Consider the following 144,179-nt stretch of genomic DNA (forward strand, 5'->3'; position numbering starts at 1 on the left):
CAACAACCTAAAAAGCCCAGGCAAGAAAAATGCTAGGATGTTTTATAACCGCTCCATCAGAGTGACAAATATCCAGTAACTAAAATCCAGGGTGCGTGCGTGCGCGTACAATTCCAAGTCTCCATTTCATTAAAAAAAAAAATGCAAGTCTCCTCCCATATCATCAGTAACTTTTTCCACCTTCATCATCACTGCTACTTGAGACAAAGAATGTAATAAGCATTGTAGAGAAGCAAAACCTAAATGCAAATCCAAAGCAAAAACGAATACAGTAGAACATGATGGAGATCCTTGATGATTTGGTTAGTTAGGTACTTAATGAAAGCAGGGGCGATTTTAGGTGAAAAAATTGGGGGACGTGAACACATGATCTCTCCGTAAAAATAGGTATTTTATGTATACATATTTTAAAATTAGTATAATACTATCTGCTGGAACTCATGCTCCAAAAATTCTAAATGGTGAACTTGGTTGAAGGTTGAGTTATTTACCTAGAGGTCTAGGGATCAAACCCCACTTAATAGATTTTTTCCTTCTTTTTTTTAATGGTGAACCCATGTTCCAAAAATCCTGGATTCGCCTCTGAATGAAAGAAAAATTCTTCCTATTATTATCATATAAGGATAATTTATAAGAAAAGCCATTTACAGGAATGGAAGTATAGATACTGCTCTCATCCAGAAAAGAACTTCTGAACTTCTGCAGAAATTGACACAAAAAGAAAGCAGTAAAAAGAGCACTTGGTACAATCGTTTAGTTAAGCAGTTACAAAAGTGTAAAGGAAAAAGAAATAAATCCTTACCACAATTTGAGAAATTAGGTCATTTTCCCTTGATATATTCAACGTTTCTGCAGCATTAAAACTTTTAATCAGACTTAAAGATTTTTTAATCAAATGCTAAATGCACACATCTTGATTCTTCTTATAACTTGTTTGCTGACAGTCATCAGAGCGCGCCTTCTCCACAGTCATAATGTTCTTTCCACAGTGCATGAGTATTGTCTTCCAGGGTTCAAGGAAGAGCTGTTACTAGGATCTCATTGTTGATCTCATCACATGCAGCATAGGTACCAGCTCTGCAGAAGGATAAAAGTAGAATATCAAATATTAACTTTAGCTTTGATGCTTTGAGTTGCCATAATGTTTTCTTCCTTCCCGTCTTATAAATAATTTTGGGTCCTTGGGAAGCACCAAATTTAACGCACAAAAATAACAACTGAACAGACAGAAGCCATCAGCTATCTTGCTTTATGGAAGAGAGCTGCTTCGCACTTGTTATGCCTTTCACTTGAATTAGCGAATTTGTCAGGAAACAGAATTTGTGATCCAGGATCACTTCAAGCCTTCAACCATCAAGGCCCTCTAACAAAACGGAAGAAAAGGATGTTAATGAAGCGACTAGAAAAGTTACTCAAAGTGCCCCTGACACTGAAAGAATGGTATCTGAGAGAACTGCTTTATACCAGCTTATGCACCATTAACACATTTAGAGGCTTGTGCATTTCAGAAGAATTCCGAAACCTCAATGCAAACTTTGTTTATGCTACACTTAAATAACAATAACTAAGAACACTAAAATTTCATCTAGGGGTAAGGATTCCAATACTGGCTGAGCAACTGGTCCTATAATTAAAATGACAGCCTACTTTAACTACATCAAATAGTTTTACACCCATATCAGGTATTAAACACTTAATTAGCCTCCTTTAGCAAGTATAGACATTTGAAGCAAAATGTATGTCAAATACTTACATCTTACAAAAATTCCAAAGTTCAATTAATAAAAATGAAGTTTAGCAAGATTTAACGAACCATGGAAAAGACAAGAGAATGTCCAGAAAAAGAATATAAACGATAGCAATTTGACAGTGGGATGGCATTACATTCGCACCAATAGACTTCCCCCAAAACTATTTACACGTGCATATATTGTCAAATTTTATGGCAATAAAACCTGGTAGGAGCTACTAGTTTGAGATTAAGCTAAAGTTGATTGATATAATTTATAGAATCTAATAGGAATCAAGGTGTATGATTAGTACACAGTTGGTTAAGAAAAAAGGTCTTGTTCATATACTAAATGCACTGATGGCAAGAACCAGTCCCGAATATGACTTCTGACATTTCTACTCCTAATGATTCTACTTCCCAGCTCTTTAAGTTAAATGTTACTCCTTTATAAATGCGTTCTATAATGTTTGGCCTTATTGAAATTTCAGCTGATACCACAATTTATCATATCACAATTACAAAGGAAACTCTGCCTGTCATTCAGAGTCCTTGAAGATTGCAAACGCAACTCTGCTACCTCTGATAGGGGGACTATGAAACACATGATCCCTGCGCTGAGGAGAACCCCAGCCTGCAGACAATGCACTTCTTGCCACATGTTAGAGACATTTTTCAATGACTTGGGTTAATGAACTAAAAGATGTCAATATCGAATAAAAGCGCACATACTTGTCCAAAATATGAAAACCTATAGCAATTCTTAAGATGTTCTTAATAGAGTCATCTCATGGCGTGTTACACATGCAGCGCTATTAGCAAGATGATTATTCTTCCAAACGTATGCTAAGAAAATCTGTTCAAAGGATAAATTCCTTCATACTATGCAACAGCTAAGATTTAATCAACAATCCAAATGAACAAGATTTAGTGAGACATTACAAGAACCTGCACGAGTTACCTATTAAATCAGAAGCACAGCATCGTGATTTCTTTTTTCTTTTTTTCTCCCCTTCGTTTCCTCTCCTGGGAGAATGGTAATCATGCAGTATAAAGTTGTGAAGTCCAAGTATCCTTGAACAAACCTTAACCAACAGCACAGACATTTTTTGCAAACAATTGAAAGTGGGTAAAGTTTAATTGTCATTCACAGTTGAGTATTGATTCTAGTGACAACATGTCATCACAAACAAATGGTGAAACAAAGGAAGTAATAGACATTGATCTAACTTTAACACTGTAATTTTTTTAGGAGATCCAAAAAATTTCTAACTAAAGGGTACAGAGTAACAAAAAAGCAAGTGGTCTCAAAGCCATAAAGAGCCCAGATGCATAATCTTGTAATTGCTTCAACACAAGCTCCGCCAATGTACAAAGCGAGAAAATGAAGCACGCTTTTCGGAACAGCCAACAAACAGCAGTAACTCCCTAGTTATCTCTCTCCCTCTCTCTTTCTGAGTTGAATGGAGAAGTCCCTGAAATCTGAATGTAGGGAAAGAGAGAGAGAGAGAGGTTGCCATGGCTCTAAAAAGTGGGGAAAAAAAAAAAGGAAAAATTCTGGTTTCCTTTGTTTTACATAAACATTCCATGGCTGCATTCTAGACAAAATTTCTGTGACTATGAAGACAACTACAAGGATTGGCAAATTTGTCAAACTTACATGATTACCATTCCTGAGCAGTCAAAGTGGCCACCGCCCACCAGTTTGAAATATGAAGATAGAACTTTTGCATAGAACAGATACCTAAAGGAAAAAAAGGTCTTCACCATCCATTTACTAAGGGCTGATACATTACTGATCAACACAGTGCAGACCAACAATGATCGTAAGCCGCTTCTTGTTTGTTTTACCTTTATATAAGTTTCAGTTATCATGCCTTAACAATCTGTTGACATCATCTCTTTAAAATGACCGGTACAGTTTGTAATCATGGATTATTCATGGTAAAAAAATTGTGGGAGAAGAAAGAGAAGTGAGGAGATGAACCTTCTATAACTCAATATAATCATTAAACTTGAGTGCAAATTGGATCAAACTCATCTTCTTTTTCCATTTGTTATGGAATTACATGATAGAAATTGCTTTGATGATGAGGAAATTTGATAAATCCTACCTCCTCTTGCAGTTTCTGATCCTAGATTCAACAAAGTGAACTCGTGAAAAGGTGTAGAAAAAGACATCTCAAGAATTCCTCTTACAAGAATGCATTTTTACTAGTAATCCAGCTTTTTCCAGGAAGTTTTAACTTTGTCGATCCAGAATCTACTCTTAACTTATTTACCAAATCCCATCTCCCATCACTAGCATACATCTTTGAAAGCATAACTCTGTAACTACTATTCTCTAGCTTATTACCAAATAGATGATAAGCTACAATATCTGCCAACTCATAATTTCTATGAGCATCACAGCATGACAAAAGTGCACCCCAAATGCCAGAGTCAACTGGTTCTTCCAGAGACTGGACAAGTTCATAAGCTTCTCTCAATTGTCCTTCCATTCCAAGAAGCTTTACCATGTAAACATAATGTTCGGTATTAGCTGAGATGCCAAATTGATCTTTCATTCTTCTGAAATATTCTCGGCCATCATTGACAAGACCAGCATGGCAACATGCACAAAGGAGTGCAGAAAAAGTAGTTTCATCTGGTTTGTGCCCTTCCTCCAATGCTTTCTCGAATATCTGAAAGGCCTGAGATGCAAGTCCATATAAACCAAGACATGAAATAATTGAATTGTATGACACAATATTCTTGAAAGTCATAGTCTTATAAACTTGATATCCCATTTCCAAGAATCCACATTTTGAGTACATGTCAACTAGAGCAGAGGAGACCATAACCTCGAACTGATATCCATGTCGAAAAGCATAACCATGTATCTCACTGCCTGGCTGCACAGTTGCCAATTGAGAACAAGCAGTCAGCACAGTGGCTATAAGCGATGCATCTGCCTTCCCGCCTTTCATATTCATTTCTCTAAATAAATACAAGGCCTTGACGCTATTCCCACACAGCGAAACACCGCTTATTAAAGCAGACCATGTAACTAAATCAGGTTCTACAACGCTATCAAAGACTCTAAACGCCGAATCCATACATTTAACTCTACAATACATACTAACAAGTAGACTACTTACATGATCTTTTGACTCTACACCAAGTTTTAAACAAAATCCATGTATTACTTCACCTATTTTCAGCACACAAACATCATATATACTTATAATCAGGCCCACCATTGTATATTCATCAGGCCTCACACCCATTATCTGCATTCTACTAAACAATTCTAACCCCTTCTCCAACTCTCCAAGACACCCATAACCTGATATCATTGAATTCCATAGGACCAAATCTGGCTCAGTTATCCCATAAAACACCTTGCTTGCATCAACTATACAGCCTAATCTTGAATAAGCACTTACCAATTGGCTACTACAGATGAAGTCCCACTGCAATCCATTGAGAACAACAGCACCATGTAAAACTCTCAAACTATGCACATCATAATTCTCATAACTGGCTCGAATAAGGCAAGCAAAAGTAAAGTTATCAGGCTTTATTTCAGAGCTAAGCATGTCTTTAAACAACGAAAATGCATCTTTAAATTTGTGGGCTTTAGCATAAGCACGAATTAAGGAGTTCCAGAGGTAAATACTTCGTTGAGGAGTTTTATCAAACAAGTTGCGAGCAGAAATGATGTCGTTGTTTACAGCATAGAACCTTAGAATTCTTGTAGCGTAAAATGGGTCGTGTGATAGATGAGTCTTGATTATGAAAGCATGAAGTTCTTTGGTTCTTGAGATGGTAAGCTTCAGCTTTGAGAGTTGAGAAAGAATGGAGTGGAAGGGGATGAACATCACCAAATTTCAAACAAATATTCCACTCCTACTATCATTTCTTTACCCCTGCAAATTTAGCTTAAACAAATTTGCTTGGTTGTATGTTTTTTTTTTTTCAAATCAGTTGTTTCACTTAAATCAAGAGTACTGGGAATACTAAACATGCGAGTTTATTAACACTTGGATACTAGACATGTAATTTATGCGTAATTTGTTTCCTTAGATGTACTTTTTCTCAAAAGTAGCTTATAAGCTAAACTTAATTTTTATACTTTTTATGTCTAACATAAGTGCTTTTAAGCACTTTTATTTTTATCAAACACTATAAAAACTAGAAAAGTGCTTGAGCGCCAATAAGCACTTAAAATAACTCAATCCGAACACCCTCATAAATGAATTTCGTTGGACTTTCGAGTTTCGATCCTGCATGCCAAAAAAAAAAAAAAAAAAAAAAAAAAAAGATCTCTTTTCACTACACTAAAATGTGCATTGTTTGTTTATAAGCTTTATATATCAAGGTCCATTTGTTTGAGGCACCAATCTTGAGGATTTTCCACTTTTTTATTTTTTCCATTCAAATGGTAAAAGAATATGTTAAATTATTTTCTCCTCTTTAACTTTTGCTAAAACAGAATTTAGCATCCAAAACTTCGATTTGTCAAATTGACCCACCCTCGTGCTGTTAGCCAATTCACTTAATCAGTACATTATCAGAATATTGGAATTAGTAGGTTTCTTATTTTTTTCTGCAAAAACATTGACCAAACCATTTACTCGAGATTAAGCAACTTCAAGAAACTTGCTTAATTTATTTTTTTCCCTTTTAAATTTCGGTTTCTGAGAAAATTTTATGGAGGATTCTTTTACGAACCCCCAACAAAGTTGAGACAAAATTTTGCATGGCAAGATTAAAGTTTTGGACTGTTGGGATCAGCATGGCAAGTTCTTGGACAATAATACAGGGAGAAATATGATCTATGTCAGCTCACATATAGCTATTTGAAAATAAGGAAACTGAAATGAAAAAGACTTTACCAGGTAAAGTGCTAACTAACATGAAAAACAAACGAGCTTATGGATTGATTTAAACGATTTACAAATAAACTGACCCCAAGAGGCAGAGAAATGCACAAAGAAAATGTAAAGAAACGGGGCGGATGGAAGCCTGGGATGTTTGTTTCAAGTGTGGGTAGAATACAACTTGATGGTCAAGTTCTCGCGGTTGGAGTAATTGTTGTAACCAAACTTTTTATTATTCGAACATCTCATCTTCATCAGTATCAGACTCATATTCCTCTTTCATCCATATCCGTGGTTTAGGCCTTTGATCCATGTCTTCCTCTCTCTGCATACATAAAATTGTTACACGGGGATCAGGTCGGATAACATACATAGAAAATCAAATGATCTTGAAGATAAACTAGGGCTGACCTCTTCTGGAACTTCTATTATGCAAGGTGCCATTTGAAATGGAACACTAGGTGCATGGGGTAAATGCGAGAGTTGCTCCAGCAACATGTTCCTGCACCACCAACTATTCATGTTAAATAACTTCATCTCAAATTTTAGCCAAGTAAAAAGAACGAAACAAGAAAATTGTCATGAATAGGAAATGCAGAACATTTATACTAATTGATACAAGCAAAAGGGAATCTTCGCTTACTATTTCTAAACAAGGCAATGAAAAAGCAAAGAGCTGTACATCATGAACAAAAAATTAAACATAATCTAGGAATATCCTTAGAGTCGAATCAAATTCTGTGACAGTGAGGGATGCAAATGCGTACTCAAAATTGTGCCAGTTCAAAATAGCTTTGAACGGTAAGACAGGAATATTTCTTATATCTAGGCTACCACGGAGTCATCAATTTGACACAAAAGTGTTAAAACACATTTTCAATCAATTTATAACATTTTATACAACAAAAAATTACAACTATTACAACTCATTTCCAAACCAGTTCAAGTTAGTAATATAAATCCTTTGCGTCTCAATTCCGCTCCATTTGGACATCTACTTAATAATTAATCTTATAAGACAGATTAGGGGTTCTCAAAATCTCACGATTATTCCTACAGTTATTCCTACATCGGCAACAAATCTTTAGACAAACTAAAAGACTCTTGAGAAACATGACACTTAAAGTAACTATACCAACACAATATTAGTCCCAAACACTATTGCTGCTTCATAAAGATTTGTTCATGATCTCACACTGGCTAATGCTTCAGAAAGCATGAACAAGGAAAACCACATTTTAAAGCAAGCCCTAAAAGAATGATGTTCAGATTACCTGATCTTCTCCAAATCCCGGGGCGAATTCTTGTTCACCATAGGTATTGGTTCCACATTAAGAGTATAATCTGGGCCAAAATACTCCCAATAATCATTGTAAGGCAATTTGTTCTCGGGTTCTATTCCAACTGCAACTGCTGTCTGTAAACATCGAGGGAGCTCAACCTTAGCACAACTTGCAAGACGAGTAAAAAGATAATAGGTGAAAATCCAAAGGCAGGAAAAAAGCACCAAAATGGAGAGATAGAGACACACCTCATAGCACCAGCAGCGAGCAACATTTCTAATTGTATAACCTCCACCACCTAGTATCATTAAAGGGACATTGAAAGACCTCAGGAATCGAAGGCAATCTGCATGGCCATGGACTGACAAGTTAAACAGGCCCAACCTGTCTCCGGCTAGTGAATCAGCACCACATTGAAGAACAACAACATCAGGTTGATAAACGTCCATCACTTTTAGGATTACAGGACGGAATAGATGACGGAAACTTTCATCATCAATCCCATCATTCAAAGGGGCATTTAAGGCATAGTACTTCCCAGTACCTATACCAATGTCTTTGATATGCCCTGTACCAGGAAAGAAGTCCCCAAACTTATGAAAAGACACTGTCATAACCCGATCTGTGGTGTAAAAGGCCTCCTCAACTCCGTCTCCATGGTGAACATCAATATCTATATACAGTACACGCTGCACAATTATTGGAACTGTATCAGTTAAAATCCTCAATAATTACAGAAATAATGAGTGATCAACTAAGCTCCAATTTTATTTTATTTAACAAAAAAAAAAAAAAACGGATATGTATTTTGAACTCCAAATTACTCGGTCCATCCAATTAAGTATGACCTAATAAAGACCTCTGATCATTAATGGTAATCAACAAAACATCAGAAAAGAATATACTAGTAATACTTCTTTACAGACAACAATACAAAGCAATACATTACATTTATTTTGTTGTTGAAACTGGTAACTGTAAGCAATACATAACATATACAATGAATGTGATACTATCTTTAATCCTTTTCCACATCCTCAAGGCTATTATTAACATATTGCTTACAAACTCAAAAGATAGAAGCACATTCAATGGCTTCAGTATTTACTTTCTATCCACGAGGCAGATTGAGTTTAACACCAGATTTCTCCCATCCTGTTTTAGATAACTCTAAAGCATAATTAATCATTCCAAACTTGCCTAATAACATTGAATTTTTTTTAACTCAAAGTACACCTTTTCAGGGATTTACCACCAATAAAGAGAGCAATTTTCTTTTCGAAGTTACTCACACCATCAAGTAAGCAACAATTTACACTATTAAAAAACCAACAATTTACAATAAACAGCTTATCTTTTCAGAAAGAAAAGAAAAAAACCTTTGTTACACTTCATATTGTCCAGCTATAGTTTTTTTAAGAAGCAATACAATTAGTTATAAACTCCAAAAGATCCAAATATCATAACTAACATGAATCCCAATGAAATATCTCCAGTAATAGTAACAGCCATAACATATCAAGCACATAACTAAAGTGGCTATACACAGAAAAAGAGTACATCAGCGATCCCCAAAAGAAAAATTCATCATACACATACATATATGCTACCAATGTGAACGAGACCATCAAAATAAAATAACAGAAACAGAGAATAAGAAGATTGAGTAGTCCTATTTACCTTGTGGGATTTGAGAAGTTCAAGAATTCCAAGAACTATATCATTAACATAACAAAATCCAGAAGCCGCACTTTTCTTTGCATGGTGCAATCCACCAGCCCAATTGATAGCAATATCAGCATCTTGATGATTAAGTTTAACAGCAGCCCCAATGGACCCACCAGCAGAAGCTTGACAGAAATCAAAAAGTCCATCAAAAACAGGGCAATCCGAACCGACATTGAATCGTCTAAGTTGGCCAGCATCGTAAAGAGTTTCGGGTGAAACGGAAGAAAGAAAGTCAACATAGTCAGGCGAGTGGAACCAACCAATATCTTTAGCACTTGCAGGGAAAGGCTTAGTGATCTCCATTTTCTTGTGAAGGTCATAATGGCAAACAAGATTGTGTGCAATGCGAATACGGTGAGGCTTCATTGGATGACCTTGGCCATAGTAATAGTCACCGATGTAAGGGTCGAAGAAATAAGAAACACGGCGTTTTGTTGCGTCGGTACCCGTTGAACGAAGCGATGCGCCGCCATCTATGATAGAAGAACCCATTGCCACTGTGTTAATGTCTGTTCACTGTCAGAAATCTTCTTTAAATTTCGTACAATATACACCAAGTATATAGGGAGGAACTAACTTTGTATAAAAAGGTTCAAGGAAAAGATTACCCAAACCAAAAGGGATTAGAAACTGGGGAGAAGTCTTTTTGTCCAAGCATGTAAAATCTAATTAATTTAAGAAATATTTTCGTTAAAATAATTATTTAAATGGAGTAGTATTATGAGAGGCTAGCGGTTTATATTTCGTCGACATATTTGACAAGCACTTTTGTCAGTATTAGTACAATAATTTATGTTTGATTAGTATTTTCAAAATGTGCTTTAAGAGTCAAATTCTGGAAACGACATAAATATTTACTTTACAATAAGTATTCTTGGAAATAGATAAATACAAGAACAAAATCATTACTCAGTATAATTTCACAAGTAGGGGTTGGGGAGGGTGAGTGAACACAGGCCTTATCCCTACCTTGGGAGATAGAGAGGTTGTTTCCAATAAACCCTCGACTCAAAGAAAAACAAACAAAAGCAATCTGGAAAAAGAAACAACAAATAATAACAAAAATCAGTATGAAAAAAGAACAATAACATAACTGCCACAAAATCATACAATAATCGAAGTCCACGAAACACCAGAGAATAAAAGAAATCAAAGGATAAGAAACTACAAGAATAATACTACGGAAGCGCTCAACTATCTACTAGTGTAGTACTCTAATCTGTGTCCTCTATAATCTTCTATCTATGGTCATGTCCTCGGTGAGCTAGAGCTGCGTCATGTCTTGTCTAATCACCTTTCCTCAAAACTTTTTCGGCCTACCTTTACCTCTCCTGAAACCATCCATAGCCAACCTCTCACACCTCCATACTAGGGCATCTGTTCATCTCTTCTTTACATGCCCGAACCATCTCAGCCTCACTTCCCGCATCTTGTCCTCTATCGAGGCCACCCCTGCCTTGTCTCAAATATCTTCATTCTTAATCATACCTCTCCTCATATGCCCACAAATCCATCGCAACATCCTCATCTCCGCCACCTTCATCTTCTGGACGTAAGAATTCTTGATTGGCCGACACTCCGCCCCATACAATATAATTGGTCTAACCACCACTCTCTAAAACTTGCCTTTAAGTTTAGTTTTAGGTGGAAATAGATAAATGATTTTACTTATTATAAGAGAATCTAAATTTAATTGAAATGTTGTAAAGTTTGTAGATATACATAGGTATACAAGCGATATATGTAGCTAGTATACAGGCGCAGTATATCACTTGTATACAGAGAGTATACAAGGCAGTTATAGCATTGTGATTAGCTGGATCTCAGCTGTCATTAGTTGTGATGATTAGTTAGTTGTGAGTTTGTTAGAGTGAACATGAATGTGTATGTGTATGTGTGAAGTGGTTATAAATACACCACATGAACTCTTTGTTGAAGCTAAGAAAAATATCTTATTCTCCTTTCAATTTCTCTCCTCTTCATTTCCATGTTCATGTAATGCATCCATGGCTGAGTTCTACTAAATTCTCAGTTGTGGAAATTAATATGGTATCATAGCAACGGTCTACACGTAATTAGATTGCGCAATAAACAAAGGAAACACATTAACTCGAAGCTTTGAAAACAAGCAACAATGGTGGCCAATGAAAACACAGCAACAATGGCAGTTAATAAAGTAACTGCACTAGATCATAATCATCCATTTTAACTTCAAGCATCAAATGCACCTGGTGTTGTTCTAATTCCAATGAAACTTACTGGTCCAAAAAATTATGCTCTTTGGAGCAGATCAATGAAACTCGCACTAAGAAGAAAAGGAAAGCTAGGTTTCATAGATAAAACTTGTGCAAAAAAATACATATAAAGGATCTTTGGAAGAACAGTGGGAAAAATGTAATGCAATAGTAGTATCATGGATTGCAAGTACAATTGTAAGTGAATTACTGCCAAGAATCATGTATGCATCAAATGGAAAGAAGATATGGAAGGACTTTAAGGAAAGGTTTGATAGATCAGACCTAACTAAAGCCAATCATTTATGGACAAAGATTGGGAATCTTAAGCAATGTAATGATTCTGTTACAACTTACTAGTTAAAACTGAAGGGTCGATGGGCAGAAATAGATGCTATGATCCCAGCACAGGGTGTGAGTGTGAGGAATCAGTTGCCTATATAGCTCACTTGAAATCTCAAAGGTTATTGCAATTCCAGATGGGATTGAATGAAAGTTATAGTGCAATCAGAAGCAGCATTTTGGCTAGAAAGCCAGTTGTGATAGTTGATAAAGCCTATGCAGTGGCAACACAAAAGGAGAGCCAAATAGCATTAGATGTTATGGACAAACACAAAGAACCTTTAACTTTGCTTGCAGAAAGAAACCAAGGAAATCAAGGCTACAAAACTGGTTATGTAAATCAAGGTTATAAGACTAGATATGGAGGGCCTTGCAGACATTGTGGATATAAGGGCATCCTTAGAATAGATGTTATAAAGTGATAGGATATCCATCAGACTTCAAGAGTAAGAAGAAAGGAAATGAACAAAGAGGGAAGAATGACTTCAAGCCTGTAGCACATTATGCTAAAGAATGAGAAACTTCAACCAGTAGAAGACATGCTTTTGGACATCAGTTTCCTGAAGAACAATATCAAGATCTAGTGAATAAAATGGAGAGGATAGTATCTGGAAGTTGTTCTGCAAATGTAGCAGGTATTACTGTATTACTATCCAATATAGGTAAGACGTATGAATGGATAGTTGACATTGGAGCAACACACCACATTACACCTAGTAAGGACTTACTAAATACACTTAGAAAATTAGGCGGTTTACATTCTAGTGGAGTACAAGAACCAACAGGAAATAGATGTCATATTGAAGGAGCAAGAAATTCCAAGATTCTAGCAGATCAAAAACTAGGCAATGTGCTCTATGTACCAGACTTTAAATTCAACTTGTTGTCTGTATCCAAACTAACCAGGGAACTTTCATGTTCAGTATTATTTTTCCCTGATTTTTTTGTATTTCAGGGGCTCTTCAATGGCAAGGTGATGGGGATTGGTAAAGAAAGAGATGGTTTGTACATATTACAAGAAGTGAGAACTCAAATAAGTGCGATAGCAAAGATTAACAAGGTGACAATAATGCTAATACAAGGTTGTAGCATCTGAGACTTGGACATGCTTCAATAAAGACAATGCAGCATATTGAGGCCTTAGAAGAATCTCTAGCAAGCATGTGCAACATAATTGTGAGATCTGCCTTCTAGCTAAACAATGTAGACTAAAGTTTCCTCGCAGTAAAAGTAGTAGCCTAAGCAAGTTTTGAATTAATTCATGTTGATATTTGGGGCCCATACAGGACTCATACTCATGACAAGAAACACTACTTTATTACTATAGTATATGACTATAGTAGGTATAATTTTCTATGTTTGATTCAGTCTAAATGTGAAGTCATTGTAGTGCTGAAAGATTTCATTGCTTTGATAAAAAAATCAGTTTGAATTGTCTGTTAAGATGATCAGGTCTGTTAATGGCACAGAATTCTTTAATTCTTCATGTATTAAACTGTTTAGTACTAATGGGATTATTCATCAAAGCAGTTGTGCATACACTCCACAACAAAATGGAGTAGTGAAGAGAAAACGTAGACACATCTTGAAATGGCTAAGGCATTAAGATTTCAAAGTTCTGTTCCTATAAAGTTTTGGGGATATTGTGTCAAAATTGTTGTCTATCTGATCAATAAGTTGCCTTCAGATGTCCTTGGAGGCAAATCTCCATATGAAATGCTACATAATAAACTACCCAAGCTTGATCACCTTAGAGTGTTTGGTTGTTTGTGTTATGCCAGTAAACTGCCAAAAGGAGATAATTTTGCCCCTAGTGCTAGAAAAGCAATATTAGTGGGATATTCAGAGACTCAAAAGGGGTATAGACTGTTTAATTTGATTGAAAAGGTTCTCTTTGTCGGTAGAGATGTCACATTTAGGGAATACACTTTTCCTTTCTAAACTGCCTATTCCATTGACGTTGCAAACATGTTTGATCCTGAAGATCCTAAGCAACTCTGATCCTGCAGCCTTGAAACCTTTTGTACTTAGAAATGCTGAAATTCCAAGTTGTGTGGCTACTAAGAACCTAAATATTTGTCCCTCCTCATTTCCTCCACCTGAAGAAACTCCTATTATAGTTCCTGATGTTCAGACTGAGAGCGTTCATAATGATATCACTGAACAAGTTGATGTTTCCCATACAATGGAAGATCTCTCTAGTGTTGCTCCATCACTAACTCCCATCCAACCTAGACCTACAAGATCAGTCAAAGTGCCAGTTTGGCACAAAGACTATATCGCTAGTTCTAAACCTTCTGCCCATTGCACTTATCCTCGCTCAGATCACCTTGACTATTCACACCTATCTGGTTCCTATCAAGCATATTTAGGTGCTTTCTCTAATGAAGTAGAGCCTAAGTCTTATAGGGCAACAACACTTGGAAGCTTTTAGACTTGCCAGTAGGAAAACAAGCCATCGGTTCTAAATAGGTGTTCAAGATTAAATATATGGCTGATGGTTCAGTAGACAAATATAAAGCTAGGTTATGCTCAGCAGGAAGGATTGGATTATCAGGAGACTTTTTCACCAATTGCTAAGATGGTTACAGTAAGAACTGTCATCAACATTGCAGCATCAAAATATTGGCCTTGGATACAAATGGACGTTAATAATGCATTTCTTCAAGGGGATTTGTATGAAGAAGTGTACATATCCTTGCCACAAGGATTTTATAGACGGGGTAGAACAAAGTGTGTAACCTATTGAAATTCTTGTATGGTTTGAAACAAGCATCTAGACAATAGAATATCAAGTTGTCTAGTGCCTTGCTTACAGCAGGCTTTGCACAAAGTCCACATGATCATTCTTTATTCACTAGGCAGTCTGAGAATGACATTATGGTAATCCTAGTATATGTGAATGATCTTCTGATTACAGGAAGCAGCCTGAAGTTGATTGAAGAAGCACAACAAACATTGCACAATAACTTTAAGGTCAAAGACTTAGGATAGCTGAGATATTTTTTGGGCATTGAAGTACTGAGATCTAAGACTGGCATTTTGTTGAATCAAAGGAAATATACTCTTGAATTATTATCTGCAATGGGGATAAGTGGTACAAAGTCTGCTTCTACACCAATGGAAATGAATTTGAGACTCACTACAGTTGAATATAATACGCTACTCCAAAGTACAAATGATCCACTTCTTGATGACATTCATAGTTATCAGCAGCTAGTGGGAAAACTGATCTATTTGACAATCACTAGACTAGATATCTGTTTTGTAGTACAAGTTCTTAGTCAATTCATGCAATGTCCCAAAAGATCACATTGGGAATCAGCTATGAGAATGCTGAGGTACTTGAAGAAAACACCAGGGCAAGGAGTGTTACTGAAAAGAAGCAACATCAACAACTTAACAGTTTTCTGTGATGTAGATTGGGCTTCATGCCTCAATACAAGGAGATCTGTCACAGGGTATGTTGTGCAACTAGGTGATTCCTTGATCTCATGGAAGTCAAAGAAGCATCATCTTGTCAATGAGGAGTTATTGTTGAATATAAAAGCGTAAGCGACGAGCGGTGGTTGAAGTAATGCTGTTAGGCTACTATAGCGAGATTTGAGAATATTAATCATATTGCCTATCAAGCTATATTGTGATAACAAAGCAGTATTGCAAATAACATCCAACCCAATTTTTCATAAAAGGACCAAACATATTGAAATAGATTGTCATTTTGTGAGGGAAAAGCTCAAAGATGGTTTGATCAAGACTAAGTTTGTGAGTTCTAAACTGCAACTTGCAGACTTGCTGACCAAAGGATTAGGGATTGCTCAACATCATTTTCTTCTTTCCAAGCTGGGTGTGCTTGATGTTTTTCACCCTCCAGCTTGAGGGGGAGTGTGAAGTTAGTAGATATACATAGGCATGCAAGCGATATATGTGGCCAGTATACAGGCACAGTATATCACTTGTATACAGAGAGTATACGAGGCAGTTAGAGCATTGTGATTAGAGCGGATCTTAGCTTTCATTAGTTGTGATGATTAGTTAGTTGTGAGTTTGTTAGAATGCACGTGAATGTGTGTGTGTGAAGTGATTTTTAAATACACTAAGAAAAATATCTCATTCTCCTTCCAATTTCTCTCCTCTTCATTTCCATGTTCATGTAATGCATCCATCTCTGAGTTATACTAATTTCTCAGTCGTGGAAATTAATAAAATGGTAAAATCATCAAATTAATTAAAATATGTGTGTAGAATAGTGCTGGACTTCATATACGATATTTAAAATACGTCTGTACACGTCATTAAAGGTATACTAAAGATGAATAGTTTGATAAACTTATACATCTTATATAAATAACTTTAATAATTGGGAGACATATGTGTAAAATTAAGGGGAGGAGATTGGCGAATGTAAAACCATTTGTATGGGTTTGTCACGAGAATTTAATTTCCTTATTCTGCACAGATACCAGTCAAATTGTGAATATACATGTTAGATCAATACTCAAGTCAAAAAGTACTTTTGTTATTCTATTCTAAAATAGAATCGTTATTTTCAATTTTAGAAAGTAACATAAATAGTTGCTACCTAGAAAAAAATCAGGTAAATATATAATACATTTATATACTTTATTAGCTAGAGCTGTAAACTTATTTAGTCAATTGTGTTTTGGAATTTCTTTTGCAGAACATTTTCTTCTAACGGGCCTATATTAATTCTGTTTTGGCTCGCAAAAACTTTTTTTTGTGCGGATTGTCCTTCAAAAGCACTGGTCTTTAATTTTTGGCCCTCAGATTGATGGTCTTTAATTTTTGTCCTTCACTTAATACCCCGAGGTTCTGGTTTCTAACCCCAGCTTAGTAAAAAAGAAAAAAGAAATTTTGCAAGGCTGAAGTTTGTAGCAAAGTTAGGCTTATTCGGGCAAAAGTTAGGCCTTAAGGTAAACTTTTACTCAAAATTAAGCGTTAAGGCAAATCTCTACCTTAAGGCCTAACTTTTGCCCAAAATTAGGCCTATTCGGGCAAAAATTAGGCCTTAAGGCAGATGTTTGTAAAATTTCAACTAAGCGCAAAAAAAAATTGCCTTAAGGCAGAGTTTTGTCTTATACCTAAAGGTAAAACTCTGCCCTAAGGGAGAATTTCAAACTCTGTCTGCAAAATTGCGATTTTTTTTTAATTTTTGACTGAACGGGAGTTCGAACCTGAAACCAAGGAATTTTTAGCGAAGGGCAAAAATTAAAAACCACCAAGTTGAGGGGCAAAAATTGAAGACCAGTGCCTTTGAAGGTCAATCGTGCAAATGACCCTCGCAAAAATAAAATATAAAGCCTGGCTGGTTAGGGTCAACTAGTCAATTTTTTGTGCAGAGTGCCCTTCAAATGCATTGGTCTTTAATTTTTGTCCCTCAAATTGGTGGTCTTTAATTTTTGTCCCTTTCACCTGATACCATGAGGTTTGGGGTTCGAATTCCGGCTCAGTTAAAAAAAAAAAAATCGCAAGGCAAAATTTTGAAGTAAAGTTAGGCCTGTTCGGGCCAAAGTTGGGCCTTAATGCAGAGTTTTGGCATGCCTGAAGGCAAAACTCTGCCTTAGGTATAGTTTTCCTCATAACTCTACCTGATACTCTGCCTGATTAGGTAGAGTTTTGAGGCAAACTCTACCTTACCGTACCTGAAGGTAGCAAAATTCTGCCTGCAGGTAGAGATTGTTTGCCTTGCGAATCCAAACTCTATCTTACGATGTTTTTTAAAAATTTTGACTGAGCAGGGTTTGAACCTGAAACCAAAGGGTTCTAGCAAAGGCCAAAAATTAAAAACCACCAATTTAATGGCCAAAAATTAAAGACCACCCCAAAATAAGGGCAATCTGCCCTCAACTAGTTAACTCAACCAGGCCCGTATTTTCTTTTCGAACCATCGAGTCTATTTTATATTCTTTTCGCAGTTTTAGTTTTGCACATTGACAGTGTATTAAATTTTTACACGATTTGATTAAGTTATCTGCAATCAAAAGTAACTATTGAAAAATACAATTTGGTAACTTGAAACTGTATTAAATAACCTGCAATAACAGGTTGAGTGGTACAAAAAATTCTTGTCACGCTTAGTGTATATTAGGTTGTAAGGTTCCCAGATGATGGCCAGTCATAATTTGTAAAACAAAGGTTATAATCTTAATAGGATTGCTAATGACCTTTTCTGACAGGGGCGGATTCAGAAATTTTATATAATGGGTGCTCCATTTTTTTTAGTTTGGAAATTGTTACATCAAGTGGGTGCTCAGTTAATATAATTGAATTAATTACTAGATTTTGCATGTAAATAATAGTGTTTGTCACAAAAAGCGATGGGTGCTTAAGCGCTATACCATTTTTTTAGTTATTAGGAAATTGTTACATATGAGCAAGTGGGTGCTCATTTAATATACTAATTAAGAATTAAAATTTAGAGCCCACCACGTTGAGATTTTGGACAAAATGGAGGAGCCCAGTAAATATCACATAATAAGGGAAAATGACCTATAATACCTATTTGTATTATGAAACATAAGGATACTTTTCCTTATTTACAAAACATACCAATAAAATTACAAAGTATACCAGATTTGGGCTTAATGAGATACCCACGATTTTAGGCTTTTTTAAGGAAGAAAAATCGATTTTAAATGTGGACTTAATTCTAGGATGATTCACCATTCAAAACAAAAATATTCTCTCTCTCTCTCTCCCTCTATGATAGACACCATTTTAAATAAGATCGTCTTCTCTCCTAGTATAAATTTTCAAACCGATATTACAAAGTATTTTTGATTTCTAACTTGTGTATTAATTGTATATAAAAATTGTCCGCCACTATAAACTTTCTCATAATCTATACATACTTTGATATTAGTTAAACAATATACATACAACTTTTATACATATTTCATACGTAAAAATTATAACAAATATATTTATACATATTGCATACAAAAATTAATACTATTTTTCGGTGTATGAACTTTGTATGGAATGCGATTTTAATTACAATTTTATTATATACATATTTTTCTCAAAATTTATACATACTTTGATTAATACAATTTATATGTACTTTATAATAATCAAAATACACATATAGTATTTATACATATTTCATATATAAAAATTATAAGAATCTATACATTTACATATTGCATACGAAAATTATACATATATGTTTTTTGATGTATGAACTTTGTATATAAAAATTACCGATTATAATGGACTTTTTCAAAAGTTAGAGAAAATTAGGTAAAAATATCTCTTAATTTTGAATGAGTCAGAGAATTAAGTTTTGAAATCCGTTGGAGAAAATAAGTGAACTATATGTATAAAATTTAGAGAGAGAAAACGTTGAAAAAGGACCCCTAAAGCATTTGGACAAAATGGAGGAGCCCAGTGCCCACAACAGGAAATATGATCACATTGTAATAAACAGTGTTTTCTCTTTTTGAATCCTTGATGTGTTGGCCGTTGGGACTCAGGTGAATAAAGATGTATCCTATTAGCCAAGGCATTTAAATTCATATAATGCTCTATTTTCATTTTCTTGTTAATTGGAGAGCAAGAAAGGTGGACAGCAAGAGAATTAGAACTACACCAGTATATATAATGTGAGAGATTCCTATCGAAGCTTTTCTTAGTCTTAGATGAAATCGTCAAAAAATGAGAATCACCCCCCACAGTCCGAAGTAGTAACAACGAATTAGGTGATTTATGTCAGAAATTCTCTATTTAGTAGACTCACATATCTATATCTATATTATATTAAAAACACGAAGGGCCTTAGAAATGTTGTTTGAACTTTTTGCCCTTCATTAAAACACTCTACAATAGACAAAATAGTCATTTACCATTTTACTCAATTATTTCTCTAATATTTAGAAATTAAAAATTCATTAAAATATGGTTATTAAATCTTACCTTATTTGAATTATGTACCTAAAATTAGGCTTTCGTTATTTACCTATTGAAGGAACGAAATTTGCCTAGGCTTTAGACCGAACTTTGCCTATTAATTTGGTTTTTGAAGTCCCCTAAATTTCAATGAATTGTTTTTATTTTCCCATAGGCACTAAAATTTTTTGACAAAAACTAATTATTATTTAATTATCTACACTAATAATATATTTTTCCACACTCCTAAATCATTTAGAATTTTACGTTATATAAAAAAGGATCTCTCCAATTCTATTTAAGTAATATATTCTGATCATACTTTAGGGAAAACATAAACTTTGCCGTAAACATACGTTTCTTCTCGCTTCCTTCTCTTTGTCTTCTTAGTTCTTATTTTGGTTTTGATTTTTGTGTTTTTAGTTTTTATTTCTCGTTGTTCTTTATTTCTTTTAGTTAATAACGTTTAAGATTATATATGAATTGTATATAATTAGAGATTATTTTTTATTGATTGTTATCAAGGTTAAAATTGACGAAATAATTTGATTGCTTTATAAAGAAGGTAAAGTCGAACACCAAACTCATCTTCATCCTTTTTCTTATTTTTAATTTGTTATAGGTGGTTGTATTAACATCTAAATAAATATTCCTTGCTCACAATTGTAGTATTTTTGTTAATTATTTTTTGTATTTTTGTGTACTAACAAAAACTGAACTTTGTTGAAGTCACAATTAGCCGTCATCGTATTTGGGGTATTTTTACATCTGGATAAACTCATGAAGAGCATCCTGTGCAAGATCTCAAAGGAGCAAAATTATTATATGGTTCTTCCAGATATTGATGAGTTACAAAAACAAAAAAAATGTTTGCTTCTGCGAAGCAGATTATAAGGTTGATAATTATATTGATTTTTAATTGACTTAACGTTCTTTTATTTTCTTATAGATTCAAAGATGAGTTCAATTATTTCTATTTCAATGTTGTCTCATATTAAACGGCTTTACTTTTCTTTACAAAAATACCTTACCAGATTTACAACTTATGTTATTTGAATTTTATATGTTTAATTTCAGTTGCTGGAATAAATAGGCTTCCTCTCCGATTTTCTTGATGTTGATTGTAAGTTCTTTATTCAATTCTGATTTAATCTAATGTTTGAGACAAGACTATTTGTTTTTTTATTTGGTATAAATAATGTCTTTGTCAAATTTATAGTGGCGAGTACCTAATCAATTAGATTCTTCGATGAATTAAGGTATTGAATTTTTCTATCTGCAATTAATCAAATTATAATTAAATTGAAACTTGCAGGAACAATGGGGGGTACAGAATTACATTTAAGAACTTTCGTAGAGCGAGATTTCTTCCCTTGTAAGCCTAGCTAAGCTAAATGGGATAAAAGTTCACCATTTTCGGGATTTACACTCTTTTTTTAAGTTCCTACAATTTAACTCAACTATATTGGTTAATAATAATTCGATATCTTTTTAAAAAAATGTACTCATTAATATGGGTATTGTGTCTACCTTGAGTCCGCTAACAAAATTAAAATCTGAAATAGAGATAAATATGGTGAGAGAGTATGTATGTCATACCTTATTTGAATTATGTACCTAAAATTAGGCTTTCGTTATTTACCTATTTAAGGAACGAAATTTGCCTAGGCTTTAGACCGAACTTTGCCTATTAATTTGGTTTTTGAAGTCCCTCAAATTTCAATGAATCATTTTTATTTTCCCATAGGCACTGAAAATTTTTGACAGAAACTAATTATTATTTAATTATCTACATTAATAATATATTTTTCCACACTCCTAAATCATTTAGAATTTTACATTATATAAAAAAGGATCTCTCCAATTCTATTTAAGTAATATATTCTGGATCATACTTTAGGGAAAACATACACTTTGCCGTAAACATACGTTTCTTCTGCTTCCTTCCTCTTTGTCTTCTTAGTTCTTATTTTGGTTTTGATTTTTGTCTCTTTAGTTTTTATTTCTGCCGTTCTTTATTTCTTTTAGTTAATAAAGTTTAAGATTATATATGAATTGTATATAATTAGAGATTATTTTTTATTGATTGTTATCAAGGTTACAACTGACGAAATAATTTGATTGCTTTATAAAGAAGGTAAAGTCGAAAACCAAACTCATCTTCATCCTTTTTCTTATTGTTAATTTGTTACAAGTGGTTGTATTAACATCTAAATAAATATTCCTTGCTCACAATTGCAGTATTGTTGTTAATTATTATTTTTTGTATTTTTCTTGTACTAACACCAATTGAACTTTGTTGAAGTCACAATTAGCCGTCATCATATTTGCGGTATTTTTACATCTAGACAAACTCATGAAGAGCATCTTGTGCAAAAAAAAAATGTTTATCAAAGGAAATAAGGTTTTTAATTGACTTAACGTTCTTTTATTTTCTTATAGATTTAAGGTGAGTTCAACTATTTCAATTTCAATGCTATCTTAAGAGACAATTCATATTAAACGGCTTTACTTTTCTTTATAAAAATACCTTACTAGATTCTTATGTTATTTGAATTTTATATGTTTAATTTTTAATTGATTTAAATAGGCTTCTCTCGATTTTCTTGATGTTGATTGTAAGTTCTTTATTCAATTTCAATTTAATCTAATGTTTGAGACAAGACTGTTTGTTTTATTATTTGGTATAAATAATCTCTTTGTCAAATTTATAGTGACAAGTACCTAATCAATTACTCCCTCCGCATCAAAAAAAGAGTCCACTTAGCCTTTTTTTCTTGGATCAAAAAAAGAGTCCACTTAGCAAATCAAGAAAGAATTAACCTTGTTTTTTCATATTTTCTTTATTAAATTATATGAACAAATTCAAATGCCTATTTAATTAGGGGTAGTTTAGTCAAATTACCTTTTTTGTTTGGTTATATTTTCTTAATGTCTTTGCAAATGACTAAGTGGACTCTTTTTTTGATCTGGAGGGAGTAGATTCTTCTATGAATTAAGGTATTGAATTTTTTATCCGCAATTAATCAAATTATAATTAAATTGAAATTTGCAGGAACAATGGGGGGTACAGAACTACATTTAAGAACTTTTGTAGAGCAAGATATCTTCCCTTATAAACCTAGCTAACCTAAATGGGATAAAAGTTCGCCATTTTCAAGATTTACACTTTTTTTTTTTTTAAGTTCCTACAATTTAACTCAACTATATTGGTTAATAATAATTCGATATCTTTTTAAAAATATGTACTCATTAATATGGGTATTGTGTCTACCTTGAGTCCACTAACAAAATTAAAATCTGAAATAGAGATAAAGATGGTGAGAGAATATGTATGTCTTGGCATAAGACTTAACGATAAGTAGATTAAGAAGAAAACAAGAATTATTAAATATAGAAGTGAATAATACAAAGAGAAGCCATAAAGGCTTTTGGGGAGGAAGAGGCATTAGTCCGGCTAAAACTCTAGACTATTGATTATTCTAGAAAGGATTAAACAAACGTAATATTATTTTATAGGTTTTAGAGTCCAAGATTTAATATATTTACGTGTAGTTATTATAGGACACAATTGATGCACTTTCTTTATTATTCAAATATTTAATAAGTAAAATTTAGTTGATTTTAAAGTCCTAAATATTAGAACTTCTAACATAATTCAAATAATAAAATATTTAATAAAATTAATTTCAAAGTTTTAAATATTAAGACTTCTAACATAATTCAAATAAGGAAAGATTTAACAATCAAAATTTTAGGTGATTTCAAAGTCCTAAATAATAGAAATATTATTAAATTATAATTTCGTCCAATATAAAATCTATTTTAAAGGGTAAAACGGGCGAACGACACCAAAATAATTATGTGAAGGACAACTTCCTCAGATCTGATTTAGTAACGGACTTTTAGGGAAAAATTGCAAGATTAAGGATGAGTTTCAAGAAAAAATTATTTGGTCATGACATGTCTCTGTGATTGAAATTCAAAAAAGAAACCTACCACATATACACCTTTTATTAATACTTAACAAAGATGCAAGATATCATTAGCACATTAATCTACATGTTAAAAAGATCAGAATATTCCTAAGTTTTCTAACATATATAAAAAAAAAAGTAAGAAGATACACAGATAAAATTCTTATCTTAAAAAAAGATTTTAAAAAAGATTTATAATTATGATTTTTTTAAGCCAAAAAAAATATATTATGATTTAAAAAAAAATCAAAACAGTCAAACTAAGAAAGTTATGTAAATTTGTTAAAGAAGAAAAATATCGGTGGTGAAAGAAACTAGAAATAAAGCAAAATCGATTATAGTATAATGTTTAATGACAAATTGGTAAAATACGATTTTAAAATAACAAGGATAAAATAGTAGAAAATAAATTATATTCTAAATGAATTGTCATTTTTTTTTTTACACTTATCTAACAAATGAAAGCTATTAATATTCTTTATATATTATGTTATCTAAATAAACATGTATTAGCGACGGAAAGATAAACAGTAAAATTCATTACTAATCATATTTACAGACGAATTAGCGATGAATTATCAAATAAAATTGTTAGCTACGAGCAATTTAGCAATGGATTAACGAAAAAGTTTGTAGCTAAGTCTAATTTCTTTTTCGTGTTTAATTTGTTATCAAATGAGGTATGCGCTTAGGTCACATGCAAAGCGCGTACGCTAAAATTAGTTTAATATAATTGTACATAGATTGCTATCAATTAAAGAAGCCCATTTTTCTTACCTAATAAAGTATTAATTTTAAGGACTAAATATATAAATCTTATGTTATAAGGTATGAATTTTATATGCGTAGAAACCTAATTAACTCTTTAGTTATAATTGATGGGTTCATAATTGAAGAGTTACACCTCTTCTGAAAGGTTACCTTTGAAGAGTTATGTCTCTTCCGAAGAGGTGTTTTGCTATTGTATATTGGTTGTGGTCCCTAAGTCTGTTATAAAATTCTTTTTCTCTCTACCTCATTAACAGAAGTGTCGCCAAAAGAAACGAATGCACTTCGTGCTACGACTTCCTCCTATCGATTCTTACCATGGATCAAGGTAAGTGCCTTTACTAGATTTATATCACTGTCTAATGATTTACTTGCGATCTTGTGTGGACTGTATACAGTTTTTCTAACAATTTATTCTCATTCATTTAAGTATTGACGGACAAAATTACCCTTTACTTGGTGAGAGATAGTAAATACTTAATGGAATGATTAAAGTGTGCCCAGATACCCCGTAATTTTTTCATAAGTTACCCCTTCTTGTATGAAACTCATCACGAAGAGAAATTGACTCTTTAATTTAAGCAAGTTCAGGCACAAAAATTACATCATAGGAATCGGGAAAGGCTAATGTCATTTCTAAAGAAGCCAGAATCGGGCCAACCACCAAAGATTCTTTAAAGACATGATCATCACTGAATCATAGCGTAGAAAGATTAAAAGAAGGACCCCCACCCCACACCACCACGTTCCTTCCTAATTTATTAAAGAAGGAGAATTGTCTGCAGTAAGTTAGCAGACATAATGATGCTCATAAGTTGATTAATTAGTGGGATATATCTTGTCAAATAATTACAACCTTAACTTCAAACAGGGATTAGTATTATCTTTATACCATGTGGCAAATTCCCTTTACAAAATTATTGATGGACCCAAATTCACTTGCTTCAAGTCAAAAGTTGTAATTGTGGTGCCTTAGGAAGAAAACCTCTCCATCTTTGTCTAATCATCACGCTTAGTTGATATTTTCTGTATTAAGATTTTCACATCTGCCATTATTTCCAAATTTGACGATTTTAATTAAAGAACTTCAAGTGATAAATCAGATGGTCCAGCTTGCCCGTAACTACTTTATTCGTAGATTTGTCTTTCCCACATCGGGACTAAAAATCCATGTACATAGCGCTTCCAGAAAAAGGTTCATTAGCGTCAAAGGTCATTGTCAACAATTTCAACTTTGGATGGTTCAAGCACATTTACTTATTATTTAGACAAATTCCATTAGAAGTAGAAAAAAATTAAATGTCATGCATACATTGATATTCGGTTAAGAAGTTGTAAATTTAACTGATCAACATTAATGTCATCAATTTAATATTATCACCAAAGATTGTGGTGAAGTGATAAATACTCTTATCCGATCCTTAATTAAAAAGGTCTCCGGTTCGAGCTCTGAAATGAAAACGCCGTTGAGAGTTCTTTACCTTCAAAGTACCACTTTCCGACTAGAGTTTGGATTAGCCAAGCTCCAAAATAGATATTGAACACCGGAATGAAAACTTAAAATCAAAATCAATATTAATATCATTAATGATATTATAGAACGTTTAGGGGTCGTTTGGTAGCTGGTTAGGATTTTGCAGGTATTAGTAATGTAGGTATTAGTAATGCAGGTATTATTAATGCAGGATTATTTATGCATAAATTATTTCTTTGGATGTTGGTTTGCTCTATTAAAAATTAACAAATATTATACCTTTTAAAATTAAGATATTTGTTTATAATTAAAATTAAAACTTTTTTTTTTTTTTTACAAAATAGTAAAATATTGTATTAAAAAATCATATAAAAATATTTGTTTGGAAAAGGAAAGTCTTTAAGTAAGGAGTGATAAGGGTAATATTGTCATTTCAACTTTTCATTCATGTATTAGTTATTCCATCTTCTATCCCGCATAAAATGATACATTGATTCCCTCATAACTTAGACGTGTATTAGTTATGCGGGTTTATAAATTGCAAACCGACTGTCGTACCACTACAAGAAAGTATATAAATCGCAACAAAAAATTTTATATTTGGCAACAACTTAATTTTATTGTTGGCAATGATTTTTTTTGTTGCCAAAGAATTTAATTTTGTTGCCATAGTATTGATTATTGTTGCAAAAAGTACTTTTGGCAACAAAAAAAAGTTGTTGCACGTTGTTGCAATAACAGCCGTTGGGAAAAGTTCATGCAACAAAATTTTTTTTTTTTTTTTGCCAAAAGTACTTTTTGCAACAATAATCAATCTATGGCAACAAAAAAAAATTTGTTGCCAAATATATTTCTTCTTGTAGTGTACTAGTTTTGTACATGAATAACTTACTTCCGAACTAGCTACCAAATGCGGTATAAGTATGCAGAAATTAAGAGCCCGTTTGGATTGGCTTATAAGTTGGTCAAACTAGCTTATAAGCCATTTTTAACTTATTTGGGTATTTGGCAAAAATAAAAAATAGCTTAAATTAAGTTAGAAAGTGCTTAAAATAAGCCAAAATCAAGAAGTTGCTCAACCAAAACTTTTTTTTTTTTTTTTACTTAAAAGCCATTTTGGTTTGACCAACAACTTTACCCTTTTATCCCTTATATTTTCTGTTAATTCTAATATTACCCTTACTTCTAAAAATCATTTAAACACTTTTATCCAAACACGTAACTGCTTATTTATAAAATAACTTTCAACACTTAAAAAGTACTTTAAGCACTTATGCTTAAAAGTCACTTTTTTCAGCTAGTCCAAACGAGCTCTGATACATGAATAAGGTGTCTCTTTACTAGCTATCAAACGTAATATAAATTATGCAGAAATTAATACATGAATAAAGTGTGTTTTTACGAGCTACCAAACGACCCCTTAGTGTAGCGTCCTTTTATCATTTCGATTCTCACACAAGAAAGCCATCTTGCTTGCATGACCACTGAAAATCCAAACTTTGTGTATTTTTGCCTATTGTTTTCTCGGTATAATAATTGCTGGCTGCATCAGAAATGAAATGTCTAACTTCCACTCATGCAGACTACAGACTAGTATGCTGCATGATAGGTGGGCTTTTAATTGAACCTGAACTTTAGATGTAAATTTATTTAAATTGCAATAACTATTAGACATGAATCCATAACTTTTAACATTCAACGGATTCAAGCTAAGAATCTTAAAAGATTAAATCTATTAATATATAAGTTTAAATCCTGAATCCGCCTCTGGATTAGGCTATAGTACTGATCCAGAAGTTATGGACAGGCTGGCGGCTGCAGCTAGTGATGTTATTTAATGAATGACTCATTATTCAATATAATCTGCAAGGAATTTGGCTAGTCCCTTTTTTTTTTTTCTTTTCTTTGAGTCTAGTTTATAATCTGACAGAATAAAAACAAGCTTTTTCATGGTATTTTTTTAAGTTAGATCGGTCAAGGGAAAGGAGAAGCTACGCTGTTGATGGAGTTTGGACCCTCCACGTCAATCGTGTAACACAGGAAGCTCATCAAATGTGCTGACACTCGGCCCTTGCTATAACATGTTAAAATGCATTCATAGTGTAGAATTTCTTTATAATGTCATGTGTATGATATTTTTCAGTCAATGGGAATGAATTATGTTCAAATCTTCTTACCAGGTTCGATTACAAGAAAGAAATTAGTGAAGGTAAGGACCCGCTTTCCTTGTTCAATATGGTATTTGATGAGTAAGGTAAGTAAGTGAATATATACTTGGTCGAATAATTCAGGGAAAGTGTTGGAACTTAATATTGGACAATCTCCATTTCCATATAGTAAGTTAACATGAGCAAACTATGTGCAATTCAATCCTAATTCTTAGCAATGAAAATAAAAAATAAAAAATTGTACAACATCAATGCGTATAATTTTTTTTTTTATTCCCCTTCATTTCTCAAATAGTTTTTTACCATTTTTCTACTTTAATTTGTAGTGTAATCCTCTTTGTCATGAAGCACAACAATACCAACATTCTAGTAAAACTTACAAAATAAAAGAAAGTGATAAGGCCCTCTATTGAGAAATGTAGCTCATGCATCTAACCTTTATTTTGTGTTGAATTTTCCTAATTGGAACTGAAGATAGAAGAGAAAAGCACTAGTCTTTCCAATCAGAGAAATGTCTGATGAGGCTTCAGAAAGTTCAACTGATGCTTCAAAGTACAAAGTACAAACAAATCAACTCCAAAACGTCTAGCACTATTAAATGCCTTCAGAAAGCAATAAAAAGAAGTCTCAGAGTACTGTAGTGGACAAAAGCCATGACAATACAACTCGATCGATCGACTTCTTAGACGTACATAATTTACACATTTTAAATATTTTTGGTAACAGTTCTATCTGTATGCTATTGTGGTAGGAAGACTAAAAGGGTCCACCCTAAGATGAATAATGTTGTAGGATTAGACCTCTATTAAGTAGCAATGCAGATTCTTGGCCTGAACATCCCTCACCACCAGTTGCAAAAAAACAAAAAAGAAAATTCAACAAGGTGAACGAAAAAAAAAAACGGAAAAAAAATTATAAATAGGGAAGATGGGAGTAAAATAAATTCTTCTCTGAGTTCTTAAAAGTATGTCGAGCAAGTTGGTGCTTGTCTTATGATTGGTCCCTATCTAAATAGAGTTTTTCCCATTATTATTGTCAGAGATGTGAAAACAAACAAAATAGTACCCAGTGTCCTATTTTATACTAAGACAAAGTTTTAAATTCTTTCAAAGTAACTATGTAAAATTGACTTTAATTAAGATATTGAGAAATCAGTGCTCAAAACTCACATCGAAGTCATGCACAAGCCAACTATATATAAGTAGGGCGAGTACATGGTAAGTTACTAAAATCGGGTGTGCATGCATAGCAAATAAGTGCATAGTTTACATTAGTTTTATCACTAAATGATGATTGATTAAGAATGTATTGTTACCTCATTTTTACTGGATCGTGATAATTTAAATATATATTAATTTTGTCTCAGTTTGATCGCTCAACATATAATTACTATGGTAAATCAACATGTGTATGTGTCTACACTGGCTCCAGATAAACTGCTCCCTTAATTTGGCCCTAAATCACTTGGTTGTGTAATTATTTTTACACCGTTAATACATAGAATTTAAACTCATTATATACAAAGACATTAACAATTAGGACAAAAGGTTTCTACTTAATACCTTAGCAAAGCTTGTGAATATATTACAGTCCTCTTGATGATTTCGTTAATCATCTGGGGCAATAATCCCTTCCATTTCTATTTTCATAGCCAGAGCCTAGAGGGCTACTAGGTGGCAATGTCAATTATTTTAATAGCTTCGACACTTCAATGTATCTAAATAATAGCTTATAATTTTGAGGTTTAATTTTTTTGTTATCTTTATAAAAATCAAACTAAATTAAAATAGAGTGGCAGAGTAGAAGTTTCCCATACATGATCAGAGAACTTCACTGATTCAATCTAATTAAATTAGAATATATACTGTACATATTTGCCATACGTTATTACTTATTAGTACTGAATATACAAATTTTAGTCATATCCCACCCTAGCAGTACTCAAGAAGTTGTGTCCAGCCTAGTATAAGAATTAAAGAACTAGTAGAAGAAAACAAATGGAAATTAGTTTATACATACAATATGATATCCAACAAGTATTTATATATCTTTATTTCAATCATGTTTCATATCTTATCATGAAGCAAATCAAGATTGTCTTCGCTGTATAACAGCTTCTATGTATGATGACGATGACTCAAGTATACCATTGACAAGGCTTGAGCTTATTTGATCTCAAGAATCACAAGTATTGAAGTATGAAACAGTTAGTCCTATGTATAATAATGTGCCATTTCTTGATCGTTTGGCCATGAGAATTTTTCACTTTTTTCGGGATTTTTTTCACTGTATTTGAAAATCAGCGTTTGACCATGAAAATGTCAAAAACAACTTGAAGTTGTATTTTAGATTTGAAAATCACCTAAAACCTTATTTTCACTTTTTTCACTTTCAGCACATTCAAACAACCAAATATTCTTTGCAGAGACTATACCAAACACAATTCTAGTTATCTTCAACTCGAACTTCAAAATTCCAACAAAAGTGAAAAAATATTGGATTTTCATGGCCAAACGCTTATTTTATATATCACTCTTCGAAATATACTTGTCTCGTATATTCAGAAAAGGAAGAAAGAAAAATGAAGGTAATAAAAATACTCAAAGGAATAATATAAGCACAAGCGGAAGACTCAGTAATGGTTATATAGAAGAAATTTATCAAACTAGATAGAGAAGGTAGGAGACTTTACTTTATAACTCAAAACTCTTGAGTCTCACTATAATAAAATATGTGACAGATCATCCCTATTTATAATACTAGAAAACTAACATACACTAGGAATAGAAAACCCATTCCAATATGAACTAGACAAATAAATCCTAACTAAGTATGAATTAAATAAATACCAAATACCAACCCTAAACAACTTTGGAGTAGTAATCTTGGTTTAATTCCAACATAGCCTCCCTTAAACCAAGATCTTCAAACTTGAGCGTGCCCTTAACAGTATCATATCTTGTAGAAGTCAACCACCTCAGACTCTCGAACAATTTCCTGAAGTACGTAGCATTGACAAACTTGCGAGTGCCATCTTTAGTCAGCTTCAGTTTCTCTTCAACAAGATTCAAAGTTAATTTCACTTTCTCCATCTTCAAAATATCATGAGAATATTTGATCTTCTTTTTGTATCCTTCAATAACTCGTCTTGATTTAAAATCATCTGCTTCTTCACTTGATTTGTACTTGGTCTTGCGTGCCCATCCGACTCTAGTTGACCTTTCAATAGGTGGTAGAGCAAAGATCATCAACAAATAATTTTTCTTCAAGCTCCTCAAAATATACAATCTCAGATAATGATTCAAAATTGATTGCGTCTTCAATATCCAAAATCATGCACGTCAATTGTGGATTTGGACCCTTAATTATTTCTGCTTCAATTTTGGGTAGATCATCAAAAACTTGCTCTTGATGAACTCTTTTGCTTCTTTCATCACTAGATTCATCTTCAATACCTTCAAATAATTTTTCTTGTGTGATAATGGCGGGTACTTCTATTCCTTTTTCAATAGCCCCACATTGTATAGACCAATCATGTCTATTACACATTTCATTACTTAAAACACTAGTAGCCTCTACCAAAAGAGCATCTGTCCCAATCAAATTATCCTTTTTAGTTATCCCAGAAATCATTGATAAATCAATTTGAACATTATTAAATTCTGCATTGGAATCAAAGACATCTATACCACAACAAAAATTACCTCTACCTTCTCGTCTTTTCTCCATAATTTCTAAATTTTGGCCTTCTTCATTATTTTTTTGCCAGATTCGATGACTCTTCTTTATTTTTTGGTTCATCCTTTGTTTGCAATGCCTCATCCACTATCTCATGTGTGTGCTGATTCAATGACATCTCATATGCCACCAATTCATCTTCTAGATCATCAACTCTCAACGTATTAAGATCCTGGGTTGCCTCAATAATTGTTTTCTTAATGTGAATCTAATCTTAGAGACTGCAATATCTTCTCAACAACTTTAACATCTTCCAATACTACTCCATTAGCCTTCATATCATTAATTATTTTTATAATTCTTGTAAAAAATTCTTTGACAGATTCTGTTGGTTTCATCTGGGCCAACTTATACTGTCTCCAAAGCTCTTGAAGTTTCTCTCTCTTCACATCTGCAGCACGCCTATATGATTTCACCAATATTGTCCAAGCCTCTTTTGCTGATTTTGCATGCAAATATTTGTTATATACATATAATCGGACTTTGCTATTGAGGTAGTAGAATGCCTTATAATTCAATTGTATATTTTTCTCCAATTGTGTAGCTGCTTCACCAGTCAATGTTGTGTCTTCTGGGGTTTCCACGAACCCTTCATCAATAATGGACCATAGTCCAACAACATTGAAGAAATTCTTCATCTGTTGATACCAACTCTCAAAATTATTTTTCCCATCAAACACAAAAACGGGACAATCCGGTAAATATGGAATATTCATATTCTTTTATATATGTCGGATCTCACATAGGCTCTGATACCATTTTGAAGGAAATAAAAATACTCAAAGGAATAATATAAGCACAAGCGGAAGACTCAATAATGGCTATATAGAAGAAATTTATCAAACGAGAGAGAAGGTAGGAGACTTTACTTTATAACTCAAAACTCTTGAATCTCACTATAATAAAATATGTGACAGATCATCCCTATTTATAATACTAGAAAACCAACATACACTAGGAGTAGAAAACCCATTCCAATATGAACTAGACAAATAAATCCTAACTAAGTATGAATTAAATAAATACCAAATACCAATCCTAAACAACTTTGGAGTAGTAATCTTGGTTTAATTCCAACAAAAAAATATCTTTGCCTGAAAATTCACACCATTTGTCAAAGACTTCTTTTATATTTTCAAGAGATTATCGATCGAGAATCAAGTGAAGCTTAATAAAGATAAACGTCGCAATTGACAGTGTTTAGAGTCATTACCAAAATTCATGATTCTTAGTTACTTGATTTCTCTTGCACTTTTATTAAATAAATTAAATAATAGTGAGTGATATGATGTTTTCTTTCACGACCCGACACGTTATTTTTCACGTGTGATCCAAGATGTTTCATGGACCCCTCCCAAAAAGTTTTAGAGCTAACACATCTTTTCAATACTTGCTTTTTACTTCACTTTTTTCCATTTAAAAATACAAATTTGATTGAAATGCCAATGTACTCCAAATGAAGTATTTTAAGCCGCTCAGAAATGGAATTACTCCAAAGGGAAAGAGAAATCAATTACAGTTAGTACCTATTTATAGACTTATTACCACAGTTTTCAAATCCGGTAACAAATCGTTATTTGTACATATTAGGTTATTTTATTTTGACAGATCATGTTTATGTAATAAAACACACGTTGAAATTTTGTATTTCTTCTTCATTATATGCTACTCCTAGATCTAAAATCAGTAAAGTATTTTTTTTGATAGATTTAATGTTGTATTCTTGTATACATTAGTGCCATAATCCTTTTATTTGCCTAAGAGTCTAAGGTCGCATTGTCTAGGTAAAAAATGTTTATACAATCAAATGACTTAAAAAGTTAATTGCCCGTAGCTAAAACTATTAAAATAAGTTGAGAGATTAACTGGCAAGAAAATATATATTAACCTCAAAACAATAAATTGCGTACTAAAAAACAGATGGAATATATACAGCGCAAATGTCAAGAAAACGACATAACAATACTAATCTTGAACTATCATCAACTCAACCTAATTGCAACTTGAACATGATGTTAAGTCTATGCTAAGTATTTGTAATCCTATATTTTTACTATTTGCTATCAAAATTTAGCATATACTCGGCTGTTGGTTATTTCCCCATACTAAAATGAAAAGAAGAAAGGTAAACATGAAGTACATATACAATACTTAGTACTCAGTGGGAGCAGAGCTGCTAACAAATGTATGTGAATGAAAAAAAAAAATGGAAAGAGAAGGACACAAAAGAAGCAACCTTGTGACGTATGCTCATTAAAACATGAAGTTAATTAGGTTCATTGATACTCCAAATATAGTCGGAACTCTATATAACAACATTCGTATATAATAGCATTTCTTTATAAAATCTAAGTTTTTTCGGAACCGATTTTTGTATGTTATATTTTACTTATACCTATTGATGATAATGACAACTTTATATGTGACGCTTTTTTTTTGTAAAATTACCCCCATATAACAACTCTCTTCCTTTTTTGGTAATATAATAATTAACTATCTTTATAAAAATAGAATATGTATGATTACCAATAGTAAGTGTAGAGATTTTGACTAAATAATTGATGCTTTAATACTCTATTTATGACAAAGAGTATCATATAAATATATATTTTCATCATTAAAAGATTTTCCTTTGTTATACAAAGTGTGATTAAGCTTAGAATTTGGTAATTAAAAATGAAAAACTAGATTATATGCATCTTTTCTTGCCTATAACAGCGAAATATTATTTAAATGTCAACGCTGTTATAGGTGTATAACAACCATTCTTTATAACAGCTAAAAAATTTTGAACCCAACAATGTTGTTATAGAGAGGTTTGACTGTACTCATTTTGTGTGATATTGTTTTTGGTTTGTCACAAAAAATAATATATGTTTCTTATATTTAGAAATATTTTACTTTTAAATAACATAATATGTAGACATCAAAATGTCTATATGACACATTTCATACCATAAATTTCAAAAAGAAAAAGAAGAGTAATTTCTCACATTTTGTAATTTGTCAAACACTTTTGACACTTTCAAATTATGCTGATACGTTAAAAATCACTTGCATCGTGTTCTCTCTATTTTAGAAATTCTTAGAAGAGAAAGTAGAAAAATTTGTAAATAGAGAAAAGTTGAGGAGGAGTGAGCGTAATTTCCAATGACTATTGAATTTATGTCATCCGACGTGTAACTGTCGGGACACATCTACGTCTATCGTCTCTCCAATCATTGATTCTTCATATAGTATATGTTATTTTCCCTTTAATTCTTTGTTTAGCGTGCTATGCATCTGCAGTTGATTTTTTTTTAAAATGATTCAGCTGGTATTCGCAATGGCGGATTCAGAATTTTTACTCAGAGGGTTTAAAAAAATAACAAAAGCTAAATATAAAAAAAAGTTGTTGATGAAAATCAAACCTAGGATGATAAAAGCGATTTTGAAACAACGCAATAGCTTGAAATTAGCTAACACTACATATGTTCAAGATGTTAAAAGTCAATATATGTACATAAATATAGAAAATCTACCCTATATATACACTGTAATTTTTTGCCGAACACCTTAAATCCGCCTCTGAGTATTCGGGTTTGTTTTGGGATTCGATCAATCCATATTCGTAACGAAAAGTTTCACTGTTGCGATTACGCGTTTTCTATTAAAGATGACTCAATTTTCAAAACTCAACTTTGAAACCTCTAAAGAATATTTATCACCCCACATGACAGAGCTAAAGTGTGGAAAGCGGACTTGGCAGAATTCAGTAATTTTGTTTAAACCCTATCCTAGTCTTAAAAAATATATAATATGTATAAATTATTTATTTAAAATACAATAAGTCAAAAGGATTAAATTCCTAAGCTCATATAATTCTTGACTTCGCCTCTTGAATTCACCCATCACGACCGTTAATGGTGAGGGCTATGTGGATAATTATTATTTTTCTTCGACCAGTTATCCCCCTATTTTTATTTTTCAAGTCCTGTCATGTTTTACAACTATTCCTTTACATTAATTCAATTCTCATTACAACTACTAAGTATTCGATAAATTCATGACTCAAACCCTTAAAATCTCTGGTGCATTTTGACTATACGTCGAGTTAAAATAAATAAAAAAGTTAAAGAATATTTGAACTTTTTATTACTGTTGTTCACTACGATCATTTAACGTTTTACTCCTGATAATATTATATTAAATTTGTACGTATCTGATAAGAATTTTATAAAGCTTATTTAAATTTTCAAAGTACGTCCTACTACTCTTCCTTTTTTTTTTTTTTCTCCCTCCCCACCTTCCTCCAACAATAACATAGACTTCATGAAATTGAATGTACATATTTCAATAATTAATATGGATTGCAAAATGACTATTATCGTAAATTGTTGTATTCTTAGATGCACTAATTTCTCTAAGATATAAGAAAAACTTCAGGTTACTGCACTAATCTTTATAAATAAAAAGACTTAAAAGTATCACACGATTATTTCAAAGGCAGGGCAGGGCCACAACAATAATGTTAGAAACTATTATCACGTAGGATTGGCCGATTGGGTGAAGCTAGCTGTTCCTTGAAATGTACACACTTGGAATTGAAAGCAATATTTTAGAGTTCAGTGTTTGGAAAAATAATTGACAATTTTGGACAAACTACTCTAATTATGCATACACCCACTTGTAGACAGTGGCGGAGCCTACATTATGCAGGTGTTCATCAAGCTCAAATGAGTTTGCATTGTTTTTCTGAGTTAAAATTATTTTTTATGTATATATAGTAGATATTGAGCGTAAACCTTACATTATGTTTCTTTTTTATATTTTGAGCACTTAAAAGGAATCATCGCATGCCTTGCTTGTAGATTGTCTCATTAAAATATACATAAATCTTTCGAAAATGACACAATTTAAGTTCCTTAGGTATCTGTATACCATGTATTTTGAAGCTGTGATAACGAATCTTGAAAATAATAAGCTGGAGAATGACATGGCATGCAATTGCAAAACAGTACGCTTGGAACATTTCCAAATAAATTACTGTACGTAGTTTTTCACTTCCTTTTTTACCCACCATGAAAGTGGTCATTTTAAAGTTTTCTTAAGAGTCAAATCTTATGTTGGACCCTACACTTTTCTGAAATCTCTGTGTCGGTCGAGCTTCAAATTATTTCTCTTTCAATTTCACCCACAATATAAAAATGCCAAAAAGTCTTCTCATATGCAATCATTTTCCTTTTAAACAAGCTTGCTTGTTTCTTACAAGTACTGATCTTTTATGGATATCCAAAAGACGATCCTGGAAATTGGATATAGTAAGTAAAAGTATAGCTCAAATTAAAATCTTCAAACTTGCTTAGTTATTTCGAATTTTTGGTAACAATAGTTATTCAAACTATAGAAGACAGTGATTAACAGAACAAAACCAGAAAAAAATAGTCCATTAATCTCTGATGACGATGGTGCTGAATTTGATGTAACAAGATAGATCTATAGGCATATAGCTAATACTACAAATTAAACTCATGTTTATTAGTTGTAAATGAAGAGTACCACTAGCCACCAATAAATTTGCAACATCTGTCGATATGATTATCTTTGAACGAAAATGATATATGCAAATAACACTCCATAAGCTCAATCATACTGTATAATTGCGATTATTAAGCTAAAACTGAATACAATAACTCTATTCTTACTATATTCTTACTCTTAACAACCTCTACACAAAAGCGGAATTAAAGTTCTAAATACGAGTTCGACAGAATCCAATAATTTGTATTTATGTAAAAATTCCACGTATAAATAATTTAGAAGTAAGGTGTCTTTACTAGAATTCAGAATCTATAAATTAAACTAAAAATTCCCTTCTTTTAATCTTATACATCTTAACATTAAATCAAGTCCAATTCGAAAGCAGCACAAAATTTGCTTAAAACCCACTTTATTTGCCTCACCTATCTTATTATTCTCTCTCTCTCTCTCTCTCTCTCGCTCTCTCTCTCTTAAGTCTTAGCTTGAGGTCTAAGTACAATTTTTCTCTAGACTTCTTGGAATAATTGATTATCTTTGACATTTTCCTCTCAAACATTAATGTTGATGACTTTATAATCTCGCTTCCATAAATAAATTATCTCAGAGAGCTATAAGACACGCAGTCACTGTTGAAAGGTTGGTACAGAAATACTCAGTCAAATGGGGCGCCACTCTTGCTGTCTGAAGCAGAAGCTAAGGAAAGGATTGTGGTCACCTGAAGAAGATGAGAAATTATGCAATTATATTAACCAATTTGGTATTGGCTCCTGGAGTTCAGTCCCTAAGCTAGCTGGTAAATTAAAAACGTTTTTAGTGTCTAATTCTCTTCTCAATTATTTTTTTGTTTGGTTATCTGCCTATATAGGGGCGGATACTATTCGGTCGAACACAATAGCTTTTCCTCAAACATTGTATTTGTGCTAAGAAACTCATTAAATATGTATAAATATCAAATTTAGAACCCAGTTACTACCAGTTGTCGTCGTTTAAAATCAAGTTGAAATTCTGGCTTCGTATCTGCCGACGGGCTATTAGTACATTTTTTCTAATGCTGTGAGATGTTGCAGGTCTGCAAAGATGTGGAAAGAGTTGCAGATTGAGATGGATAAATTACTTAAGGCCTGATCTTAAAAGAGGAACGTTCTCACAGGATGAAGAGGATAGGATAATTAGTCTCCATCAAGTTCTTGGAAACAGGTCATTCAAGTTCTTCATACAAAACAGTGTCTTAATATGCCTCTGTTTTCTCCTTTTTCCTGTTTTTGGTTGTTTAGTATAGTAATTAATGATCTATTTATGTGGCAGGTGGGCACAAATTGCTGCACAATTACCAGGGAGAACAGATAATGAGATAAAGAATTTCTGGAATTCGAGTTTGAAGAAGAAGCTAATGAAGCAGGGGATTGATCCAAACACCCACGAGCCACCTAAAGAGAATCAGGTAATTAGAAATGAAGAGAATTGTACAAATAAGACCTCAATGTTGCAGATACCACATCTTAATGAAATGGACCATCCATTTCACATGAATAATAGAAGTTTCAACAGTGAGTCAAATGGACAATTAACAGAAGTTTTCGATCTTCTATTTCCTCATGAATTCCAATCCAATGCGAATCCGAGTGAGTATAATTCAGAAGTGTTAGCTCAATACCATGATCATCATCAGAGCGAATTCGAGGAAAACCCAAACTATGGGTTTTGCTCAGCATCAAGTGTAACAAAATTAGAGCATGGACACATGACAGAAATTGATTTTGCTAGTAGCTCAACTTCAAGAATGAGTTCAAGTAACAGTTCAAATATGTGTAGCAATCAAAATACGGCTGGAATTCGGATGAATGGAATGTCAGAAAACAGTAAATCCTTATCATGGGATGTTGAGAACAAAATGGAATCACTGTTCCAGTATCCTTACATTGAGATCAAGAATGAAGAATTGAAGTCAAGTCCGAGCCAAGAAAGAGAGCTATATGGTCACAGTTCTGGAGATTTCATGAGTAATTATCCATTGAGTTCCTTAACTGAAGAGTTAAGTGGGGCTAATCTAGATGCCTTCCAGCAAATTTAAACTGTAAACTCGATTTGTTTATTGTCTTCTTTTTTATTCTTGATTTCTTATTTTCTTCTTTCCTATATACATATAAATATACAAAAGTACTATAATAGGCTGGTGAGTCTTTCCTACAACGTTTTATTTTCTTTACTTAACTTTGTTGTCATGTGCAATATTTTCCTCTCACTGCTCTCTTTTCTCAAAATTGAGATGGATAATGTTTTCTAACACTGCTTTCTATTATGAATTAGGGTCTTGTTTATGTGGTCAATATTACTTCAATCCTTTTAAGTAACTTTCAAACACAAAACAGTGTCATTACTTAGTACAGCATTTTTTTCCCCCAACTCAACCATTTTTTTTTTTTTAAAGAGTTCAGTCTTTTAGACATGCGGGACTGAAGTTGAAAAAATTTGTGTATGAAGTTAGAACTTTTTTCAGAAGTTAGTTAGAACTTTTTTCAGAAGTTGACATTGATTGTACAAGCAAACTTTAGACTTTTTTATTTGAACTTCAAAAATGCGCGACTGTAAGTTTGCTAGCCAAACTCCAGACATTTATGCATGCAATTCAGACATGTATGTCTATTGTTTGTCATTTTGGTAGTACGGGATGTCTGAAGTTAAGCTTGCCAATCCAACTTCATATGTGTATGTTAAACACGTGTTAAAGGACTCAGTGTTTTACCATAATTTGACCAGTTAAATATAACTACACTACTACTGTACAAAGAAAAAACTAGCAATAAACATTTTAAGAAAGCAGGGGTCTCTGCAGCAATACTTTCTCCCAAAGTCCAACCCTGGTAAGCTATCAAAAAGATTGTATAGAAAATATTAGACAGAAGGTCAATTGTCTCTTCTTCAATAAAAATAATGCAGAAAATATTTGAAGGGTACAAGAACAGGACAAAAATGAGGCTACGGAAGATGAACGTATAAATACAAGATTTGAGCATGAATATCTACAGACTTCCATTGTGTGTTTTGACTATGAAAGTCTCAAAGAACTGAAAATATGTTAGTGTGATAGCTAATTTCGATGGGTGAATGTATTACAATGAAGTCCAATTCATGTATTACAATGAAGTCCAATTCTCTGTATCAATCGACTGAATCAACCATTTATTGCTTGCGACTTCATTTCTAGGATTATGAAATAAAAAAGAAACAAAGAAAGACAGGCTTAAGACTTCCGTCACTGCCACATTGCGGCTGTGGTAACACGGAGGAGGAGAAGGAAAAGAAGAAGAAGCTGAGGAGCATGCAACTGGCTACAAGTTGTAATATTTTGGATAAAATGGATATAGCTAAAATAACACGGTGAAAATAAGGCCCTTCATTAAAATTTTAGCCACATGCATGTTAGAAACTGAACCCATTTTCTCTACCACATGGCACTCCAGGGGATATTTTAATATGAGAACATCGTAGTTTAAGAAGGTAACATCAACATCTCATAGTTTAAATATAGGAGGGTGGAAGGTTTGATGTATTAACCCTACATTCAAATGTCAAACTCGTCAAATTATTAGACCCAATTTGAAACGAGCTTTCAGTTTAAAAAGTAAAGGTGGATGAAAATTCGAGTCGCCTTAAAAATAGCCTGACGGTAAAAGAACAATCAAGGGACATATGTTATTTTCAAGATTTCAAAGCCACATTTTAAGAAGACTTACCTATAGATACCCTTTAGATGACCTAATAGTGAAAGAAATTATTTACACTGACAGTGCTAAAAAGTATTTGGGCTTCCAGTGGTTGTTGGCCATAATTGATAGAGATAGGGTTTATTACATATGCAATCTTGTCTTTGAAAGCAGTAAAACATATGAAAATTACTAGTGTAGCATAAATATAGCTTGTTTCTGCATGCTGTTTAGACACCATTATTCTGCATTGTACTTCTACTACAAATATGCCAATTAGCTTATATAATAGAGGCAATGCTCTCTCAGCAGCCATGCAACTCTAGAAGAAGATATGTGAAGCAGCATATCTTCATCATTCGACCATTTGCCTTCCAAAGAATGATTCACAACAATAATAGACACATGAAGTTTAAATTATAGTACAATGGATCTAGCCAGTCTCAATAAATCCAGCAACATTTATTATTAACCAATTTTCCTTAAGTTACGCTACAACCATTCTTGTGTTATCAAGTTTTACGAAGGGAATTTATCATTACCCCCATTGAATCTTCCATGCAGAATTGCAATAACCTCCCAGAACTTGATAGTTATCAGTCTCTGGATGGTCCATTCCATAACCAAATATATATATACACACACACACAACATATATATATTACTCTTAACAAAAATGCATCTCTTCCCCATCATAATGCAAGAATATGCACAAAATCAAGCAGAAGAGTTGCAGGAAAAATTTAAGTTTCAGAACGAAGCCGTTGACTTATACACATACTAAATCAAGCTGCTGAATCTTTAATCTAAATGTCGTAACCCTCACAATGGAATTGTCCATTGTTACATCCTCAAAAACTTGCTTACCAAGAATTGAAGAATACCTCTGAGATGTTATTTAAATTCAAATTTAAAAATGAGATCGCAGAAGAAAGCTATGGCCGAAAACCAATTAACATCATTTTATGATAAATTTGGCCTGGAAATAATGAGAGCACCAGAATGACAATATTGAACCTCCATTAGCGGCCTAGCTTTACTCAAGAACTGTCTTCAACAACAACAACATACACAGTGTAATCCCACAAAGTGGGGTCTGGGGAGGGTAAAGTGTACGCAGACCTCACCTCTACCTTGGAGGTAGAGAGGCTGTTTTTGCGGTAGACCCTCGGCACAGGGACAAGCAACTCAATGCTGTATAAAATGTCATGGCAAAATACTATAAAAGCATGATAAGGCAGTACTCAAGAACTGTCTTATCCCCTTAAAATATCAATAGGAGGGAACTCTTTTAGATGCTTTACAGGAGACTTGCTCTGTTTTTGTAATCAGTTGCATCCCCTGGATGCTACTTTTAATGGAACTTATGTTACCTGATCAAAAATATATATATGCATAGGAGGGACGGATAATAGTTGGCATGAAGCATCTCTGTCACATTGGTATGGGAGAGTGACAAACACTGTTTTGGTAGCAATATGTAGCAAGATTTTGGATCTTCTAATATCTCAGTGAGCATACTCAGCATGTTAACCTAGGTGACCTTCAACACTAAAAACAACCTTTAGACAAACAATGTAACATTTGTTTTAGGTTTGATAAACCCTGATCTACAAAATGCATAAAGAACTGGAGCCAAGATTTGAAGTTTATGGGTTTTGAACTTGCAACCGAACCAATAGCTCATTTTAGTTACAGGGTTCCCAACTAAATATTTATATATATTTAACAGATTTCCTGATACAAATGCAGCCTAAGCAAAAGCTATTGGATTCATCTGAACCCATACCTAATATTGTAACTCCGCCCTAAATGCACATCAATTTCAAAGAGCAAGGTTTGCACCTGAAAAATCTGCAGGAATACCAAATATGACTTTGCCAGGACAGTGCTTCAAACCTGATTATTTGAGAAGCATGGAGTGCTAAGGACATTCTGCTTGGATAGGAATCCCAATGATGAACCATTAAGCCTGTCTATGCATATGACCTCCAGTTTGATAAAGAGTAAGATGGTGGATCGCCTTGGCAAACAACTCCCTTAAATCAGGACGCTGAGCAAGTACATGACGAGCAGCTCCCTCAAGGATGCTCAGTGCTCTCGCTTGCTCAAGGGCCTTACTATTACCAACGTGCAACGCAAGGTAGCAGAGCAGTTGAAGCTCATGCAACTGCCCTCGGTCACTCCTCAGCAAATTCATCAGCTTTGGTACTCCATCGAATTCAACAACTGCCTTCGAATGCTCCACGCAATTAAAATTGTCTGGACATGCAAATTTCCCCAAAGCAATACATGCTTCCACAGCAATATCAGTATTCCTATGCCCAAGTTTAGCCACTATATGCTCAATGATTCGTGTGTCCTTCGCAGGAAACGTCCTAGCCAGTGACCCAATTGCCTTAATAGACGGAATCACCAATGGAGCGTCGGATTCCTCATTTATCACCCTCAATAGCTGATCAATGAGTGCCTTTCCAGCAGGTGAAGTAGGCTTGAACGCCAATCGTCTAAGTTCAGCATTAGACTCTGCCACTGCAGCCAATTCCATCACTGTCATCAGACAATTAATCTGCAATTCCCCCTTCTCCTTCTCAATAATCTTCGCCAAACAAAGCAAAGCCTTAGTCTCAGTAATCTTCCTGCTATTCAACAAACAACCTTTAGCCAATTTCCATAGTGCCATTGCACAGCTTATCTTAAGCTTAGCTTTCACTTCAGGAGGCTCCAATTCCCTATCTTTCTCTTTCTTATTACCCCTACTACTCCCATCCATAGAATTCGAATGAAAACTAAACTGATTCCGCGCCATCTCCTTATTTATCTGAACTAAAGAATGTAAACTAGGAGTCTTACGTGGCTGCGCATCCTTCAGTTCATCAAGAACTACATCCATTCCTAAATTTATCACCAATGGCCTCGTTATATTCTCTCTTCCAAATTCTTCCTGCGCATACGTGTCCAAATCAGCCATTCTTGAAACCAAATTCGCGACATGAATTTGAACTCTCATTGGCGATTCAGTAAGCACCTTAACAACAATTTGAACACCAAGATCAATCGCTATCGCCCTAACTCTTTCCTCATCATCAGCCAAGTTATACAAAGCAGTAGCAGCAGCAATTTGTGCTTCAGCTGAACTACTTTCCTTTAATAACTTCAACAAAGGCGCAACCCCGTTCTCTTCAACAATCATTTTTTTATTCCGGTCATTATCCAAAGCTAAGTTAGCTAATGCCTGAGCAGCATCAATTCTGTACTGTAAATTCCCCATTTGAATAGTAGCAATATAAGACCAAACCCAAGCCATAATCGGGTCATTACTAGCAATAGGAGGAAGCGAAAGGGTCGGGCCAGCATCCGGGTCAAAAATAGATAACAACCACTTCACATCAGCTGTAGAATTTTCAAGAAGGGTCGAAACCTTACGGAAATCAGTTGTAGAAGTAATGGAAAGAACATGACGAAGTAGATTTGGTTTGTGACGGCATTTGCGGACAAGTGTAAGGGCTCGGTCTAGTGTTTTGGTGACTTCGTTTGTTATACGACGAATGGGCTTGTCGTAAAGGGATTGGGATTGTGTGAGACGAACAGTTGCACGAAGGAATTGGCTTAGTTGAGTAGCGTGGCGAGCGAGGTCGGTGCATTCTTGTTTGTATGATTCGGCTTCTTGGGCTGATTTGATGACTCTGTCAGCAAGTAGAATTGGAAGTGAGAGTTCGTCTTGTATTGATTTCTCTTCTTCAGCCATTTAATGTTGAGTTCTTGGGAGTTTTGGTAAAGGGGTTCGAGAGTGGGGAAAGACAATGTAATAGGAAATCTAGGAGCAGGTTTATTAAAGTTATTGGGAGACGAGCTGACATAACATCCTTTTACTAGAAAAATAATGGCACTTGTTCTTTAAGGATTTAAAACAAGCTTAATTAACATATCTTAAGGGACTTGTTTAATCGATCTCTTAGTACTGGCATAGAAGAATTAGGTTCTATATAAAACAGTGGGTGAATCATAATTCCACATGAGTCAATGGGTCAATAATTTTAAAATGGTACTCGCTTTTCTTAATTATGAAATTGAAGATAGATTTTTCAATCCTTTTAAAATAAAATTTACATTCTAAAAGATACACGAAAACACCACAAATCTACATAAATAATAATTGAAAATAATTTTAAAGTTCGAGAAAATCATACTTGTAAGAAAGTTATTTGACTCTCAAAAATAATAATATTTTCACATAATATGAGACGAAGATTGTACTACAACAAGCATTGGTATAGGGTATGTCGCTTTAGGAAAAGTTATGTGGCAATGAAGTGATGACTAAATATTTTGATACAGAGAGGACTGAGTCAAAGAGTGAAAGAGAGAAGAAAAAGCATTAGTCAAAGAGCTGGGAGGAAGAAGGGATGTACCTAGGATAATATACCAGAGAAAACTTATCGTATTTCTGTTGAATCACTCTAATTTATTAATTTGATTTAAATGTCACGTACTGATAAATATTTTCTAACGTATTGTCTTTGGTTAGATGAGTCGTGGCAAATTGGAAATTGACAACCGAATCCCGTGAATGGCCTCAAATTCACATCACAATGAGCTGAAGACTTTCCTCTCTATTTCAGAAAAGAAAAAGGACAATTAACAATATGATAAACTTTTTAGTACGTTACCTTTTGTTTACTTCAGAAAAAACAAGCACAAACCGCGTCTAAAATAGGACTGTTCCCCTCTACTATTCATAAACGCGTACTTCACTATGATTAAAAAGAATGCAAAAATTAAGTTTATCTGAATGAAAGCTCTTTTACTGTTTGTTTATTCTCCAGTGGTGAATGCTGAATAGCATTGAGAAAATGGACAATTACACAATTTGTACAACAATTCTTTTGTTAGACTGACACTACATTCATTTGATTGGCTTCAATTCTAAAACTAAATAAAGCTCAAGTGTTGAAGCTTGAAATTTGAAGGGTCAAAAGGGAAACTTCCTTGCAAAATAAGATGTTTACATAGCTACGAAATTGTGCACATTTGGTCAAATGCGCAGACCTCCAGCTTCTGACTACTGGGGAGTTTTCTTATTATATGAAATTGCATCGAAATGCTAGAGTAATATCAAGGAACTTTTGTCTGTATTACCTAGCCACTTGAGTTATTCCTTCAATTTAAATATCGCATTCACTTTTCTTGTACCAAACTACGTTAACGGAAAGGTCGAAAACAATCAAACATAGTCTTCGTCAACCCGTTGGGAAAAAAAGACAAACTTAGAGTCTGTGTGGATAAAGTGAAAAAAAGCGAAAAAAAAAAAAAAAATAAGTTGGGAAAATTTTTTTTGGCTTTTTGAAAGTTGTTTCAACTTATGTTCGCTTAGACAAAAATGCTGTAAACGCAAATTTCGATTATTTTTTTAGAACTTTTTTTAGCACAAAATGACTTTAATCAGGTTATAAAGAACTTATAAGGAATCAGGTTAGCTGGATATCATTGACCACAATCAACGAATTAATTAAAACGTCAATATTACTTGTAGAGTGGACTTGACCTGTGAAAATGCTGTGTACAACTTTGGTGATAAAAATAAAAATAAAAAGACCAGAAGCATCTAAAAGTTAAGCTGCTACATTTATCTTTTCTCAGATGCATCTAAAAGTTTTGCGAGGGTTGAAAGTTGCGATTATATCCTCCGCTAATTGCTTTTAAAACTCAGCAAGTTTCAAAGTTCAAATTATCAATTTTTTTGTAGTGATGTGTGGGGTTTAGTTGGATAAGGTCTCTTTAAACAGACAATTCTCTAGCACTGTATCCAGCATTTCGAAAGAACCATTTATCACTAAAACAAAGCCACTATTTGTACGATTTGTATTTTGGGTGTTGGCCAACAGCTATGATACTATGATATAAAGGAGAATGTCTAGGTATTTATGTCTAGGCACTACATGCTACTAGTAGTTCATTTCGAATCCCTCCTTGTAGGACTGATAACAGTTGTGAACGAATCCCTCCTAGGACTGATAACAGTTGTGAACAAAACTCCCCAAAACACAATGTCACTTTATTGGGCAATTTGCAGGATTGCCCTTCACTGGGGTGGTCTTTAATTTTTACCCCTCAAAATGGTGGTCTTTAAATTTTGCCTAAAAGGCAGAATTTTGCTTTATTATTCAAAATTTCACCTTGCATTTTTTTTTTTAGCGAACTGGAACCTACAACTTATGTTGGCGAAAGAAACTCACCAAATGAAGGACCTTAAAAAAAAAAAAAGATCTTTATTCCTATAGTTGGGGACTTGGGGCCCTGCTATTCTTTCACGAATAAGTGGACTCTTATTTGGAACTCACTGGGCCTTAAGCCCATGGTTCGACGGAATTCGAGAGACTAATTGGCCGGTTGCTCAATTTTTAACCATCCCTGGATTGACCCCTTAGAAGCATCATTTTTTTGCGCGGATTGCCGCTCTTTTGGGGTGGTCTTTAAATTTTTCTTTCCTTATATTTAATGGTCTTTAAATTACTCTCATATTGCTGGTCTTTAATTTTTACCTTTCGCGTTGCAACTACGGCGTTCGCGCGAGAAATCATGAGGTTCGAGTTCGAACCCCGCTCAAGCATAAATTAAAAAAAAAAAAATTGCAAGGCAAGGTTTGGGTCGCGTGTATCTTGGACAAGATGTTTGTTATGAATTACCAAATTTATGCGGACTTGGCATGCTCATGCCTATGGGCGGACTTGGCATAAGTATGTCGGAGTCGGCGATAACTTTGGTAATTCCTTAACAAGTTTATGCGGTGGGGGTACTTTTAATGGCAACTTTATCTTGGACCGGCGTAAACTTGTGAAGAATTACTAAGGTTATGCGGACCGGCCAAGATACTTATGAAAGTCTGCCCGTAAGTTATGTCGGGTCAAGCCATATTTTAGTAATCCTAAAGTGAAGTATCTTGACGTAGGCATGCCGAAATTTAAACTTTACCTTGCGAATTTTTTTAAAATTTTGATCAATGGGGATTCGAACCTGGAACCCGATGGGTTTTTAGCCAACGGTAAAATTTAAAGATTTAATATGAGGGGCAAAATTTAAAGACTACTCCAAAAGAAGGGGCGACCGCCTTGCAAGATTTATTTTTGCGTGGAGTGCCACTTCTTCGGGGTGGTCTTTAAATTTTGCCCTAATTTGAAATTTTAAAATTTGCCCTTCGGCTTAACACTCCATAGGTTCCAGGTTCGAACCACACGCAATAAAATTTTAAAAAAATTGGCAAGCCGAAGTTTAAATTTCGCTATGCGGTTGACTTGGCGGCGACGATGGGAGGACAAGGAGCTATCGGTTATAAAGTACCTCGTGGAGAAGTGTCTAACGATCCATACCTATCGGTGACAAAGAAGGTTCGGGCATGCTTCGACTTAGCCCTATGATCCGGGTCATCTCTTTTTCTCGTATTCCGCAGCGAGGTGGATAGGGTCGTCGAAGAAAGAAGTGGGCGACACGTGCGGAGGAGCAACAAAGAAGAAGTCCGGTCCTGGCCCGACCCGAGGCTCAAATCGCTCTGTGAGCGTTGAGTTGAGAGTCAAAGGACAAAGGAGTAGAAAACCTTCACACTGAAAAAGATTCGAGTGAAAGCCAGCTGCAACGGAAAGCATGGGAGAGAAAAACGCAAAATTTACGCAATTTCTTTTCTAAGAGGAATTACCAAAGTTATGCGGACCCAAGCATACTTATCTTAATAAGACTTAGCGTAAGTATCTTTCGGTCCGCATAACTTTGATAATTCTTTCATTAAAGTTATCTTGGTCCGCATAAAAGTTTGCCCATTAAAAGTATGCCCCACCGATAACTTTGTGAAGGAATTATCGAAGTTATGCGGGACCCCGCATACTTATGCCAAGTCGCCATAAGGCGTAAGATTCAAGAAAAAGTCGATTCTTCACATAATTTTTAACTTCATTGCCCATCCTAATTAAAATAAACGAATCCAAACTTAACAATATTAACACATCATACACGATTGACAACCTCATCATGAATTGCATTTGCGCACCAAAGATTCGTACCATTTCCACTTGACAAGCGCATGTTTATTCTGTCAAGAAGTAAATCTTAGATAAAGCCGGCAGACAATTACACTGTAAGTAAGCTAGCTATAGATAGTCGACACAAGCACACAGATGATGCTATCCGCGATGTCGAAACTTTAGGTCTCCCGGATACTGCTAGCAAGTCTTTCCACAAGAATGATGAATATTTTGAACCACTTTCTCTGGGATAAGCTGGTAACAAAACACGCTATGACTTATCACTCAAATATTTATTTTCATAGGACCCTAAGATAACTTTCGATAATTCCCCCCCCCCCCACAAAGTTATCTTAGGCATACTTTTAACGGGCAAACTTCTTACGCCGATCAGCGATAACTTTGTGAAGAATTATCAAAGTTGTCTTAGGACCAGATCTACTCTTAAAATGCTTACAAGGCATAAGTATCTTGTCCCAGATAACTTTGGTAATTCCTTCACAAAGTGTATGCCGTTGGGCGATAGCAAATTTAAACCGCCTTTAATTTTTTTTAAAATTTTTATTCGGCGCGTGGGTTCAACCCTGAACACCATAAGAAAATTTAAGTTAATTTAAACATTTCAAATATGAGGGGCAAAATTTAAAGACCACCCCAAAAGAATGGCAATTCTGCGAATTGCCCTAGAAGCATCAACACCAAGCCCAGCTTCATCTGAAAAACAGCCCGGGTCCTTCGTCAAATTTATGGAAATTATATTTATTTCCCCTCAACCTCATGTAAAAATTTGTCTAACTTAAGATTCTAAACAATCTTTACCTTCTACGTTAATACCCAAATATTGATCGAGAAACAAGAAGCAAATTATAAAGGTGAAGTCTATTTTGTCTTTTGGATTATCAATATCTTATGAAGAGGAACATTTTTCTTTTCCGGATTTATTAGTTTCGACAGGTCATTTGTTCATGTGAAAGTTGTTTATGATGGAACGCTATCTAATCTGATTTTGTTTTACGCTTTCAGGGTTTATTGAGACGAATTGCTGGTATAAACAAATTTCCTCCAAAAAACAATATGCTAAAAGATTTTAATTCTACACTACTCAGTTGTATTTCATGCCACATAAACCGTTAATGCCATAGCAAGATAACAGGAACATGCTTATAAGGATTGTTTTCAATAATTTTTTAAGACAAGGCTACATTAAGAACGGGGGATAATTGGTTTTGTAGCACTTTACACATTTGTATTTACTTTTATAGTACTCTCTTTCACAAAAAATCTTTATTATTTGAGATCTAAAATGACACATAAGAGATCTTTATAAGGATCATTTTCGTGGTCACATCAGAAGCTCATTCTCTTTGTAAACTAAATTCGAAATGACATGTATATATAATGTACCAGATAATTTTACAAAATTAAATACAGTGCAGGACTTTACAAGACTTCCTACTTCACACTACAACAAATCTACACTGAATTCATGTGCATTTTTTTTTCGTTTCTATTGGATTTTGAACCCTAATTTCCCAAAAACCTATACCAGTCTATTGACCCTAGATCATTCCTGATATATTGAAGGGTACATTAATATAGTGAAATTATATTAAGATTTCAATATTGTACAGGAAGCAGACCCCTGTGCAATTCTTACAAATAGAGACTTCTTCTAATAACAAGGGTAGGCAAAACCATAGAATCAAACGTTTTAGCGCAGATTGAATGGACATTGTACCTTCTCCATTGAAAGGGCAATGGAAGAGGCCAAAGGAGATTGGGCAGGATAATCCAACACACTCTACTCATGCTCATTTAATGGAAACAAAAGCTGTGTTTCTACCCACAAAAGCACTTGGTTTGAAAGAATAGAACATATACTAGGATCTGAGTCAAGATTGTAATTTAATCTACCAATATCTTTACTCATTTTCAAGCTTACACTCTAAACAGATTCACTAGATTCCGACCTTACCACTACTCTGTAAAGTCCTAATGGAGGGCAACACAAAACTCTAACGATTATTCCTATCTAGCCCTAATATCATCCTCCATACCAAGAATGAATCCCAGCAGAAATTGTGTTGCAACCAAACAGTACACAGTTGAAAGCACAACAAAAGGAACGATGTCCAATTCAAAATTCGAGTTTCAACCAACAAAGAATTTGACTCTACATATTTTCCCATCTTTGGAACTTTGTAATCAAACACCAATGGGGAAGATAAAACTTGCGCAATAGATGACTTGAAGTAGTACATATTTCATTAATTGGTTTGTCAAAAGCAAAACTTGTCCTAAGACTTGTCAAACTTAGAAACTTATATAGGAGGGTGGAAGGTTTGATGTATTAACCCTACATTCAAATGTCAAACTCGTCAAATTATTAGACCCAATTTGAAACGAGCTTTCAGTTTAAAAAGTAAAGGTGGATGAAAATTCGAGTCGCCTTAAAAATAGCCTGACGGTAAAAGAACAATCAAGGGACAGTGCTAAAAAGTATTTGGGCTTCCAGTGGTTGTTGACCATAATTGATAGAGATAGGGTTTATTACATATGCAATCTTGTCTTTGAAAGCAGTAAAACATATGAAAATTACTAGTGTAGCATAAATATATTTGTCTTGCATGCTGTTTAGACACCATTATTTTCTGCATTGTACTTCTACTACAAATACTTGACCAGCTTATATAATAGAGGCAATGCTCTCTCAGCAGCCATAACCCTAGAAGAAGATATGTGAAGGAGCATATCTTCATCATGTGACCATTGCCTTCCAAAGAATGATTCACAACAATAATAGACACATGAAGTTTAAAATTATAGTACAATGGATCTAGCCAGTCTCAATAAATCCAGCAACATTTATTATTAACCAATTTTTCCTTAAGTTATGCTACAACCATTCTTGTGTTATCAAGTTTTACGAAGGAATTTATCATTACCCCCATTGAATCTTCCATGCAGAATTGCAATAACCTCACAGAACTTGATAGTTATCAGTCTCTGGATGGTCCATTCCATAACCAAATACACACACACACACACACACACACACATATTACTCTTAACAAAAATGCATCTCTTCCCCATCATAATGCAAGAATATGCACAAAATCAAGCAGAAGAGTTGCAGGAAAAATTAAGTTTCAGAACGAAGCTGTTGACTTATACACATACTAAATCAAGCTGCTGAATCTTTAATCTAAATGTCGTAACCCCCACAATGGAATTGTCCATTGTTACATCCTCAAAAAAAAACTTGCTTACCAAGAATTGAAGAATACCTCTGAGATGTTATTTAAATTCAAATTTAAAAATGAGATCGCAGAAGAAAGCTACGGCCGAAACCAATTAACATCATTTTATGATAAATTTGGCCTGGAAATAATGAGAGCACCGGAATGACGATATTGAACCTCCATTAGCTTTCGCCTAGCTTTACTCAAGAACCGTTCTTTCAACAACAACATACCTGCTGTAATCCCACAAAGTGGGTCTCAGGGGAGGATAGAAGAGTGATGCAGACCAGTTTCTACTACCAAAGGGCGGACCTAGTAAAGAGCCCGGGTCATCCGAACCCTTTAAAAAATCGTACCGTATATACAAGGTGCAAATTATTTTTTATGTATATATAAGAGACGTTGAACCCCTTAGCTTCTTCATTTATGCTTCTTTATATTTTTGAACCCCCTGCTATAAATCTCCGCCACCGACTTCTACCTTGAGGTAGAGAGGCGTTTTTGCGAGACCCTCGGCACAGGGACAAGCAACTCAATGCTGTATAAAATGTCATGGCAAAATACTATAAAAGCATGATAAGGCAGTACTCAAGAACCTGTCTTATCCCCTTAAAATATCAATAGGAGGGAACTCTTTTAGATGCTTTACAGGAGACTTGCTCTGTTTTAATCAGTTGCATCCCCTGATGCTACTTAATGGAACTATGTTACCTGATCAAAATATATATATGCATAGGAGGGACGGATAATAGTTGGCATGAAGCATCTCTGTCACATTGGTGTGGGAGAGTGACAAACACTGTTTTGGTAGCAATATGTAGCAAGATTTTGGATCTTCTAATATCTCAGTGAGCATACTCAGCATGTTAACCTAGGTGACCTTCAACACTAAACAACCTTTAGACAAACAATGTAACATTTGTTTTAGGTTTGATAAACCCTGATCACAAAATGCACAAAAAGAACTGGAGCCAAGATTTGAAGTTTATGGGTTTTGAAATTTGTAACCGAACCAATAGCTCATTTAGTAAGAATAGGTTCCAACTAAATATTTATATATATTTAACAGATTTCCTGATACAAATGCAGCCTAAGCAAAAGCTATTGGATTCATCTGAACCCATACCTAATACTGTAACTCCGCCCTAAATGCACATCAATTTCAAAGAGCAAGGTTTGCACCTGAAAAATCTGCAGGAATACCAAATATGACTTTGCCAGGACAGTGCTTCAAACCTGATTATTTGAGAAGCATGGAGTGCTAAGGACATTCTGCTGGATAGGAATCCCAATGATGAACCATTAAGCCTGTCTATGCATATGACCTCCAGTTTGATAAAGAGTAAGATGGTGGATCGCCTTGGCAAACAACTCCCTTAAATCAGACGCTGAGCAAGTACATGACGAGCAGCTCCCCCAAGGATGCTCAGTGCTCTCGCTTGCTCAAGGGCCTTACTATTACCAACGTGCAACGCAAGGTAGCAGAGCAGTTGAAGCTCATGCAACTGCCCTCGGTCACCAGCAAATTCATCAGCTTTGGTACTCCATCGAATTCAACAATTGCTCTCTTAATGCTCCACTTAATTAAAATTGTCTGGACATGCAAATTTCCTAAAGCAATACATGCTTCCACAGCAACATCAGTATTCCTATGCCCAAGTTTAGCCACTATATGCTCAATGATTCGTGTGTCCTTCGCAGGAAACGTCCTAGCCAGTGACCCAATTGCCTTAATAGCCGGAATCACCAATGGAGTGTCGGATTCCTCATTTATCACCCTCAATAACTGATCAATGAGTGCCTTTCCAGCAGGTGAAGTGGGCTTGAACGCCAATCTAAGTTCAGCACTAGACTCTGCCACTGCAGCCAATTCCATCACTGTCATCAGACAATTAATCTGCAATTCCCCCTTCTCCTTCTCAATAATCTTCGCCAAACAAAGCAAAGCCTTAGTCTCAGTAATCTTCGTGCTATTCAACAAACAACCTTTAGCCAAGTTATACAAAGCAGTAACAGCAGCAATTTGTGCTTCAGCTGAACTACTTTCCTTTAATAACTTCAACAAAGGCGGAACCCCGTTCTCTTCAACAATCATTTTTTTATTCCGGTCATTATCCAAAGCTAAGCTAGCTAATGCCTGAGCAGCATCAATTCTGTACTGTAAATTCCCCATTTGAATAGTAGCAATATAAGACCAAACCCAAGCCATAATCGGGTCATTACTAGCAATAGAGGAAGCGAAAGGGTCGGGCCAGCATCCGGGTCAAAAATAGATAACAACCACTTCACATCAGCTGTAGAATTTTCAAGAAGGGTCGAAACCTTTACGGAAATCAGTCGAGAAGTAATGGCAAGAACATGACATAGATTTGGTTTGTGATGGCATTTGCGGACAAGTGTAAGGGCTAGGTCTAGTGTTTTGGTGACTTCGTTTGTTATACGACGAATGGGCTTGTCGTAAAGGGATTGGGATTGTGTGAGACGAACTGTGGCTCGAAGGAATTGACTTAGTTGAGTAGCGTGGCGAGCGAGGTCGGTGCATTCTTGTTCGTATGATTCGGCTTCTTGGGCTGATTTGATTACTCTGTCAGCAAGTCGAATTGGAAGTGAGAGTTCGTCTTGTATTGATTTCTCTTCTTCAGCCATTAATGTTCAGTTCTTGGGAGTTTTGGTAAAGGGGTTCGAGAGTGGGGAGAGACAATGTAATAGGAAATCTAGGAACAGATTTATTAAAGTTATTGGGAGACGAGCTGACGTAACATCCTTTTAGTCGAAAAATAATGGCCTCAAATTCACATCACAATGAGCTGAAGACTTTCCTCTCTATTTCAGAAAAGAAAAAGGACAATTAACAATATGATAAACTTTTTAGTACGTTACCTTTTGTTTACTTCAGAAAAACAGCACAAACCGCGTCTAAAATAGGACTGTTCCCTCTACTATTCATAAACGCGTACTTCACTATGATTAAAAAGAATGCAAAAATTAAGTTTATCTGAATGAAAGCTCTTTTACTGTTTGTTTATTCTCCAGTGAATACTGAATAGCATTGAGAAAAATGACAATTACACAATTTGTAAAACAATTCTTTTATTAGACTGACACTACATTCATTTGATTGGCTTCAATTCTAAAACTAAATAAAGCTCAAGTGTAGAAGCTTGAAATTTGAAGAGTCAAAAGGGAAACTTCCTTGCAAAATAAGATTGTTTACATTGCTACGAAATTGTGCACATTTGGTCAAATGCGCAGACCTGCAGCTTCTGACTACTGGGGAGTTTTCTTATTATATGAAATTGCATTGAAATGCTAGAGTAATATCAAAGAACTTTTGTCTGTATTACGTAGCCACTTGATTTATTCCTTCAATTTAAATATCGCATTCACTTTTCTTGTACCAAACTACGTTAACGGAAAGGTTGAAAACAATCAAACATAGTCTTCGTCAACCCGTTAAAAAAAAAAAAAAAAAGACAAACTTAATCAGGTTAGCTGGACATCATTGACCACAATCAACGAATTAATTAAAACGTCAATATTACTTGTAGAGTGGACTTGACCTGTGAAATGCTGTGTACAACTTTAGTGATTTAAAAAAAAAAAAAGACCAGATGCATCTAAAAGTTAAGCTGCTATATTTATCTTTTCTCAGCAAGTGTTCAATGTGTGGGGTTTAGTTGGATAAGGTCTCTTTAAACAGACAATTCTCTAGCACTGTATCCAGCATTTCGAAAGAACCATTCATCACTAAAACAAAGCCACTATTAGGACGATTTGTATTTTGGGTGTTGGCCAACAGCTATGATACTATGGTATAAAGGAGAATGTTTAGGTATTTATGTCTAGGCACTACATGCTGCATTGCTAGTAGCTTTTCATTTCGAATCCCTCCTTGTATGACTGATAACAGTTGTGAACAAAACTCCCCAAAACACAATTTCACTTTATTCCTATAGTTGGGGACTTGGGGCGCTGCTATTCTTTCACCAATAAGTGGACTCTTATTTGGGAACTCACTGGGCCTTAAGCCCATGGTTTGACCCAATTCGAGGGACTAATGGCCCGGTTGCTCAACTTAGAATTTAACCATCCCTGGATTGACCCCTAAGACTTTTTTTTTTTTTTGCGCGGACTGTGCTTCATTTGGGCTGGTCTTTAATTTTTGTCCTTCAAATTGGTGGTACTTTAATTTTTTAGCCTTCAATTAATACCCTTTGCTTTGATTCGAAACCCAACTCAAAAAAAAAAAAAAAAAAAAAAAATAAAACTTTTCGCAAAGCTTTTTAAGCGCATTTGATTCGCAAAATTTTCATACAAAATTAGCGAGTTTTTATGCCTTATCAAGTAAATCTCAAGATAATTTGAAAAACTCGCCCCATCCTTCGAAGCTTTAAGCAGAGTTTGTGTTCGACGTGGGCAGAGTTTGTAGACAAAAAAATTTTTTTTTAATTTTGGCATGAAAATTCAATGAACCCCGATATTTATAGCAAATAGAAAGCAAATATACATGTGTAAAAAGAAAGACCACCCCAAATAAGGGTATTACACCAATTGTCCAATTGCCTTTCATTCGGTAGAGTTTTTAAGGCTCCTTCAAATTGCTTTTGAAAGCCATTTTCGCTTAATAATTTTATCAAGTGGTTTGAACACAACTTCCATCAAAAAAATGCAAGGCAAACTATTTGATTCGCAGCGCAGAGCTTGTAGGCAAAAGCCTTCACTTGAAAACTAAGCCTTTAAAATTTTTAATCTAAAATTAGCCCAGGTCCTTCGTCAAATTTATGGAAATTATATTCATTTCCCCTCTCAACTTCATGTAAAATTCTAAACAATCTTTACTTTCTATGTCAATACCCAAATATTGATTGAGAACCAAGAAGCAAATTGTAAAGGTGAAGTCTATTTTGTCTATCAATCTTTTTTTTTTTTTTTTTTTTATGACACGACAACCCAAAGATCCTTCCCAGACACGTGATAAAAGGGCATTGCAAAACCACATCAGTCTTTTTTTGGGGCGGATTCCCTTCATGCAGGGTCCTTTGTCAAATTTATGAAAATTATATTTATTTCCCCTCTCAACTTCATGTAAAATTCTAAACAATCTTTACTTTCTATGTCAATACCCAAATATTGATCGAGAACCAAGAAGCAAATTATAAAGGTGAAGTCTATTTTGTCCCCAATCTTTTTTTTTTTTTTAAAAAAAATCTTTTCGCAAAAGGCAAATGTTTGCATTCTAAAGAAAACTACAGAGATGTAAACGCACTGTGCAGTTCCCGTGCGAATTAAAGACCGAATCCGCAAATCCCCCGCTATCAGAGCAGTGGTCCTTCTAAAAAAATTATATTTATTTTCCCTCTCAACTTCATGTAAAAGCAAATTATAAAGGTGAAGTCTATTTTGTCTATCAATCTCTTTTTTTTTCTTTTTTTCTCTTTTTTTTTTTTTTTTTTTTTATGACACTCTCAACGTCATGTAAAATTTTAAACAATCTTTACCTTCTATGTCAATACCCAAATATTGATCGAGAACCAAGAAGCAAATTATAAAGGTGAAGTCTATTTTGTCTTTTGAGATTATCAATCTCTTATTAAGAGGAACATTTTTCTTTTCCAGATTTATTAGTTTGGACAGGTCCTTTTCATGTGAAAGTTGATTTTGATGGAACGCTATCTAATCTGATTTTGTTTTACGCTTTCATGATTTATTGAGACAAGGAATTGCTGGTATAAATAAATTTCCCCCAAAAAACAATATGCTAGAAGATTTTAATTCTACACTACACAGTTGTAATTCTTGCCACACAAATCGTTAATGCCATAGTAAGATAACAGTAACATGCTTATAAGAATTGTTAGTAAGATAACAGTAACATGCTAATAAGAATTGTTTTCAATAATTTTTAAAGACAAACGCTACATTAAGAATGGGGGCTAATTGGTTTTGTAGCCCTTTACACATTTGTATTTACTTTTATAGTACTTCCTTTCACAAAAAAATCTTTATTATTAGTGATCTAAAATAACACATAAGAGATCTTTGCAAGTATCATTTTCGTAGTTACATCAGAAACTCATTCTCTTTGTACTAAATTCGAAATGAAATGTATACTTAGTGTACCAGATAATTGTACAAAATTAAACACATTGCAGAACTTTACAATACGTCCTACTTCACACTGCAACTAATCTACACACTGAATTCACGTGCTTTTTTTTTTGTTTCTATTGGATTTTGAACCCTAATTTCCCAAAAGCCTATACCAGTCTATTGACCCTAGTTCACTCCTGATATATTGAAGGGTATATTAATATATGTTATAATAAATTATAACATTCTAGAACCTAAAATTCAATAAGCCATCACAATTCATATTAAGATTTCAATATTGTACATGAAGCAGACCCCTGTGCAATTCTTATAGAGACTTCTAATAACAAGTGCAGGCAAAACCACAGAATTAAACGTTTTGCGGCATGCAATGAAAGCGCAGATTGAATGGACATTGTACTTTCTGCACTGAAGGGAAAAATGGAAGAGGCCAAAGGGCAGCTCCATAACAAAAGCTGTGTTTCTACCCACAAATTCACTTGGTTTGAAAGAATACAACATAGACAATAGGATCTCTGAGTCAAGTTTGTAATTTAATCTACAAATGTCTTTACTCATTTTCAAGCTACACTCTAAACAGATTCACTACAATCCGACCTTGCCACTACTCTGTATAGTCCTATTGGAGGGCAACACAATACTCTAACTATTATTCCTATGTATCCCTAATGAATGAATCCCACCAGAAATTGTGTTGCAACCAAACAGTACACAGTTGAAAGCACAACAAAAGGAACTCATTTCCAATTCAAAATTCGAGTTTCAACCAACAAAGAGTTGACTTTAAATATCTTCCCAACTGACACTTTACTAGAGCAATGACCATCTTTGGAACTTTGTAATCAAACACCAATAGGGAAGATAAAATATCCGCCAAAGATGAACTGAAGTACCACACATTTCATTAATTGGTTTTTCAAAAGTAAAACCTCTCATAAGATTTACCAAACTAAGACACTTAACATAATCAAACAATGGTTAATTGCAGATACGAATATTTGCATCGCCTTAAGTAAACTAATTTTTTCATCTAATATGGATAGTCACAAAAACACATATATTGGTAACATTCGCAAAGAAATACAACATTATATAGCAAAACATGCTACGATTAACGATTCGTAAAGAAAGATCTCATCCAATTGAACCAGAGAAAAGCATAGTCAATAACCGAATGTATTTCAAAGCAAAAAACAAGTTTAAACATCCCTTGATAATAAAAAAACAAAACTGAAAATAACAACTACGCCTTAAACCCAAACAAGTCCGAGAAAGGCAATATTAAAATAACCAAAAACTACTAATCAAAAAGGCAAACCTAAGCAGTGAGCACAACAGCACCACCAGCCTCTTTAATCTTCTTCTCAGCATTCTTCGATATAAGCTTAGCCTTCACAACAACAGCCTGATTTTCGGGCAAAACACCTTTTCCAAGAACCTTAAAATACCCATACTGAGTAACATCAATGACAGGTGCAGTCCCTTTAGTACTACCAGCAGCAACCTTATCCTTCACTTCTTGTGGAACAAGTGACCATAACTTGTCGATGTTAACAGTTGGGCAATAGAACTTGTTACGGAGTTTGTGGAAGTAACGCATACCTACCTTACCGAAGTAACCAGGATGGTACTTGTCGAAAAGGATACGGTGATGATGCATACCACCAGCATTACCACGACCACCTGGATGCTTCCTGTGTTTGCCGATACGACCGTGTCCTGCACTGACGTGACCTCTCTTCTTACGGTTCTTCTTGAAACGGGTTGTCATTTCTGCTGGCGGCGGCTCTGAGAGACAAGGAAGAGGGGAATGGGGAATTAGGTTAAGAACCCTACGAGGATTGTGGTGGGATTTAGGGTTTCAGAGATTTATAGATGGAAGAACTATTTTGGGCTTGGGCCTCGAGTAACATTTTATCTAAGTTGGGGTTTAGGCTACGGCCCGCTGCCCTCAAGAACCACAGGTTTAACTGATTTAAGCAAATATTGCTTTTTTTTTTTTTTTTTTTTTTTTTTTTTTTTTTTTACGTCTTATTTTAGATTTTGTCCATCTTTGTAAAAGTAGTGCAAATAAAGCTCTTAAAAGATTATTCTTTCAAAAAATGTTAGACTTGGGTCTAATGTTAGCACATATATGGCATAATACAGGAACAGACCTTCAAACTTGACCTCAGCTGGCAAGTGTGCCCTCCAACTGTGGCTATGCACAACTTGTTATTGCACTGATGTGGCGCATAAATTTTGGAGGTGTCTAGATGATCATTTTGTAAATTGGAGTTCAACTGACAAAGTAGAGACGAGTTGAGGTGCCTACTTGCCAATTGAGCCCAAGTTTGAGGGTCTGTTTATGTATTATGCCTATATTTTTCAAGCTTACTGAGAAAATATTAGACTGTCGTCTATTGTTTGCTATAACTTTTTCAGATCGTGATATAACATTTTTCCGTATGATTTTCAGTTTGCTCAAAAAGAATCTTTAAATCCGTAAGTTGCAAGAGAAATAAAAAGAGGTTCATTTGAAAATTTCTCCTCATGTTCTCAATTTGTGTGTTTTCTTCAAAAATTCGAATCACTAGTGTCTACTCTTCTGGGTTAATATTTTCTACTTTTCTTTTGGAGGCTCAAATTTCAGACGAATTTGGGCACTAAATTAACTACCAAACGACAGAGAAGGAAAAAGAATGAAACAAAAACTACATGTGAAAAACTAATATTGAAAATAATAATAATACTTACATGGTGGAAAGCACTAACATACAACCCTAGAAAGCTAGTAAGCAAAATATAACTAACTACGGAGTAGGACGCTAATCCAACTCATAGTCCATATTCTCAGCAATCAGTCACTAGTCATCTGAAATTCGTCTCATTTAAGCCTTTACATAGGACCAACTTACTGTTAATGTCATGTGATATCAAGTCACGCTGATGATTTTCTTGTGAACGAGCTGAAAAGGTAGGAGCCGTCGATTTGATTTTCCGCTAAAAGATATATGTCCACCTGACATCCCATTTATGTTATTGAGGTTCATTTCCAAATTGTAGCTAACAATATTTGCACTTGTAAAAGGTAAAAGTTGATTCCTAAGGTGAGAAATATAGAAAAACATGATTGTCAAGCAAATACTGGAATTCCTTAAGTTAACCATATTCAGATTTCCTTTAGCCAAAGGATACGTATGTCGACATGTTGCTATTTTATCAAATGTCAATTAAATAGGCAAGTAACACAAGTTCTATCAATAATGGAGAACTGCCAAATCCATCACCAACACTGGCCAAAATTAAGGAAAAACCATACTGACGCTCGATTTAAAAGCTACTTAACCCGTCACTTCTTGCTCAATGAATTTAAAGGGTATAAATGTAGCACCAGACAGCATAACATTACTCTTCCTGCACAAACTATGCTACACTCCATCTGCATATCCAAACTCCTAATACATGCTAACATAACGAACCAATTCGATCACTACTAAAAAGGAAGTTAGTTAACTAAATTCAATCCGCTAGCAAGAAAAATAAACATTTTTTCACTGAAAGCGGAACAGAACGCAGAAACCCCAAAATTATGTCTAGTATACATATCCTATATGTATATAGCATCCCCTCTTCTGGAATAGGCACAGTAACTACCAAGGCCTTCTACCGAGAGGAATTACGTTAGATCCAGATTTCTGTCCCCGGTTCCCAAAGCCACCTCGTCCTCTAGACCTGAAATTGCTCCCTGCAACAAGAATGCAAAAAGGCAAACAAATCAATTCTTTATATTCATTGTGTTTGTAATTTGGGATTTACATGCATACAATACTCGGAAAGTTAAGGATTAGAACACAAACCTCCAGAGCTAGGACCAGCGGACCTTGCTAAGGCAGAAAGTTGAGGAGGAACAATTTGTCCTGCCTGCTGCAGGATCTTAATAAGTTCTCTGGTAAATTTGGCATTTGCATGGGTGAAAAATGTAAAGGCAGTTCCAGTTGCACCTGCACGTCCAGTTCTCCCAATCCTATGAATATAATCCTCGAGACTTGAAGGGAAATCATAGTTGATAACACACTTTATGTCCTTAACATCTGCATAAAAAAGAAACAAGAACTCCAGTCACACCCAACTGGTGAAAGAGTAGATACTTGCAACCTTATCCCTGCAGTACTGAGATCCAAGTGACCATATGTAAGATAACACATTTCTCACATAAATGTGCCCACCTTAACCTGGCAGGGATAAGGAGCAGCTCCACCAGAACTTCCAAAATCAAATCCAGTGACACAATAATCTTGCATGAGTCTACCGGGCTGTCAGGACAATCAGCTCCATAACCGTGGATGGGCAACGTTAACCTCGACCTTAGACAAAATGACGTGAGCCAAACCCTTTGGGAAGAAGTCAAGTAAATTGACAAAAGCCACCTCCCTAAGCTTAAAATTCCTAAAGTATAACCAACACGAATTTTCTTCCAATCAAATGGAGAAAAGACCTTTCATCTGATGATGAGCAGCTAGAATTTCAGGTGTCACATTCTATACCAGTTTCGTTTTTCCTTCTTATAAGTATTATTCATAGAGGCAATTGGTAATATGTTTTAAACCCAAAATAAATTCAGTTGAAAGCACCCACATATCCCCCTTTATACCCACCACCCAACTTTCTAAATGTAGAAAAGAGCAATTGGCCATTCATTCAGCGTGAATGCTCAAATGCCACTGATGCAATACTGGGTGGTCCTCATAGTATTATAAGTCATAACCACCCAACAACTTTTAATGTAGAAAGGAACACAACCAGCTACTCAGTTAGCTTGTGTGCCCTAAGGAATGTAACACTCACAAGTTCCTATAAATTTCCACTAACTAAAATAAAAAATGCATGCTTTCAATAAGTCCATAGATGTAAAAGGAACTGCACAGGTAATAAACTTATAAAGAAGTGAAGCCATGTGACTTCGTTTCAACATTGGTTCTCTTTGAGGATAAGATAATCCAGAAGGACAAGCTACAAGTTTTGGGTGTGATGCTATGCCAACAGACAATGAACATCACCTGCAATTGTATAAAAACTTCAAAGGCTGCAAAAAGAAAGTCCACTGATGAGAATGGGACTCTCTCCATGAAGCCTTTATAACCTACTCTTGATCTCAGGTTGTCTCAAACTGATTGACCTCTATCTGAACACTTTAGCATTTACCAACTGCAAATTGATTCTTTCAGCACTCTAATTTTCTAACATACTCCAACTTCAAAAGTGTATTCCCACATTTCAAATTAAATGTCCGACCCCTAGTTTTCTTGTGACCAAACTATTCAATGCAGACCAAAAAAGGAGAGTTCATGACATGCTACTAAACTATCAAACACAGACCAAAAAAGTATCTATCTTCTTTAGAAGTGTGTAAGTTGTTAATTCCCATACATTATCACATCATCATAGAGCTCACTGTAAGGCAGTTCCATCCTATTTAGAAATATGTTCTTCAATTATTTGAGATAACTCAAAAGTTGGCATAATATGTTTCAAAGGGATTACTATCGAATTTCTGCCTTTATAAAGAGAAAATTCTTTAACTGAAACTATGTCTGGAAAACTTGACAGACGGCAATTAGTGTTCAAACACCAGCTGAAACCCAAAACTCTACCAAAGTTGCAGTTGAACACAAAGACTGTTCTTTTTAACCGTAGCTTTTGAAGGAAAAAAGAGGACCTAAAGTGTGACGTGTTTACTTAAGCTCCTAGTTCGATCGAAGTTCAACTAATGGTTCTAATATTGACACTTCCCATAAATCCTATATTCTCTCCTGCTCAAGTGAACAAACCATTGTTATTGTGGTTAACCGTTAACGTGCCCCTAGGTATCGTCCCGAATCTATGTACCCAAACCACAGATCATTTACTCAGGAACGTTGACAGCAGCCGGAGACTCGTTACCTCTAGTGTAAAAGACCTAAATGGACAGACTAAAAAAATCCTAATCCGTAACATGATTGGTCCTACCAAGACCACGTGCAGCAACATCAGTGGCAATCATTATGGGACTTCTGCCACTTTTGAAATCAGCCAGGACCCAATCCCTCTCATCCTGGCTTTTATCACCGTGGATGGATAATGCTGGCCATCCATCCATTCTCAACTGTCTTGTGACTTGATCACATCCTTTCTTTGTTTCTACAAATATTAGGATTCTGCTTCCATCCATCACTTCTTTCAAAAGCCCAATCAACCTGGGGAATCAGAAAACCATGAGTAATCAAAATTGTACAGGATACCCATCGAGTAACATATTAGTGGCTATTAGATCATACCTGCTATACTTTTCTAAATCTGTGACTATTTCAATGACTTGCCTTATAGATTGATTTGCTTTCAACTCTGGAGATCCAATGATGACCTGACAACTTAAAGCACATTTAGACACATTCCAACCCGCCTTTAAAATACACTGATGTTGCTTGTGATGCACTCATATATAATGTTATGAATTATAATATGTCTTCACTGCTTACCTTATAGGGATTACGTAGAAATTGTCTAGCCAAGGATTCAACTTCCTTGGAGAGCCAGTGGCACTCCAATACAAGGTTTGTCTATCTGGTCTAATCTGCAGCATCATCACAAAATATTTTTAACCTGAGACTCTGAGCTTCCCTCAAAGGATTTTTCCAGAATGATGCAACAACTCAAACAAACCCACAAAGAAAAAGAATACCAGCAAGGCAAATACATGGTAACAAAGCATGAGAAATTTGAGACTCCTTACATTCGAATTTAAGAAAGAGAGATTACATTTTCAACCCACTTTAAACAAAAAAAGAAAAAACAATTAGAGGATTCGAGAAGCAGCAGAACCAAGTTATTGCGCATTCAAACAAAGTGAGAAGAAACAAACACATATGCAGTATCCGTCTTTCACGCATAGCCATAGAAAATGCAGAAGTTCAGCATGTGAAGCGTGTGATATATATAGTTAAACCCTGCATTAAGTTACATGAGAAGATGCAGAAGCCGTCTGAGACCAGCCCAATCAAAGATGACATAATTTGCCAAAGTTTAAAGCAAACTGCCGACTACTTTCATCAAAATACCTAAACTCCATTGATAATATATTGTTAAAACCTCTTCAATGACACGAATGTGTTGTGTCCCTCCATTACCCATTAAACAAAAGTGTAGAATCTCCATTATCCCTTCAAACTTTTAAAACATTTCAACACTCCCCAAATCCAGCTATCAGCAAAATATCCTTATTTAAGGGGCAAAATCAACCAAGCAAATTAGTCAAGAAAACTTCCTTCTCTCACATATTATTCATGGTCCTAGCAAAATTTACAAACTGAAGTGATATTAAAAAATTGGTAAAACATTCTGTTAGCTCTTCATATAATGGCTCAAAAGGTTAATATACCAACCCCAGAAGAAAATGCTAACCCCTGCAAACTAAGTCAAACAAAAAGATAATGATTCTGAACTGTCAGAGACAGTTCCACTCAATGCACTCATCCAACTACAGCTCCCAAGAAAAACAATGGAAGTTGAGAAATTGTAGTGGTCTGACTAGAACAGGGCCCAAAAAGATATCCTGATTTTTCACTACAGTGAACGAACATAATGAACTATTGCCACGGCCTAATAGGCTAATACATACGCGGCCCCATAAATTTGGCATAAAATTTCATTTTGACACCTAAACTATGGCTTCTACCAATTAGACATTACGACATAGTTAAAAGTGTTCCCGTTAAACACAAAAACGCAAATCAGGACGACAAATAAATAGTGTGAGTTCCACGCGCGTGACATGGAAAAAGTAAGTAACAAAAAGAAGCCATGTGGCCCTGATAACAATTGATCCAAAAAAATTAACACAAAAAAGGAGGAAATGGCGTCTTTCCCCATACCCACTCCCATTCGTCTTCTTCCGCATCCCCTTGCCCAAAAACAAAATTTCTGCCATTAAACTCCTTTACAATTTTTTGTCCCAAAAAAAAAAAAAAAAAATTAACAATAGAGCTCCTCCCAAAACTCATTATGTTGAACCCCAAGCAGATGCCGATTTATAGTACTATTTACTAGTACTTTCGGAAACAGCCGTCCTACCTTGGTAGGAGTCAGGTCTGCGTACACTCTACCCTCCCCAGACCTCACGTTGTGGGATTCAACTGGGTTGTTGTTGTTGTTGTTGTTGTTACTAGGCTTGGATCCTAATTCAACTCTATATTTCTTCATTATCTCCCCACCCCCCACCCGTTAAGCCCCAAAACGCAGCTCAGATCATAGTAGGTCTCTGTTGGAAGTGTCATGAATACGAAATCGGGTTTCTCGGGTTGAATATGATAGCATCCAGTTTTAAGTTCAGTATACAGTTATTGTCAAAGGTTGTTGCATTTACTTTTTTTTTTTTTTTTATCCAAAAGGGTATAAAATTTCGACCTTCTTGATCGTGTATTTTTATAATTTCCATGCTCGTTTAGTGTTTGATAACTTGCTGTGGGACAAAAAGGGTATGCGCTGTTTTTTTGATAATTTACATGCTTTGTTACCCTAAGTTGCTCGGAATCTTCAATTATGGTGCCGCACCCGTGTCGACACGACATGGGTGTGGGTGTGGGTGTGGGATCCGTACCAGATTTGGTCAACCAATTTCGGATACTTCAACCAAGATCGACAGAGAAATTCAGGACAGATACAATAATTTTGTAATCAAAACAAAAGCTAAGGTGAATCGACAAAACTGGAATATCTTTATATAGAAATTTGTATGTCAGTCCTTTCCCTTTTATCACCTTCTGGATTTTGGGATTCTCCTCTTGATTAATACTTTCTCCTTGGAATACCTTATATGTTTTCTACATAAAGTCTCAGTCTCATATTTTAGACATATAACTCTATTTTTAGATATTTGAATTATTTTTAGCCGAATCCCCGCACCTGTACCTGGATCCGTAAACTGAATCTTAAATTTAGATCACGAAGGATCTGACCTCTAGATCCCCACCCGTATCGGACACCCACAATCGAGTCCGAGCAACTTAGTTTGTTACCCATAAACGCTACTTGTAGCAAGTTGAATTGTTTCTATTGGTTTATTAGGTCAGACATATTCTTAAGTTCCATGGAAGTTTTACCGTTGCTTGATTTGATGAAGAGAAGAAGATTATCTTTTTTGTTTTGTTTAGTATAAGTCTACAATAGTTTTAAATGAACGGAGTATTTGGAAGAAGAGAAGGGTGATGGCGGTACAAGACTCAAGAGGAAGGAGGAGAAAGAAGGTGGTAACATCTATAAATATATATATATATATATATATATATATATATATATATATATATAGAGAGAGAGAGAGAGAGAATATGAGTTGTTAAGAAGAAAAAAAAGAGAATATATTACTTGATACCAACTCACGCGCCTTAGGAAAGTAAAAAATACATACTTTATCATGTCGGCATTTTGTGTTTAATTGACACACTTTTAACTATGTTGGAGTGTCTAATTGGTTCAAACCTTAGTTCAGGTGCCAAAGTGAAACTTAATGCGGAGTTTAAGGGGCTGCATGTGTATTTGGCCTATTAACACGGATGAGGGCAAAAATTGATTATCGAACAAAATTGTGCATTGTCATGCAATTAAAACATAAAGGAAAAAAGAAAGAAAAGATTGTGCATGCCTGGGAAATTAATTTCCTTATTTGAGGCTCAAACCCCATATCCAGCATTCGATCAGCCTCGTCCAAAACGAGATAAGTCACTCTTTTCAAGTTTGTATGTTGAGCTTCCAGCATATCTATTAACCGACCAGGGGTTGCTATTACAATTTCAACTCCTGACATGAAGTTTCATGTATTAAAACCAATTTGGCAAAAAGGGATTTAATACGAACATGTTAACGAACAAAGAAACTGAATACCTCTTTTAAGATCACGGATTTGAGGTCCTTTTGGGGCACCACCATATATGCAAGTACTTCTTATGTTGGCACACGATCCAAATTTGCCAGCTTCTTCTTGAATCTGAACAGCTAATTCTCTTGTAGGTGCTAACACTAGCACGATTGGACCATCACCATGTGCTGGATTTGAAGGATAAAAGTTCAAAATGGAGGCAGTCATAAAAACCAGACAGCAAGTCTAAACAATAAAACCAAACAGGAAAGTGATACTAACCCAACCGGGGTTGTGCGCTGACATGGACCAAAGCCGGCAATAAATATGCCAAAGTCTTCCCAGAACCAGTTTCAGCAATTCCTATTAAGTCTCTGCCCTTTAAAGCCATTGGCCATCCTTGTGATTGGATAGGTGTGGGCTCAACAAATCCTAGTCTTGAAATAACCTCGAGGCAATAATCTATCACACCAACTTCCAATCAGACAAATTTCAAAAGATTAAGCTAAAATCATCAATAATACATTTAAGCCAGTAATACCAGGAAAGTTCGCCTCGTGGAACATCTGAATTGGCCTAGGGACATCATTGCCTTCAATGGTAATATCACGCCGTGCACGATAATGAACGACCTCCTGTTCCGTCATTGCCCTCACAGAGTGATGTTCAATATAAAAATTCTTCTCAAAGGGTACTAAACTTCCAAAATCTTGCTTCGGAAGAGTAAGGTTATCTAAATCATCTCGTGATCTCCCATGCCTACCTCCACGTCCTCCATCCGAACTAAACCTTCCACCTCCACGCCCACCGCTATACCCTCCATCATAACCCCTACCCCCACCTCTGCCACCACCACTCCTACTTCCACTATAGCTCGATCCACCACCATATCGCCCGGGCCCACCATTAGCCACTCTGTCACCTCCATAGCCCCCGCCCCCGGCCCGGCCCATATCCGACCCTCTTGAATACCCACCTTCAAAAGGTGGATACCCGCCGCCACCGCGGCCGGATCCACCCATAGGCGGTGGGCCACCACCATAAGCAGGGGGCCCACCACGACCGTAACTAGAAGCACCTCCACCAGGTATAGGCCGTGGATACATGGAAGGTTGTGGACCCATTAGGTCACTGCAAAGTGTAAATACACAAATCAAGAATCAAACTTTATTGCCACCTTAGTAATCTATGAACCTATAGTTTATGCAGAAACATATACTAACATAACTAAGAATAATAACAAGAATAACATGTACCTGCGACGCTGTCGGTAGGAGCCTGAGTCACCGTATCTGGAGTCGTAATTAGGGTAACTCATAGTTGCAAAAGAGAATTAGGGTTTAAGATGGAATGGGAGGCAAAGAAACTTGATTTTCTTCTTCAATCGTGTTTCCCTCCTCTCGGTTTTGTGTTAACCTTTATTCCTCTCTCACAAATGTAAATATTTTTACCACTTGCCTATGAGATATTTTCTGATTTCCTATTAGGGTCGGTAATGTTTTACTATTTTACTAGTGTTACTTTTTTTTCGTTTGTTGTAAAAGAGTTTTGGTCAATTGGGGTGGCAGGACCCAAAAGTCTTTTTCTAAGTGATAGGGCCTTTATTTTTTTTCATTTATTTTTACTCCAGAAATTACTAATGATAGGATTAGCAAATATATGAGGGCCTCTTTGTATTTTTAAAAACTTTGGAATTAAGTTTTAAACTTTTCAAAAAAAACCTTTTCTCTTCTATGTGGGTAATCGTTACTGGAAGCTAAACTTGAAGTATATATACATTTGGTTGCTGAAAAACGTGAAGAAGGAGCTGCAAGCCATTGACGACCATTAACAAACTTTCGAAGCTCTAAATAAAAAATGTGGGTTACCGCAAACGAGTTTCGTTTTGAGTGAGTGATACCCAAAAAAATTCGAAACATCGAGGAGAATACATATCTGGAATTTGAAGCAATTTTGTTGAGATTTGACATGATTTTGGATCGATTTTATAACAACTCTCAAGGTTGAAGAAGATGATTGTTCAAATTTTGGATTACCGCAATTGAGCTCTATTTCACGTGACTAATATCTCAAAAGAACCGGAACGTGAAGGGGAGCTCATATCTGAAATTTGAAGCAATTTGATTAAGTTTCGGATCAAAATGACAAGAAGTTCGTCTCAGTTTAAAGTTTAAAATCGCCAAAAATAGTCTAGCAGAATCTTTACTCAGGTCTATAGTTTTTACTAAGCTTCTGCATTGACCATTATAGACTTGAGTAAAGATTCTGCTAGACTATTTGTGGCAGTGTCGTCTTCTTCATTTTGGACGAACTGCTGTAATTTGATCCGAAACCATGTCAAATCTTATATATATAATGCATATATACAGCAGTTGTCATATGGAATGTAGCAACATAAGTTTTATTAGCATTATATAGTTTCTACTAAGCTTTTGCATTGGCTATATATATATATATAATGAGAACTGAAAAGGGTCACATTTTAGTCAGTAAGAAGCGACTACGGTTATTAGAAGCGATATGATTTTTGTAAGCAACCTACGGTTTAGATGAAATTATCTTAAAGATTGATGAATTAATTATTGAAACTTATCATTGTTGGTATTTAAATGAATATTTAACAAAATGACAGCGTCATTATTGATATATATACTAATATCATTGAAATAATATAAGTCGTTCGCTATTAATCTAAACATTACAAGTTGTTCTAATTATTTCACCTATTGCAATAAAGACAAGAACATTTCATATTGATCGCCTGTAATTATGTCATTAATTTCAGTATAGATCATATGTAGTATAGTAACCATTTGCAACATGACTAAAAAAATATATGATGTTCAAATATAGTTATGTCACCAATTCCAAATTGTTACATATAGCTATGATCATCATAACTTTTTCTTCAACACATTATTAACGTTACTCATTAATTATCATTATTTTAGATTATTGTAGTGTTGTTTTACTAATTTCATGGTGATAACATATTGTTTAGTTACAAATATATTTATAATCTAAAATTAGTTCACTTCTTATTAAAAAAAATCTATTTTGATTAAAAAAGATGAAGTTATACAAATCATTCGCTATTAATGTAAACATTACTAGTTAGTCACATAATTATTTCGCTTATTGCAATAAAGACAAGAACATTTCACATTGATCACATGTAATTATGTCATAAATTTCAATAATCGATATGGATCATATTTAGTATAGTAACCATTTGCAACATGGCTAAAAAAATATGCGATGTTCACATATAGTTATGTCACCAATTCCAAGTTGTTACATATAGCTATGATCATCATAACTTTTCCTCAATAGGTTATTAACATTAGTCATTAATTATCATTATTTTAGATTATTCTAGTGTTGTTTCACTAATTTCATGGTGATAACATATTGTTTAGTTGCAAATATAAGTTTTATAATCTAAAATTAGTTCACTTATTTAAAAAAAAATCTTTTTTGGTTACAAAAGCTAGTGTTAGGTTGTAGATTCTAATAACATGTAGCCGACTTATTAGCAGAGTATGCAAGTGTGGTGACATAGCTCTTTTGAGGACCCCATTCTACTATAATAGTTCAATGGTCTATGCATAGACGTTGTCTTGTCTATATATAGATTGGTTATAAATCTGAAATGCTCATCTTCAACCTCAAGTTCAAATCTGAAATGTTCATCTTTTACCTCAAGCTCAAATCTGAAATTTTATGCAATACCATCTTTAATTTTCTCCAAATTCCCTTAAATTTGAGATTTAGACTCCTTAAAAGATCCCCAACAAAACCCAATAACACCCACTTGAAATAAATCACTCCTTCATAAAATCAATTTTTCAAGGTTGAAGCTCACAACTCCAAGAATGACTATCAATGGAGTAAATTTCAGTTGTAGGAGGAAAAAAATGTGGGAATGAATGGATGGGAATATAATTTTATATTTCTTTTTTTTTATAAGGTAAAAGATATATTTTTAGATTTTTATTTTTGTTTATTTTATTATTTCTTAGATCAAAAGGGTATTTTTAAAACTTGGGGGCTGGTTTGAAAGCTTGGAATAGTTTTTATTTATTAAATCTTTGGACGAAAATGTATTTTTTTAAACTTGGGGGCTTATTTTGACTCCCCAATAACATAACTTATCTCCACTTAATTAGCCTTGATCCTAAATCCCTATCACCTAATAATTAAAACTTGGGGTCCAGATTCCTAAAAAAAACTTGCTTGGGGCCCTGTCACCACACTTCCCCAAGAGTTTTATTCAGATTCCTTCGTTTCTTCTCGAGTTGTACATATTGACAATACCAAAAAGAGAAAGAATTTTGGTTAATTTTTCGGCAAAGCTATCTCAATTTTTTTAATATATTTGTATTGTTTTTTCTTAGAAATTTTTATTTTATAAGAAAGATATTTGTTTAATTGAACATTTTCCAAAGCGAAAATATGTGTCATGCATTTAGGTTGTAATAACTATTGTATCAGAGCCGAAATTTTATAATATATGGTGGGACGAACTTTTATGTACTTCATGGAGTGCGAAGTGTTGTCGCAAATGCCAACTTCTTAGCAGGCCTACTTCTAACAACTTCTCAACAAGCCTACTTTGAAGTTTCTCTGCAAGAGTTGCTACCGATTTATTTTGTTCTCTTTAAAAGTCAATATACCAATGACAATTTCTCATCACTCTTCATCTTCTCTGGCAGCTTTTAGCTTTGGACTCGTACCGCTCCTTAAAAATATTCTCATTTTCTTTTTACTGTTTCATACACTTTCGAATTATCAACAGATTTTGGCACCGCATCAATTCGTCCATCTATTTTATTGTTTAAGTTGTCTGTGATATTTGTTCCCAGAAAATCGACTTGTAAATTGCATAAAATTTTCGTATCTACAAAAACGTCTCTTGTCTGTGATATTTGTTCCCAGAAAATCGACTTATAAATTGCATAAAATTTTCGTATCTACAGAAACATCTCTTGGTCCTACTCTCCTTTGTTTCTCAACTGAATTTCTGAAAACAAAAAAGTCTTTATTTAATTCTAAATCTCTAAACTATTCTACTCTAGAGATGACTGTCGGATCCATTCAAATTAAATTTATCAAGCCTTTGAATTCTCTTTCTCTACAAAATTATAACTTCATCATTATATATAAAAAAGCTATACTTTAATGGTTGCATATTAACGCTTTATTTTCCCACTTTCGCCCCGGCATACATAAGATATCTTTCAATTTTATTTCCTTAAGCTTTATTTGTCACATTTATCATGTAGTAATATTCTATTAATCTTGTTAGATTATGTAATTATTTAGTAAAATATATTTTGTAATCTTCTATTTTAGGATAGCATATGTTAGAAATATTTAGTCAAATTAGTTCCTAATTTGTAGCCTACAATTATGTTGTAAATCATGTATACCAACCCATTCAAGGGAACAGATTATTCAAGGAAAACATTCTCTTACATGGTATCAGAGTAGGTTCTCCTCAAAACCCTAGCATCCTAAAACCCTACCCCTTAGCCGCCGACCCACCCCTTGGCCACCGACCCCCCCCCCCTCTTTTCGTTTTCCTCTCCTTCGGCTATTCTCCCTCCTCTTCTCCATGGCTGACACCTCCAAGTTGCATCCTGCGACTACCGTCACCAATATCAAATCATGCATTCCTATTGTGCTTGACTACGAAGGAAGCCAATACAATAACAATCGGGCTACCTCTTCAAGCTCCATTGTCGTGCAAACTTGGTGATCGACCACATCCTACCTCCTGCCTCCCCCACCGTGCCACCACCGGCAACTGCAGCCGAAAAACTTGCTGCTAAGGCCCTATGGGAACGGCAGATGACATTGTTCGAAGAACGGATATATGGTACGATATCGAATGATCTTCTCAACACGATCATTCATCGAGGACACCGTGAGGCAGGGACCGCCTTGTTCATCTTTTTTCGTGACAATAAATCGAGCAGACTCTCGCTTTGATGCAAAGTTCACCAACACCAAATTGGTGGATTTTCCGAATGTGAAAGCATACCGCACCAGGCCGAAAGTTCTGGCGACAACCTTGCCAACGTTGGTCACAAAGTTTTCGACGAACGACTTGTGCTTCGCCTTCGCGAGGGTTGCCTCGAGGAATATAAAACTTTTCGCACGACGGTGCAAGACCGTACTCCTCTCCCGTCTTTTGACGTTGTCCGTCGATGCTTGAGCTTGAGGAAGATAGCCACGCCGAGGACGCCATTCACGACGCCGCCGCCCGTCGCTCTTGTTTCCCATAATGTTCATCCTCGCAATTTCTCGTGCAACGGACAACCCAATAATTTCGAAAATAACTTCAACAATCGGGAACTTCGCAATCGTGGAAAGAAAAATAATCGTGGTCGCAGCTGGCGCAACCGCAACAACCGCAGCCGGGGCAACAGACAAAGCAATGGGCGGGGGTGGCCCGCATCACCGCACAAGGGGCCTGACAGCTAGTTGCCAGCAGTGGGACTCACCGCCCCCGTCGTGGTATTATCCATCGCGGGCCGACTTGGGGGTCGCAGTAGTGGGCCACCCCACCGTGCCCTACCCCACGGCCGGGTGGCCGAAGCCCCCGTAGGCCGGAAGCGGGGCCGCGTCCGGCTCCTCGCAAAGCAGGAGTTCTTGGTCCTCGTCTCCATCGCTTACTCGGGCTCGTCGACCTCGTCATCACACGGGTATGCGCCTACGTATATTGATCAAGCTAAGCACACAATGTCGTTGAATCCGCCCGATGACAAGAATTGGTACATGGACACCGAGCCACATCTCATATGACCAACTCCCAAGGTACTTCTCTGCGTCTTATTATCAATTGAGCAAAAATAATGGCATTATTGTTGGTAATGGTAGCATGATTCCACTGTGGTTACGGTCATGCTTCCCTTCAAGTAAATCCTCTTTAAAAAACCGAAAAATGTCTTACATACCCAAACTCATCAAAAACCTTATTTGAGCGTTGTAAATTTACTACCGATAATATGGTTTCTGTTGAATTTGATCCCTTTGGTTTTTATGTGAAGGATTTACGGACGGGGAGCAAACTCATGAGATGTGAGAGTTCGGGTGATCTTTATCCATTCTTCAAAAATTTTCGAGCCATCTCGTCTTTCGCACCATCTGCTTTTAGTGTCATCTCTCCTCATATCTGGCACTCCCGTTTAGGTCATCCAGGGGATGTTATTCTTAGTTCTTTACGTAGTAGTAATTTGATTGAATGTAATAAGGCTCGAAACAATGTTTGTCATTCTTGCCCTCTGGGGAAATTAATTAAATTGCCTTTTTATGACTCTCTTTCAACTACTACTATGCCCTTTGACATTGTTCACAGTGATGTATGGACTGCACCTGTTCTTAGCTCTTCAAGTCACAGATATTATGTTTTATTTCTTGACGATTACACAAATTTTCTTTGGACTTTTCCCATCAAAACAAAGTCCCAGGTTTATAATATCTTCTTGTCGTTCCAGATTTTCATTCGCACTCAGTTTGAAAAAGAAATCAAAACTTTTCAATGTGACAACGGGCGTGAATTTGATAATGGTCCTTTTCATAAATTTTGTGAACAAAACGGGATGCTTTTCCGCTTTTCTTGTCCCCACACTTCCCCCCAAAATGGTAAGGCGGAACGGAAAATTAAATCGATCAATAATATTGTTCGTACACTTCGCCCATGCATCTATGCCCCTCCTATTGGCATCACGCCTTGGCCACGGCAACGTACCTACACAATATTCTCCCTACTAAACTCTTAGCATATAAGACATCCACTCACATTCTTTATCAAAAGAATCCATTCTACTATCATCTCCGAGTCTTTGGCTGTCTATGCTTTCCTCTCTTTCCCTCCACACAAATTCATAAGCCGCACCTAGGTCCACCTATGTGTCTTCCTAGATACCCTTCCAACCATCGGGGGTACAAATGCTATGACTTATCGAGCCGAAAAATAATCATAGCCCGGCATGTGTGGTTTGATGAAAATTCCTTTCCATTTTCACAACTAAATACTCCATCTCCTACATCATATGATTTTTTGGATGATGATAATTCCCCATTGAGAATCCAATTGTTGCATGACCAGGCCACTGCTCCCCAATGCAGCCCCCTCCCTCTCGTGCAACCCACCACCCGATCTCCCCCACCTCCTCTCCTTCATCGTCGACTGCCCAGCAGTCCACCTCCACTGCACCCACGGCAGTCCCCCCGCTGCCAGCCCTTCCCTCTCCCACGCTGCCCCACCACGGCAGCAGCCCCCTCCCTGCCAGCCCCCCACCCGTTCATCGCATGACTACACGTAGTCAACATGGGATTTTTAAGCCGAACTCAAAGTACCATAATCAAGCCTTAAGTGTCACCACCAATTCCATCTCCCCCATTCCTCGGAATCCCGTTGGTGCCCTTAATGACCCGAATTGGAAAAATGCTATGCAAGATGAATATAATGCTCTTATTGATAGTAAGACTTGGGAGTTGGTCCCTCGTCCTCCAAATGCTAATATTATCTCGGTCTTTATGGATTTTTTTTGGCATAAAAAGAAATCATGGTTCTTTTGAGAGGCATAAAGCCGTCTTGTGTGCGATGGCAAGGTGTCTCAACGGAAGGTGTTGATTAGACGAGACGGTCATCCGTGGTCAAGCCGCAACTATCCGTGTGGTTCTTATTATTGCTTTATCTCGCTCTTGGCTCATTCACCAGCTTGATGTAAATAATGCTTTCTTACGGCAATTTGAATGGAGACCGTCTATATGTATCAACCTTTGGGATTCCGGATCCAAATGCGTCCCGATCATGTTTATCTCTTGCGTAAGTCTCTTTATGGTTCAAGTGCACCACGGCTTGGTATCGCCGTTTTCCGAATATGTGGCAACCATTGGTTTCTCGCATAGTACATCCGACAACTCTCTCTTCACTTTTGTCGTGGAAAAGATATTGCTTATATTTTGTTATATGTGGATGATATTATTCTAACCGCATCTTCGTACTCTCTTGACTCGGTATCATGTCCAAGTTAGGCTACGGAATTTGCAATGAAAGACTTGGGTCCGTTGAGCTATTTTTTGGGATTGTCGTCTCACGGACAACAATAGTCTCTTTATGTCTCGGGTTCTTGCGCAGAGGATATTCTTAGACAGGGCATGTCACCGTAAGCCTTGCCCCACCCGCCGACTCAAAAGGCAAACTCGCCGCTTCTTCAAGCGCCCGTACGAGGATCCTACGAAGTATCGTCGTACGGCGTGTGTGCTTTACTTGACATTCACTCGGCCGACATATGATACGCCGTCCAACAAGTTTGCTTGTTTGCACGACCCCAAAGTCCAAAGATACGGAAGCATTAAAACGCATTTTGCGTTACATTCGAGGTACGATTGACTTTGGCACACATTTATACAAATCCTCTCTCGCTCACTACTATCATATACGTATGCCGATTGGGGAGGATGTCCGACACTCGACGTTCCACATCGGGTTATTGTGTCTATCTTTGGGATAACTTGATTTCTTGGTCTTCCAAGCACCAACCTACTTATCTAAGTCAAGTGTTTGAAGCAAATACGGAGGGTTGCTAATGTTGTCTCCGAGTCTTGTTGGATTCGTAACTCCGTTTTGAACTCAATTGTCCTATTCGTCAAGCAACTTTGGTCTATTGTGATAATGTGAGTGCCATTTACTTGTCCGAAATCGCACAACATCAACGTACCAAGCATATCGAAACGGACATTCACTTGTTCGTGAAAAGGTTAGACGTGGCGAAGTTCGTGTCCTACATGTTCCGTCCCGTTATCAGATTGCTGACATCTTCACCAAAGGTCTTCCGCGCGTACTATTTGATGATTTTCGCGACAGTCTAACCGTTCGTAAACCTCCAGCTTTCGACGCGGGTGTGTTAGATTATGTAATTATTTAGTAAAATATATTTTGTAATCTTCTATTTTAGGATAGCATATGTTAGAAATATTTAGTCAAATTAGTTCCTAATTTGTAGCCTACAATTATGTTGTAAATCATGTATATCAACCCATTCAAGGGAACAAATTATTCAAGGAAAACATTCTCTTACAAAGCTTTTGTTTGTTAATTCATTTGTGATTTGTGGTTTTCTTGGTAAACTTAAACAAAAAAGCTCAGTTTTTTCGTATATTCACGAAGAAGAAAAAGGAAGATTTCGCCTAAGATTTGTTCGTCATGTTCATGGGTCAATGATGAGCGGCATTTCCGCTAGAGAGTTCAAAATATAAAAAAGTAAACACACGAAGAAACTAAGGGGTTCAACATCTACTATATATACATAAAAAATAATTTTAACCTAGTAAAGATAGTATTTTTTTTCCGGTGAAAGGGTTCGGATGAACACTCTCGGCATAGTGTGGCTCCGCCACTGTCTGTGGTAGTGCAAAAATTATCATGCCGAACTATTCATTAATACAATAAATAATTCCCATTCAAGAAGAGAAAGAAGAAGTCGTAATAGTTTGTGAAGCCAGGCTGGGAAAAATAATACACCATCTGATTGAACATCATGACAGAGGTAAGCTTTCATAATAATAACTCTTATATTGGCGAGCAAGCTATTAATCATTATTACTATTTGTTGCCTCGGGGATAAAAGAACCAACAGGTTGCGAAGGCATCCGAATTCTCATTAACACAAAAAATCCAAAAGAAAATTGCTAGTGGAGCAAAAGAGAAAAATATCACAACAAAGAATGCCAATCGAAGATATAAAATGATACCGTTATGAATGTGCTAATCTCATGAGTGTCTTGAATTCCTTAATCTTATATTGTACGTCTTTTTAACTTTATAAGAAAGTTGATGAGAAATTTTAGAATTTAAATAACCCTATATCGATATATTGTATTTTATTTCAGGTATATTATCAAACATCTATGACGCATCCTTGTGTAAATTAATACCGACCATAATTCCATATAGTGGAGCACTAAATACACATATATTCCGGTGTGTGCGCCCCAAGTATCCATTCTCAAATCCAAACACGCATGTGCAAAAGTGGTAAAATAGAACTACATGCATATAAAAGATCAACCAATAAAAAAATCAAAATAAGAGGAAAAGTATCACAACTCTATCAAACAAGAACAAAAAATATAATTTACATCATTAAAGGTGTTTTCGAGGGGTAGTACATCATTGTCCAACTAGATAAACACACAAACTATTGAATACCATCTCACCCCCAAAAAAAACCCAAAAGTTGAAAATTATTTGTACTTAAATAATTAATCAATCAACATTTCAAAGAATTCACTAGAAATCGATAGCCCCTTGAATTTCAACTTTTGGCATTATTATACTTTGCAATAAAGTCAATAGCGGAAGTTTCAAAGTTTGGCCAAATCAAATGGACCACGCGTTCTCCTCATTTGCCGGCGCACATAAAGTTTTCTTCGCCGCGCAATTAAACACTTTCATTGAAACCGTTAGCCTAGTCAGCAATCAACCAAACCGGGTTTAATTCTTTAAACCGGAGATCGAGCCGAGTCATTTGCTAACAAACCGGGTTCATCACCTTTCGGTTCCAAGCATTTGAAAGACGGCATTCTTACTCCCATTTTCACACTGTGTGATGTGGACCCCTCTTCATTATCAGCTCTTACTTTTGGTGATTTCATTGATGAACCCCTTGTAAAGAATGGTGGTGCAATCTTGAAAACCCACCGGTCTGACTTTGCTTCTTGATCGAACCGGTCAACTCGTCTAAATGATCTCCCTCTTGTAGAACTACCATGTCTTGGTAGTGTAACAGCACAACTCTTTGTCCGGTTTAGTAAAGCCCGGTTCATTACCTCTTTTCTAACATTCTCAGGTAATCGTAGAGTGTAACGGTCTAAATTCTCACCTGGTACTACCAATGAATGACCTGTCGAATGTGACCTGAATTTGCTTAACACCTTTGGTCCCTTTATAGAAAAAGATCTTGGTGGCCGGTTTGAACCGGTGAAACTCAAATTTCGCTTAACTTCCGGTCTAACTGAGCTCTCTTCTTGCTCTATTTGTATTGAAACTTCGTTATTTTGCGGTAAATTCTGTGTACTTTCTTGTTCTTGACCTTCATGGTTCACCTGAGGAGCTTGAACCGGTACAGGTTCATCAGGTTGAGGAGTAAGATCAGCACGACAAACAGGACAAGTCACATGAGACTTTAACCAAGCATCAATACATTCAGGGTGGAAGACATGATCACACTTTGGGATCAAACGCAACATTTCATCATCTTCAAACTCGTTCAAACATACTGCACACTCCAAAGCTCCTTTCCCAATATGATGATCCTTTACTTCAGCGTAAGTAAATGTGGGAAAAGTCTCGATAACGGAGTTTTCGAGTCCACGTGTAGCAGCAGCTGCACGACGTCGCATCGACAACGTTTGACGGATGCTACCTGTGGTGGCGTTACGGTTGCGTATGTAAATTGAGAAGAAAGCAATGAAAAAAAGGGCAGCTATAAGAACAACTATGATAATAGCCATTGCTGGACTGATACTTGGGTATTGGAAACGATTTTCGGTTCCAGGTTCATTTGATGACTGTGCTGACGCATTTTGAATGGTCTGACATGATAACACCAAGAAGATGATGAGTTTAATGGAAAAAGAAAAGAACCCATTTTGAGCTTTTAAGCTAATCATGGTTAATGGTTTTAGGGGAATTTTAGCTGGCCGGAGAAGGCGGTGAAATGAATATAAGGGAGCTAAGTGTTTAGGGGTTATATATATGTTAATAGAAACAGAGGGATTGGGAAGAGTTTTAGTTTATGGAAAAGTCAGTTGTGGAATATAAAGTCTTTTTTGGAGGAGGAAAAATATAGGGGAGACATTTGACTTTAGGGGGAGTGGTTTGAAAGGCAGCTTCTTGGGTGATGAAGTTAAAGGACTGGCTGCTACGATGTTCTAGAATTTAAGTACTTGTGGTCATAATGGGTGGCTCCATGTGCTTGGAGAATTTAAAATGGTTAATATTGTTTAATATTTGATTATCATTATTTGGACCAATAGTATATTTGTTTATGAGTTACAGTCCAGTATAGAATTCAATTTAGGGGTGCTATTGATTCCGCTTTGATTGGATAATTTTAAAAATGGGAAAAGGATGAAATGTTTTCACAATTTGTTAGTGTTCTTTAAATTGAACTTCATCAGCGGATGAAGCATTAGGTAAGTGCAGATGTCATATTCATGACAATTTTTATGGGATTAATAAATTTATTAATTATTTTAGAATTTACTTTAAGAAAATTAGATCAATTTTTAATTTGACTTTTTTTAATCTAGAGTTAAAGTTTAACTACTTTACAGAGCATTTTAAAAGTAATAAGTGACAAAAGAAAAATTAATAGGTAAAAACTTTAATTAAGAGAGAAATTTAATCCTTATACTTCGAGAAAAGGGCTAAATTTATAGTTATACTTTATCGTATCCTTGACTCCATTAGAGCAAAGGTATATTTGAACAAAGGTTAACCCAAGGCGAATTCTGCTTGAATAGTAGTATAAGGGGAAGATTAAATATTAAATTATTTTCGAAAGTAGAAGAGTAAATTTGACCCTAGTCCCTAGATAAAATTAGATTTTTTCACATAGTCCCAATACTTTCTGATCCGTTATGTAATTCACGATAACAAAAGAGATCTTTACAAAGTGTTTTGTTCTTTGGTGAGAAGTGTCATCATTAACATTATATTACGTTTTTGTAAATGTGGTTACGACTTAAATTTAGTTCTAGCACACATGTCAATTCGTTCAGTCAGTCGTGTTGTTTGAAATACATACAACCTAAATTGATGAGGCTGCATGGCGGTCTATGTGCTCTGTAATAATTCTCGATCTTAATTTGACCAAAGAAATAATAATAGAAAATACATAATAAGAATCCATGTGAGAAAATGTTAAGTAATATTCTAGAAAGAATTTGATTCCGTGACCCATAAAATGATATAAATAATAAAAGTGGTTGCAAATGTCGTGTGTTGGCAAATGTAGAGAGCAGCCTTGTGGCATCCAACTCTTTGAGAATATAACCACGTGCTAACTTCAAGCAATACTTACATGTACTTTATGCGTTTTTTGTGACAATTCCGAAGGAACAATGACGACTAGTGACTACCAGTAGAAGTAGAGGGAGCGAAATGAAATGAGTGGCGTTTCTCAAGATGGAATGATAGTAATACTGCCATAGAAAGGGGAGGGATTCTGCTCCATTACGTTTTGCTCCAGTAAATATTTATACAGTATATTTCTAGATGGATGCCATGTGCTCTTATAAGTATGAAAGATTGAGTTTCATTAGTAGATTGTAATAAAATAACCAGTTGTAGGAAGCATTCCATTCAAAATTGAGTCAGCTATACATACAAAATATCAGAATATTTAATCTAAAATTTTAAGATAAGAGATCAACTTGAACCTGTCCTATTTTTGCTGTCTAAATATATTTTATGTACTAGCCATAACATCATTAAATTAGAAAATTGGGAGTAACACTATACAGGGCCAGACATACAGTATTCCATTAGCTACGGATTAAGTTGTACTTGGCATAAGTAAGAAATTTATTAAATATATACAAATATTAAGTTCGAACCCAATAGGTCAAATAATTAGTAAGTTTAATGGCATTCGGAATACACAAGATTCAAATCTTAGATCCAACTTTAGAATATTAAAAACTCGTACTGTTGTACGCTAACTCTTCTCGTATTATTTTCTTCCTACGTCTCCATGGAACTTGGGAGAAAAGCACATCCATTCAAATAAATTCCTGTTAGATTGTTTAGCAATTTCCGGCCGCGTACCTTTTAGCTGCAGCACTTGACCATTCTTCATCTTTTTGCCTTCTTCACAAACAACCTTAACCTGACAGAAATCCGGTGCATTCTTTTGAACATATTCTCCTACTCCCTGTCCCATCCTCACTCGTCTGAAACGAAAATAAATATAAATAATATAACTTTCAGTCAGTGGCGAAATCAAAAATTTCGCTTCAAGATTTAATAAATGTCAACAAAAAGTATTTTTGGCCTATATATGCAGTATAATTTTCATTGATGAAGGGTATTCAATTAACCACTGTTAGTTCTTGCAAATTAAGCAAATTGAGTTGTAACAGAGAACGATGTTTACATGGTGGAAAGTGATCGTTTAGTTCCAATAACGAGGCTGGTAACATTGACAACAGAGATTAGATCAAGTAATGCTTTGGCTGGTGATTTGCTCTCCACAAGTACAGTATCTACTGGTACCTGCAGCCCCCAGTAATCAAAATGTCAATAAGAGTTTGTCTCTCTGAATTTGGGCAATTGGGAATTTTGCAAATAATATACCTACTTTGGCATCATTGCATAGGCGGATGTATTTTTGCAAGAGATTCTTCCGCCTGTTGCTCTCTTCATTTATGTAGCCTTGCACCTGCTGTTGGGTCAATTGGCTTCTTGATAATTTCCCAACTTTCAACACAAAATTCAAGTTGTTAACTAGTTGACCAGCAGAAGAGCGTAAGAAGGGGGCGCAAGGGTTCATTTGAACCACATTCAGTGGAAAATATAAAGGGAAAATTATTTTTTATGGTTGGAATATAGATGACGCATGCAATTTGCAAGCAATTTAGTTACATCAACTAACCTCTAAATTGATAAAAGACCAGTTGCATTGTGACATAACCTATATTTCTTTTCAAGGTAGGCAGCATTCAGTTTTGTCGTTAGCTACTACAAGGTCAGAAGCACCATATTTTTGGTTGGCTTACCTCGAGAGAAACAAAACGTATTAATCAATTACCACCATTCACCAAGATGTGGTAGAATCATAAAAGTTCTTTTACCAAGTCTTGTGTTCGATTCCCTTTGGCAAGAAGCACTAAAACCCCTCATAGTGGGCTTTTTACCATGTGAAAACTGATTAATCGGGCCAGTAAGTTTTAGGCACGGGATGATTAAACAAAATTAAATATACCCATAAGTTTAAGAGCTGATATTAACACTCTTTGATTGCCTGGCATCTTTTGTTGATAAGGTTGGTGCAGACAATGGTTTATGCAGAACTTCGCAAATAGATGTGTCGAACTATTATTACAATTGGGCTTGTACTCGAGTTTGAGTCTAGGATTCTAAGATATACTTCTCATCATCACCTAAGCAGTATTTTTCAAGCAGTGTTGGTCTATTGTATATGGAGTATTATTTTCCAGACAAAATATTTGGTTGAATTTTTCCGCGATGACTACTTCGGTTGAAGGTGTCTCTGCCTCTAGCCGGCAAAGCAAAGAATTTGAACCAGGATATTAAATATCCCAGTCATGTAAATTAAAGAACTATTCATGTTCTTGAACTCTCTATTATGCCTGATATGCTGATTATCCTAACTTGACATTCCCCTGTTTTCTTGAATACATTATTCTGTTTGCTAGCAATGTTATGTAGTAGGAGTACCACAATTTTCCTATGTCTTTGCTACTGTTTTGGATGAAGCATCAAATCACACACTAAAATTGACAAATAAAAGTTACCTGGTGAAGGAATATAAGTAATGGGAGGAAACACATGCACAAGGCAAATGCGAATTCCTGGGGAGATAGCATGATCAAGTGCCCATTGAAGAACATGCAAGTCATTTTTGCCAACTGCTACATGAACATCATTGATCACTCCTCCATCTTTGTTGCTAATTACTTCACTCTTGCTATCTTCTCCGATCTCTTCGATTTCCCAAGACATCTCTTTCTTAACAATGCTACTATGCAAGTGGTGAATTTTACTCTCAGTCCCCCATCTCTACCAATCCAAAAAGGGGAAAAGAAATGGCTTTGTGGGGACTGGGGATAAGCAATGTGGACTTAAAAAAAAGGGAGTAGATATGGAACAAGGAAACAAATATTAAAAGCTTACGGAATTGGCCGAATATGAAGTAAAGAAGCAAAGGTCGTCGCTTTCATAGACACAAATTAAGGAAAAAGGTTTTGATTTTTTTTCCTTCTTTTTTTGTCTACATTTGCAGGCTTACTGGACATGTCACATTCTATGTAACGTGTCTCACATGTAAAAATAAAAAACGGAAAAGGCTCAAATATACCATCGAACTATCGGAAATGGCTTATTTATTTTCTTTATTTATTACCGCATCAACTATAAGAATGGTTCATTTATCTTCGAACTATATGAAATACCATTTATCTGCTCATCAATAGTTTGGCCCATTTATACTGCATCACTAGTTACCATAATGACTCATCCATGCCATTTTTCTTTAACCCGCTTTATAATACAAGATATGACACGTGGGCTACAATTAGAGGTCTACGTCGTTTAATTAAATCAGCCTAATTTTAAATATCATATTAAGAAAAAACCCGACCCATACACCCTGCCCACCTACAACCATAATCTAGTTGGAAGCCACGTGTCATATATGGTATTGTAAAACACTCTTTAATGAAATATGGCATGGATGAGTCATTTTGGTAATGAGCGATGCATAAATGAAGTCAAACTATTGATTAGTGATAAATAGTCATTTATAGTTGAATACATAAATGAGCCCATTTCCTATATGATTTGATGGCGTAAACTATCGACGAAAGCCCAATGATGGCGAAATGAACCATTTTCGATAGTTTGATGGCATATTTGAGCTTTTTCCGAATAAAAAAAGACTTTGCTTTCTAGTTCTCTAGTGAAACATGCTTTCCCCCTATTTTTCCCCCCTTTGGACCGACCCCAGATAGCGATCTAAGAGGGAATATATTGAATCATCTAGATTGTTTTTAATGGGAATTTAAGCTTTTTGCACGAGGTAAAATGTTTTGGAACATGCCATGATGTTCTAAAAATGCATGCCAATTGGTAATACTTACTACCATTTGATTTTCCTTTCCTGCTAGTGATGTTATCCACACTAAATATTCCATAAAAATAACAATGATCTTTTATCTTATATGCGAGATAACTCATTCTCTTGATATGCATAATATTGTGGGTGAGTCGGAATTTCTCAGGCAAGATTGCATTAGTTATGGTACAAGAAAATAACTTTTGGACTTTTTGATCATCTTCTTTTTTGTACTATTAATCAAATGCCATCTACTTCAGATATCCCTATACAACCTTTTCCGCACACATAAATCCATGCCATAAACTTTTTTCCCATCCAATATAGTACTATTTGGAACAAGATTGAGAAAAACATATTAGCAGAGGCTAATTATGTCCCGTCTTGGAAACTCTTAAGTTCTAATATACAGAGTAAACATCTTCTGATCAGCAGTATCCCTGAAAATATTCAGTGGGTCTCTCAGCTAAATTCCATGTTTATGCTTGATATGGCATCAACTAGTATGAAAATCAGAAATCAGAAGCTAAAACTTAAGCTTTATCTTAAGCCCTGGTTTAGAAATTATTGGTTCAATGTGGTTAGCTAATTTCCATTTGTCCGTTCCTAATACATGACCACGTGATCTCCTTGGAGTTTTTCTGAGGACAGGAAAAAATTCTATATAATCACGGTTATTTGTCCGTTTGCTAATACATGAGCCTCCACCTTTCTTTTATTGTTCATCTGAGTTGTTCCTTTTTTAACTTCGAATAGTAAGAAGCGATTCACCCTTCTCGAACACAGCGTACAACTTTCGGTTTTACTGAGCTCTCTAGGTGTGCTTGTTCCCCCTTCTTCCCACTGTAAGTCTTTCCTTCTCTGAACCTTGCCCTTCATTTTTAAGGTTATGCCATCCTAAGGTGCTACTAAATGAATGAGTTTTATTAACGTCTGATAAATTATAGATCAAACCGCCGAATCAGAAAAATTGGGTTCTATCATAAAGCTTTGTATCGGGTAAGTTTACGAATTGAAGACAAGCAAACTCGAATCGCTGACATCCATCGCAGGATAAACCACGGCCTCTCTTGCATACATATTGAAAAGATAATAAGAATAAGAGGTGCTAAGTTTTCTATCATCCTTGCTTCAAGCTATTTTTTTCATTGGACCTCCCCTACAATATCGTCACCGCAATAGTATTTAACCACCAAATTAAAAACGGATTAGTGTATTTCTTCCTGTGCGAATCATGAAAGTGCTTAAACTATACAACAAAAGTAATCACCAGTGTTACTACATCTCCAAATGCTGTCTTCAGCAACCACCTGGCGTATACTTTAATGCTATTGATCATCTATTTCCAAATGCTATTGTTCCCCTAATATAAAGTCTTCCGTTGAAGCACTTTTAAATACGTAGACCGGTCACTAATAGCGTGACAGTGACGAAAATACAAGTATATAGGTTAAATATGTGTAATAAATAAAATTTAACACAGTGAAGCAAATGAAAGAGATAGTTTAATGGTGAGAAATTTCAACATGTGGTGACGACAAGTTCGGGGCGAGGCTCATTTAATGCTTAATGTTTTCCTAAAATAGGCTCAAAAAAATAATTAAAAGTGACATTCGAGTTCGATCTAGGAGTGACATGTAAAGCGGATTCAAACTAATGCGACCCAAAAGACACTTTCGTTTGTTAAGTCACAATTAAATATATACCAATTTCTTAAGGTATATACACATATGTATACATAATTTTTTCCGAAGGGTGAGAGTGCGTCTTCCATGTAGGTCCGCCTCTGGGGTAAACCACAGCCTCTCAGGTTATCTTTTCTCGTATACATATTGAAAAGGTTATAAGAATAAGAGGTGCTAAGTTTTCTGCCATCCTTGCTTCAAGCTATTTTTTCATTGGACCTCTCCTACAGTATCGTCACTGCAATAGTATTTAACCACCAAATTAAAAACGGATTAGTGTATTTCTTCCTGTGCGACCCATGAAAGTGCTTAAACTATACAACAAAAGTAATCACCAGTGTTACTACATCTCCAAATGCTGTCTTCAGCAACCACCTGGCGTATACTTTATTGCTATTGATCATCTATTTCCAAATGCTATTATTCCACTAAAGTGTTCCGTTGAAGCACTTTTAAATACGGAGAGAGACATATTTTGGTGCAAATGTCAGACTCACTGATTCTTTTTCAATCATCTGACCGCAAAGTATGTAGATTATGGGTAACTCTAACCAACCACATTGTAGGGCCATCTATTTGTCACCGGGGAGCACTCAGAAGTAGATCAAAGATTTAAACTTTACGGGTTCAGTTTTTAAGATTTTTAGTATTGGACTCATTGTCTTTTTAAAGTTATGAGGTCTTATCTACTATTTGTTGTAATTTTCATCGATTTTTATACATAAATTTATGTTCCTTGTCGAAAGTACTTGAATAAGATGAACCCAGTGTAGTACTCGACATCCGCCTCTGGGAGCATCACTTGTAGTATATTGTTTAGCAACTGACATTACCAAAAATCTTTATGCTGGCGCAACTAGAAGCGAAAATTAGTAATTCACAGTGCTGTCTTGTTAGCAAGAGCTCTACCAGTTGCCCCCTGTCTATTATGGATCTAGTTTCCCTCATTGAAGAAATTATAGTCAACCAGCTAGATTAGAAGAGTATCTTGTTGGATCTCCTTCCGGACAAATCAGACAACGTAAGCTGTAGCAATAGTGGGTGTGGACCATGTATCCACTGCTGCATATTGGTTCTGCTGTAATGAATGGATGTGCTGATAACAACATCCATTCAGCAAGAAAATAAGATAGATTCCCATGCTGAAGTGAAAGCCATCACAAATGTCATAAGTTGATGGCATCATTATCCGTCACCATTAGTCTCACTAAAAACAGGTCTAACTTGTGATTATAGAAGAATTGATTCCAAAATTGATGGATGATGCAGAGTGCACAATCTGAGGGCAACCGATAACTTGTGAAAATAGAGGAGTACCAACTGATAATCCTTTCAAGTTTCAAGTATGTAGCAGTACTATTTGCAATTAATTATTTTAAACACCGCTATTATACTGTGACTGAATTGCAGCTAAGCTCTCGATATTTTAAATTAATACACTTATACGGTTATACCCTTAATATCATGGAGATCCTACATAAATGTAACATTGCTATCCGTATTTTCCAAAATCAAACACTTAAACCCCTACAACAAGGACCATTTTTCTAACTAAATGAAATTAAAAAAAAAAATGATTTCAAAAAATAATAATCTAAAAAATATAAATATTAACATGTCCAAAATGCAGGAAAGTTTTAAAAAATGTTTAGCCTCTCTTACCTCCCTAAACATGGCCACGATTGATTCAGCGTGCGTTTTGATAGTCCTAATTATCCCCCTATACTTGGATATTCGAGAGCCTCGATTCCCCTGACCAATCTCACTTGATGGAGGTGAGAGCCACGCACTGCCACGTTGATTTTTTTGTCCATGTGGCATTTTTGAAAAATAGAAGATATTTTGTACTCTTTAAATTTGTCACTTTTTTAACCATCTTTCTGGGGACAAATTTGAATTTTTTTTGTTGAAACTCTATTATTTCTCTTGAATTTTTTTATTTAATCAAAACTAATAGAGTTTTAGCCAAATTTTGTATAGATTTAACTAGAAAATAAGAAATACATAATCAAAACAAAAAGTCATTGCATCTAAAGAAAAAATAAAAAAACTGCACAGTTGGAAAATAGAAACTTAACATGGGATCCAAAACTATTCTATTTTAAACACAGTTCAGTACATATGTTCTTTAGTTATTCTATTTTATAAACCTTTAGAAATTATGAGTCACTATACCTCATGTTTATATAGAACTAAACACTTTTGAAAAGTAGAACTATTATTCAAACTACTAAATGTGCAGGATTTCTCAAGTATAAGTGGGTTAGGACTTAGGTGCAGTGGCGGAGCTAAGTAATCTCCAGGGGGTCATCGGCTAAAAAATTACACTGTATCTACAAGGTTAAAATTATTTTTTTATGCATATATAGTAGATGTTGAACCCCCTTGGCTTCTTCGTGTATTTACTTCTTTATATATTTGAACTCCGTAGGCGAAAATCCTGACTCCGCCACTGCTTAGGTGTATGATCTTGAATACAAGGGATGTTTTTGCAATTCAATCACATTAGAAGGGCGTTAAAAGTAATTACAACACTATATATATAGAAACTCGTTACATTCTACGAATAGAGTCAGCTCTTCTTAAAACATGACTAAAATTCTCTCTCTCCTCCTTAAATTGCTAATTGTCTTGATATTTGCTGGATGGGTATCTCTTTGGCTTCTCAAGCCCACGCAACTATGGACTAAAAGTTGGAAGATTGCAGAAAACAAAGCATCAACCTCACTCTTAACTCAAGCTGGTGAAGTTCTGATTTCCAAACTCAAATTATTTTAAATGTATCTGTTTAACTTCAAATTTACCATTTACATGTACTAGAAGTGTTAATTTAATGACCTGTTCAATCTTAATACCCACCAAAAGAGTTCAATGTTTTTCATTTTGAGGTCTCGCAGGTCTTAATTTTGCTGTCTACACCTTCCCTGTTATTGCTATAGCTATAGTTGGTTTTGTTTACTTGGAACTGAAACAGAAGGAACCAACCAGCAGGTACATATGCTGCTTATATGTAAGCATAATATTGTTTAACATTGGCAGTTTCATGCAAATATTAACTGAATTTGGTTGGCAGGAAAGGACAATCTCCACTATCTGTTCTAGCCAATCCACTAGTTGTGAATAAGTACATAGGCATTCTGTCTGGTTTCGAAATCCTTGCCGTATCTCTATTCATCATCTTTCTAGCATGGACATTCTTTGTTCGTATCTCCAGTGACTTCAAGAAGATGGTACCAATGAAATCATTCACTCTGTCAGTGTAAGTATATTCCTATGTTCCGTGCAAGATATGATACTCCCTCGGTTTCAATTTGTTTGTGTTAGCTTGACTTGAAATGAAGTTTAAGAAAAATAAAGAAGACTTTTGAATTTTGTGGTCCTAAACTAAAGATGTATGTAATGTACCAAATGTCCTTTGAATCCTGTGGTCTTAATTGTGTCATGTAGGATGTTGAATGTAAAAGTTACTATATATAGAAATTGACATTCTTTTTTAATACTAAAAAGGAAAGTAAAATAAATAAATTGGAAGAGATGTAGTATATAGCATCATTTGCAACAAAAGTATATCTGGTAATATTTTCCAAATTGTCCATTTCCAGATCGCAATACAAATTATTTAGAGTGGCAACCAGGTGTGGTTTATTAGCAGAAGCCTGCTTAGCACTTCTTCTTCTTCCCATATTGAGGGGAATGTCGATATTTCGACTACTTGGCATCCAATTTGAAGCTTCCGTGAGATATCACGTTTGGCTTGGGACAGCAATGATATTATTTGCCTCATTACATGGTGGAGGTACTTATCTAATCTGGGGTATAAAACATCACATTGGCAATGAGGTAACCTTAAAGTAATCGTTTAACCATTACTCCCTCAGTCCCAAATTAGTTGTCATGTTTCGCTTGCGCGAGTCAATTTGACTAATCTTCAAAGCTAAATTTGATTAGTTCAATTCAAATATATTTTGCAAATAAAATTTAGATATTCAAACACTATATGAAAGTAATGCACAAGTTGCAAATTTTCTCATGTCAATTCAATGAAAAAACTCGATGAGAAAATTTGCAACTTTTTAACAACAACAACATACCCAGTGAGATCCCACAAAGTGGGGTCTTGGGAAGGGTGTGTAGGCAGACCTACCTCTACCTTGTAAGGTAGAGAGGCTGTTTCCGGAAGACCCTCGGCACAAGGAAAAAAATAAAAATAAAATGTTAAAAAATACATTTTAACATGTTGGTCAAAATTCACATAGTATGACTCTTGAGAAGGAGAAAAATAACTAATTTGGGATGGAACGAGTACTTCCTTTTGCAATTTAGTTTAAACAGAAGTGTCTAATGGCTATGACTCTCGATAAGGAGAAACATGACAACTAAGTTGGGATGGAACGAGTACTTCCTTTTGCAATTTAGTTTAAACAGAAGTGTCTAAGCTTTGCTACTATCTAAGTCCGTCTCTTATTTGTGGAGAAAAAAATAGATGTGGAAATGGCAAAACACAGGGCGTATTTACCTTGCGGGGGAGATCACTCTTATTACAGGATTGGTCATCTGGATCACATCACTTCCGCAGCTCAGAAGGAAACGATTCGAGATCTTCTATTACACACATCACTTGTATATAGTTTTCTTACTATTCTTCCTGTTTCATGCTGGAGATCGCCACTTCTACATGGTTTTCCCTGGCGTTTTCTTGTTTTGCCTTGACAAGATTCTCCGAATGATTCAGTCAAGGCCAGAAACGTATATTTTTTCTGCTCGAATCTTTCCTTCCAAAGCCATAGAGTTGACTCTGCCGAAAGATCCAAGTACAAAATCAGTAATCTCTCTCCAATTTAAAATAACTACTGATATGCTTTTTTAATTCTTAATTGGGCCTTAATAATCACATACTTAACATGCTATTTCAGGTTTGAAGTATACACCAACAAGCGTGATTTTTATCAAGATTCCAAGGATTTCAAATTTTCAATGGCATCCTTTTAGTATAACTTCTAGCTCCAAAGTTGATAAACACACTATCTCTATTTTGATCAAAGCTGAGGGATGGTGGACAAGCACTCTCTGTAATATGCTACATTCAAAGCCTGATTCAGAAGCTGGTGAAATGAGGCTCATTCAAGTAGCAACAGAAGGCCCTTATGGACCCTCGTCAATGGACTTTCTGAGGTAAGGAAATGATGTTCTTTCATATTTATTGCACATCAATTTTCATCTTTTCCCATATATAGCTAATTGTTAATGTTCTGCAGATATGACAGTCTACTTCTAGTTGCGGGTGGAATTGGGGTAACACCATTTTTGAGCATTCTTCAAGAAATTGCCTCTACAAGAAGTAACAAAAATGTATTACCTTTAAAAATACAGCTTGTCTACACTATAAAAGATTCGCAAGGCATCTGCTTGTTAGATCCAGTTCTACCGCATGTTTTCGATGCAGAACAATGTTATCTACAACTGAAAGTGTTTGTGACGCGTGAGCACCAATCCAATAGATCCCTGCGCGAAGTGCTAAACGAGGTTTCTAATATACAGAACATTCATTTTGCCAACAAGCGTCCTGGTTATGCAGTATATGGACTTGAGAACTTACAATGGATGTCCGTCCTCCTTTTGTTGGCGTCTGTTGTTTTTATCGCATTTCTTATCATCTTCAACCATGTTGTTATCAAGCCTGATAAAAAGTCATCTGAACAAAAAACTGCTACTTCAATAGTGGACATTCTTCTGGTATGCTCGTTTGCATTAGCGTTAATATCCAGCACCTTAGTGGCTACCATATGGAGATGGAAGAGGCTAAGAGAAGAAATTCCACCATTTTCTGAAAAAGAAAGGAAGGCAATGAAACCAACAGAAGCAAACAGAGGTTTTGATCAACACGAAATTCATTATGGAGCAAGACCAAACTTTAAAGGTATGTTCCAAATACATAGTTGTCCTTGTTTTAGCTTTTGACTTCCAAACTATTGGCTTTCTAACATGTTGAAAATTGAACAGATATGTTTTCCCAGTTTTCTAATGAATCCAAGGGATCCAATATTGGAGTCTTCGTTTGTGGACCTGAAACAATGAAAGAATCGGTAGCTACAACTTGCCAGCTACTTTCTAACGCTTTTCAAAGTGGAGGACAAGATCATAAACCATTTTTCAGCTTTCACTCCTTAAATTTCACCCTCTAGTACTCATTGAGAACATTGGTCGAGCACTTGTCTACAAATGAACTAAAATGAAAATCTGGCCCTTATACACAGGGTTCAGTTCCCTGTTATGGAATGTTCTGACATAAAATTTTGAGTTTGGTGACCATATATGATAAAATAGCAGTACTAACATGATTTATTAAAAAACGATTTGAGTCCTGTCAGAGAGCCAAGAGACCACCCCAAGACCAGCTAGCGGCCTGGGAACGATCCTCCTCTACTGCACAGAGAGGCCCAAGGGCCAATGAAGCTAGTTAATCAATAGTGGACATTCTTCTGGTATGCTCGTTTGCATTAGCGTTAATATCCAGCACCTTAGTGGCTACCATATGGAGATGGAAGAGGCTAAGAGAAGAAATTCCACCATTTTCTGAAAAAGAAAGGAAGGCAATGAAACCAACAGAAGCAAACAGAGGTTTTGATCAACACGAAATTCATTATGGAGCAAGACCAAACTTTAAAGGTATGTTCCAAATACATAGTTGTCCTTGTTTTAGCTTTTGACTTCCAAACTATTGGCTTTCTAACATGTTGAAAATTGAACAGATATGTTTTCCCAGTTTTCTAATGAATCCAAGGGATCCAATATTGGAGTCTTCGTTTGTGGACCTGAAACAATGAAAGAATCGGTAGCTACAACTTGCAGCTACTTTCTAACGCTTTTCAAAGTGGAGGACAAGATCATAAACCATTTTTCAGCTTTCACTCCTTAAATTTCACCCTCTAGTACTCATTGAGAACATTGGTCGAGCACTTGTCTACAAATGAACTAAATGAAAATCTGGCCCTTATACACAGGGTTCAGTTCCCTGTTATGGAATGTTCTGACATAAAATTTTGAGTTTGGTGACCATATATGATAAAATAGCAGTACTAACATGATTTATTAAAAAACGATTTGAGTCCTGTCAGAGAGCCAAGAGACCACCCCAAGACCAGCTAGCGGCCTGGGAACGATCCTCCTCTACTGCACAGAGAGGCCCAAGGGCCACCCAAGCTAGTTAATCACGCTCTAGTCTCATGGCCATTCTTCATCAACCAGGCTTGATTTCTTGTCTCCTTAGAACTCAAGGATACAGTGGTACGAGCCTATAGAACAGATCCTGTTCAAGTAAGGTCGTGAACGAAAGAGTGGTGTAAAAGCATTTTAAATGGTTAATTTGTGAGTTCAACTAGCGATGTGGTAGAGCGGGTCTTCATTCGCTTATAACAGACCGTGTCATTAAGACATTAACTAGCAAAACCAATGAGGCGCGCTCAGATTTCCTCATTAGGTAATTGATAAACTAAATAGAAAAAGAAGTTTATTAATGGTTTTTTATTCTTATGGAAAAGAATCAATTGCTGGATATGGCGTTTTAATTTTAAATTGAAATCATCCCAAAATAATAGGCTCCATGACATTTTTCTTGCATATAATACTAGAGAACATGACAAAATGGTCCCCTTATCTGTGAAGGTAGGTTAAGAATAGTCCCTAAAGTATGAACTGATTAATTGTGGTAGTTTAAGTTTTCCAAAATTTGACACTTTTAGTCTCCGTCAAATATTTACCGAACTTTGTTTATTAGATTTGACAGAAATGAAAAATAAAAAGAAGAGGAAATTAAAGGGAACTTACATATAGGTGTAATTTTTGTAGTTTCTGTAAAAAAAAAATAATAATAATAATAATTAAAAAAAACTAGCGTCTGGTTCATCATTTTGAGGTGTAACTTATTCTATTTTAAAAAAAAAAATCTTTTTGGTGTCCAGTGAACTTTTTGTGTTCGATATTTTTAGTGATTTGATGAGTCTTTCTTGATGTTTTTTATTAGAAAAATTCCACTATTTTCGTCAAATCTAACGAACATAAATTGATAAATATTTTCAGTGACTAAAAATGTTAACTTTTGACAAACTTTAACTTTTGACAAACTTATATAACCAACGCTGTTGAATCCATACTTTATAAGGACTATTTAAATCTACCTCAAGGTTGAGTATCAATCCAAAATCCACCAATCCTCTTCCAAGATTTGGACTATACTGGATTCGCATGAATTCAAAGGCTCTGAAACGAGACTGTGATTTAGTAGCAGAGGCCGACATTATACATATACTCAAGTTTTTTCCCAATATTGATGCTCAAATTGACATTAGATACCTTGCTATTTCATTATAGTCCTAGTTGACCCACGAAGTTTGACAAATATCATTATCATTATGAAATCCAAGTCATGGACTTATCCTGTTATTCCACCCGAGTTGTATCTTACCGTGTATAATGTTTGCTAATTGCCATGGATGTTCACCCTTTTAGGTAGGACAAAAACATGGCAGTCACATGATCTTGAGTTAATGATTGTAATCTCCCTTTTAGTGACGATTTTGAATTGCATATCCGTAACTATATGCAACTAATACAAGTCTAGAGTTCAATAGCTTGTAAGAACAATACAAAAGAACCAACCTTTAACCAAAACTTTCAAGAAATGAACAAAGATACAACAATGAATGAAATAAAATTACAATATCTATACAGCCGATAGCGGTTCTGATTCCTCACTTGACCAGTCGCTTCTATCTCTCATGTTGCCTCCACTAGGTGTTAATTCAGCTAGCAATTCATTGGGCGTCGCGTCCACATTCTCACCAAGCAATACGGCAACAACTTCCCCCATAGTAGGTCGTCGGAGAGGATCCGGGTGACAACAAGTCAGTCCCAGTTTCAACATAGCTTCCATTTCTTCCTCCGAATACTGCCCCTTAATCCTTTCATCTGCTGCCTCACATAATTTCCCTTCCCTGTACTTTTGTCTAACCCAATCAATCAACACTTCCTCTTCCTCCTCCACAAACCCCGTATCAATCGGCCTTCGCCCACATGCCACCTCCAACACCACCACCCCAAAACTATAAACATCACTAGCGGCAGTTGGGTTAGCCCTTGTCACCACTTCAGGTGCCAAGTACCCTAATGTACCTACTACCCTAGTAGTATTAGGGGCACCACCATGAGTATACAACTTTGCTAGCCCAAAATCACCCAATCTCCCTCTCATTTCACTATCTAACAAAACATTGCTAGATTTAATATCCCTATGTACAACCACTTGTTCCCAACCATTATGTAAATAGTTCAACCCCTCAGCAACATCAGCTAAGACCCTCCTCCGGTCTACCCAATTCATAACCTTCTCCGGCTTATCGAATATCCATTTATTCAAACTCCCATTAGGCATGCAATCATAGACAATCATAAGTTCATTCCCCTTCCTACACCACCCCTTCATTTGTACTAAATTCTTGTGTTGAAGCCTTCCGATAGTCGATATCTCAGCCATGAATTCCCTAATTCCTTGTCTTGAATCATGGTTCACACATTTCACTGCCACTTCTGTGTTATTAGATAGTATTCCCTTGTAAACTTTACCAAATCCACCAGCCCCAAGTAGCTCTTCTTTACAGAAACCTTTAGTAGCTTGGCTAAGCTCTTCATATGAAAATCTATGAGGCCAGTACTCAAGTTCCCAATCTTCAATCACATCTTCTTCCTTCTCACTTCTCCTCTTCCACCAAAACCAATAAATTACACATAAACAACCCAACACAGCCACCAAAGAACCAAGAACAATACCAACAATAGCACCTGTAGATAACGAAGACCGGGAATTTTCCAGCTCAAAAACGGGCAAATTCGTAGTATTAATATCTCTTGCAACTCCAGAATCACTGAAACTCCAAGCTAAAAGTCTTTGTGCCTCAACCCATTGAGTCTTGGAAGCTGAGAAACCCATATACATCTGATCAGACGTGTAATTAGCAATTATTGGGTTTCTATAACTCAACAAAGTCCTAACAGGCCGAGACATACCAGCTGGAGCTATAGTAACATTAATCTCAAATTCAGGTCCATTGAAATCAACCCAAGCATGAATATTTTCTCCAGTTCGCATATTTAAAGGCACAAAAGTATCATTATCATTATAATATCCAGCCGTTTGAGTAACAACAGATTCAATACTGTTAAGATCAATACCAACATGGTTTCTATCCGGGTCATTAAATTCCGGGTTACGACCCGTATCGAACTCGACTGCAAGAAGTGGGGCCACAGTATGAACAGTGGCATTAGAGAAAAGTCCAAAGTATTGGCTTGAAAGAGCATTGGGTGGTGACGTGGAAGCAGAGAGAACAAAAGCAAGGCCAAAACCAGGACTAGATGAGTCATCAGGGAGTACAGAAAAGATGAATTGTGTAGAGAAAGTAGAGGAAATTGAAGTTGAGTTTGAAGTTGATTTGATTGGTATTTGAGATGGGTAAAAAGCACGGCCAAGGGAGAACTGATTAGAGTCGTTTGTGAGACGGATTACTGGTGGTTCAAGGCGAGCATCGTTGGTGAGGTTGAGGGCAGGTGTGGTGTTGGTAGTGAATGAGTTGAAGAGAAATTCGATGGAAGAAATTGATGGGATGATTGTAAGGTTGATGAGAATGAATAGTAGTGGTAACATGTTTTCAGTATTTGCATTAGGAAACTGGGATTTGTCTTAATTTGAAGGGAAGAGACTGGTGTTTTTCTGTTCTGTGAGAATAATGAAGATGTCTAAAGCTCTATCATCCTTTGACTAATCAAAAAACCCTTTTTTTGTGGTGGGGGTACTGACTCTTTCTAAGACTATTTATTAAAATCAAATAAACAAGTACTATAAGCTTGAAGAAAAGCAAACTTTCACAGTAACCTTTTGCAAAGCTGCATCCACAAAAGAACACCAACAAGAATAAAAAATTTCGTACGAGAAGTTTGTACTAGTAAACTTCATGTATTCACTTAGTTTGACGTATAAGACAATTTAAGCTTTGTTTAAGAATTTTGGCATAATTTTTGTATATGTATAATTAATACAATTGTTGTATGACCAGTGCGTTTGGTTTCTGATATAATAATAATTCAGAAATGTTTATAACATAACGCTTACATAATAATTCGGTATTATTATTAAAGCGAAACAACCCATATATATCATTGCTGACTAATCATATAATAATCACTATAGTATTATGTTGGAGTACAGACCCTCCATGGAAACACAAAGAAAACGAGAGAGAGAATTGAAGAAAAATTTGTGTTGACGTTTTTGAAGTAGTAACACTTCATTTTACTTTGCACCGGAACAATAAAATGTCAACCATTAAAGGATTAATCTCACCCATACAACACATACACACATGATAGATCAATCTTCCACCCCTTAGATTAGAATCATGGGCATTTAAATATGGTCATGACCAACACGAGAGAGAATAAAATTTGTTATACGATGGACGAAATTAGAATAGGACGGAGTGTAATTAGTTTTGTCCATTTCTCTCTTTCTGTTACATTAATTACCATAGTTTTATTATAAAGAGAGGTACGCTAATTGATAATAAAAATTTACACGAGAGAAAATTCCCAAATACGGTCTTCATCTTCAATTTTAACATGGTATCAAAGCATCTCTAAGCTCGATCCGGATGTGTCAAAACATCAAAATCATCTTCAAATTAAGAAAGCCAAAATGCAGAAACAAATGAAACGAGAATCGGGCGGTGGAAGAGAATCACATATGAAAATGGACATCCTTATCACCTAAACAATTCAGATTCTGGTATGTTTCTGGTAATGACTTGTTTTTGATGGAAGAGGATACCCGAGTGTTGGAGGAGATCTATTCTCCTATCTCTATCAAAGAGGAAACTTGGCTTTATCAACGGAGCTTGTAAAGCACCAGATCCAAGTCCTAAGAATTTGAAAGCAATGGAGTTGTGTCAATGATATGGTTATATGTCGATATCAAATGCATTATCTAAGGATATTCACAGACAATAATATGAATTCCAAGAGCGCAAAAGAACTTTGGGACGATCCTTTGTACGAGAGATTTGGCAAGTCGACAAAGCAAACTACCATTCAAGGAAATTGACGGACTAGTACAAGGTAATAGTGGCGTTGTTGGGTACTTCACCAAACTTAAGAGATTATGGGATGAATTAGATGGGATAAATGTGATTGTTTCATTTGTTCGTAGCGAATGCAACTTTGTGAGGGAAAGCAAAATTAACAAAATCCTGGAAGATCGGAGGTTAATTCAATTCCTAATGGGACTAAATGATGTGTATGCTCGAGGCGAGGAAATATACTTATGATGAATCCTTTGCCCGGTATAGATGTTGCATATTCCTTGCTTTGCGGGATGAGAACCAGAGAGGGAAGTATATGCGAATGCGCTTCACCTCCGATTGGATCATTTATGGCGGTTGGACAAAAACAACCAAACAACACATTATTTGCCGAGTTTGGCAGCATTCATGGCTAATGGACGAGAAGAAATGCACGAAACTTAAAAAGTCAAGAACACATATAGGACCAAACACATATCGAATATAATAACTCAAATCGGAAGGACCGCTGCCACGAACAAATTTAGAGGCAAGAAGAAATATATGATCCAAATGTATCTTGCACATATTGTGGAAAAATAGGACATGTGCATGATGATTGCTCTACGGACGCATGGATTCTGCCGCAGATTGAGTTCACTAATCCCGGAACTATCAACCCCAGTTAAAGCAAATGCGAAGTCTAACTCGCCAGGCGGAGGAAAACATGGGAGACAAGATTTTGGAGTCAATGATGGCAATTTTCAAGAGCAATTTAGCAAGCATTAGGAAATGATGCAAATGTACAAGCAAAGTAAATTGACACAAGACGGGAAAGATGGAATCGATGCAAATGCGATTTGGGTACCATTCTTAAATACTCAAGTTACGTGTTCACTAGTCTTAAACAAAATACTTGGATCGTTGATTCAGGGAGCTTGAGAACATGTGATTTTTGACCCCAATTCTTTCTTATTTTTAATTACTCTCCCTATGCCTTTGAATATCGATTTGCCTAATTCTTTCAAGGTAAGTGTGACTCGCGTAGAGAGTGTCTCTTACCAGGTCATGTCATAAACATGTGCTTCTTTGTGCGCATTTTAAGTATAATCTCTGTCATCCACAAATTTTGTGTCGATTGCTTTCAATATGATGTCCTATTCTGGCAATCTATTGGATGTTTGTTGCGGGACCTTTCAATGAAGAGTCCTCAAGCTTTTGGTGTGAGATTAGAGAGTGACTGTCTATTGGGACTAATAGTGCCAAATCTAGAAGTATTTTTCAATTCCAATGATGTATTTTCAATTCCAAAAGGAAGAAATTCCATTTCACAATCGAGTTTGACCCTCTAATCCGATGCATGTTAACTTGTTCCTAATGTAAAGCTTTGGCATGTAAGGTTGGGACACACTTCCATTTTCAAGAATGAAACATTTAAGTTTTCTTCCTTGTGATTTCAATTCGATTTTATTTGTGATGTGTCACATATAGCTAAACAAACTAGACAACCTTTTCCTACTAGTAGCATAAAAGTCCACACACATTTTTATCTCATCCATATAGACAGCTGGGACCTTACAAGTGTAATACTTATAATGGATTGTGTTCTTTCTCACCATAGTAGATGATTTCGGTAGAGAGAACAATGGACATTCTTACTAAGCACTAAGAGTAATGCTTTTTCTGTCTTAAAGAGCTTTCTATCTATGGTAGAGAGACAATTCAATGTGAGAGTTAAAATGATCGAGTCTGATAATGCCTTGGAGTTGGGAAGAGACACACGAAGAATCGGCTTTCTAGCCTCACAATGATTCTGCATCAATCTTGTCTTCCAGTAGCTACCCTCAAACAATGGAATTGTTGAGAGGGGTTAAGCACGTAGACACCTTAGAGATTGCTAGAGGATTTATGCTCCAATCCAAATTGCCTATGTCCATCAAGAGAAGTCATTCTCGATTGCTACACACATCATTAATCGACCTCATCTAGTGTGCTCGAGGGGCAAACACCTTATGAAGTATTGTTTAGACAAAAGCCTACTTATGATCATTTGAGGAATTTTGGATGTTTGTGTATGCTTCCTTTAGGAAGGAACAAGTTTGATGAAAGAGCCTCTGCCTTGTGTTTTACTAGGCTATCCTTTTCGGCGAGAAAGGATATAAGGCGCCGTCCTTGATACAAAGAAAGTGTTTGTATCCGAGATGTGAGATTTCATGAATCACACTTTCCTTTCAACTCATCCGATAACTCACACACACCTATTTTCCTTAATTCCCTTAACTTTCTTCCAGATGATCATTCGATTGTCCATTTCGGATACAATCAACACCACAGTTCACGATCATTTTCGGCCATAGTTACACCCCTCGGAACCTCGCCATACTACTCGATCATTGGAGAAGTTACGATTCTACGTTCCTCTCTTGCCACTAAGTTCCCTCGCCAAATGAATTCTACGGATCAGCCTATATTAATTCAGCTTGACCCTGCTTATCCAAGTTCTCCTACACCAACGACTTATTCCTACTTCTACTTCGTCCCTATAACCAATCCACCAAGAAGGTCTAGCAGATATCTCATGAACACGGTTATCTAAAGACTACATTTGCAATAGTGTGATATTCAACGATCTAGGGAAAACTTGTTTTGATCACTCTCAAGCCTAGGAGTTATGCTTTCTACTTGCCTTATCTCTCAACAATCAAGACCTACTTCATTCCCTTTCTAACATCATGGAGGCTTTAGTTGCTACAACCAGCTTCCCAACATCCGGAGTTGGAGAGAAGCCAGAACTCGAAATTAAGGCTTTGGAAAACAATCAAACCAAGTTGTCTTGGGCTTTGGAAAACAATCAAACACAGGAAGTTGTCTTTGTTACACAAGGGAAAGAGCTTTACCTTGCAAATGGGTATACAAGATAAAGCATCTCTCAGATGGGAGTATTGAAAGACTAAAGGCAAGATTAGTGGTGAGGGGGGATATCCAAAGAGAAGGTATAGATTATGGAGAAACTTTTTTGTTGTGAAAATGACCGCATCCGGTGCCTACTTACCATTGCGGCTAAGAAACGTGGTGTTCACAACTAGATGTCAACAATGCGTTTTTGCATGGTGACCTCCAAGAAGAGGTTTTTATGAAGTTTCCCGCAGGACTGACACCTCCTAGTCCTAACCATGTCTGTCTTCTAAAAAAGTCCTTATACGGTTTAAAGCAAGCTTCACGGCAGTGGTATGCTCGGCTTGCAGGAGCATTAGCTTTCAAAGGTTATTCCTCTTCCTTAAACGATTATTCTCTGTTTTTGCGGGAATGGGTCACTAATTTCCATCCTAGCAGTCTATGTGGACGATATTCTCCTCACAGGGGATGATTTGAGTGAGCTCGAGAATATCAAATGTTTTCTCAATACAGAGTTCAAAGTTAAGAACTTGGGAGAAATTCACTATTTTCTTGGCATGGAAATTTTACGAGAAGAGCATGGATTTATTGTCAATCAACGAAAATTTACCTCGGATCTGCTTCATGAGTTCGATGTTTCGTTTGCCCTACGGTTGGTTCTCCATTGGATCCCTCCTCCAAACTTCGAGCGGATGATAGTCCTCGTTGATAACCCCACGCTTTATCGTCACTTGGTCGAAGAAGTTGAATTATTTTTTGACCAACACTCGCCCCGAATCATCTTTTTCGTCGTTCTTGCTCTAAGTCGATACATGCGGCGACCATGCTTGTCACATTTCTCGAGAGCTTTACGAGTTTTACGATACCTCGCTCGGATCGGGTCGAGCATATTACTATCTTCCAATCCATCTTTTTCTTTATCGGCTTTTGCGATGCGACCGGGCATCGTGTCGGGATTCTCGTAAATCGGTTAGTGGATTTTTCATTACCATGGCGGTGCTCCGATTTCTTGGAAATCGAAGAACAAATCTCGATCTCTTTGTCCTCCGCGAGCGGAATATCGATCCACGCGTGTTACTTCTCGAACTTACTTGGTTGATTCGTCTCATCGAGGATCTTTCGCTCCATTTCACTCCCCGATTCCGCTCCACTCCGACGGTGTTGCCATCCATATAGCTCGTAATCCGGTCTTCCACGAGCGCACCAAACATGTTGAATGGGATTTGTCTTTGTCGCAAAGTTCCAATCCCGTCTAATTACTCTTTCATTTGTTCCCTCTAAAGATCGAACTGCGGATCTCTTTACTAAGCCCCTGCAGGGTTTTCTCCTGAAGCCGATTTTGACCAAGTTGGGGGTCATGACTCTCCCTCCTCCAACTCTGAGGGGATGTTGGGAGTACGGACCCTCCATGGAAACAAGAAAACGAGAGAGAGAGGTGGAAGAAACGAGAGAGAGAAAGAAGACAAATAGAGAGAGAGAGAGAGAGAATTGAAGAAACAACAGACGTTTTTGAAGTAGAAGACTTCATTTACTTTTAACAAGGTACATAAAATGTCGGAATTGGATTAATCTCACCCATACAACACACACACATGATAGATCAATCTTCCACCCTTAGATTAGAATCATGGCAGTATTTAAATATGGTCATGTACATAACGAGAGAGATATAAAATTTGTTATACTGATAGACAAATTAGAATAGGACGAGTGTAATTAGTTTTGTCCATTTCCTTCTTCATTGCGTTACATTTGCGTAGTTTTGTGTATAAAGAGAGGTACATACTGATGAATAAAAATTTACACAGAGAAAATTCCCAAATACAGTGTCTTCATCTTCAATTTTAACATATTATTTACCACATAAACAGTTCGTACATTATAGAGTCCCGCAAAATTAGTAAATCATCCTTATTAGTCCAATGACAGGAACAGTTAGCCGTCGTGCAGCGTTGCTTTACGAAATAATTTAGTGGACAAGAATTTATTATTCGAATTTTAAATTGTAACATCACAATGCTTATCCTTTGGATCTTTTGTCCAACCACTTCCAGACATTTTCCCGTTTAAATAATCATAATTCATAGTCATACAATGGATGAGTAATTGACACTTAATAGGCGATGATATTGGTAAGGACAAACTAGAAATTGATTAACTATACTGGATTAAAGAACATACTCCCTGAAAGAATGACTTGAACAAAATAATTACTCAGTATTAGCTTGATTATTGCACGAATCAAACCAAACGGAATTCTGAGAGGTTCAACATATTTTTCAACTCCTACGAGAGATACCGAATATGGAATTGTTCAATTCATCTAGTGAATGCTGCAGAGTCTTAAATGTCTTATGAAAAACACAATATTTGTCAAACATATTGACTATGGCATCACATTTTTCTTGTCTGAAAGCAGAAATAGCAAATTCTTTAAAAAGTCAGCCTCGAAAAGTTTGACTTTCTCAAAGTTCAAATCTTCTTACATTTCATCGGGCTTTTGATGCATTATATTTTGATATGAAGCAGCACCACATTTAATGCTATAGGTTTCTTCTACAAACTCTGTCCTCTATTTTTTGTTATTTATTAACCACCACGAATCAGTAACCAAAACAGGAAATTTGTCACCTACAATCTTCTGGTCAAAATAACTCGCTTATTCCTCTATTTTTCTTGTATTCGTGAGAACTTGAAATGTTATATTCCTGCTAAACTTCACACGTATAGCAAATGGACTGAGTTTAATCGGACATATAACCATACATATCAATAAATAATATAAACCAATTGGTAATCATTCAATGCTAAATCTAAAGAAGTATGCGATGCTTGGCTCGCGTTATTATGTAAAAAAGTCAGTTGTTTTACTTTCAACAAGAGGACTTATGATTGTTGTTAAATCATAGTTTATACCAAATACGGCACAATTAGAAAGTTAGCACAACAAACTGATACTCCCCCGTTTTCATTTAGTTGTTAGGTATACTAAAAATAATTATTCTTAAATATTTGTCAATTTAGAAATTTAAGAGAGAATTTAATTATATTTTTCTTACTTTATTCTTGACGGTAATTGTCCTAGAAGTAAGTGTCAATTTAGAAATTTAAGAGAGAATTTAATTATATTTTTCTTACTTTATTCTTGACGGTAATTGTCCTAGAAGTAAGAGGCACGTAAATAGGCAATGCTTAAAGAATTAATAAGGAATAGATAGTCAAATTATTAATATTTTTGTTAATATTTTTTAATGGATATGATCTCATTCCGACAACTAAATAGGAACTGAGAGGGTAATGACCAATGAGTACTAGGTTCCTCACACTGTAAATAGAGAAATGATGGGGCTCTCTCAAGGTTTCACCTTAGTTTTTGGAAATTTTTACACAAATAGCCTTATTGTTTGCTATTGCTAACCGATATACATAAATTATACAGTCAAGCCTCTCTATAACATCGTTTATTTTCATAATTTTTCCTCCTATAATGAAATGTTGTTATAGAGAACATATAATATAGGGGAAATGACATAATAATACTTATTTAAGACTCTATATTACAAAATATAAGGATACTTTTTATTATTTACAAAACATACCAACAAAATTACAAAGTATATCAGATTTGGGCTTAATGGGATACCCACGATTTTAGGCTTTTTTTAAGGAAGAAAATCTAATTTTAAATGTGGACTTAATTCTAGGATAGTTACCATTCAACTTTTTCTTCTTTTTAAAAATATTTCTCTCTCTCTCTCTCTCTCTATGATAAGACACCATTTTCATACCTAAAGTCCATCTTCTCTCCTTGTATAAATTTTCAAACCTATATTACAAAGTATCTTTGATTACTAACTTGAATATTAACTGTATATAAAAATTGATTTGTATCTTTTTGAGATATATATCATCATTGTGTGTTTTGAAAATCTGTATAAATTACATAAACTGTAGTTTTAAAAAATGTTGAAAACTAATATATGTATGAAATGTGTATGGAGTCTGCTATGTGTCATTTCTTAGATATATGCGGCACAATATGTATAAAATGCGAACAAATTCTATATCAATTAGTCTTAAAAATATTGAAAACTGATATGTGTATGAAATGCGGATGGAATTTGATTTGTATCAATCAGAAAACTTATTATGCATATATACTTTCTCATAATCTATACATACTTTGATCAGATTTTATATAATTTAAATGTACTTTATCATAATCACAATATATATATATATATATATATATATATATATATATATATATATATATATATATATATATATATATATACAACTTTCATACATATTTCATACGTAGAAATTATAACGAATTTATACATATTGCATACAAAAATTAATATATATTTATTTTCTCGGGTATGAGCTTTGTATGGAATCTGGTTTGTATCAATTACAAGTTTATTATATATTTTTCTCAAAATTTATACATACTTTGATGAGATTTTATACAATTTATATGTACTTTATAATAATCAAAATACTTATATAATTTTTATACATATTTCATAAATAAATTAAAAATTATAAGAATCTATACAGTTATATATATTGCATATGAAAATTATACATATATGTTTTTTGGTGTATGAACTTTGTACATAAAAATTACCGATTATAATGGACTTTTTGAGTAAAAGTTGGAGAAAATTAGGTAACAATATCTCTTAATTTTGAATGAGGAGAGAAAAGTGGATGAAATAAGGAAGCAAAAGTTGGAGAAAATCAGGGAACTATATCTCTAAATTTTGAATGGAGAGAGAAAAGTGGATAAAATAAGTAAAACAATTTTCTTACCTTATTTTATGTGTTTTGTTTGTTTCTTTTTAATTTACCTAATTCGTATAAATTTTGTAACAAGTCTATTGATATATTTTGTAAATTGAAATATACCGTCATATTTTGTAAATATATCCCTTACCATGTAATATAAGTATATAACATAACATGAATGATCAGTTCTACATAAAACATGGTTGTCATAGTGAAATATTGTTATAGAGGATGATTTTATAGAGAGATCTCGCTGTACATTGATTATATACGAGTATACAAATATTATACGTTCACCCACTATATTTAGAAGTTAAAAGAGCAACTATTTAGTTTTTTGTTTACATAGGCCAGATATCGGAAAGTTAGGCCCGAGTTGGAATAAACCGTTCGATTTTCAGGTCCCAAGGACGCAAACCCAATGAAAGTAGAGTGATGCCACAGAAAGCAATATCCATGAAGCCGAATTTGAACTAAGGCCCGTTTGGACATGATTTTTGGAATTAACGATTTGAGATCAAGGTGATTTGTAATTGAAATTTTGTTTGAACATACAAGTTGTATTTTTTCTCATAAATTAAAAACTCCATAATTTGCAAAAATTATCAAAACTTCTCCAATTCTTATACAATCTTACCAAATAAGCAAATTATAGTATAAATAAAGGTATCATAATATCTTAAGGTGCCACATTAGTAAATCACACATCTTCATGTTCCTTTTATAAAGAAAGCTTGCATTACAAACTTATCCACTGGTCAAAAAATAAATAATAATAATAATAACTAGCTATTCTTTAATGTAATCCTTCTATATGGTACGGATAATCTCTTCATATCGAGCATGGATCTATTTCTACATAATCTAAAATGATGGTTATTTTTTTTTTTATTTTTTACAAAATATAAACTTATGGGTCAACTTCTACATAAAGCTTTGTCACTACTTGGGCTAGCTTCAACGACTAAACCAACTATGGCCGAGCTTCTATCCCTTTGTTGTTACATGAGTCTTGCCTTCAGCAAATGCATCCTATTACTATATTGATGATCTTGTATACTAACCGAGTCCGCGGAAGATGGCAATGAGAAAAAAAGAAAAGACGTAGTCAAGGGCGCCCTTTTCCTAGCTTCGGATGCATATTCCGAAGGTGTAACCTAGGCAACGAAAAAGGGGCCCGATACTTCAACTAGAGGAGCGACCAGTTGGTTCACCAAACCCCGACCCAGCGTCACAAATTCTCCAGGTCCGAAGGGATCCAGTGCCCAACTACCGACTCCTCCCGGAATTGCATTATCGGAGTTTAATGAAATTGAAATCACAACTTGGAGTTTGAAATCCTATTATTTTGGAGAACTTAGAATTTCAAATCATGATTTCAAGTTGAAGTTGGAGTTTTGTTTACATTTCGTAAGCAGACGCTTGATTTTAAATCAAAACTTCATATTTCAATCTCAAATCCTATAGCCAAACGCCTATTCGTTAACAATATCTCATCTTCGCCGTTCAATTATTATTCCATTAAAAATAGGATCTAATCCCAACTTTTAAAATGTGCTAGATATAGAGCTGCTGGAGACGACGGAGGACAAAAGGGATGGTTTTTGAGCAACTTCTGAATAAGGGTAGTAGAAGCAGATGTGATGCTTCCATATCATCTCTTACCCATGCAAGCGAATATGGTTTAATATTAGGATATTATATTCGTTACAATTAAGTAATGTGCATGAACAACAATGAGTAGATTCCTAGATATTTGGCAATTCCCATGCCCTGTTGACACTGAAAGATAAATTCCGTCTGTGCTCGTTAGAGTGAACATCAGTGCCATTTTGCAGTGGTAATCCAATGGTGCAGGAGCCTTGTCAATTTGATATAAGAGGACAATGGGTCGCGTCAAATATTCAATCTCAATGACTTAATAATACTACTTAAGACTCTATATTACAAAACATAAAGATACTTTTTCTTATTTACAAAACATACCAACAAAGTTACAAAGTATACCAAATAGAATACCAGATTTGAACTTAATGAGATACCCACGATTTTGGGCATTTTTAAGGAAAAGAATCTGATTTTAAATGTGGAGTTAATTATAGGATAGTTACGAATCAACTTCTTCTCCTTTTTTAAAAGATTCTTCTCTCTCTCTCCCTCTATGATAGACACCAATTCTAGAACTAAAATTCATCTTCTCTCATAATATGAATTTTCAAACCAATATTACAAAATATTTTTTTATTACTGACATGTGTATTAATTGTATATAAAAATTGATTTGTATCATTTTGAGATATGTGCAATCATTGTGTGTTTGAAATCAGATAAATGTTGAAAACTAGTATATGTATGAAATGTGTATGGAATCGCTATATACTATCATTTTTTAGATATATGTGGCATAGTGTGTATGGAATGCGAATAAATTCGATATAAATTAATTTAAAAAATGTTGAAAATTATACAGGTATGGAATGTGGTTTGTATCAATCAAAAAACTTAATATACATATATGCTTTCTCATAATCTATACATACTTTGATTAGATTTTATACAATTTGTATGTACTTTATCATAATCAAAATATACATACAACTTTTATACATATTTCATACATATTTCATACATAAAATTATAACGAATTTATACATTTATACATATTGCATACAAAAATTTACACAAATTTATTTTCTGGTGTATGAACTTTGTATGGAATCTAGTTTGTATCAATTACATTTTCTCAAAATTTATACATACTTCGATTAAATTTTATACAATTTATATGCACTTTATCATAATTAAAATACACATAATTTTAATACATATTTCATATACAAAAATTATAACAAATTTATACAAATATACATATTGCATATAAAAATTATACATATATGTTTTCCGATGTATATAAAAACTACCGATTAGTATTGACTTTTTGAATAAAAGTTGAAAATTAGAGAACAATATCTCTTAATTTTGATTGAAGAGAAATTGGATAAAATAATGGAGAATAAAATAATGAAAGCAATCTCCTTACCTTATTTAATGTTTTTTTTTTTTTTTTTAATTTACCCGATTTGTATAGATTTTATAACAAATCTATTGATATATTTTGTAAACTGAAAAGTATCGTTATATTCCGTAAATATAACCTCTTAGTATGTACATATATGTTTTTTGCCCTTTCTCTAATGGAAACTGTTTATTGGGCGGTGGCCTAAAATCAACTTTAACGCGAGGCCTTATTTTTTCTACTCAATATTTTTTGTTGGAAATTTTACGGAAAATACTTGATCATGAACCTTGTCGGAAAATACTTGATCACGAACCTTGTAGAGAAATTCTTGAAAGCTTGAGGCATGTTAATTAAGACACTGTCCTTAAGGATATTTCACCCGATATGAATGTATCCCTCAGGATTCAACAAGCTCTTCTAGTATAAAAGTAGGAGTTAGAATCTAACAAAGATTTAATAAACTGAAAACCCAACACAATATATAATATAGGAAGAAGGAATTTCTATAGATGTTATCCCTTCTGAAAGAAAAGATCTCAATATATAGATAAGAACACCATCTCATCAGATGGTTGAAATATAATGCTCGACGATTGGTAGTAAATTGGCTGCTAAGGTTATTAAGAGGATTAATAGCAAATAATGGATATTACTAGCTCATTATGATAAGGATTAATGACAATGGTCAAATACCATTTGTCAAACTAAGGGAAGGAAACGGCCAATATTAGCCATTCAATGGCCATATTCAATTTGCATGATTGGAATTCAATTTGGAGGTTACAATTGTAATTGCAAATATTAGAAAATAATAATTCTTTTTGAGATATTAAATTATTTTCTCAACAATCCCCCACATATCTCAAAAAGAATATAAAATAAAATAAGTAGTTTTGCCGGGTTTTCACATATGAGTACAATGCGTCGAATCTGCCATCTCGTAGACTATGAACTAGACCTAGACAAAATAAGATTAAACTTACAGAACAATTGGTGAATTTTAGAACTTCTATGAACCAAGAATTTTATTATAAGCCTAGAGTCTTATTCTATCACATTATACTCGCACAATCTTTGTTGTTATCGCAGTTTTGCGCTAAGAGGCCATGCGCGTATCCTGGTATTCATGAGTGCTCTAGAAATCCGTCAGCTTCCTACAGAGCGCACCACCCCACACTCATATAGGTCCAATCATCAAGTGTATTCTACAGTAGAATACACCACCTATAAAGAATATGAATTGGATTAAGAGTTTAACTCAGCCTCACTTTGCCTTGCAAAGATTGCACTATATTCACACATCATAAGAAGGACATAATTTAATAGTGCATACTTGATCAAACAACTCAACCTTAATACTCACTGAGAAGCATCATAAGTCTCATTACCAGCCAAATCCAAATCACAAACTCATATTTCATTGTGGTCTACTTCGCTGATTTTCATATTATTATACCCCCAAAAAGGTGAACACATAGTTTCTAGTAGACTTTTTCTCATCTGAATAAAAATTCAAGTATCATCACTGGATCTCTCTAGTACAACGAAATATCCATTTAATATCCTGATTCATGGTACTTCTCAAATAATTAATTTTTCAAAATTAGAAGTGATCTCATCATCAACAACTTCTTTTGCTTTCCAAACAACTTCTTTTGCTTTCCAAAACTTTATTTTCAAAAACATTTTGAATAACAAGACAATAAAATATTATCTCTTTTTGAAAAATTCTCTTGAGACAACTCTAGTAAGACACCATGACCTTCACATTTTCGAAAAATTAAGATCGGGGAATAATATTTTCATAATTCAAGACATTGTAACCCCCATATTTTAAAAACTTTTAAGATAAGCTAATAATATTGTCATAAAAGTATTACTAATTTCCCATAAGACATTTCATTGTATAAATAACAAACTAATAAATAATATAACTTTACCCAAATAGTTATGTAATGTCACTCACACCACGTCATCATCAACAAATATTATAAGAAATCAATATGAAAAAAAAAATGTATCTACTAATTTCATCATTTATTTATAAAATAGTAGGCATGAATATACTATGGTTACTATATTCATTGGCCACAAAATTATTATTTTGGTTAACACAACCTTATTATACTCAAATAAAACTTCACTCCATTTTTTTCTCCTTTCCTAATGTGAGTTTAAGAAGAACTTTTCCATTCTAAGAACTTGGATAGTTCTATAATCACCAACATAAATAAATCATTTTTCTTCTTCAACTTGGGTGTAGAATATGCTTAGTAGCACCAAAGTCTAACACCCAAACTCTTATATTAGCCACAAGATTTACTTGAGAAATGACCACAATAATTATATGATCCGCATAGTTAACTTGAGAAATGACCACAATAATTATATTATGCGCTTAGTGAAATTTATTTACTTAGCGGGATTATCATTTCTCCGAATCTTCTTCGACATATGAAAGCAACACAAACTTAATTTCCATACAACTGTCCCATACTTAAAAAAAAAAAGGAATTCAATATTCAACTATTTCTTCACCCAATTGACCAAGCAGATAACTTTTATAACCTAAATTAGAATTCACAGAAGTATAATGCTTGGATGAATTCCAACAATTTTTTTTTTTCACACCAAATGCACGTGACGTGGTATAGCAAATCCCAAAATTCTGAGAGTCAGTAAATTTAAACACCAAATTAACATTCATAAAACTTTAAGCTGTAGATAATGAACCATCTAATAAAATTAAATTTAGGAGCACCAAATTGGTCATGCTTGATTTTCTGACAATATAAGCAAATTGTAATTCTGATTTATTAGGAATCTCAACCACTACTGAAACACTCAATATCACACATTGCCTCGTCAAATATTACGAGGGGCAATTTAAAACACTAAAGCGCATTGTCTTTCAAAATTCAAAATGCGCATACACAGTAATAAACTTCAAATCCACTCTAATAAGTAATGTACAACGACAAACATTATTAAAGTAAGAAGGAAATTATATGTATCATTTGAGGCTAAAGTTTATCGACTTATTATATTCTTGCGCCTCAAATCGAGTTAAAAACTACACAAAGCTGGTATTCAAATATTAGCGGAAGATACCTGGAACTTAGACAAATTGTACTAAGTCATTCTCTATCGTAAGAATAGAGCGAGAAATATCCTTAAGATTGTTGGAAATCTTATTTTAAAATACTTTTGATCATGGTCCTTTTTAAAAATAATTGATCACGAACACTTGTAGAGAAATTCTCAAAGCTCGAGGCATGTCAATAAGACATCGTTCCTGGACATTTCAAATAAGATGAATGTATTTTCCAGGATTCAACAAACTCTTCTAGTATAAAATTATGAACTAAAATTTAACAAAGATTTAATAAATAGAAAACCCAGCACAATATATAATATAAGAAGAAAGAATTTCTATAGATGTTATCCCTTCTAAAAGAAAAGATCTCAATATATAGAGATAAGAACACCATCTCATCAGATGGTTGAAATATAATGCTCCAACGATTGGTAGTAAATAGGTTGCTAAGGTTATTAAGAGGATTAATAGCAGATAATGGAGATTAATAGCTCATTATGATAAGGATTAATGACAATAGTCAAATACCAGTTGCCAAACTAAGGGAAGCAAACGGTAGCCATTCAATGGCTATATTCAATGGCTATATTCAATTTGCATGATTGGAATTCAATTTGGAGGTTACAATAGTAATTGCATGATTGGTTTATTCTCTCTAACCCCCACCTCACCCCGCACCCTACCCCCCCTCCCAAAAAATTTTTTTTGAAAAAAAAAAAAGTTTTGACATTTGTTTTGGTTTTTTGCACCCCAATGTCGGATCCCTCCCCCCCTCTCTCCCATAAAAAAAATTGAAAAAAAAGTTGACAATTATAAAAATGCCAACTACATGTTTGTGGGTTAAAAAATTAAAACTTTTTTTCGGGGTGACGGGGTTTTTTTTTTTTTATTAAATGGGGGGGGGTAGGGTTTAATTTTGCCCCATTTTTTTAAAAGATTTTTTTTTCTTCTGTGGGGTATGTAAAACCCATACAAAGAGACAATAAAAAACATCAAAAAAAAATGTCGGTAACTTGCTCAAATCTAATGTGTGAAAGGGTTCCACGCCAAGGGGGGAGGGGGTTCATCGGGTATGTGGTCGGTGTAGAAATTTAGAAAAAATTAAAAACTTCAAAAAAATGTTGAAAGCGGGGGTAGCGCGGGGGGTGTGGCGGGTTACGAGATGATGCCACCCTCGGGGTCTCCTTAGCGGGGGGTAAAAAAATAAAAAATTTGGGGGCGATGAGAAAGAACAAAACTGAAATACACATGCAGGCAATGAGTTGAGTTTTAATCGGCTAAATAAGGGAGTACGGGGAGGGTGTAGTCAAAGGGCAGTAACCGGTACCATCAGGGGAATGCAAAAAACTAAAAAAATAAAAAATCAAAAGAAATTTTTTTGGAGGGGGGGGGGGGGTGGGGGCGGGAGTAAAGCGGGAAAAGGGTCGGTGTTTTCAATTCTTTTGTATGGAAGTTTGTTTTGGTTATGTTCAAGGATGTCAATTGTCGAGCTGCAAAATTGCAAATATTGATAGATTTTTCTAAATATTTTTTATCAATCAAACGAATACGGTAAAATTGAGTTTTTTAAATTCACTTATTTTCCACACTCCAATTAAAAAACCACAAAAACTCATTTATTTTTCACTTTAAAGGCAGACTTAAAAATAAAAAAAATTTAATTATTTTGATAAAAACATTTTCCTCCGTACCGAACACACCCTAAGTGAATTGAAAGATTAGTCATTTGATCCCTAATGTCGGACTGGTACCCTTGTGAAAATTGGTACCGGCTCGGTTCGCACGATTGTGCTTTTTTCAAAGTGTAAAGGATAAAAAAAGGTGGTTGTCAAAATAGTTCTTTAAGTATCACTTAAGCAGAGTTGGTCCTATAAATTTGTTAAAATTGATCATTTTTAATCTCGTCAAATATTTTTCAAGCACTGATTATTAAATTTAATCGGAACCGAAAACATAGAAAATATTTAAGGGGACTTACATTTGAAAGTATAGATTTTGTAGTTTGTGTTATTTTTTTTAATCTATTTCAAGAATATGGTGTAGCTTTTGATGTGCGATTTGTTGTTTATTTTTTGTTTGTTGGCATCATATGTTTTTGACGGAAATTTTAGTCATTTCAAGAATTTTTATTAAAAGAAAAAATTGGATATATATGTTTATTTAAAGTCTATTTTTAAAAAATTTAGATGTGCAATTAATTAATATTTTATAATCGTTGTTTATAATTTTTTCAAATCAATTTATTTTAAAAATATTCAATTGACAAAGAATATTTAACTTAACCAATCACGCTCATTTTTTTTTTTTTTTTATGAAAATTGTTTACTCCTCTATCTCAAGTTTTGTGATTTGAAATTAAGGAGTCAAATTTTATTATTTGTATCCACCCAAACGAAGGGCAACTTTTGATATACAATCTTTTAAGTTTTTTTGAAATATAATTTACATATTTAGAAATTATATATAAAAATATTATAAGTAATTTTTTAAACAAAGTAAAACATGAAAAATTCCCTCCACCCCCTTCAATTCCCCCCCCCCCCCCCCCCCCCCCAACAAACAATTCTAGTTAAATTTGATAATTAAAGTTAAGTAATATTTGAGAGATAAAAAAAATAAAAAAAAAAAAAAAAAAAACTCACATATAGATAAATAAAGGATATTTGAGAGATAAAAAAAAAAAAACTCACTTGTAACAAATTTAAAGAACCAAAATTGTTCAATTGCAAACCTAAGGAACTATTTTGAATTTACGACCAAAGATAAGATATTTTTTTCATTTTCTCTCCTCAACATTCAACAAAAACCCATCTGACCGACCTAGTCCAATAGATTTGACAAGTCAAGGTTTATTTTGCATTGTAGTTTTCCTTACTTTATGCTACGATGAGGTGTGAATGGATTAGTGTCTCTATCCAGTTTAAAAACATTTCAAGCTTCTTTTTCTTTCAGTGATTGGAATTTTGCAATTTGTTTGGAGCATAGGAATGTCGGGTTCATAGTGAATCTGTTTAGGTGCGCTCACATTAATAAAGATATTTCTACAATAGTACTTTTATAAACTTTTTACTTTATTCTCAACTTTTAATCCCAACTGCCACCAGCCACCCCCATAAGTAAAGATAGATTTGAATAGTATATATTATTAATCTCACACTTAGATATTAATTGAATTCATTCAGCTTGCTCTGATCAGTGGTCCCAAGATGATACGTAAAAATAAATCTAGATATGGAGAGAAGTATGCTTCACATCATTTTCATTATGCTAATAAAACTTAATTATACTTTCCTTCAAGAGTTGGGAAGACACTTAACGATTATAAAAAAGGATCAAAATCCACCATCATCGACAGTTATCATTTTGTCATTTGAAAACTAAAAAAGCAGAAGAAAAGAGCTCCGATAATCAATTCCTTCAATTCATTTGTCGAGTAGGGACGGAAACAGTATCTTAAAACTCCACGTTCTTTATACTCCCTCCATCTTAAATTATCTAGAGTAATTTTTAAAAATAGTTATCTCAAATTATTTATTGTTTTAGAAATTCAAGATAAAATTAATTTTCCTTTTCAGTTTACTCTTAATAGTAATTATTCTTGAAAACAACAAATACCTTAATTATGCGCGATGTTATGGTCGCTCAAATACCAATGAAGGGTAAAATAATTAAAACCCCTCCTAATTAATATTTCTTAAAGAGTGTGTAAAAGAGAATGATAATTTGAGACGGATGGATAGTAATTAATGCACACGGTGACCAATTAAATAAAAAAAGCGCTTTGTTTAGCGAAAGATATTAAGAATAAACATATACGGCACCGCTTAATTAAAAGTTCAAGTCCTTTTTTATTTTATTTTTTATTTTAATAAAGTTCAAGTCCCCTAGAGGCATGTTTGGTAATTCTGTTGACATAATGGAGCTTCCACGTTATATACTCCTGTATTTGGTTATACAAGACATTATATCAGGGACAAAGACATTCATCCTAAGATGAGAGAATAAGTGAACATGAGCATTTACAATTTGAATAGAAGAAACGATTTTACAAAGAGTGAACATGAGCATTTACAATTTGAATAGAAGAAACGATTTTACAAAAATCTATAGTGTGATAGTTTCAAATATCTTTTTATGTATAAAAATAAGAATTTATTTAAACTTAAAAACAAATTTGTAAAAAGTTACAAAACTAACTCACTTCCAAATGTGCAAACACATTCACTAAAGTTACTTGCAGAAACGGACAATATTTGGTAGAGGAATTACTACTGAAACTAACGTACACAATTTGTGGGATCTAAGATTTGAAATTTGATTTGTAACAGAAAGTAGGGGAAAAAGAATACGCTATCCTTCTTACGTGTGTAAAAGTGCAAAGCGAATAACTTAAATTATGTTTAAAGCACCAAATTCAGGGTAAAGGTGGTGTCTTTATTTTGTCAAAATATTCCAAGATACCCTCTCTTATTCATACTACAAAAAAAATATTCCAAGATTCCCTCTCTTATATTCATATTACGTTACAAGTATTTTAGAAGAGCAATAAAGCATACGTCTAAAACAACAATTTTTATAAAATTAAGACCAAACCCATCGACAAAACACTCGCGTCGTCCACTTCTTTCACTTCGAAGACCTAAAGTGACCTTGCTCCATTTAGACACTTCCGGCCGTCTGGCTATTCCTATTCCACTTAGACACTTTTGCGCTTGGTCATTCCTATTCCACTTAGACACTTTTTTGCAATCCGTTATCGGAGCAAAAAAACCAACACCGATCATCTCCTACGTGGATTAAGTGGCCAATTAAATTGTGCTGCCACCAATTAAATCGTGCCAACTCATTTTAATTGTAAATTCACTAATTTGTAAATTCGTGGAGTTTTGACCATTAAAAATTGGGGCTTTTGGAGTCAAGTGATGTGCAATGAGGTGGCACCCCTTTGGTGTTGGTTTTGCTCCGATAACGGGTGCAAAAAGTATCTAAGTGGAATAGGAATGACCCACTTGAAGTGCGTTTAAACAATGCTGTCACTTTTGTTTGCCGAAAGAAATACAATCACAGGTCATTGACATTTGGCTAAAATTAAAAGGTGCACAACTATTCCAAGATACCCTCCCTCTTGTTCATATTACAAGTATTTTAGAAGAGAAACAAAAGCATATGCCTAAAACAAATAAACAACTTTACAAAAAGTAAAAGATTTTACACACGTTTGTCCCTTATTTACTGCCAAATGCTAATATGGGGGGATACGACTCAACCGAACTACTCTCCCTCGCGTGAATAGAAAACACCATACCGACGCGAGTATGTCATATGTTTTTGAGTCGGCTAAAACAAAGGGGTAATTTTATTTTTTAAAAGATAAACAAAGGGGAACTCCAGTCCAAAAGAAATTAAAGAAAAATACAAAAGATGATGTTTGAGACTGTACATGAGACTTTATCAGTGTGATATCATTACATTCTGAGCAGATTACTCTTTTAGTGATTTTAAAAATATTACTTATATATATATATATATATATATATATAATGCGCAAATTATAGTGTATTTATATATATGTAATTGTGTTAGGATAGTGATAATATGTATATTTTTTATTGCTAATAAACATATATAAGTTTGTACTATATATATATATATATATATATATATATATATATATATATATATATATATATATATATATATATATACGATTAATATAACATTTTAGTTTGTGCTCCGTATCTAAAACTTTATTATATTAGTGTTTGCTATGAATACAAAGTCGACAAATATTTATTAATACTTTTTAAAAGAGAAGACTTGTTTAAAAAGAAACTATTTTCCTCTCTTTTTTAGATAAAATAATAGCAATGTTTAAGCATCAGTTGATACTTTAAATTTTAATTCGATTAATTTAAAGGTGTAAAATACTTATTATTTTTTATCAAATTTTGATTTGGATAATTCTAATTCTAATTATTAAATTAATTTTACATGTTTAAAACGAAATAAAGTAGAAATTTGATTTTCTATTTAACCGAAGAAATGCTATTTTTTTTATTTTTGGTAAATATTCTCGGTTTAGCTCATTTTACTTGTCATGTTGTCTTTTGCATGATTTTTTAAGGAAACGTCAATTAAAATTATAATTTGACTAATTTACTTTATTCATTATTTGATCTTCATTTGCTATTATTTTTTCTTTTGCGACATTAATCTCTTTTCACATTTATTAGAGTAAGGATATATACACTATGCTCAAAACACGATTAATATAACATTTTAGTTTGTGATCCGTATCTAAAACTTTATTATATTAGTGTTTGCTATGAATACAAAGTCGGCAAATATTTATTAATATTTTTTAAAAGAGAAGACTTGTTTAAAAGGAAACTATTTTCTTCTCTTTAAGATAAAATAATAGCAATGTTTAAGCATCAGTTGATACTTTAAATTTTAATTCGATTAATTTAATGGTGTAAAATACGTATTATTTTTTATCAAATTTTGATTTGGATAATTCTAATTCTAATTATTAAATTAATTTTACATGTTTAAAACGAAAAAAAGTAGAAATTTGATTTTCTATTTAACCGAAGAAATGCTATTTTTTTTTATTTTTGGTAAATATTCTCGGTTTAGCTCATTTTACTTGTCATGTTGTCTTTTGCATGATTTTTTAAGGAAACGTCAATTAAAATTATAATTTGACTAATTTACTTTATTCATTATTTGATCTTCATTTGCTATTATTTTTTCTTTTTTATGACATTAATCTCTTTTCACATTTATTAGAGTAAGAATAAAAATGAAAAAGTAATTAAATTCTATCTTATTTTAAAATATAAATATTTTAAGTATATTTATTTTAGTAAACATAACAAATAAATGACATGGCGGAATAGCAAATACAACAGTTCAATATTTAGATTAGATCTCATGCTAATATAAAAAAAGAAAGAAAATTGTATGATTTGGCTACTTAACCTTTTGAAGAAAAACAATATTATGGGATTCATATTTTTTGCTGTACAATAATTTCATTTGCTCCCACTAATGGGTTGATAAAAAAAATAAAAAAAAAAAAAAAAAATTTAAAAAAAAAAAGTTACTGTTCAAAAAGTACTGTTCATTTTTACTGTTCAAAAAAAAATTATTAAAAGTTTGGGAGATAGACAGAAAATTAGTTATAACTACATAATAAGAAGAAATTTGGGAGAGAGGAAGTACCGAGTAGGATTGTTAAAAATTTATTTAAAAATAAAAGTTCTAGACAAACCAGTTGCAGCCATGCAAATGGATGGAACTCATAATATATATAAACATTATGTTCATAAGGCATACATTAGCTTTATCAACACTTGTTCAGAATTTTACAAACCCAGTTATAAAATGGATAAAATATGGGTAAGAGACTTGAATATAAATATAGACGTCGTCATCGGGTTAGACTTTATGTTACATAACAATGGAAGTTGCATGATTACAAGAGATGGAGTAATTTTTCTAAAAAATATTACTCATACACCAGTACAAGCTCATAAAACCGAAACTAGAATCAGACATAAGAAGATCTCTACTCCAGACCAAATAAACCTACAAAAGAAAGAATAGAGTTGTTGTAAGGATTGTCAAGACAACAATACATGCTGTAAAAGCAAAAGAGAAATAAAGAATTTAATTCTAGAAGAAGAAGAAATACCAGACGACGATAATCTAATAGAAAAAAATTATACTTTAATATATATAGAAACAGAATTATATAATTTTAAAACAGGGATAGAAAAGATAGGAGTAATAAAAAACCAAAAAGATTTAGATAATATAATAAGAATACTAGATGAGATAGAAATTATAGGTGAAAAACCTTTAAAACATTGAAAAAAATAACAAAATTGTATGTAAATTAGACATAATAAATCCAGAATATATAATTAAAACAAAATTCAATAGAAGCAACTAACCAAGACGTAGAAGACTTTAAAGTACAAATAAAAGAATTGTTAGATTTAGGAGTAATAAGAAGATCTACTTCTAAACATAGATCTGCCGCATTTATGGTAAGAAATCATAGTGAGATAGTAAGAGGAAAAGCTCGAATGGTAATAAATTACAAAAGACTTAATGATAACACCAGAACAGATGGATATAAGTTACCAGACAAAACAGAGCTAATAAATAGAATACAAAGTAAAAAAATCTTTAGTAAATTTGATTGTAAATCAGGATATTGGCAGGTACGAATGCATGAAGAAAGTATAGAATGGACTGCATTTACCTGTCCTGAAGGACATTTCGAATGGTTAGTAATGCCATTTGGATTAAAGACAGCTCCACCAATTTTTCAAAGGTTATGCCTTTTCCCTTGTCTGTTGTTTGAGAACTTGATGGTCTCATGCTGTTCAAATAGAAAATTAGTTAGATGTGATCTTTAATCTACTTAATTGGTCTGCTAGATTATTATCTTTTCCTTTTATATGTTCGAATGTTAAATTATAAATTGAAATAGTATCCATAAAGTTTAACCATCTTCGTCTATGGCTACTTTTATCATTAATTTTTTGATAAAATTTGACTATAGCTTCACAGTCTGTTCTTACCAATATTTCTGGTTTATTTAGTATATATAATCTAAAACTATTTAGGCCATATATTACAGCTAAAATTTCGGCGTCTATACTACTCATATTTCCTTTTTCTCGGTACTTACCGCTTTGATAAGCACATATCCTTTCTTCAGTTTTATTACTATATTTATTTGGTTTTGCCTTTAATACGGCTCCCCATCCTTCGAAGCTTCCATCTGTTTCTATAATGAAATAATCTGTTTCTAGGGGCATATTTAAGTCTGGAATATTTTTTATTTTTTCTTTAATTTTCTGTACCAATCTAATATCTTCGGTATTAAAGTGTTTTTGACCATTTGATCCAGTTTTTGAATACAATGGCCCTACTATTTTTCCTAAGTCTTTTATAAAACTTCTAGCATAATTTACTATTCCTAAGAATTTTTGTAATTCTTTAACATTATCTAATTTATCTGGCATTTCTAAGGCCTTTTTGGCTACATGCGGTTGCAATTTTATTTTACCATCTCCTAGTACTACTCCTAAAAAGTTTATATGGCTTTTACATAATTCCATCTTTTTCTTGCTAATTATTATTCCATTTTCTACAAATAATCTAAATACTCGTCCTGAGGTGTCCTAAATGTTCTTTCATGTCTTTACTAAATACTAATATATCATCTACATATACTAGGACAAATCTTTTATAGTCTCCAAATATGCTATCCATTTTTCTTTGAAAAATTGGTGGAGTCATTTTTAATCCAAATGGCATTACTAACCATTCGAAATGTCCCGATGAAAATGAACCTACCGAGTCAACCTTTATGAACATAGAATTAATACAAAAAGATTTTGAAGTAGACATAGCTATAGAAGAAGCAAAAAATACGTCATAGAAAAAATAACAATATAACTTTTAGATGTAAAGGATGTAAGTTAGGAGATCTAACAATAGAAGAAACTATAAGTCACTTTAAATTATGTGGAGCTAGAACCGATAATTGGGGATATAGAGTAGAAATATATACACCAAGAGAAATCGGTCGCTTTCGATAAGATATTAGAAGATATACAAGATAGTGATGAAGAAATAGACTCAATAATAAGCCAAAAAGAATTAATGGAATCTAGTGCATCTAGTTCTAGTCCATTTCAAAGAACAACGGAGAACAATACACGGTAGACACGAGCACGAAATGTACCTAGAAGAAGAGTTTTTAGATCGGCGGAGAACCAATAGAAAATATTAAACCATCGGGGAAAAGAATGCCTATAGAAGAACCTATTATTCTCCAAGAAGGAGGTAATAAAGGAAAAATATTAAATATAGCGGCCTCAAGATGGAATTTTCATGATCCACAAAGATGGAATTAAAAACTTAATAGACCTTTGGAAAGGAATAGTAGTAGCAGACTATATAAAAACTTATAATGATACAGATGCGGAAACTATGTATAAATACTTAGAGACTATCTTAGACTGTTCAAAAAAAAAAAAAATTATTAAAAGTTTGGGAGATAGACAGAAAATTAGTTATAACTACATAATAAGAAGAAATTTGGGAGAGAGGAAGTACCGAGTAGGATTGTTAAAAATTTATTTAAAAACAACTTTAATTTCCCGCTTTGTCCTTTGAACTTTTCTTATTGAAAGAACTTATTGAAAAATTTACTACCCCCTTTAATATTGGTATCAGAGCGAGAAGATTTTTGGAACCTTAGACTTATCTAAAATTATATGAGAAGACCTTTTTCCGCTAGAAGAAGAAAGCAAGCACCTACTATTAGACAAGAGTTAATGAGACAACACCGTTTTGCTAAACATATAAGTTTTCACCATCGCATGATCTATATTACTAGAAAAAGACTAGAAAACCTTAGAAGCTCAAGAAAGTTCCTTACCGAACACATTAACTATTTAGACATAGCTTATAGAGAAGAATTAAATCATAATACAACAATATTAAGTTTTCGAAATAATCTCCTTTGGGAAGTTCATTTTACCAACGACGCTATATTTAGAACCGAAGACTATCTTAGACAATATAGAACAACAAGTAAACTTTATGCCTTTAGGTTAATAGATGCAAGATCATTATTTAAAAGTCAAACAAGAATTAAATAACCTATACCTTAATATATTAAATTAAGTAGTACCAAAGAAAACCAGTTAAGACTACAAGAATTAATAGATATAATATCAGGATTAGAATATAAGTTACTAGGATATATAAAATCTAGAAAGACCTCAAAGAACCACAAGCGATTTAGACCATATTAATTATATGAGAACACTACCCTTTGTTAGACAAATAGCTATCGATCATTGGTTATTATATAGAGATATAGAGAAAAGACGAGAATATAGACAAGTAGAAAAGGCGTTAAGTGCATATTTAGAAATAATAAATTCAGAAACATTATCATCACTAATAAACAATAGACTCTTACAAAGTCAGATTAACGAAGAAACAATCTCTGCTATATAACGTGAAAAAAACTTACGGGGTATAAAAGAAGATATAGAAAGATATACAACTAGAATAGAGTACTCTTGAAGAAAGTTTGTAAAATAAAGATTCCGTTAGGATAATAAATAAAGCTAGAAAAATAGATACATTAAAAAATCTAGAATACTTAGACTTAAGAATATACCCAGAAAAGAAATATAGAGCATTAAAAGATCATAGTATTATAAAGTGTAATTTCAGTAACGGAGACCATATATTACATAGTGAAGACAAAAAGTTGAACACATTAGTAGATTTAGTCATAAATTTTAGTGAAAAAATACAAGAAAATAATAAAAACACTAATAGAATATTAGAGGTGGTAGAAGCATCCCAAACTAAGCAAAAGAAAACTTTCGAAAAAGTAGAAAAAAATCTCGATTACTTAAAAACACAAGAATTAGAATTAGAAAGGAAAGTTCAGACTCTAGTTAACAAATTTAATCTAGAAAAATTACCTACAAAGACGGAAATCGAAAAATTAGTTAAAGCTATTACAGAGAAACCAAAAGAGATAGAACTAAAGACAACCCAAATAGTCTCTAAAATAACGGAACAGATACAAGTTTTAACTAGTGATATTAAGGAATTAAAAAAGACAAAGAGAAGAACTAAAAGAAATCACTCTTTTATGAGTAAACCGACCTTAGCTCAACACGAAGCCTCAAAATTAATAGAAAAGTCTATACCTTTACCAGCAGACTATAAAGATTATATACCTAACGCTAAATCAGATCAAATAACACTACAACAAAATATTACGATAATCTCATTAATCTTAGAAACAATAAAGAAAATCGAAATAATAGTGCCAAAGTTAGAAGTAATAAGTGAGCGCGTTGTATTGTTAAGTGAACAAAAAGAGAAAAATAAAGAGCCCGCTAAAGAAGTGGAAGAATTAATAGACCAATTAAAAAAGGTAGAAATAACACCTCAAAAAGAAAAAGTCAAAATAACTAGAAAAGCACAAAAATGGACCTTCTTCCAATTAGATCAAGAAACGAAGGAGAAACAAAAGGCAAGCAAGACCAAGAGTAAGTTTTTTCGAGAAAATAGAATAGGTAATAATTTTTTATCAAGAATTTTAAGTAGAAGAACACCAGAGGAAAACAACCAACAGTTAAGTGAGGTAATAGATGTGGACCGAGACATACAAATTTTTCAACAAAATCAATTAAAACTATTAAATCCAAAGACTTTATACAACATAGGACAGTTTTCAAGAACAGCACAGTTGTATAGACATTATAGAGAAGAGCAATTGTCAGCCATAGGAACTAAAGTTACTACTATAAATCTAATAAATCCAGAAGCTTTAAGACAAATAAAAAATACGGGAAGGACGCTAATGCATATGGGATTAATAGTAATAGGATTAAAAGGATTAACTAGAAAAAAATTTAGGAACTAAAGTCTTAATAGTAATTTACGATGATAGATGGTCAGACATGAAGAAGTCAATAATCGGAATAACAGAGGTAGATATGACAAATAATGGAGGAATTTTTTATATTAGTCTAGACTTTATAATGAATTTAGCGAGATTCGAAAATATATAAAAATAGGAATACAGACTAAAGGATACGAAGAAATGTGTAATGGTAATAATTTACTAATGTGCGTAGGATTTTTAGGAAAAATGACAAATAATAGTAATACTAAGTTTAAGATTAAAGTAGAAGATGGGAAATAGAGGAATAAATTTAATTAAACCTATAAAAATAAATCCTGAAGAATACGCAGGGTTAGAATGGAAATTAGAAGACTTTAGTAGAAAGAAGATTTTACAACCCAGTCGCACCTAATGTACACTAATTCTAAAGGAGAGACATCTATAAGATTTACCAATTATAATTATACACCACAAAGAGACACGGAGAAGAAGAAAGTACTTTAGATGAAAATGAACCCTACTGAGTCAACCTTTATGAACATAGAATTAATACAAAAAGATTTTGAAGTAGACATAGCTATAGAAGAAGCAAAAATACGTCATAGAAAAAATAACAATATAACTTTTAGATGTAAAGGATGTAAGTTAGGAGATCTAACAATAGAAGAAACTATAAGTCACTTTAAATTATGTGGAGTTAGAATCGATAATTGGGGATATAGAGTAGAACATATACACCAAGAGAAATCAGTCGCTTTCGATAAGATATTAGAAGATATACAAGATAGTGATGAAGAAATAGACTCAATAATAAGCCAAAAAGAATTAATGGAATCTAGTGCATCTAGTTCTAGTCCATTTCAAAGAACAACAGAGAACAATACACGAAGAGACACGAGCACACGTGAAATGTACCTAGAAGAAGAGTTTTTAGATCGGCAGAGAACCAATAGAAAATATAAAACCATCGTGGAAAAGAATGCCTATAGAAGAACCTATTATTCTCCAAGAAGGAGGTAATAAAGGAAAAATATTAAATATAGCACTCATGATCCACAAAGATGGAATTCGGAATAGACTTTTGGAAAGGAATAGTAGTAGCAACTATATAAAAACTTATAATGATACGGATACGGAAACTATGTATAAATACTTAGAGACATTTTAGGAGAATCAAATAAAGCTCTATGGGAAGCATATAAGGAGGATTTTCCAATGGAATTCCAATACCTAGTATCCATGGGAGCAAATCCATACAATTTTACTAATAAAATACATACTTTAATTACAGGAGAAGATCCAAATAGTGGATTAGTAATACTACAAAGAAATGCTTTAATCAAATTAGAGCAGTTAAGCATAAGTAGCTGGTTTCATATTAAATTTTTTTTAAATGATTATTTTTATTATTGTACAATTAGTGGAAACGCTTTTGATCAAGAACTAGGAAGGAAATTATTTAATAAACTACCAAGAGCTCTAGGAAGAGAGATAGAAGAACGGTGGAATATATATATATATATATATATATATATATATATATATATATATATATATATATATATATATATACTATGTTCAAAACACGATTAATATAAGATTGTAGTTTGTGTTTCGTATCTAAAACTTTATTATATTAGTGTTTGCTACGAATACAAAGTCTGCAAAAATTTATTAATACTTTTTAAAAGAGAAGACTTGTTTAAAAGGAAACTATTTTCCTCTCTTTGAGATAAAACAATAGCAATATTTAAGCATCGCCTGATACTTTCAATTTTAATTCGATTAATTTAAAGGTGTAAAATACTTATTATTTTTTATCAAATTTTGATTTGGATAATTCTAATTCAAATTGTTAAATTAATTTTACATGTTTAAAACAAAACAAAGTAAAAATTTGATAAACACGATTAATATAACATTGTAGTTTGTGCTCCGTATCCAAAACTTTATTATATTAGTGTTTGCTATGAATACAAAGTCTGCAAAAATTTATTAATACTTTTTAAAAGAGAAGACTTGTTTAAAAGGAAACTATTTTCCTCTCTTTGAGATAAAACAAGAGCAATATTTAAGTGATCGCCTGATACTTTCGCTTTTAATTCGATTAATTTAAAGGTGTAAAATACTTATTATTTTTTTTCAAATTTTGATTTGGATGATTCTGATTCAAATTGTTAAATTAATTTTACATGTTTAAAACGAAACAAAGTAGAAATTTGATTTTCTATTTAAACGAAAAACTACTATTTTTTAATTTTTGGTAAATATTCTCGATTTAGCTCATTTTACTCGTCATGTTGTCTTTTGCGTGGTTTTTTAAGGAAACGTCGATTAGAATTATAATTTGATTAATTTACCTTATTCATTATTTGATCTCCATTTGATATTATTTTTTCTTTTACGACATTAACCTCTTTTCACATTTATTAGAGTAAGAATAAAAATGAAAAAGTAATTAAATTCTATCTTATTTTAAAATATAAATATTTTAAGTAAAACAAATAAATGACATGGTGGAATAGCAAATACAATAGTTCAATATCTAGATTAAATTTTAAGCTAATATAAAAAAAGAAAGAAAATTGTACGATTTGGCTACTTAACCTTTTGAAGAAAAGCAATAATATGGGATCCATATTTTTTGTTGTACAATAATTTCATTTGCTCCCACTAATGGGTTGATACGCATGTGACAATAAATCCATCATTATTCACTTAATGAGATATTTTGGAAATTATATGAATATTATTTGATTTTTTAATATAAATGTGACTTTTTTTTTTGACATTATTTGTCTTTTTAATATGGGATCCACTTTTTTTTTTTTTTTTTTAAATTGCTTGGTGTTTAGTATGGGGCCCATTTTTTTTTTTTTTTTTTTTTGTGGTGGGACGGACGACGATCCCACCCGTGCTTCTATATATATAGTTAGAATAATTATGAAAAAATGTTGTACTGTTTTTTAGGATAATTTCATTAATGGTCATATAATTTCAACTTTTTTACTAAATTTACATTATTATGTTTTATAACAAAAATCAAAATAATTTAATCTACAACAAAAGTCCTAATGTTTAATATTCAAACTCCGATGAGTTATAATTTTTTACTCTATATTTTAATCCTTTTATATTTAATTTAATAAACACGTATCCGGGAGTCAGTGGACCCAATTTTTTCACCTTCAGATGAGTGATACTTCACCGATTTATATCACCGTCAAATGTACGCAAAAGGTGTATCATAAACATTCTTTGAAAATCACTGTTCAAATTTACCTCGCATCTTCATTTTCAAGATTTTCATTTAAAGTAATAGTAGTTGTTTTCAGAACTTTCTTATTCTGAATATCTATCTCCATATTCATACTTTTTTTTTCCTTTTCTCTCTCTTAGAATTTCCTGCAAAATACGTTACGAAAATGACTCCAATAAAAATTAAAAAAATAAAATAAAAGAGTAGATGAAGTGGAGAAAAATTATCACGAAATCGTTACTTCTGATGCACTCGTAACACTCATTGATGTAATAATAACTATGTATTACTTTATAAAATATATTTTTTCACTACCAAAAAATGTAGCAATTTTAAATATCTTTTAACTACAGTTTTGAAAATTAAATTTGGTTGTTCTTCTTTTAATTGGGTCTACCTTCCCTGCGTCAGTCCTATCAGAAAAGGGAGGGCTGCTGTCTAGATTGCAATTCGAAAGTTTGAACGCTATTCAATTTCATCCCCACAAATCACAATCCAATCCTGTCAAAAATATCTAATCTTCCTTGTGCTTTAAATTTCAATTAAAAATACAATCCTGGCAAAGATATTTTTTTTGAAAAAAGAGAAATAACAACAAGAAACTAGTTCGAAGCTAGGCGAGGGAATGAGACCCCCACTAGATCTCCTGCAGCACGCGAAGAAATGCTAGAAGGCATGTGTAAATGTCATTCAAAGCGAAACTCTTGACTAAACGCCAAATTAGCTAACCCATCAACAACTGAATTAGCCTCCCTGTAAATATGGGCAACAAAGACCACCCAATTCCTAGCCATGAGGTGACGAATGCGGTTGACAATATCACCATTCCGATGAGGCACATTTCTTCTACCCTGCAGTACCTGAACTATACTAGCATTATCAATTTGCAAGGCAACTTGGCGCCAACCCCTGCCCAGGCTTCCTGAAGGCCAGTGAGGCCTCACCATAGCTCTGCTCTAAATGATGTACAAACTCCAATTTTGACTGAAAATCCTCCAAGCCACCTGCTATCAGAATCACAAAATACACCGCCTGCAGTTTCCATCAAAATACTCTAGTTAAGAAAGAGCCCCATCCGTGTTCAAAGCTACCCCCTTAATGCTAGGAGGTGACCAGCCGAACGAAACTATGTGCTTGTTGTTAGACACTTCCCCAATATTCTTCAACGAAATCCAAGAAGTAGCACAAGCTCTAACCATGCTAACAAGGGCTGTTATATTTTTGTCCACCGAAAGCTACTCATTTTGAAAAAGAGCATTATTACGCCACATTCAAATTTTCCAGCAGGTGTATCCGAAGAAGATTCTCCAATCATCTTTTGTAACTACCTTGCATTTAGACATTAAATTGTCAGTAAGCCAATCATGGACACCAAGAGCAAATAACCGAGACAAGTCATATGGATCAAGAATGCGAACCCAGCTAGCCCAAGCATGAATGCAATCCCGCAAAACATGCAAGACAGACTCCTCTTCTGCTCCACAAGCCGTGCAAGTACCCTCTGAGTTAAAATGTCTGTGATATCTCTCCAAATTTGTAAGGATTCTACCTTTGCCACACAACCAAAGGAACATTCGAATTTTTTCAGCCTCGAACCAACCCCAGATTAATTTTCAGACTCTATCAGAAAGAAGATGCTTAGAATTGCTAAGAACCTCATACATCGAGGTAACTGTGAGGACACCACTAGTACTATTTTTCTAGAAAAATTCAATCTTGCTTGTGCTCAATCCCCAGAGCATTGAAAAAGATGTAAAAGAAAAACTTATCTAGTGAGAATTTTTACTATGAGAGTGTTTAGTCTGTTAGCTCAAAAGTATAAATACAGATTTAAAATTAAATTACTTTAAATAAAAAAATAATAATATGTCAAGAATATCTAATCTTCCTGTACCCAGTACCCGAAGCATTTAAAAAGAAAAAGGAAAAACTTCCCAGTGAGAAGTCTTTACATTAGAATCTATACCTTTATTGGCTCAAAATAAAATAAAAAATTAAATTATTTTTACATATAAAGAAAATAATATTCATTGAGAACAAATTAGAGTACCATATATATATAAAAATTAAATGGAGGAGAAGGAATAGCGAAAATAAGGGAACTTTTTGTTAAAATAATGAGAAATATTGATTGAGAAACTAAAAAATAACAAACCCAATGCAAAAGGGAAATGTGAGTGGGACCAAAGGAGTTAGCATAGAGAAGATGACAAAAATAGCAGGTTTGAGTTCGTTGAGAACTCGTGGATGGGCAAGTGACCCAAATAACAGATCGGGCCAAATTCCCAATCCACCCAGCCCTTTCTTGTAACTCCACGAAACCTACCCGTAAGCCCAACAGCTCATCACTGCCACTCATCTCATCTTGACTGGACCATCCGTTTTTCTAAAATCCCTTATTCCAAGAAAGTATTAACGAATATCCGAATAACCTCCTTACCCCACACCCACGCCAACCCCAACCCCATAGAAGAAATTGCACTAATTCCCTTTTAAATGAGCTGGTCTTCAATTTTTGCCCTTCAAATGGACTGCTCTTTGATTTTTGCTCTTTCGGTCAAACTTATGACTAATGGGACGTAAATTCTTTAAAGACAAAAATGATGCGAGACATAATTTAAAAAATATTATGATGTAAAAATATAAATTTATGTCTTATAAAAAAATTATTTTCATTTTTATAATTTATATGACACTTTTTACTCATTAATTCTTCCAAAAAAAACACTTTTATATATTTAATAAAGAATTTAACTTTAAAATATTCATTTTACTTTTAATAAAATAAGTTACAACACACAAATATGACTCATTGGGCCACAAATTCAAAAATCTCGTTTCTTTATTAAATTTTGTGTCAAATTAAATATCTCACGTATGAGTATTTGTTACGAGCAGCCCAAGTCAAAAGGCCAACACAAAATAGGGGGTAGAAGTGCCAATATACATTTTCTCCTTTGCTTTACTTCTCCGCTTTGTATTCATTCAAGGCAATAAAAATTCCAACTCCTCACGCGCCGCAAACCCTATATATACAGCTCATTACCTAGCGTTATGTTTCTTGAAGGTGCCCACAATCTCAATAGCATCTTCTCTTTCTCTAGAAGCTTTCCCCCTTTCTTCTCTCCTTTTCCAACTCAAAAATTCACTTTTTAATTCCTTACCTCGTACTCAAATCAAAGCATGAAGTCTATAAACAATACACAAGTGATCAAGTTTCTTTATAGTTACAACGGTAGAATCATCCCCCGTCGCTCCGATGGCAAACTCCGTTACATCGGTGGGTTTACCAGAGTTCTCTCCGTTGATAGATCTATCTCTTTCTCAGGTGTGTGTATATTCATTCATTAATTCATTTCCTTATGGTTATTGCTTCTTTTTTTTTTTAGTTAGAGGCTGATTAAATTTACTGATGCAGAATTGATGGTGAAGTTTGGAGAATTGTGTGGATCATCTATGAGTTTGAAGTGTAAGTTGCCAAGTGAAGATTTGGATGTTTTGGTATCAATTATGTGTGATGAGGACTTGTTGAATGTGATTCAAGAGTACGATCGATGTGATTCGGAGATGAAGATTAGAGCTGTTTTATTTCCACTCAACTCCACAAAAAAAATCTCCCCTCCGTTATCGCCTATGTCGTGCTTTGACTTTCCGGCAACGAGAATGAAGACTGAAAAGGTCAACTGCTTCTATTCGCCTCCGTCTTATGTGGCGGCGGCAGCAAGGTGTTATGATTCTCCAGCTTTTGGATATCCAGTTGGCGGAAGGAACACTAAGTTTTATTACCCTAGGCATCGTTACTATGTTGCTCCTCGAAACCATAGCCATTAGAAATAATTAAGAGAATAAAATTGAGTTATTTCAGGACGTATATGAGTTGAGCACGTAGACAAAGTGAAGTTCCTCACCACAAAAAAGATCCCAAAAAAAAAGAAAAAGAAAAAGAAAATATATATCAAATGAAGAAGAATTATATACAATGACAAATGGCGATTGAAATTTGGGTTTGATGAATTGGATTGTACATTATTTGAGACTGCAATTCAATTCAATTGTGAGGTGAATTTTGAGATATCTATTACTCGTAGTAGCAAAATTCAAGTCGTGTGGATTCTACTGAGTTTGCCCATTTTTGGACTTGTTCACACGGCCGTTAGGGTTCCGTTTGTTGGCAACTGGCGTGTTGCTTTAGGATTTGTTTTCTTTTTTATTTTTAATTCGTATGTTCTCGGCCCAATCTTGTAGGCATAATTTGGGGCCTCAATTGATTCCGTTAGGCCCAGGGAATTGGACCATTCTGCTGTTGACACGTGTACATAATATGGAGTGTGGCACCCGTGTTTAGGTGGCACGAGTGACTATGTAGGCTTCACACGCTTTAGGATTCTGTATATAACTTCCTTTTTAGGGTAATTTTGGTTGGAGGGGTCCACGTGTACATCTTCCCAGGCGTTTTAATTATTTCCCAGTGGTATGTACCTATTTTATGGGGTTTCAATTCATTCTTATTTAACGCTTTTACTTTTGAGATATTTCAGGGGCCTATTTTGCATTATGAGGTGGCAAAGGAACAGAGGAGCAGCTTGCGTGAAATAATAATTCAAAGGGACTATATCATATGATATTAAAACTTAATAAAACCAGGAAGAAATCTAGGTAAATTGAATCAGTTGCGTTTGAGGCAGAATTCGAGGCAGGTCAGAAGCCGTCATAAGCTCCACGAACATATGATATGCTACTTAATTTAAAATGAAATGTAGAAATTAAACTGACGATAGATGTCGATACTAGGATTTGAAAAAAATATGTTAAAATCATATTAAAAGGTGAACGACAAAAGATTATATAAAATATTTTGATGTAAAAATATATGCTTAATCATAAAGTTAAAACATGTGAAGTAATCATTAAAAATACGATGAAAATTAAGATGAAAATGAGTGGTTGGACGACTCAAGGTGCAAGTAGGTATATGGATTGTTTATGGCATAACGAGTGCAGTGGGGACTCGTTTAAGCAAATCGCTTAGTTTGATTTTGTTTTAAGGGAAAAGTGATAAATTGAGTATTGTTCATATTTTAGATTTTTCTAAATAAAATTTACGTATTCAAAAATTATATAAAAAGTACTATAAATCACCATAATTAATAATTTAAAATGCATATGAAAAAATTATGGTGAAAGAACAACTCGTTTGATTCTTGAAAAGCAAAATATCAAATAAATTGGGACAGAGGGAATAAAAGATTGTACTATAACTTGTGCAAAGTTTGTTTAGATTACAATTGATAACTTGTGCAAAATTTGCTTAGGTTAAAACTGATCAGTTATTTAACTGAAATCGTCCTACTTTATTGCTCCGACTCTAATTTTTAAATTAATTTATTTATTTGAACAAAAAGCCTTTTTTTTTTCCTTTTAAAACCGGGACAATATTGCGAAACTAGAAGGGAACTAACTATAAGTCCAAATGTAGAGGAATATTAGTTGATTTGACCTGGAGCAAGTTGGCCAACTAGAAAATTCAAGGAAATATCAATGTTTGGTAGAACGGTCTAGTTGAAGAGATGGCTGCATTGAACAAGTTTTAAATACTTTTAATATTGTCAACAGCTGGAATATTATTAAGGCAGAATATTAGGGTGGTATGCTGGTGCATATTTTCTGGGATTTGGCCCTAGTCGTATTTGAAAGGCTGTGTACTTGGCACTTGTTGAAAGTACCGGCAGTATGATTGATTTTTGGAATATGCTCATGCTACGAATAAAACTTAATTAGTTAGACGAAACTAGTTGAAGTTGTGGTTGCCTAAACATAAATAAATAAGAGTACAGCTACTTTTCTTTAATAATTTACATTCTCATATTACATGATACACTAATCAACATAAAGGATGGGAATAATTAGGGGCGCTAAATGGAAGGATTGAGTTGAATTTGAGTAGATCAAAATATAGGTTAATACAATGGCGGGTCAATAACCTGGCTAAAAATTATTTAATCTGAAATCGATTCTGCTAAACTAGGCTAAAAATTGGGCTACAACTTAATCACGCTCAATTCTTATTATGTTTAACTTTTTTGTTTGTTCTTTTAAACTTTTTTAAGTACGTAATATTTTTTTCTTTTTATGACTATATAAAACGCATTAGTTAAAAATAAAAAATAAAAGAATTTTTAAAAAATATTTTGACAGTTTTTCATGTGTCAATTTTGCTAACTATCAAGCCATTTATTAGATAGACCGAATTTGCAAACTTGAGGGGGTGAAATGTGTTACGTTTTTATGGGTTAGAAACAACAGTACTCCCAATACGAGCTTCACTATACGTTTCAACAAGAGCGGACTTAGAATTGAGGTTATAGGTTCAACAGTATCGATAACCTTGATTAATACTTTTTAAAAAATTATGAAGTACACACAATAGATTTTAATCTAGGTAAATCAAATAGATTGAAGTAGATCAGCTACAAAGTTGAGATTTTTGTTGTAATCACGAGTCAAACCAAGATTTTGGCTGCCCGAACATTTATCTTTAGTTAGGCCATATTAATTAATTAGCAACATCTAAGATGTGTACATCCTAACTAATTTATAAATTGATTGTTTCTCTAAGAAAAAGGTAAAGAAAATTCAATCATTATTTTTTAATTGTCCAGTGTTCTGCAATTGAATGGAAGGCCAAGAGTGTGCTTGACTGATTATTGTTAATCTGTATACAAGTTTCTGAACTGAACAGACCAGGCGTTAGGTCCGATAATTGGAATTTTAGATAACTCTATATTCTAATAATCATAATCAGAGCAGTCTTGATAAATGTGGAAGATAAAGATTGAACATTAAAGGTAAAGGAAAATATATCAAGACCTTCTTTTTTGTTTTGACATTTACGAAAAAGTTGAAAGGGAAAATTGTCTACTTCTACATGACACCAAGAAATTGTCGATTTGGTGATGCACTCAACTGCAAATTAAAAAAGAGAATCAATTTGATAATTTTAAATCCTTCAATGGCTACTGTACGTAGGACACAATCTCTACTAGGATAATCCATGACTCATTTTCAGAAGCCCTGCCTTATCTAAGTGTGGATCAGTGTTGAGTAGATTGAGCCTTTCCTTTATATCATGCAAATTGATAATATATTGAATTGCTCCAAAACCACTTCAGAAATACTTTTTATAAGGAATAAAAAAGGGGCCATGACATCAAGATTGGTCCCCAGAATGCATATGACCGTATTCTCCACCACTAATTTAGAGAGCATCTTAATTAATGTTGTTTGAATATGTTTAGGGATTATTTTGCTTTAGTTGCACTCTCCTACTTTATCCATCATCACATTTTCTCTATTAAATCATTTATATGTACCTTAAATGACAATATTTTAGTTTTCTCTATGACAGTGATGCAAATTATGTACCCACTAATAGGGAGATCAACTAAAATTTAGAAGTTACAGAATGAAAAAAGAATTAAACGCAAGTCGTTCATCAGTCATTGCATATTTCAGATATGTGGATGCAGAGCGTTTTCGAGCTCTCCATTTTTATTATTTTTGCATCTTCTGCTGGTTGCTTAATCGATAGACCAAGTACCGAACTGCATAAAATAAAGATCTCCTCTTTCAAATTAATGTAGAAATTAAAATCTTCAATGATCGTATCACCCAAAATACATAAACAAACATCAAGTTATTCATATATGATTCTTCTTACAGAAAGCCCGAAGGCTTTTCGCCGTTCCTATTGGGGAAATGCCAAGTTGCCAACCGTCCTTCCTTGGCTACAAAACACTTGCACAAAGCAATATCTAAATACTGTTCAGCAAATTTTAGAACCATGAACTGCCAAGCACACCATAGATACACTGCACATAAAGATATAGGAAACCAATCGAGGCATGTCAACCAGTTTCCTGCTCAAAGTCATCACCCTCTGACTCATCGCCATTGTCTGCATCATCATCCTCTGCTTCATTGTCAAAGTCTTCTTTCTCATTGTCTAAGTTCGTCTTCCCAATTACAACTAAGTTGCTGTTCATCTTTCTGATTTCATTACACTGCAAATTTACAAACATCAAGAAGGAAAAGTTAGGGACGTCGTAGTACTTGCCGGTTGAAAAATCCAAAATAGTAGAATCGGCCAATATCCTGTCAAAAGATAAAGCATCCAAAGCTAGGCATCTTAATTTCTCGAAATGAAGCCAGACAACATGCGAGACAATTCCTTCTCGAAAAGAGGGAAAAAGAATGTAATGGCAAATGAAAGCAAGAACGGAAGTTACAGAAAAAGGAAAGAAGACAAACATAACATACTTAAGAGTTGCAACAAAGCAAGGAAAGTTGGGTCCAACCAAAACAATCTATTTGATGCATGCCCACTTTATCCCGTTTTAATTTATCATGGGTTACACAAAGAAAAGCTTTCCCATTTTCTCCCATATGGAAACTTTTTAAATTCTGAAGTCTTAATGGTATTCCCAATATGGGAGAATCAAGACACCAGCCAGGGAAAAGGTCATGATTCAATCTCTTCCAAGAAGCTTTTCTTACCTTATGAGCAAGTCTTTTTGTTCTAACATGGAAAACTTGAGACACTATCAGAGAATCAGAGGTCACACTATTCAGGCTCTTTCAAAGAAAACACCAGCACAAGTAAAGTTTTCAATCATTTTCTTGTTTATTTAAGAAATTAACCAACTTAACCTAATCAGAACAATGAACAAATTTGACATTATCACAAATTCTCTATCTTTCATAGGTTCAATTTCTCAACGAACTGACTTCCAGGGAAAATGAGATATGTCCCTTTCATTGGGACAGAGAACGTAACTACTTATGTCACACTAAACCTCATTCTAGCAAGAAAATACATGCATAAGGGAACGCAAAACTTGTAATTACAAGTAAAAGGTAAGATTTTAATGATTGTTGCAAAACCAAATTATAAAGGTTCTGATCTTAATACTTGCTATCAGCAACATAAAGAATGAAAGTCCTGCCAGGTACTTCTCAGTTCTTATTATTCGACAACTTAAAATAATAATTGAACTTACTTAAGATGGGGCAACAGGTCCCACGAAAGAGTTAGTACAAGTTATGTGAGGCTCCATCCCTACAAAGGAAAGTTTAGGAAATTCTAGGGAGGAGCTGCCACACTCGAAGAATAGGTAGATTATCTTCTCACGAACTTAAGAGCTAAGCTCCTTTTCTTACATTAACATTCTAAGTAGCCCTAAGGGTTAAAATATATCCTCCAGACTGTCTTTTCTGTACAACCCAAACGGAATAGACCTATGGAGAGTGATAGCCACTCTGTCGCAGGAAACTTTTCCTACTAGTTTGCACTGTACAGTGTATGCTGCTCTATATATAAGAACGAACGCGTGCAAGCACCTCCATGCGCTATCCAAGTTGTTTCTGCCAAGACACCATCTCAACTATTTGAAGTTTCATAGCCAAACTAGGTAAAACTGGACTCTCGTGTTTAGATAACTTGCGATCCCTATAATTAGAAACGTTGTCACCTAAAATGCTGTAGCCCACCCAAGCTCTAGAGAGAAAGCTCAGCAAACACTAAAAGAGTAAGTATCCAACTCCAGCTATGTAGCTATGTAGCTAAAGTATTATAAGGACACAAAGTGAATTGTTTTATATGAGGAAAACAAGTTCTAGAAGTCCTTTTTTTCCTCTGATAACCGAGAATCCCTAAGGATCAATAACGCACCGTGCAAAACTCGGTGGACAATGAGCCACCCCTCTATCCTTCTCCACTTAAATATCAAGATTTTTGTCTAGGACAAGGTTCGAACCTAACTCACACCTGACAAGTTGTGCTCTTACCACTAGACCAGAGCCCTTGGGGTAAAACAACTTCTAGAAGTCTTGGTAAACAAAAGCTGCAGAACTGTTCTAATTTCCTTGTTGAAGTCAGCAGTTCATAGACAAAGCATGAGGGACCAGTCCCAAAATTGAGAACAAATTTTCACGTTATTTTAGAACGAGTAGGTGGCTAAAATGGAAATTTTAATACACTAACCCAGGTAGAGGTTAGTGAAAACTGTCAAAATCGTCTAAATCAATAAGAGAAGTGTAAAGCTGAAAGTAGGAAAGTAGTCACAAATGAAGGTCAACCCACTTTAGTAGAACATTTCTTGAGAAACTGTAAAACTAAATATGATTTTGTCTCCCTCTGCTTCACCGTGACTCATTCCTTTTTATTTCTACCCCCTCCTTTCCCTCAGCAGTAATCCTTCATTGGCCTTATTATTTTCACTGCCTTGAATAGCTAGAAGTTAGTTGTATAAACAAACCTCAAATCGTCAGACAGGCAGGCTCTACTAAACTGCTAACTTAAGATTTAGTTGTTGGCTTCCAATACCTGAGTTGGTAATTATAACGAGGTATACACATGGTATTAGGGGAATTTTGCAGTCCAAATTTCTTCAACCCAATCAACTAATACTTTAACAGTTAGCATACCAGTTATTTTAAATGACAAACCTTCAATTTAGGGTAATTGTCATTGGAACAAATCCAGAAATAACATCTTACATAAACTTTTTTGAACTGAGAGCAATTCATGAATATAACTTCTTCTTTTTTCATGAATATAACTTACTAATGATAATATCAAATAATGGAACGATTATTCTGGTGATAAGGAACTAAATACAGGGATGGTTGAGGCCAGGCATATTTTGGGGGAGACTGCATAAAAAGCTAAAAGAAGTGTCATAAACACACAACAAAAGATTAAAAAAACATAAAGAAAAAGATAAAACACTTCTGTGCAAAATGAGATTCTGAAGGCAAGTGACGAAGAAATGTTTTAACAATTATGTGTATATCCTGGATATTGTAGAGAGCTTCACTGCATCCTATTTCTTATAACATAGTGTTCTATCCAACTTGAGCGCACCTCTACTATTCCACGGGGTACATGCTACCTTCCACCAACACAAGTACCGAGTAACTAACCATCAGGGGTTAAGCAGGTGTGAAGAAATCACCTGGTGTTTTTGGTCCTTGTTCGGATTTGAACCCTAGTCTCTTAAGGTATGCACTCGCTTCACCGACCACTAGGCCACACTCTTGGGTGCATGATCGCACTACATCCTTCTTATGTTTTGCATAATGCATAAGGAATCACTCCCTGTAAGAGAGAAATCTCCATTTCTTAAACCTAGGGAAGATGCCAGTTAGAAGGTAGATCCTATAAGCCAAGAGCCATGGGCAATAGGCATTCCATTGGCCCTTCTTCCATCCATGAACCAGCTATTCTAAGGTGGTTCTGTCAAGTGTAACTGTCTGTCAATCTTGCTTTCCATTCAAAGGAAAAAACAAAGACTTCTCTTAACTTAACAGTTAGCTGTCACTATCCTCATCATAATTACATAACATCTCCATTTATACTTTTCTAATTCTTCCAAAAATTTTATCACTTAGACGCAGAGAGTTGGTTCATCTTTCTTTTGTATATTACATTTGTTGCCACAGAATAATAGAGAAAGCTCAAAACTATGCTTAAGGCTAGAATTTTGTCAACTCGATTGTATATTTACTTTGAGATAAATGTTCCTAGTGCTAATTCATTCCTATTTGTGTCCCCCTGTCCTCTTAAGCTATGTATCACATTTTTATCAATAACTGTGGTGTTCGGACCAGCTTGTGCACACCTCTAATTCCACTGGCTACCTCCCACCAGCACAAGTACCAGTTAACTCTATCCACCAAAGCTTAGACAGAGGATGTATCACATTCTTAATTAGAGACTAGTTCACCTCGAACTCTTAATTGGAAACTTCTTTCATGCGAATATCAGCTTTGTTATAGCTACATATTTACACTCAGTAAGCCAATTATTGAATCTTTTGGAGAAGAATTAAGGAAAAAAATACTTCATGTAAGTTGCAACTCCTAGCCAGTCAGGGGCAAGGGCAAACCCCTTCAGTGAAAAATTACTCTATATATGCAAGGTCTTTTACATATATATAGTAGATAAGATGTTGAACACTTGAACCCTCTTGGTTTGTTGTTGTGTTTACTTGTTTATATTTGTGAACCCCTCCTAGCAAATCTCAGAATATGAGTCAAACAATTGGAAATCCTTAAATGTGATAGGTAATTATTTAATGAGGTATTGAAAGAGAGGGACCTTTTCTTCAAAATCAGATTCCTCCATGGCAAGGAGGAGTTCGTCACTCTGAGGTTGGGGCCACTGAGCAGGCAGCAAAAACGACGTCGGAATGATGCGAGTAGAGCATGGATACTGTAACATGAACGATGGATACTGCAACATCTCTCTTCCTTCCTTCTTCCCCATTCTCTTTCTCCTACTTATTATTATTCTTCAGTTTCTATTGGGCCCTTGTTTGCCCATAGAGGCCCATTCTTTCTTATTTTGGGGTGGTCTCTAGTTTTGAGAATTTTGCACGTCTTATCACTATTTAAGAGTTATAAATATAATTAGCACAACTCTTAAAGTGCAACAAAACTAGCAACTTTTATTACTTTTGGATATACTTACTTAATCCACTTAAATTGGGATTATGAAATTTATTTCATCAGGAATCCATAATTATTCTCTTGATATTTTATCTTAATTCTATTTTTCAATTCATTCTCTCTTTCTTCTTGAGTCGATACACCCCATTATCTCAATTTTCTATTTTTTTTGTTGTTGTTCGACTCTATGCTACTACTAAGTCATTAGGTTATGGCTGAAGGGAAAGATACCATTAATGATCGTAGGTTTCAGATTGGTTATATACATTATACCATGTATATGTTTATTATATCTTATACATATATGGTGTAAAAATATTTTTGTGAAAATACCGTGCATATTTATGGTATAGGTATATTTTTGTGAAAATACCATGCAAATTTATGAAATAAATATGTTACACGAAAAATATTTTTTTCAGTTGAAAAATTACCATGTATATTGATGGTATAATTTTTTCCTTTTTGTGAAAACACCATGTATATTTATGGTATAAATATTTTTTTAGCAAAAATACCAAGTATATTTCTATAGTATATGTTACATAAAAAATATATGTTTATGTGTATAATTAGATGTATACACAAATGCTGGAAAATTTTAATTTTTTCTGCAAAATAAACCTTAGAAAAGGAAAGGATGAAAAAATTGAATGATAGTTTCATTTACGGAAGATAAATATGCTGTCCAAAAAAAAAAAAAAGGAAGAGTTTCTTTTGGTTGATTCTAGTGCAGCTTAATTCTAGGATTTTTTTTTTTGGAAGTTTTTGGTATTTACTTGCTATGATATGAAAACTAACTAATGCTGCAGCTATTATGGAATTATTTTTTAACTTTTTCCTAGTTATGTTTTTTTCCCAATTTTTGTCCATTAAATTGGTGGTCTTTAATTTTTGTCCTTCGTTAGAACCCCTTGGTTTAGGGTTCGAACCCCCGCTTAGTAAATTTTTTAAAAAAGATTCACAAGGCAGAGTTTTGCATGATTCAAACAGAATTTTAAATTCTACCTTATATGCAAAATTATAAGAATACTAGTTTTAGCGTATGTGGGTTGCGCTGTCAATAAATTAAAAATTCTATATAAGAAAGAATAAATTATGTAAAATAGCAATGGACATTAAACATGTAATTTTGAGTTATAACTTCCGTTAATGATATTACCTATATTTTTCTTAAAGCATTCAAGAAATGAATTTTAGTTTTTATATTTAAACCTTTGTTTTTTGGGTCGAAATTCTTTATTTTTTAGATTAATTATAATACTTCTAAGCATTAACATTAACTTACTTTTATTTTCATAATATAAATTAGCTACTCTTATATATTCATACCACTCTTCGCACACTATTTTTGCTATTTTGATTTATCACCTTTAGTGTTTGACATATGTAGTACTCTTTTATTGAAATTTAAATGGCAAAATGTTAAGAATTACTATCTAATTGGAGAATGCCACCAATACTTTGGCAGAATTAATCGCTATTCTGCAAGGACTTCAAATTGCATTGGATAATAACCTAACACCTCTGTAGATAGTGATAACGTCCAAATCCACTCCTCAAAGAGAAAGTGTACACAGTCGTATGCAATATAATTTACCCAACTATGAGTCGGGGTCGATCCCACATGGAACAATATACTAAGCGATTTAAACAAGTAAGGAATTATCACTTTCTACGCTAAGTCAAACACTTGATAATATTTTGGTTTTTGAGAAAATTATACCTAATGAGAAAATATAAACTAATCTAGAAAGTAAGTAAAATGATCAATGGCCACAAGTTTGGGAATAAAGGAAA

The 144,179-nt window shown here is 34.3% G+C and overlaps 13 protein-coding genes, 1 long non-coding RNA gene and 1 other non-coding gene across 16 annotated transcripts; 5 read left to right on the forward strand and 10 right to left on the reverse strand.

Annotated features, from left to right (window-relative positions):
• Window positions 1–3,711: 3,711 nt before the first annotated feature.
• On the reverse strand, window positions 3,712–5,801 carry LOC132055973 (putative pentatricopeptide repeat-containing protein At1g64310). Its single transcript, XM_059448010.1, has one exon. The coding sequence runs from the start codon at window positions 5,590–5,592 to the stop codon at window positions 3,925–3,927; it is 1,668 nt and encodes a 555-aa protein (XP_059303993.1). The 5' UTR covers window positions 5,593–5,801; the 3' UTR covers window positions 3,712–3,924.
• An 829-nt stretch (window positions 5,802–6,630) lies between these two features.
• Window positions 6,631–10,264, reverse strand: LOC132058190 (histone deacetylase 6-like). 2 transcript variants are annotated; one of them, XM_059450741.1, is made up of 6 exons: window positions 9,866–10,264; window positions 9,558–9,727; window positions 8,126–8,566; window positions 7,869–8,011; window positions 7,006–7,096; window positions 6,631–6,919 (listed from the first exon to the last, which is right to left on the reverse strand). In XM_059450741.1, exons 1-6 carry the CDS (start codon window positions 10,095–10,097, stop codon window positions 6,827–6,829), a joined length of 1,170 nt encoding a protein of 389 aa, XP_059306724.1. In that variant the 5' UTR covers window positions 10,098–10,264; the 3' UTR covers window positions 6,631–6,826. The 2 variants fall into 2 exon arrangements, with proteins under 2 accessions (XP_059306724.1, XP_059306723.1); XM_059450740.1 differs by having other exon boundaries at window positions 9,558–10,264.
• Window positions 10,265–15,265: 5,001 nt separating this feature from the next.
• Window positions 15,266–15,736, forward strand: LOC132057548 (uncharacterized mitochondrial protein AtMg00240-like). The gene has a single exon (XM_059450186.1). The coding sequence runs from the start codon at window positions 15,266–15,268 to the stop codon at window positions 15,734–15,736; it is 471 nt and encodes a 156-aa protein (XP_059306169.1).
• Window positions 15,737–38,108: 22,372 nt separating this feature from the next.
• Window positions 38,109–39,924, forward strand: LOC132055975 (transcription repressor MYB6-like). Its single transcript, XM_059448011.1, has 3 exons — window positions 38,109–38,527; window positions 38,802–38,931; window positions 39,040–39,924. Exons 1-3 carry the CDS (start codon window positions 38,395–38,397, stop codon window positions 39,803–39,805), a joined length of 1,029 nt encoding a protein of 342 aa, XP_059303994.1. The 5' UTR covers window positions 38,109–38,394; the 3' UTR covers window positions 39,806–39,924.
• A 3,035-nt stretch (window positions 39,925–42,959) lies between these two features.
• LOC132055976 (uncharacterized) lies at window positions 42,960–45,875 on the reverse strand. Its single transcript, XM_059448012.1, has one exon. It carries the CDS (start codon window positions 45,184–45,186, stop codon window positions 43,405–43,407), a length of 1,782 nt encoding a protein of 593 aa, XP_059303995.1. The 5' UTR covers window positions 45,187–45,875; the 3' UTR covers window positions 42,960–43,404.
• A 14,050-nt stretch (window positions 45,876–59,925) lies between these two features.
• Window positions 59,926–60,657, reverse strand: LOC132055977 (large ribosomal subunit protein uL15x). The gene has a single exon (XM_059448013.1). It carries the CDS (start codon window positions 60,572–60,574, stop codon window positions 60,122–60,124), a length of 453 nt encoding a protein of 150 aa, XP_059303996.1. The 5' UTR covers window positions 60,575–60,657; the 3' UTR covers window positions 59,926–60,121.
• Window positions 60,658–62,114: 1,457 nt separating this feature from the next.
• Window positions 62,115–70,144, reverse strand: LOC132055978 (DEAD-box ATP-dependent RNA helicase 20). Its single transcript, XM_059448015.1, is given in 11 exon segments — window positions 62,115–62,530; window positions 62,643–62,876; window positions 64,792–65,018; window positions 65,100–65,185; window positions 65,301–65,354; window positions 65,357–65,395; window positions 68,459–68,613; window positions 68,698–68,859; window positions 68,954–69,133; window positions 69,213–69,802; window positions 69,928–70,144. Coding segments are annotated over 11 exon segments (1,884 nt in total). The 5' UTR covers window positions 69,990–70,144; the 3' UTR covers window positions 62,115–62,435.
• Window positions 70,145–79,772: 9,628 nt separating this feature from the next.
• Window positions 79,773–81,492, reverse strand: LOC132055979 (E3 ubiquitin-protein ligase ATL6-like). The gene has a single exon (XM_059448016.1). The coding sequence runs from the start codon at window positions 81,356–81,358 to the stop codon at window positions 80,189–80,191; it is 1,170 nt and encodes a 389-aa protein (XP_059303999.1). The 5' UTR covers window positions 81,359–81,492; the 3' UTR covers window positions 79,773–80,188.
• A 1,735-nt stretch (window positions 81,493–83,227) lies between these two features.
• Window positions 83,228–85,593, reverse strand: LOC132055980 (U-box domain-containing protein 52-like). Its single transcript, XM_059448017.1, has 4 exons — window positions 85,229–85,593; window positions 84,052–84,170; window positions 83,848–83,966; window positions 83,228–83,644 (listed from the first exon to the last, which is right to left on the reverse strand). The coding sequence occupies exons 1-4, from the start codon at window positions 85,434–85,436 to the stop codon at window positions 83,425–83,427; spliced, it is 666 nt and encodes a 221-aa protein (XP_059304000.1). The 5' UTR covers window positions 85,437–85,593; the 3' UTR covers window positions 83,228–83,424.
• A 5,203-nt stretch (window positions 85,594–90,796) lies between these two features.
• Window positions 90,797–94,523, forward strand: LOC132055981 (ferric reduction oxidase 8, mitochondrial). The gene is made up of 8 exons (XM_059448018.1): window positions 90,797–90,975; window positions 91,130–91,223; window positions 91,306–91,491; window positions 91,835–92,072; window positions 92,716–93,043; window positions 93,146–93,404; window positions 93,488–94,149; window positions 94,233–94,523. The coding sequence occupies exons 1-8, from the start codon at window positions 90,822–90,824 to the stop codon at window positions 94,412–94,414; spliced, it is 2,103 nt and encodes a 700-aa protein (XP_059304001.1). The 5' UTR covers window positions 90,797–90,821; the 3' UTR covers window positions 94,415–94,523.
• A 176-nt stretch (window positions 94,524–94,699) lies between these two features.
• Window positions 94,700–95,232, forward strand: LOC132058191 (uncharacterized). Its single transcript, XR_009415205.1, has 2 exons — window positions 94,700–94,898; window positions 94,982–95,232. It is a non-coding gene; the product is annotated as an uncharacterized LOC132058191 (long non-coding RNA).
• Window positions 95,233–95,337: 105 nt separating this feature from the next.
• LOC132058688 (small nucleolar RNA U3) lies at window positions 95,338–95,556 on the reverse strand. The gene has a single exon (XR_009415404.1). It is a non-coding gene; the product is annotated as a small nucleolar RNA U3 (small nucleolar RNA).
• Window positions 95,557–96,876: 1,320 nt separating this feature from the next.
• LOC132055982 (L-type lectin-domain containing receptor kinase S.1) lies at window positions 96,877–99,078 on the reverse strand. The gene has a single exon (XM_059448019.1). The coding sequence runs from the start codon at window positions 98,926–98,928 to the stop codon at window positions 96,952–96,954; it is 1,977 nt and encodes a 658-aa protein (XP_059304002.1). The 5' UTR covers window positions 98,929–99,078; the 3' UTR covers window positions 96,877–96,951.
• A 33,835-nt stretch (window positions 99,079–132,913) lies between these two features.
• Window positions 132,914–133,939, forward strand: LOC132055983 (uncharacterized). The gene is made up of 2 exons (XM_059448020.1): window positions 132,914–133,200; window positions 133,291–133,939. The coding sequence occupies exons 1-2, from the start codon at window positions 133,056–133,058 to the stop codon at window positions 133,701–133,703; spliced, it is 558 nt and encodes a 185-aa protein (XP_059304003.1). The 5' UTR covers window positions 132,914–133,055; the 3' UTR covers window positions 133,704–133,939.
• Window positions 133,940–137,474: 3,535 nt separating this feature from the next.
• LOC132055984 (uncharacterized) lies at window positions 137,475–142,209 on the reverse strand. Its single transcript, XM_059448021.1, has 2 exons — window positions 142,030–142,209; window positions 137,475–137,932 (listed from the first exon to the last, which is right to left on the reverse strand). The coding sequence occupies exons 1-2, from the start codon at window positions 142,195–142,197 to the stop codon at window positions 137,777–137,779; spliced, it is 324 nt and encodes a 107-aa protein (XP_059304004.1). The 5' UTR covers window positions 142,198–142,209; the 3' UTR covers window positions 137,475–137,776.
• Window positions 142,210–144,179: the final 1,970 nt, after the last annotated feature.

This window comes from Lycium ferocissimum, chromosome 5, assembly GCF_029784015.1.
Source record: "Lycium ferocissimum isolate CSIRO_LF1 chromosome 5, AGI_CSIRO_Lferr_CH_V1, whole genome shotgun sequence".
NCBI classification, from domain to species: domain Eukaryota; kingdom Viridiplantae; phylum Streptophyta; class Magnoliopsida; order Solanales; family Solanaceae; genus Lycium; species Lycium ferocissimum.

Excerpts from the sequence above, each read along its gene's own strand:
- LOC132055983 (XM_059448020.1), top strand. The coding sequence starts at position 133,056 with ATGAAGTCTATAAACAATACACAAGTGATCAAGTTTCTTTATAGTTAC. Across the intron at positions 133,201-133,290 it reads TAGATCTATCTCTTTCTCAG|AATTGATGGTGAAGTTTGGA; the intron begins GTGTGTGTATAT and ends TTACTGATGCAG.
- LOC132055981 (XM_059448018.1), top strand. The coding sequence starts at position 90,822 with ATGACTAAAATTCTCTCTCTCCTCCTTAAATTGCTAATTGTCTTGATA. Across the intron at positions 90,976-91,129 it reads CTCACTCTTAACTCAAGCTG|GTCTTAATTTTGCTGTCTAC; the intron begins GTGAAGTTCTGA and ends GAGGTCTCGCAG. Across the intron at positions 93,044-93,145 it reads GACTCTGCCGAAAGATCCAA|GTTTGAAGTATACACCAACA; the intron begins GTACAAAATCAG and ends ATGCTATTTCAG.
- LOC132055980 (XM_059448017.1), bottom strand. The coding sequence starts at position 85,436 with ATGTCTTGGGAAATCGAAGAGATCGGAGAAGATAGCAAGAGTGAAGTA. Across the intron at positions 84,171-85,228 it reads TACTTATATTCCTTCACCAG|TTGGGAAATTATCAAGAAGC; the intron begins GTAACTTTTATT and ends TTGTGTTGAAAG. Across the intron at positions 83,645-83,847 it reads AAACGATCACTTTCCACCAT|ACGAGTGAGGATGGGACAGG; the intron begins GTAAACATCGTT and ends TTTTCGTTTCAG.
- LOC132055984 (XM_059448021.1), bottom strand. The coding sequence starts at position 142,197 with ATGGGGAAGAAGGAAGGAAGAGAGATGTTGCAGTATCCATCGTTCATG. Across the intron at positions 137,933-142,029 it reads AATCTGATTTTGAAGAAAAG|TGTAATGAAATCAGAAAGAT; the intron begins GTCCCTCTCTTT and ends GTAAATTTGCAG.
- LOC132055976 (XM_059448012.1), bottom strand. The coding sequence starts at position 45,186 with ATGGCTGAAGAAGAGAAATCAATACAAGACGAACTCTCACTTCCAATT.
- LOC132055982 (XM_059448019.1), bottom strand. The coding sequence starts at position 98,928 with ATGTTACCACTACTATTCATTCTCATCAACCTTACAATCATCCCATCA.
- LOC132055973 (XM_059448010.1), bottom strand. The coding sequence starts at position 5,592 with ATGTTCATCCCCTTCCACTCCATTCTTTCTCAACTCTCAAAGCTGAAG.
- LOC132055977 (XM_059448013.1), bottom strand. The coding sequence starts at position 60,574 with ATGACAACCCGTTTCAAGAAGAACCGTAAGAAGAGAGGTCACGTCAGT.
- LOC132055979 (XM_059448016.1), bottom strand. The coding sequence starts at position 81,358 with ATGATTAGCTTAAAAGCTCAAAATGGGTTCTTTTCTTTTTCCATTAAA.
- LOC132057548 (XM_059450186.1), top strand. The coding sequence starts at position 15,266 with ATGGGGATAAGTGGTACAAAGTCTGCTTCTACACCAATGGAAATGAAT.
- LOC132058190 (XM_059450740.1), bottom strand. The coding sequence starts at position 10,097 with ATGGGTTCTTCTATCATAGATGGCGGCGCATCGCTTCGTTCAACGGGT. Across the intron at positions 8,567-9,557 it reads AACTTCTCAAATCCCACAAG|CGTGTACTGTATATAGATAT; the intron begins GTAAATAGGACT and ends ATAATTGTGCAG. Across the intron at positions 8,012-8,125 it reads CTCGCTGCTGGTGCTATGAG|ACAGCAGTTGCAGTTGGAAT; the intron begins GTGTGTCTCTAT and ends CGATGTTTACAG.
- LOC132055975 (XM_059448011.1), top strand. The coding sequence starts at position 38,395 with ATGGGGCGCCACTCTTGCTGTCTGAAGCAGAAGCTAAGGAAAGGATTG. Across the intron at positions 38,528-38,801 it reads TTCAGTCCCTAAGCTAGCTG|GTCTGCAAAGATGTGGAAAG; the intron begins GTAAATTAAAAA and ends GAGATGTTGCAG. Across the intron at positions 38,932-39,039 it reads CATCAAGTTCTTGGAAACAG|GTGGGCACAAATTGCTGCAC; the intron begins GTCATTCAAGTT and ends TTTATGTGGCAG.